This window comes from Maniola hyperantus, chromosome 22 (assembly GCF_902806685.2).
Source record: "Maniola hyperantus chromosome 22, iAphHyp1.2, whole genome shotgun sequence".
Classification (NCBI taxonomy): Eukaryota; Metazoa; Arthropoda; class Insecta; order Lepidoptera; family Nymphalidae; genus Maniola; species Maniola hyperantus.
This window is the reverse complement of record NC_048557.2, coordinates 62,953-207,131: the sequence shown is the minus strand read 5'-3', so window position 1 is coordinate 207,131 and position 144,179 is coordinate 62,953. Positions and strand designations below refer to the sequence as shown.

General features: G+C 41.8%; 9 protein-coding genes across 15 annotated transcripts; 2 read left to right on the top strand and 7 right to left on the bottom strand.

Moving 5' to 3' along the window:
- Positions 1–12,934: 12,934 nt before the first annotated feature.
- Positions 12,935–14,698, bottom strand: LOC117992768 (ommochrome-binding protein-like; the record flags this gene model as incomplete). Its single annotated transcript, XM_034980484.2, has 1 exon — positions 12,935–14,698. A coding segment is annotated over one exon (885 nt), but the record flags the coding sequence as incomplete, so codon positions are not given.
- An 18,279-nt stretch (positions 14,699–32,977) lies between these two features.
- Positions 32,978–66,876, bottom strand: pod1 (coronin pod1). 6 transcript variants are annotated; one of them, XM_034980482.2, is made up of 23 exons: positions 66,529–66,876; positions 65,681–66,073; positions 63,894–64,080; positions 62,965–63,168; positions 62,184–62,405; positions 61,859–61,986; positions 61,314–61,454; positions 53,791–54,330; positions 52,772–53,372; positions 52,452–52,574; positions 51,894–52,014; positions 50,557–50,655; positions 48,739–48,836; positions 48,257–48,370; positions 47,804–48,055; positions 47,169–47,428; positions 46,593–46,714; positions 45,176–45,314; positions 44,533–44,664; positions 41,564–41,638; positions 40,740–40,875; positions 40,165–40,280; positions 32,978–39,700 (listed from the first exon to the last, which is right to left on the bottom strand). In XM_034980482.2, exons 2-23 carry the CDS (start codon positions 65,987–65,989, stop codon positions 39,608–39,610), a joined length of 4,212 nt encoding a protein of 1,403 aa, XP_034836373.1. In that variant the 5' UTR covers positions 65,990–66,073; positions 66,529–66,876; the 3' UTR covers positions 32,978–39,607. The 6 variants fall into 6 exon arrangements, with proteins under 6 accessions (XP_034836373.1, XP_069362142.1, XP_069362143.1 ...); XM_069506041.1 differs by lacking the exons at positions 32,978–39,700; positions 40,165–40,280; positions 40,740–40,875; positions 41,564–41,638 and having other exon boundaries at positions 44,534–44,664; positions 44,868–45,314; XM_069506042.1 differs by lacking the exons at positions 32,978–39,700; positions 40,165–40,280; positions 40,740–40,875; positions 41,564–41,638; positions 66,529–66,876 and adding an exon at positions 66,359–66,394 and having other exon boundaries at positions 44,534–44,664; positions 44,868–45,314.
- A 1,315-nt stretch (positions 66,877–68,191) lies between these two features.
- On the bottom strand, positions 68,192–76,225 carry Rab30 (RAS oncogene family member Rab30). Of its 2 annotated transcripts, XR_011238023.1 has the most exons (5): positions 75,814–76,225; positions 74,815–74,998; positions 74,054–74,205; positions 72,783–73,853; positions 68,192–72,736 (listed from the first exon to the last, which is right to left on the bottom strand). XR_011238023.1 is itself a non-coding variant. In XM_034980634.2 (4 exons), the coding sequence occupies exons 1-4, from the start codon at positions 75,982–75,984 to the stop codon at positions 73,752–73,754; spliced, it is 609 nt and encodes a 202-aa protein (XP_034836525.1). In that variant the 5' UTR covers positions 75,985–76,225; the 3' UTR covers positions 68,192–73,751. The 2 variants fall into 2 exon arrangements, 1 of the variants encoding a protein (XP_034836525.1); XM_034980634.2 differs by having other exon boundaries at positions 68,192–73,853.
- Positions 76,226–84,085: 7,860 nt separating this feature from the next.
- On the top strand, positions 84,086–85,714 carry LOC117992913 (speckle-type POZ protein-like). Its single transcript, XM_034980633.2, has one exon. It carries the CDS (start codon positions 84,218–84,220, stop codon positions 85,238–85,240), a length of 1,023 nt encoding a protein of 340 aa, XP_034836524.1. The 5' UTR covers positions 84,086–84,217; the 3' UTR covers positions 85,241–85,714.
- On the bottom strand, positions 85,590–88,339 carry LOC117992915 (probable RNA-binding protein EIF1AD). The gene is made up of 2 exons (XM_034980635.2): positions 87,979–88,339; positions 85,590–87,672 (listed from the first exon to the last, which is right to left on the bottom strand). The coding sequence occupies exons 1-2, from the start codon at positions 88,099–88,101 to the stop codon at positions 87,349–87,351; spliced, it is 447 nt and encodes a 148-aa protein (XP_034836526.1). The 5' UTR covers positions 88,102–88,339; the 3' UTR covers positions 85,590–87,348.
- A 391-nt stretch (positions 88,340–88,730) lies between these two features.
- Positions 88,731–128,556, bottom strand: PolG1 (DNA polymerase gamma, catalytic subunit tam). Its single transcript, XM_069506070.1, has 18 exons — positions 128,193–128,556; positions 127,255–127,450; positions 126,714–126,868; positions 121,679–121,887; positions 116,547–116,695; positions 111,527–111,740; positions 110,646–111,178; positions 108,170–108,388; positions 107,637–107,742; positions 101,005–101,135; positions 99,911–100,083; positions 98,851–98,974; positions 97,591–97,771; positions 94,107–94,279; positions 90,999–92,982; positions 90,613–90,781; positions 89,199–89,315; positions 88,731–88,937 (listed from the first exon to the last, which is right to left on the bottom strand). The coding sequence occupies exons 1-18, from the start codon at positions 128,507–128,509 to the stop codon at positions 88,736–88,738; spliced, it is 5,352 nt and encodes a 1,783-aa protein (XP_069362171.1). The 5' UTR covers positions 128,510–128,556; the 3' UTR covers positions 88,731–88,735.
- A 788-nt stretch (positions 128,557–129,344) lies between these two features.
- AP-1mu (adaptor protein complex 1, mu subunit) lies at positions 129,345–131,066 on the bottom strand. The gene is made up of 2 exons (XM_034980630.2): positions 130,922–131,066; positions 129,345–130,767 (listed from the first exon to the last, which is right to left on the bottom strand). Exon 2 carries the CDS (start codon positions 130,757–130,759, stop codon positions 129,491–129,493), a length of 1,269 nt encoding a protein of 422 aa, XP_034836521.1. The 5' UTR covers positions 130,760–130,767; positions 130,922–131,066; the 3' UTR covers positions 129,345–129,490.
- Positions 131,067–131,409: 343 nt separating this feature from the next.
- On the top strand, positions 131,410–141,746 carry LOC117992912 (peptidyl-prolyl cis-trans isomerase D-like). The gene is given in 10 exon segments (XM_069506000.1): positions 131,410–131,697; positions 134,206–134,343; positions 134,449–134,555; positions 134,708–134,893; positions 135,209–135,325; positions 136,389–136,594; positions 136,785–136,998; positions 137,001–137,163; positions 139,736–139,839; positions 140,361–141,746. Coding segments are annotated over 10 exon segments (1,569 nt in total). The 5' UTR covers positions 131,410–131,624; the 3' UTR covers positions 140,622–141,746.
- On the bottom strand, positions 141,536–143,564 carry LOC138403879 (eukaryotic translation initiation factor 3 subunit A-like). Its single transcript, XM_069505998.1, has 2 exons — positions 143,023–143,564; positions 141,536–142,961 (listed from the first exon to the last, which is right to left on the bottom strand). The coding sequence occupies exons 1-2, from the start codon at positions 143,562–143,564 to the stop codon at positions 141,536–141,538; spliced, it is 1,968 nt and encodes a 655-aa protein (XP_069362099.1).
- Positions 143,565–144,179: the final 615 nt, after the last annotated feature.

Sequence of the window (144,179 nt, the reverse complement as noted above, 5' to 3'; positions counted from 1 at the left end):
CAGCCTATACATGTATAGCGGACCTACGTTCCACTCAGTCAGTATGCGCTGGCCCTTGATATTGTGCATCCGACATATACTCCTGTATAGTATCTGACGGTATGTTTGAGCGACAAAATTGCACATTCCGTCGATACACCCGGTCTAAAACCAAATTGTGCATCGTGAATTAGGATATATTCCTTGAGTTGTCGCTCTAACAAACCGTCAAAAACCTTCGCTGCAACCGTTGCCAATGAGATCGGTCGATAATTACTTTTATCTGTTATGTCACCCGTTTTGTTTTTAATTATCGGTACGACCACCGTTCTCATTAGCTCGGCAGGTAGATACATATAGTGAAAGAGCCAGAAGCCTCGGGAGATGCGGCCCAGCATGCACAAGGTGCTCCACAATGCAATACCGCGGCGTGTGGAAGTCTTTACAAGAGACCTATGTCCAGCTGTGACGTTTATTGGTAGATAATGTTTTTGTTTTGGTTTTTTAAAAAGAATATTAGCCAAGTTTATTTTGTTGACTAATATTCCCCTTTCCCCTCCAAGTAAGCGTAAAGCTTGTGGTAGGAGTAGGTACGACAATAATGCAACGGGAGGGGTTTGAACCGACGACTTTTCGGATTTCAGTCCGCTTCTTCAACCGTTGAGCTATCGAGGCTCTGTTAATGATGAAGATGATTTAAATGTATAGCCAATACTAATATTCTAAATGCGAAAGTGTGTTTGTTTGTTTATCCTTCCTTCCTTGACGCCCGACCTAAACAGTCAATTGACTTGATTTATGGCATAGAGACAAGTGAGAGGACGGAGAGTAACATAAGCTAATTTGTATCCCAAAAAATCAGATTTTTAAAATACGGCCAATGTCAGCCATCAGCAAATAGGCAATATTGAGGAATATATGGCCTGTAAATATGTCAACATGTACGAATTACCTTTAGCTTTAACGTAAATGTGTTCGCGTTACGAGTGTCATTCGCATATCGTTACCGGTAATCAAAGTTCGTGGAACGCGAACCCGATATTTATTATACAATAAATACCGTTTTCACTCCTACAATCTGGGAACGTTTTTTTTTTTATTCGATGAAAAGTTAGGCTTTGTCTAATATGTTACGTGGTAGTAATGATACGCAGTCTAAGATACCTGCTGCCGTGGTAGTAGAAAGCGCAGTAGTGTGTAGATTGGTAGCTGTCACGCACCTTTGAGAACATTATGGGAAAATTTCAGGCATGCAAGTTTCCTCACGATGTTTTCCTTCACCGTCATCAAGTGATATCTAATAACGAATACGAGGCCGATTCCATTAGGCTATTACCGCAAAACTAGTAGTTATATACAGAAATTGCAATTCATCGAGAACACAATTCATAAAATATCTAGGAATTACAGTTAATTGTAGGTACCTACTTTGTTATTACTCGTACTACCTAGGTACAGCTTTCTCTACAGATCTCTTCATTTAGGACTCAATTTGATATTTGATTACATAGAAAATCTCCGTGCATATGTATATTATTCTCTCCAGTTTTCATCACGCGTTGAGTGACTTTATATTATAGGCTGCATACATTAAGTGAACATAGCGCAAATAGCTTTTGACTCCGAAGCGAATGCAGCTCACTCGATTGCATATCATTCGCATATCGTTCCCACTAATCGAATGTCACGACAATCGATTCCAAATCAATTGTCACGATGATATTATAGGTATTTTATAATTTGAATTTTTTAACCTCTCTGTTATGTTTCACTAGTAGATAATTACCTGCAAAATCGTCCGCGTGGATAAAGCGTTTCTTAATCCCGCGGGAACTCTTTAGTTTTTCGGGATAAGATGTAGCCTATTTGTTAAGTCAACGCATAAGCTATCTCCAGTCCGTCAAATGTTGATCTGATGAACATTTGACGCCCGCCAGTGTACTCGTAGCTCGTACGTAAGCCTTGACGTTTTGTTACAAGTTTCATTACTCGTGAACTGTGGTACAGATCTTTTCTATACTTCTTTACGTGCTTGTTACTAGAATATTACAGAATATTACCTTTGACAGCTGGCACGCTGGCACGCTGGCACGCTGGGCCCGGATCTCAGTGCAATGTGCATCGCGGCACGTACTCGCCGGTACACTGCGAGGTGCAGAGGTTTGTAGAGTGTGCTGCTACACGACTTATAATGCGATACAGCACATCTCTACTTCCTAAATTTTAAAATTTCGCACGCTTTTCTGATCTAATTTTATCGCTTGTTTGTTTCGTTCTTCTTCACAAACCAGTCAAAGACTTTGGTCTTCAAGCACTGAGGAATTTTGGACAAGAAGACATCTCGAAGCTTCCAGAAAGAGTATACAATGGTACCTACCTAATTTGAATAAATGGCTTTGACTTTGACTTCAGCCATGCGGTAGGTAATCCCTTCAACTGGTAATCAAATGATCTTGATTTGAAACGGTCGCGGCAGTTTCTTGTAAGTTTCATGCATACCTACATTTTAATTTATTTTTTTGCACACTTTAAAACAGTTAACTGAGAATATTATGTAGAGTGCAATAACAAAAGAGTTAGTGTAAACTTGGCCGGCAAAGTACGGAACTGTTCCTGGCGCCGTGCGAGCTTATTATGCAAAATTAAGGCTTAAGGCAATATTAGCACGGGGAGGTCCGATCGTTTGAATTTATAGTTTCAATTTACCTGCCCAAGTTAGCGCAATAAACTTGCGCGACCAATTGCCGCTTTAATCCTAATAAGGGTATTGGCTGTTTTGTTTGTAAAGGGCCTAGGGTCCAGCGCAACTTACGTTACGGATGCTATTCAACTTTGACGGCCAAGTGCGAGTTAGACTCGCGCACCGAGCTTTCCGTATTACAGTCGTATTTTTGACATTTTGCACGATAAATCAAAAACTATAATTTACAAAATTAAATAAAAATCTGTTTTAGAATGTACAAGTAAAGCCCATGTATATGATGCCCCACTTGGTATAATTATTTAACTTTGAAAATTAAAAATACTAATATTTGTTATGTACGGACAGACGGTTTTATACTATGTAAAGAAGTATAGATTACGATTTCACATTGAGAAATATAATACGACATTAAAATGCAATACCGAAACAGCCCCGAAATTAGGAGTCCCTTATACTAAGAGTTAAATCGTATAACGCTGGCAAATCCCGCGCGCCAACAATGGCTGCAAATTACACGGGATTTGCACAAATCAAACCGGCTGTGCTACGCTCGTTTTAATGCTTTTAACTATCGATTGGCATCGTACAAAATTAATATATTAGATATACATACTTACTTCAAATTGCACTTATTGAAATTCCTTAGTGCCTGTGGCCCACAGATTACGGAACCAACCTTGTTTCGGTACAGTTCTTGCAATTCACGAAGGCGAGTGAACTTTACTTGTGGTTACGTCGTATACATGGACATTGCGTAAATGTCCGTGTATGTCAGACTAATCAGTCGCGAGGAAGCTCTCGCTAACGCACACATCTACTTCACCTTACTTGTACACAAGCATGAGCCTCCTTCGTGAAATGCAAAAACTATACTGTTCTGTATGTGACTGATGACATATGAATCCGAGACCACATTACATGGTCGCTAACTATGGGCCTCATAAGAAAGCTCAGAGTCACTCAGCGGGCGATGGAGAGAGCTATGTGCGGAGTTTCTCTACGTGATCAAATCAGAAATGAGAAAATCCGTAGGAGAACCAGAGTCATCATTTATATCTAAACTGGTTGCAATGCTAAAGTGGCAGTGGACAAGGCATATAATTCGAAAAACCAATAGATGTTGGGGTCCCAAGGTGCTGGAAAGGCGACCTCGCAGCGGAAAGCGCAGCGTTGGAAGATACCTACACACTTGAGCAGTGTATTTTTTTAATTTTGACCCAACATTATGTGTATACGCGGTCTGCCTCACATGAAAAAAAGAAGAGATCATTAATTTTAAAATCCTTTGAAATATATTTCACATAGAAAACCCCTCCATTCGACGTATCGAATAACGAATTTTACGTGTAATGAAGAATCCGTGCAAAATATAATATAAAAGGCGTGCCGCACCGCCATTTTGTTTTGCGGTTGTCATTTTCAAAACGTCATTAGCACGGGACCACACTCGCTTTACGACGCCACCTTGATTTATTTCTTCATACCCGACCCCATTATTGTGTGCCAGAAAATATAGACGGGATATAAATAAAATGTTGTATAGTACGCGACAGGTCGAGATGGCATTCGGGGAGGGAACGCCCCGCCTCATACCCTGATCGTCATCTCGACCTGTCGCGGACTATGGGTGAATAATATTTTTTTCTAATGCTTCATTGGTCTAGCCTATTCGTCTGAGGTTCATATCCTGGGTTCGATCCTGGACACGCCTCTAACTTCGGAGTGATATACGTTTTAAGCATCGATGGTTTTGAGCAATTGAATACCACTTGCTAAAACGGTGAAGGAAAACATCTCGAGGAAACCTTTGCATGCTATTGCTAGAGGAAACAGTGTGAATAAAATGAGTCAGAATGAATTTGTATGACAAATGGTAATTCGCTCCAAATCTGTGCACGTGGGAGCTACAATTTAGTCAAACGGTTGCAAAACAGTAGCCAGTCCTACTGGCCGTACAGTGTAGAGCAGAGACCTAGGCTAGATTACCTACCGTGACCTAGCAGTGCGAGCATTCAATTCACGGCTCTGCGGTTTGCTCATCTGGGACCTTTGTTGTAGGGTTATAGGGCACTTGATTATGCATTTATGTTTACTTCGTGGTGGTGCGGGTGCTATATAAAAGGAAAAGGGGACTAACTAACTGACTGACTATCAATGCAGAGCTCATACTACTGGACGGATCGGGCTGAAATTTGGCATGCAGATAGATATTATAAAGTAGACATCTGCTAAGAAAGAATTTTTGAAAATTCAACCTCTAAGAGGTTGAAATAGGGGTTTGAAACTTGTGTAGTCTACGCGGGTGAAGTCGCGAGCATAAGCTAATGCATGCATCTTTAGACGCACTCCATTTTGGTAGAGCAGGGCTCGTGCGACAAATAAAGGAAAAGCACATAAATCCAATCACCCCAGGTGAGGGGAGCTGCGACCTGCGACACGGGCCGATCACGGCCGAACTCGTCAATAATAGACGGAGGCTCCGAGCGACCATCAAACTCACTTTAGTCGTTCGGCGAACTACAGCGGTTGTATTGATGGCCTTTTGACTGCAGCTTTATTGCTCCGACTTCATTATTATCGCTTAGTACGACGACGGGTGACGACGTGCTTCAGACAAGCGACCGACCCGATACGATGTCGTGTCGCTTTATGCACATTTTTATCACAAACTAGATGATAGCCTATGTCCTTCCCCGGGATGCATGCTATATCTGTACCAAATTTTGTCAAAATCCGTTGAACGAATGAGCCGTGAAAGGTTAGCAGACAGACAGACATACACACTTTATAATACACATTCGCATTTATAATATTAGTTAGGATGAAGCCTTGTAACTAACTCATTTAAGCACTAATATTATTAATGCGGCGTGTGTCTGTCACCTTTTCATGGCTCACCCGTTTAATCGATTTTGAGGATAGCTTGCATCTTACTTTTTATCTGGAATTCTCATAATGAGAAGGGAAGAAACTTTTACACGCCACAGTCTTGCGGCGCCTGTATTCAGCGGCTCCTTGTAAATAGTTTGATATCGTCTGTTCAGCTAGTGGAGAGATCTTCCAACGCAGCGCTTTCCGGTTCGAGATCGTCCACCCCAACGTCTATCTGTTTTCCGAACTATGTGCCCTGCGCAATGCGCATTCCACTTCAGCTTCGCAGTCCGTTGAGCTATGTCGGTTACTCTAGTTCTCCTACGAATTTTCTCATTGTCAATTGTGATTTGATCAAGTAGAAAAACGTCAAGCATAGCTCTCTCCATCGCCCGCTGAGTGACTCTGAGCTTTCATATTATGAGGCTCATAGTTAGCAAGCATGTCGACTAAAAACTATTAGGAAATAACAAATGAGTTAAATCCCGTCGCCCGAGCGATCCATATCAAAGGAGCGGCTGCCGGCTGCCCTGTTAGGAGTATTCGGCATTCCTTGACTTCTCCAAACGTTCCTGCGACGCATTTTGTGCGGCGCCACACCGACACCGTGCTATACTAATTATTATTTTCATCAATAGAGGTGGCATGTTTAAGTACGGTTTTTTTTTTTTGTTTCCGTTATTCAAAAGGAACCCTTATAGGTAAGGAAGGAAAGGTAGGTAGGTAGGTCTTATAGCACAAGTAAAGGAAAAAATCCGAAAACCGTGAATTTGTGGTTACATCACAAAAATAAATTAAAATTTGTTCACAAATAAAGAATTACTATTTTCAATTTTCTAAGTAAGATAACTATACCAAGTGGGGTATCATATTATGAAATGCCATTGCCTGTACATTCTAAAACAGATTTTCATTTTATTTTTAAGCATAATAGTTTTTGTTTTATCGTGGAAAATGTTAAAAAAATACCGTTTTTTACCATGTATGGTCTATAGAGGGTACATGACCTGGCGTCCGCTTGGTTGCGCAAACAATTTGGTGGCGGCTGCTGGGATCATTCGCTGGTGGCGCAACCACTTATATGTATAGAGCTATTTGGCGTCTCACTCACTCGACTAAGAGCGGTTACGCGCTGCATACGATCCGAGTACGTGAAAATACGTTTTTTTTGTGTTTTGTATGGGAGCTTAATATGACATATGTCGTAGATAATCGCTGGTATTCTCACGGATGACGGATAGAACTCGGATGACGGAAGTGTAGTGCGTAATCGTCGTAACAGTTGCGCTACCAAAGACACCGTAGGTCATACGTATAGCAAAAGCAATGAATCTTCGATGTCCATTTTGAAACTGACTATCCTAGTGTGTTTGGTGTTTCTCGTTTGGTAGCTCAAGATACCACAGAAGCGCGATCGGTAGCACCACCATTATGTTGTTAGTGAGATATTGGTCTAAAAGTTGCTATATCGACGACAAAAATAAGACGTCTCCATAGGCGCCTCACTCTTGGATCCGCGTGGTATGAGCACAACCTTCTTTAGTAAAGAAGCATAAGTCTACTTCAGTAAAGAAGCCTACTTTAGTAAAGAAGCCTACTTTAGTAAAGAAGCCTACTTTAGTAAAGAAGCCTACTTTAGTAAAGAAGCATAAGTCTTCTTCAGTAAAGAAGCCTACTTTAGTAAAGAAGCCTACTTTAGTAAAGAAGCCTACTTTAGTAAAGAAGCCTACTTTAGTAAAGAAGCCTACTTTAGTAAAGAAGCATAAGTCTTCTTTAGTAAGAATGTATAGGGCATGGGGTATGGTATGGCGCAACTTTTTCATCACAAATGGGTTTAAGTATTACACCCTATCCGATTGCGGTCTTTGTTGTTTCATGTTACAACAAGTCGGGATAAATCTTTGAATCGGCTGTTTTTATAATATGCTATTTCAATGTCTATTTCCAATACGACACCTTACCAATCGAATTTTATAAAGGTCAAAGATCAAAGGTTACCTGCAAATGCCGTGCCGCCAAATTGTTTAACGTTACCAAAGTTCTTTTTTTTTTTAGAAGAGACTGGTGATCAGTAGTAAGCCAGTGATGAGTTGTTCATGATGATGTTGATAATGTCAGTCATATTTTAATTTTCATGATCTTAGAAACCAGTTAAAAGTTGCCAAAATCGACGAAAAAATAAGACGTCTCCATAGGTGACCGACTTCATGGATCCGCGTGGTATGAGGCAACTTTTTCGTCACAATTGGGTTGGTCCTGCAGCGCCGCGTGCCCGGCATGCGAGCGGCGGCATTGTGTACGACAATGTCACCTAACTAGGTATTGTGCCCTATCCGATCGCGGCCTTTGTTGTTTCACGGCACTAGTCGGAACTAGTCTTTGAATCGGCTGTTTTTGTAAAATGCTGTTTCCAATACGACAGCGTAAGTACTAACTGAGTTTTGTAAAGGTTATAGAGCAAAGGTTACCTCTAAATGCAGTGTCACCCGCCAAGTTATTTACGTAACACGAGTCTGCCAGTCAAAGCTTAAAAGCTAAAAAATATCGTAGCTCCATCGGTCTACGAGTCGTAGGCAGCATCGTAGACCGTAGCATTTGTAGCTTTGAGACTAATCTCTTCATAGGCCGCATGGAAAGATGGCTCTAGTTATTAGTCAGGTATGTAAATGTTTACTGGTATGGTAGGCCATAACCACACGAGTAGCCATAACTAACCATGGACTACAGAAACTAAAGGCCATAACGCAAAGTACTTGAGCATTGAGTGGGTAAGCAGTGCTTTTATGTTTTTATTATTTAACTAGCTGATGCCCGCGACTTCATCCGCGTAGATGTAGGTTTTTGAAAATCCCGTGGGAACTCTTTGATTTCCCGGGATAAAAAGTAGCCTATGTCACTCTGATGGTTTTTAAGTATACCCAGTCAAAAAATCACGACGATCCATTCCGACGTGATTGAAGGACAATCCAACAAACCAATAAACCAATAAACCAACAAACAAATACACTTTCGCATTTATAATATGGGTAGTGATGGAAAGAATAAGTTTCTGCGTAAAAAACTTTTTAAAACTATGATCTTGACCTAAATTGTTTTTAAGATTTTTAGAATTTCCCCCGCTCGTGTTTCTAGTAAGTATTTTATGAAACCTAAATATTATTATATAAAAGGAAAAGGTGATTGACTGACTGACAGACTGATCTATCAACGCACAGCTGAAACTACTGGACGGATTGGGCTGAAATTTGGCATGCCAATAGCTATTATTATTATACGTCGGCATCCGCTAAGAAAGGATTTTTGAGAATTCAACCCCTAAGGGAGTAAAATAGGGGGTTGAAACTTGAAACTTATGAAGTCGCGAGGATAAGCTAGTAAATAAATAAATAAAAATATTATTTATTAAATTAAACTTTTACAAGTATCTTTGAATCGTCAGCTGTATCTACCACTGGTGCGGAATGCCTTTCCTACCGAGAAGAACCAGCAAGAAACTCGGCGGTTGCTCTTTTCAAAGATTTGATATACAATATTATGGTCATGTATAAGAATGGTATTTGCAGTCCTGCGCGTTGCTGGAACGAGCTGCAGGCTCTAGATTAGATTTAGAACATGTTTCCTCTATTCTAATCTTTTCTATTCTGTAGGGTTTGATAACCTTATTTTCTGTAGTCTTCATTGAATGATAACAAAGTAAATAAGTGAGCATTTTGCAGCGGGAAATATAAAATGGCGGCAGGCGCCGTGAATAATTTATACGTAACAAACTTTTTTCTAAAAGCGAAGAGCGATGATTACTGAGAGTAAAAAACGACGATAGTCAGAGAGACCGCGGAAAAAATTGAAGAGGCTTTCAATAAATAAAAAGCGGCGTAGTGGGGAAAAGTTTGCACCGATTGATTAATCAATTGCGAACTCCCGAGTGGAAAAAACTACCTCGCGCCTCTTTTGGTCCACCACTTTTTGGTGGATAACCTAAAAATACTCACGGTACATTTTGAGAAATTTGCCGCGAATCGTACTTGTATCTAATTATAATAATAGCCCACGACTTCGTCCGTATTTTAAAAAACTAGCCTCATCTGGTGACAGAAGGGTTGGCTCATTTTTTGCGCAAGAATCAGCTTGGTTGTCCAGCGCTGAAATGCAGCCAGTATTCTTAGCAGCATCCACACGGGCATGATTTGTATAATAATTAGATAAGGCTAGCTTAAAGTTTTATTGCAATATTTTCATTTAAAAAAAACAGTGATTTTTCCAGTATAAAAAGAACCCATGTCACTTTCTTGGTGGTTAACTATTTCCAAAAAATCACGTCAATGCGCCCCGTCGCGTGCGTGTTTAAGGGACAAACTAACAAACAAATACATTTTCGCATTTAATATAATATTATTAGAACGGTTGAACTGGTTGAATATATGAGTTGAGTATCTGTTTGTCATTGTAATTTTAAGAGTTGCAGTGAGTTTTGATGGAGCGAGTCAAGGCAAAGTTGTATCTTGTATGCTAATTGAATTTTACATTTACAAAGATATTAAGAGTAGGTTATTTGATTATGGCTAAGTATTTTAAAGGCATTATTTATAACTTTAAGAATTAGACTAAAGTTACTAATATACTCACATATATATGGGTGTACTTACCAATAACATAGATGTACTTACCCATTTTAACAAGTAGCTCGTCAGTATTTTCCACCAGCTCCTGGACTATGTCGGGAACACCCTCGCTATTATTTTTCTCTTTTCCGGTTCATCTTGACTTAACGCGGAGTTGACGCGCAAATGTTTTGATCGGCTTCGGGGTCTTGTATGTTCTGTATCTTATTATATTACACATCTACGTTCGATTGCGGGATAAGTAGGTATTATTTAAAACAAGATGATGCCCGCGACTTTGTCCGCGTGGAAATAGGTTTTTAAGAATCTCGTGGGAACTCTTTGCTTCTCCGGGATAAAAAGTAGCCTGTCCTTTCCCGGGATACAAGCTATCTATGTACCGTAAAAATCAGTTAAGCGGATGAGTCGTGAAAAGCTACCAGACTGACAGATAGACTCACTTTCAGGTTTAGATCCCGGGCAAGCGCCTCAAACCTTTCGGAGTTAGATACCTACTTATGTGGATTTATGTAAATAAATAGCACTTGCTTTAACGGTGAAGCAAAACATCGTAGGGAAACCTGCATGCGCGAAAGTTCATCATGTTCTCAAAGGCGTTTGAAGTCTGCCAATCCGCACTTTCTCCAGCGTGGTGACCTATGACCTAAACCCTTTTCATTCTAAAAGGAGACTCATACCATGAATAGTGCCCGTTCTCAATAACAGCCCCAGTCGGTGAGTGACTGAGGATTTACTTTTATTTATTTTGATGTCATGCCGTGAACTTTGTAAACAATTTTTTGTTCTAACTGTGGTATGTAGACTGCGGAAGATGAAACATTTCTACTGTGCATGTGATAAGGTGCGGACTGCGGAAGATGAAACATTTCTACTGTGCATGTGATAAGGTGCGGACTGCGGAAGATGAAACATTTCTACTGTGCATGTGATAAGGTGCGGACTGCGGAAGATGAAACATTTCTACTGTGCATGTGATAAGGTGCGGACTGCGGAAGATGAAACATTTCTACTGTGCATGTGATAAGGTGCGGACTGCGGAAGATGAAACATTTCTACTGTGCATGTGATAAGGTGCGGACTGCGGAAGATGAAATATTTCTACTGAAAACATTGCACTTACCAACTTATAACATTAATTCATTGTAAAAAAATGTTTTAACAAAATAAAGAATTTGAATTTGCCGTTGCGAATTGTTACCAAGCCTTGTTTGTGTCTTTTGAACCCTTAGAAAATGTCACGCATCAGAGGTCAATGGAAATACGCTCTGAATTCAAAGCGTTTGAAACGTTAGGCTCTGAGCGTTTGACGAGTATTAGGTAAGTACTGGAAATCGAACCTCACTTGAGAGCCGTTTACAGTAAAATGTTTGACGTTGTAGCTGTACCCACTACCCCTACCCACTACCCCTACCCACTACCCACTACCCACTACCCACTACCCACTACCCAGTGACCACTTCGCTCGATGGCACTCGACCAAAAGGTATTTACTTTATACCTTTACTTTTTTGTTCACGCTTTGTTGTACGGTCCAATGAATAGGTATTACTTGTTTCAAGGGTTTGTACCTAAAAGAAGCCAACGGGGCCATATATGCCTCCGCTGGCTGTCCGTCTGTCTGTCAGCGGGCTGTATCTCGTGAACCGTAATAGGTAGAAAGTTGGAATGTTTACAGAATGTGCATTTCTTTTGCCGCTATAACAACAAATAATAAAAATTTAAAAATGGCTGCCATGAATGCCATGCCATGAAAATGAAAATTTAAAAAAAATCTTGTACGATAGTACGGAACTCTTCAAGTGTGAGTCCAACACGCACTTAACCGGTTTATCAAAGTGTATGTGGATGCTAGTGACTTCGTTCGTGTGGATTAAGGTTTTTCATATCCTGTAGGAACTCTTTAAATTTTGCGAGGAACAAGATATCCAGCATCGATCTTCAGAATGGAAGTTATCTTTAAACTTTTCTTCAAAATCGGTTAACCTGATGTACCTACCGTGAAAAAGTAATAGACAGACAGACAGACAGGCACATTTTTACATTAAATAATATGAATATGGACTATGGATATGCATTAGATAATGGTACCTAAACATGCTATGTCTGCCAATCTGTACCTGCTTGTTAAACGTGGTAGACTACGAGCAAACCTTCTCATACTGAGATTAGACCCGTGCTCTGTAGTAAGCCGGTTATGGACATGATGATGATGAAACATGCTAAGCGTAAAATGTTTGGCGTTTGTGTCTCTGTGGTCTTGAGTGTGCAATAAATTTTATAGGTAAGTAGTTTTCTTCTAAAATGGTTATAATTTTAATTAGCAAGCTTCATTATAAGATAGAAATAGAGTGATACATGGACGGCAACAACAAAGTAACGAACTAATTGTGAACAATTCAGAGTTAGACGTTACACGGCTTTGGGGAGTGTCAGGGACAAGGACGCGGAACACAACACTGCGACTTACGTGACGACACTAATTACTATCATCCCTGACAACATAACAACTCAATTACACTAACCAAGTGCGTGCCGCGTGCAGCGTGCCAGAACACGCATAATATAGGTAGGCTTCCGTGCTCAAGCTACGTGCTGAACACTTTGCGGGCGTTGCGTCCTTCATTCTATGTTCTTCTCTCTATGTGTATATCAGCTTAAAACAGCTACTGTTCACCATGGAGGAGACATAGTAAGTTAATAAATTAACACTGCATAACATGTGTACATTATATATAGGTTATAAATATAAATAAAATCTGAATCAAATGAAATTATTATATTTTTTCTTAAAATTAAATTACAAAAGGTTTTTAAGTAATCGCTATTGAAACACTGATAAGAACAGTTTCAGGTTAGCGTTTTTTGGTGTTATAAGCTCGTTTTTGCACGCGCGTTTACGCACGTCTTCTATCACACGGACGGAGAAAAACGCTAGTCTGTAACTGCCCTAAAATGGCGCAAATCATTTAACCTTCACTTATACTTTTCAATTTCACATCATTCGAAAATTGCATGTGAGTGAATATTAATATACTTTTATTGGAAACCACATAAATCAGTAGAGATATTTTCTTAAAAAATGTTTAGTTATAAAAAAAATTACAAAAAAAATAAAAACCGACTTCAATACACACACACAAACACTAAAAATTAAAAAAAAAATTAATTTATTACCGAATTTATTATGTAGCAAGTGCTAATATAGTTCCATGATAATACTTATTGGTGGACTTCATATTTTTATGAGACTCCACAATGGCACCTCACTATCTATCCTCGAAGATGTTCATCAGATCTTCACCAAATTTTAATGGGACTAACTTTGAAGTATACCCTTACAAACAAAAAAAGAATTTTCAAAATCGGTCCAGGCGTCTTTGAGTAATCGGTAACATACGAAAGAGTAATCGCGTCATCTTCGGAAAATCTTTCGGAAAAGGAGTTTAATTCGAGCCCACCGCGCTGTGCGAGCTCGCTACAACAAGAATCTCTACTTACAACAAAAGTTGTATTAAGTAGGTATTCCGTGCTTTAATTTCTGTCTACCGACTGGACCTAAGTTTAATTAAGTTGAATCAATGTTAACAATGAAAACAAAATTGGCGTCAAGTTACCGACAAACGGAACATTGCTACATTAATTAACAAACTTTCCATGTCGTCTCAGTTAGCCTGTACAAACTTTTGGCTGCAGTGAACAGAAAATTATTATCCTTGTCAAAACCTACCGCTCCAATAATTGAGGGTATATGAGCGATTCTTACAATCCTAGACTCCGCTAACTTAGGTTCGATTACGACTTGATAGATTCCGTCTATCCACCAGGCGTAGATCCCGTCGTGGTTATCCATCACTAAACCTCTAAAAAAAGCATTTTTAGACAACCACATCGTCTCGTCACCTCTCTTCGCAAACAGTCCATAGAAACTTAGAAAAACAATAACGTTGTACTTGTTTATAACGAACATTTTGACAGGCATGAAATCAAGTAGTATATCGAAAGTATCGCCTTTTTTCCTAATAATTTTGAACTCTCCGTATCTAACGAAATAAATATTGTCTCCCTTATAAAATAAGTTCATCACTGTGTCCCCTCTAGAACTGTACGGAGCAACTCTGTTCAGCTTCGTATCGAGAACGTACACCCCGTCACTGCCGCCCAGATAGACTAAACCGTTAACTTGATCGAGATCAAAGGTCCCGAAGTTCATGATCTGTTTACCTCCCGATATGACGCTGCTGTTACCTGGATCTTCCAAATTGATGAATCCAATTTTGTAGTACTCTTCATCTTCAATTCTAGGCTCGAAACTGTAGTATAGAACATTCGTAGCTCTCATTACACCCACTTTACTTATAACTACAGTGTCTCGGAACGGAGCGGAGATGTCGAACAGATATGAAACGTTGTAGCACTTCGCGTTTACTTTGATACATGTCGCGCAGATGTTTTCAAGTTCGTTGGATTTTACAAGCACAGAATTAAATTCTGTAGAATTGACAGAATTAATTCTGTAGAATTGACAGTATTCAATTCAGTAGAATTGTTCGAGTCAGGTTCGGTTGATCTCACAGATGCTATGTACATGAAGAGTATGGCGAGGAGCATCTTTGTACCTGGAGAAGAGAAAAAAAAATTGAAATTTCGAGCAGTTTTGCTTTCATATATTATATTAAGTATTTAGAAGTTAGCAAGTATATTTGACATCTGTTGGTATTTGTCCTATCTGTAAAACACACTTGTTAGGGCATTTTGAGAACAAAATTAGAACATAATAAGTATATATTGGATGTATCGATATTAGTCCCATGTTAAAGACACTGTTTACGACGTTTCGTGAACAAAAGATTTAAGTGGAGCCACCGATTATTTTGACGGTTCCACTTATTTAAGTGGAGCCACCGATTATCTTGACGGTTCCACTTATTTAGAAAACTATCCTTGGGTCTTCCTAATCCTGCTTAAGGAAATCTTTTGTTCAAAAACGTCGTATTTAGCACTTTTATTGCATCGAGCACAGATGAGACAATATAAAATAAAACATCACCTAATATTTTGAGTAAGTAGATGTAGTAAGAATAAGCGGTGTAAAATGTCTCGTTAAATTATAAAATGTTTTCAAGAGTTGCTCCGCTCGCGACGAGCAACGACCTCTGTGACCTGCGACCTGCGACCTGCGACCTGCGACCTGCGACCTGCGACCTGCGACCTGCGACCTGCGTGCCGCTCGGAATCTCGACAGCTTACAATACAACTTACATGCCAACTATATATTATAACTAGCTGGTACCCACGACTTCGTCCGCGTGGATTTGGGTTTTTAAAAGTCCCGTGGGAGCTCTTTGATTTTTCGAGATAAGAAGAAGCCTATGTCCTTCTCCGGGATGCAATCTATCACTGTTCCAAATTTCGATAAAATCGGTTGAACGGATTGCCCGTGAAAGGCTAGCAGACAGACAGACAGACAGACAAACACACATTCGCATTTATAATATTAGTATGGATATGGAAGTATGGATTAGGGTTACGTAGCAAACAAGACACCTTACATACATAGTTTTGCCATGTCCGTCTGTCTGTCCGTCGGTCCATGGCTTACCTCAAAAACTATTCCAATATCAGATTATAGGTAACCACATAACGGACAGTGGTACGGCAAAATAGTACAAGAACGCTTTAATTTGACATGGGTATGGGTACAGCTTAAGCGCCACTGGGTCCAGAAACGTTTCACGTAATTTTTTTTCTAGATATGTAACGTAGGTCCCATTAAGAAAGGGTTGTCAGATACCTATTCCAGCCGTGCGGTTCCGGGGTGGGTAGCTAGTCATTGGCCCAATATGGTAGGATTACCTTAACTGTACCTTCCTCACTGCTCACACATTCTATCTGGCCATCAGATTATAGGAAACCGCCTAACGGACGGTGGTGCGGCAGATTACAGTTGCTTTCAAAATCGGAATACAATTTTCCCACGAAGCTTTTAGTTCGCATGAAAATCGGGTTGCACAAGCTCCGACAATTTTCCGAGACATACCTTTTAAAATAGGCACGTGTGTGTAAAAAAATAAATGATTTTAGTAAGCTAAAACCCGAATCGAAGTCGAAATAAAAGATTGATAAACTTTTTCACACAACGAATGTGTAAACGGATTTAATTTCATTTTTATCATATTTTTTATATTAAAAGACTGTAAAAACTGTACACTGAAGATAAAAGGAAAAGCTGACCGGTTGACTGACGGTTGGTTGAATCTATCAACGCACAGCTCAAACCACTACGGGCCGAATTTATTAATAGGTAATTTTTGGTAGGGCAGTTTATATTTGTATAGGTTCTCGTTATTTTTTGCAGAGGAGTCCTAGCTATCTCGAACTGTCTAACAATAATTTAGTAAAGTCTTTAGGGACAGGTTTAAATTAAATTCTCAACTTAATTTGGATAAGTATGGTCTTATCTTGGATTTTACTCGAATACTTAGGCACTTCAAAACTAATGTCATTTTACCGCACAATGCTTTCCATTTCTGATAACCAAGTAGCTATTATTGTGTCCTTATCAAATTTTCAAATTAAGGAATACTTTAATTACACTGTTATTACCTATCTTATTTGTATCTAATTAAGTTTGTAAATTGTTTAAGTCTGTGAAACTTCTCAATCTAAACTTTAATACTTGAACGTAATGAAATCCTAATTAAAATCTAGAAGCGCGGTAACCTGACCTTTTCAAGTTAAAGTTTATTTATTTATAACACGGTTGTTTTAGAGCCATAGCTAAGTAAGTACTATCGACTTAGATTGTTTTGAAAAAATAGGCACTTTTTTTGATGAAGTAAATAAATAAGTGCGAGATTCCGTGCCATCGTACAAGATTATGTATGTACTTTTTAATTTTAATTTTTTCTAGTAATTGAATAAGTTTATTAAAATATCAAATAGAAATAAAGTTAACATTTTTGTTAGAGCTAGGTAAGTCTGAACTCAAAACTCTATTAGTTGTAGATCAACACAAACACAACCTTATCAAGACATGTTTTTATCAAATCTCACGTTAAAACTTCTGTGTGAACAGGGCCTTAGTTGTAGCGCATGTCATATTCACATATAGCAACCATATTACAGGTGATAGGATCGTGCTGGAACGACAAACTGCCTACATCGATACAATGCTTCTACGTTTGAGCTTCATGCATAGATACTATGTTCCTAGTTGAGAATCAGTACCCTTATTATAAATGCGAAAGTGTGTTTAATTGTTGGTTTGTCCTTCAATCACGTCGCAACGGAGCCAAGGATCAATGTGTTTTTTTGCATGGGTATAGTTTAAGACCTGAAGAGTGACAGGCTATTTTTTAGCCCGGTTCCCACGGGATTTTTAAAAACCTAAATCCACGCGTAAGAAGTTGCGGCCATCAGCAAGTCCATAATATTATTATAAAAATTATGGATTCTCAACTACAATATTTATAACACCATAATTTATAAGTAGGTATTCTATACTATATTATTAAGAAATATTGTAGTATAAAGAGGTAAATAAAGTTCGTAAGTTTGTTTGAAAATTCTTACACCAATATAAATAAGCTACAATATTCCTGAGTGACATAGGCTATATTTTTTTTAATTAGAGATCCCTATGAAAATTGTAATAAACTATCCGTGCGGAGCCGGGGCGGGTCGCTAGTATTTATAGGAACAGCATACACGCAGATCGGGTCGCGGGCATAAGCTAGTAATAAAATAAAGAGCTAGAACTATAGAAATACCAACCAGATTTACAGCACATTATCCGCACATTGCTCCGCCGCGTCGCAACAAACACAATCCGCCAACGAGCGTCGAGCGGTGGCACCACCACCACCACCACCACTGTGCCTGCGTGCCGCGCGAGTGCCACTCCACACTCTACTACCACTACACTAGCCCGTTGCTAATTCACTACTTACTACTGACTGACTGCGGGAACGAACACATCTGCGACTTGCCATGGATATCTCGATCGACATTGCGCTCTTTTTCTAACAAGTAGTAATTATTGAAAAAAAATTAAAAACGAACTAAAAGTTAAAAAATAAATAAAATTGAAAATGGCACCATATACTGCCTAGCCTATATTGAATTTTAAAAATAACTAGTATCATTCGAGATGATGTAAGGATTCTAGTCTAACGATGCCCAGACATCCAAATCTGTTCAGACATTTGGAGGTTATGGTGGAATTAGGAATCTCACATACATACCTACACCCTGGAAACATCATACTCCTTTTTGAGCAGTCATGTAAAAAGTGGCTAAGGGCGGTTACGTACTCATCCGATCCGAACCCGTGAAAATACATTTCGAAATAGTTTTAGAACTATTTGTATGGTAGGTAGCTTATGACGTAGATATTTTTTATATCCGTATTTTCACGGATTCGGATCGGATCAGTGAGTGATCGCACTAACTGTGGTTTTGAGCTATCGCCAAAAACAGGAATTTTCAAAACTGATGTTTCTAAAAAAGAATGCTACGTAGAAGGACCAAGTCTACGCTTGCAACGTCCTACTTAGCAAACTTTAGTAGGTATGTAGAAAAATAAGTTTTCCACTTTCCTAAATTCGCATAATTTTTCCAGGCTATGCCCGGGTAAGTTTAAAAACATACTGTCACACGACAAAAAGTTGTAAAACAAAAAGTCCTCCGTGGAAACAAACACTAAGCACAATTCCGTGCGAGTGACCATTAATAAAAACCCGCATTAAAATTACATAATACAATTGAGTGTTGGGTTGTGTTCACTCGCTAACCGACGCGACGGATCCTTGAAGATTCATCCGCCGTCAGAACCGGGATTAGATCAGGAACCGCTCAACTACGCGTAACCTAACCCACTCTGACGGTGGTAACTAGCGAGCCGCCCCGGGCTCGTTTGTTTACACACAAGTTACACACGGCTGACTCCACATCTTTGACCTGGAGACCACCGTTGTTACAACATTCGTCAACCCGGTCCCCTCTTCGATCAACCCCTAATATACACACATGATGCCAAAAATTAACAGAAAGAATCGTTATACAGCGGCGCCTCGTTCCACATTCCGTGTGAACTTTTGCAACATTAGAGGGTTGCACTCCAACCTAAACGCCGTTCATCATCACCTTGAAACGGCGAAGCCAGCTATACTATTCCTAACTGAAACTCAAATCTCACCCCCCGACGATACTTCGTATCTAAACTACCCCGGCTACAAACTGGAACATGTCTTCTCGCCACGCGCTGGCGTGTGTGTGTATATTAGAGGGGATATTTGCGGTCAACGCCTGTACACCCTAGAGGTTGGGGGCCTATCTCTACTTTGGTTGCGCGTGGACTTCGGGGGTCAAACCCGAGTCTATGCGTGCCTGTACAGATCCCATAGCGGAAACGCTGAGACGGACCGACTCTTCGACCACGTCCAAAGATCAGTGGACTATATACAGGAGCATATTCCTTCCGCCGAGGTGGTGATCCTAGGGGACTTCAATGCCCACCATGTGGAATGGCTAGGATCACGTACCACTGATCACGCCGGGAGGTGCGCCCATAATTTTGTCCTGGCATACGACTTCAACCAACTGGTTACGCTACCTACTAGGATCCCCGATATCGCTGATCATACCCCCTCTATTCTCGATCTTTTTCTCACCACTCACCCTACCGGCTACCAAGTTAGTGTCGATGCTCCGCTAGGGACGTCTGATCACTGCTTGGTACAGACCACCGTGCAACTTCCATCATCCGTTTGCACACGTGCTACCGGTAGCCGTAGAGTTTGGCATTACAAATCAGCTGACTGGGATGGTCTCCGCGAATTCTACGCCTCATATCCATGGGGGCAGCTTTGTTTTTCCGTAAATGACCCCAACATCTGTGCTGTGGCCGTTGCTGACGCTATACTCCAAGGTATGGATTGCTTCATCCCCAACTCTTTAATACCCACCGGTGAGCGAGCACAGAAATGGTTTAACGGGACCTGTAAGAGGGCTGCAAACCTTAAGCAATCCTCTTACCGATCCTGGTTATCAGCACAACGCAACAATGAACCAAATACCACCATCCTGAAAAAACAATTTAATGCTGCCTCTAGATCCTACAAAAATGCCATTGCCAGGGCAAAATTCAAGCATGTCGACAGAATTGGACAGAGACTAGTCGCAATGCCATCTGGTTCCCGCGCGTTCTGGTCGCTGGCAAAAGCCATTCAAGGCAACTCCTGTCGTTCCTCGTTTCCACCTTTGCGCAAACCGGATGATACACTGGCCCACACCGCCAAAGAGAAAGCCGAAATTCTAGGCACACTATTTGCTGCCAATTCAACGCTTGATGACGGGGGGAGAACACCGCCTACCATCCCGCGGTGTCAAAGCTCGCTGCGTGACATACGCTTTACCCAAACAGCTGTGCGTAAGGCACTCCTCTCTCTCGACGTCAATAAAGCGAGTGGGCCGGACGGTATTCCTGCGGTTGTGCTCAAAATATGTGCTCCTGAGCTGACACCCGTCCTGACTCGTCTGTTCCGTTTGTCTTACTCCTCCGGCACAGTTCCATCTTCGTGGAAGACTACCTTAGTTCACCCTATTCCGAAGAAAGGCAATCATTCGGACCCCTCAAATTATCGACCTATCGCGATTACCTCCCTCCTGTCCAAAGTCATGGAGCAAATCATAAACGCCCAGCTGCTGGGATATCTTGAGGAGCACCAGCTGATCAGTGATCGTCAATACGGTTTTCGCCACGGCCGATCAGCTGGTGATCTTCTTATTTATCTCACGCACCGCTGGGCGGAAGCCATTGACAGCAAGGGAGAGGCTCTGGCGGTCAGTCTTGATATTGCAAAAGCCTTTGATAGAGTTTGGCATGAGGCACTTCTATCGAAACTACCATCTTACGGACTACCAGTGAAGCTGTGTAATTGGGTCGCCAGTTTCCTTGACGGTCGCAGCATCAAGGTCGCTGTCGACGGTTTTTGCTCGGAACTCAAACCCATCAATGCTGGCGTCCCTCAGGGCTCGGTGCTATCGCCCACACTGTTCATCCTGCATATCAATGACATGTTGCATCACAACAACATCCATTGCTATGCGGATGACAGTACGGGTGATGCCCTGTACAAAGGACATACACAGCTTTCTCGCGCAGTGCTGGAGGAGTGTAGAGCCAAACTTGTGTCTGACATAGAAACCTGCCTAGGTAAAGTGTCAGAATGGGGCGCACAAAACCTAGTGCAATTTAACCCAAGTAAAACACAGGTTTGCGCGTTTTCCGCCAAGAAGTCCCCTTTTACACTGCCTCTTCTCTTTCAGAGCACTCCCCTCACACCTTCCAACAGCATTGGGATCCTTGGAGTCCACATTTCGAGCGAGGTTCAATTCCGCGATCATTTGGAAAGCAAGGCCAAATTAGCCTCCAAAAAGCTTGGGGTGCTCAACAGAGCAAAGCGGTACTTCGCGCCCGAGCATAGGCTCCTACTCTATAAGGCGCAAGTCCGCCCTCACATGGAGTACTGCTCCCACCTTTGGGCTGGAGCACCCCAGTACCAACTCCTTCCATTTGATCGGATCCAAAGGCGGGCTGTTCGACTTGTGGACGATCCCAAACTAACCGGCTCGTTGGAAAGCCTGGAGCACCGCAGAGACGTTAGCTCTCTATGCGTGTTCTATCGCCTGTATAATGGGGAGTGCTCTGAAGAGCTTTTTGACCTCATTCCACCCTCTTTTTTCTACAACCGCACCGCGCGCCACCGTAAGGAATTTCACCCTCACCATCTGGGTGTCTGGTGCACTTCGACCGTCCGCTGCGCCAGATCCTTCTTTCCACGCACGTGCAAACTGTGGAACCAACTCCCATCGGCGGTGTTCCCACTAGATTATAACATGGGGTTATTCAAGGGGCGGACCAACAAATTCCTAAAAGGCCGGCAACGCATCGGCGGCTCCTCTGGTGCTGCAAATGTTCATGGGCGGCGGTAATCACTTAACATCAGGTGACCCGCCTGCTCGCTTGCTCGCTATATCTATTAAAAAAAAAAAAAAAAAAAAAAAAAGTTAGCCCTAATGATCAAATCAGAAATGAGGAGATCCGTAGGAGAACTAGAGTAACCGACATTGCTCAACGCGTTGCGACTTGCGAAGCTGAAGTGGCAATGAGCAGGGCACATAGTTCGTAAAAACGATAGACGTTGGGGTCCCAAGGTGCTGGAATGGCGACCTCGCATCGGAAGACGCAACGTTGGAAGACCCCGTTAGGTGGACGGACGACATCAGACGAGTTGCAGGGAACCGCTGGATTCAGGCCTCCCACCTCCACCAGTACCTCCCACTAATAAGAACACAGCACTGCGCCAGGGAGGAGGCCAATCTTCGCCAATCCATCCAAAGGTTTGAATGTTGGCTTTATCTTTCATCGACGCGTCTTTCAGGATGCATAGGACAGGATGTTGTCATTGTTTTTCATCATTATGATTTTTTATTGAAAACTTGTTGAAGTTAGTCTTATCTAATTACTGTACAAATCATACAAATATAATATAATATAATATTACTAACTCCCAACTTCGTCCGCGTGGACTACACAAATTTCAAAATCCTATTAACACTCTCAGAGGTATGAATTTTCAAAAATCCTTTCTTAGCGGATGTCTACGTCATGCCATATTGCAGTCTGATCCGTCCAGTAGTTCGAACTATGTATTGCTAGATTAGTCAGCCTGTCAGGATTTATATTTGTATATACCTACTCATTCAGATTACTAACATAACAAACTTAATTAAGTATAACTGCCTACTCGTATCACGAATTCCCGTACTAATTGGCACGTAGACCACTTCCTACGCACTCCAATTTATTTTCGCCAAGCTAGAATGGATCTCAATGCTAATAAAACACTTCAAAGCTAATCGCTAGATTACCGCGTGACCTTGGCGAGGCGTAATTACCAGTGGCTCGCATCCCAAAGGAAATTAAATGCTTTAAACGAACCGACCACGCGAACTGATTAAATAAAGAGTTAGGTAGGTATGCACTTAGTTATATACCAACTCGGCTGTGCAGCGGCGTTCGGGAAGCTACGAGATGTGTTCTCGCCCACAATTTCTCAGTGTTTGAAGACCAAAGTCCTCGTGTCGTGTCGCCAGTGATGACATGGATCGGAGAATTGGTTGCTAATTACTTATAATGGGCTTCATAAGAAAGCTCAGAGTCACCCAATGGGCGATGGAGAGAGCTATGTGCGGAGTTTCTCTACTTGATCAAATCAGAAACGAGCAGATTCGTAGAGAACCAGAATAACCAACTAGCTCAGAGGCTTGCGAAGTTGAAGTGGCAACGGGCAGGGCACAAAGCTGGATAACCGAAACCAAAACCGAAACAAGATGGGGTTTCCAAGTGCTGGAATGGTGACCTTGTACCGGAAAGCGCAGCGTTGGAAGACTTTCACAGACAGAGGTGAGCAGAAGACATCAAGCAACTGTGGCGGCAGTGCAACACCGTAGCGTGTGGAAATCCCTACAAGAAATCCTTCTTTTTGGCTTTGCCGTAGTTGGGCAATAAATCACGTCGAAACTTTGCTCCTTTGCGGCGTGATTGAAGGACAAACCAACAAAAAAACACGCTTTCGCATTTTATAACATGGGTGGTGATGGCAACATGGGTTGGCGCGGTACCACGGAAGCAAATCATTTGCAGTAATCGCTGAACATGGCATTAGCATTAGGTCAGTAGTAATGGCTGTCCCACGCGCTATGAGTAGCTACACATCCTTGGGCGTCAGTAAATGTATGCCAAATGATGACATGACTCAGAATCACTCACGGTTGAGTCAAGCCGTGACACAGACTAGATAAGCAGATAGCCAATAACTTGTCCCTCACAAGTGATTTAAAAATCCCGTGGGAATTGTTTGATTTTCCGGGATAAAAAGTCTATATCACTAATTTCATGCAAAAAATCACGCCGATTAGTTATTTTGTTGCAGCGTGATTGAAGGATAAACCAACCAACAAATTTTCTCTTTATAAAATGGGTAGGTATAGTCCGTGACGGGTCGAGATAGCAATATGGGTATGAGGCAGGGGGCAGGGGGCGCCCCGCCTCGCCCGCACCGTGCTAGCACGATGGCTGTTCGAGTGTGCGGGGCGTTCCCTCCCCGATTGTCATCTCGACCTGTCGCGTACTATAGTCATTACTTCTACCCGTATTTTGATTGTCTTGCGAGGTGTGAAAAGTAGAGTATTCAACTCAGGGGTAATACTGTCTTCGTCTTGGGCGCCCTTAAACCAAGCGCTACATTTGGGGTCCTAGATGCAACACCCTCGCTACGCTCGGGAGTTAACTGCTCTAATATCCCTCGTTACGCCTGGGATTTATCCCAGCGCCTGTAACGTAAGACATTGCTTTACCCCTATGTTGAATAATCTACTTATTATTATAATGTACTAAAAAAGCATATTACACAATTGAAGATTATCTAAATGATAAAAGAGCGTGGATTTGACCTGCAGCTCGTTCCGGCAACGCACCAGACTGCAAATACTATTTTATACATGGCATAATCTTGTACCTATATCAAATATTTGAAAAGAGCAACCGCCGAGTTTCTTGCTGGTTCTTCTCGGTAGGAAAGTCATTCCGAACCAGTGGTAGATGCATCCGACTAATTCGTAAGTACTTGTAAAAGTTTATTCGAATAAAAAAGGTTTTTATTTTTTTTATTTTTTTAACTAATACTGTATAGGCTATATAGCTTTACCTACGAGTAGCTCTGCTTGACTGGACCATTTTATAAAATAGGTGCCATCAATCTCTTTGAAAACTTTTTTGGTATGATTCCGATCTTACGAGTATTTAAGATTGATGAGAATGGTGGTCTTTTAGGCCCGGACTCCACCTAAGCGGAGCGGAGACATGTGTACAGTCAACCAATCCGATTTGCTAAAGATGACGTGATCATTTTTTCACGTTATCTATTTTGAATTCAGATTCAAAATAGATAACGTGAAAAAATGATCACGTCGATCGATTAAACGCATCTCCTCTCCTCTCCGCTTTGGTGGAGACCGGGCCTTAAATAAAGAAGAGTTAGTTTATAGAATTTCATGAGTGAAATTCGACAACAGGAACGAAAGTATACCGTATAGAATATATTCAGCGTTTTGTAAAATGAGAAATACTTATAGCAGCACAATCAGCCCGCACTTAATGCTGGTGGCTGCAAATTGCCCTCATTCGTCTCCAGCGGATTGTGCGCGTTATTTCTTAAGCCTCTTACGAAATATGTAATGTACGTGAGGGCGGGGGACTGTAAAAACTGGTCAAGTGCGAGTTAGAACACGCACAAGTATACGGTTCCGTAGATATGCTACTTGATAAAAACTTTAGCAGGCATTGTTTCTTGAACTGTAGTTTTTTTTTCAAACCCCTTTTTTGTATGATTCTGTTGGTGGTTCAATAAGAAATAAAAACCGTTGACCCAAAACCAAACATTGAATTAAAAATTCAATTAAATTGTTTTTCAAGAGGGCTCCTCCCACACAAGAAAAAGGAGGCGAAAAAATGGTATTTTTTCTCATCCTAGCATGTGGGGTAGGTATCATTGTTTAAAACTCATTAAGTATAGTACCTATGTTTTTTTATCTTAAAAAAATAACAAATTGGGGGACCATCAAAGTTGTCACCTTTAGATAATATTTGTGACGGGGGCTATCTCAAAAACTAAACTAAGGAATATGAAATTTCGGTATACTTATCATGTACCTACCATGTATTGAAATAACAAGTACTGAAAACAACGATTTATAATTGTAACATAGTTTTTAAGCTGTGACGTGAACATTTATTGGGTTTTTCCTTCACGGTTCTTCGCGATGTTCTAGTGGTCTAAGATCCCACTATAGAACGACCTTCACCGAGCTGGTTAATAGATGAAACGTATTTTATATTCAATTTAATATGTCAATAAAAATATTGCATATGGATTGCCTAAAAAAATTCATTCCAGTATTTATGATTAATTAATAATTTTAAAAAAAATTTTTTAACCATCTCACCGCTTTGTTTAATTGACAAATTCCATACTAATCGAAAGTATGAAGTCCATAGAATATGCAAACGTTATTTTTTTCCCGGGTAGGCACTAGGCAAGTATAAACAGATAAATCGATACTAGTAGTAACTTGCACCGCGTTAATGAATAAAAGTTAAATGAAAATAAACATTATTTCATTACCCTAACGTTTGCATATTCTATGGGCTTTAAACGTTTGATTGGTATGGAATTTATGAAATGATTAAAAAAAAATTTTTTAATTATTAATTAATTATCCTGGACTGAAATTTTTTAGGCAACCCATGTGCAATATATTTATTGACATATTAAATTGAATATAAAATACGTTTCATCCATTAACCAGCTCGGTGAAGGTCGTTCTATAGCGGAATCCTATACTATAGCTCGGAAAAGAAATATTTCATACACCCAAAATAATATGATGTCCATAATTATGTACGAAACCCTAAAAGAACGAGGCCGGAGTCCTGACTAGAACGGCTTTAAAAATGGCTAGGTATGATAACAGATACAACGGACAAACGGACTAACTGGACGAAACTATAATATCTAAGGGTTCCTTGTTTTAACCATGGAACCCTAAAAATATTTATTGTACCAAAATGTGAGGCAGGTTTCATCCCGAACTTAATAGAATACTTTATGCCGTTTCTCCCTCCGCTCTGGCGTGATTTGTGAATTGTAATTTTTGAGATAAAAAAGCTTTTTCGTTATTTACTTTATTTAGAGCTGGATGTTCTTTTTGATGTGTTTTTAATTGAACTTTATCATCTTCTCAACTCATCGCTGACTCACTATTTAACAAGGGCCTCCTCTCAGAGCGAGGAGGGGTAAGGTCATAGTCCATCACGCTGGCCAAGTGCGGATTGGCAGACTTTACACATTTTTGAGTTTGAGAACATTATGGAGAACTCCCAGGCATGCATGTGTTCTCACGATGTTTTCCTTTACCGTTAAAGCATGTGATATTAAATTGCTTAAAAAGCACATAACGGTCCGCACGTTCATATCCAGGTTTAGAGGTCCAAAACCGCCCAAACATCATTAGATTTATAGGAAATTGTAAGGAAAAGGGGAGAGAAAGTTTAAAGGGATTTCAAAAGGCAGGTAGACGGTTATTTTTAAGAATTAGGCTACACGGGTTTTTACAAAGATAACATTCCCTATTCAGTGGGTTTTTAAAAACCTAATTCCACGTGAACGAAGTCGCCGGTAAAAGCTAGCCTTCTTAATCTAAATAATTATATAAAAGAAAAAGGTGACTGATTGACTGATCTATCAATGCACAGCGGGGGTTTGTGTTCAGTCCACGCGGACGAAGTCGCAGGCATAAGCTAGTTATCAAGACTCGACTCCACTCAATCTACTCTCGCTGACCCTTAGCCCTTTACGACGTCAAATTCACATAGCTTTAATTTCAGCAAGAAAACAGTAATATTCCGTCGCCCGAAATAAATTCCCGACATAACGTACCTAGCTACCTACCTGTCTAGTGCAACTTCAAACTTTGTTACATTTTCGTAAGCTCTTTGAAATTCCAACTTTAAAATTTTCCTTTTAGCCACCTCGCCGCCTTGTCCGCCGTTTTTTAAGTTATATTATGAACGCCATTTATTCTTATTATGCGGAATTCCGTTCTGAAGTTTCATTTAAAATTACTTGCATTACTTAGTGGAGTGCGACTTACGAAATATAAATTCAGAGAAGGTAGATAGGAGCAGCGAGGCCTGTCACCTGTGTGCCTGTAAGTCAACCTGAGCGCACTCTGACTTTACTCAGACTTGAGACAGAGTTACGAGATAGATTATCACTACCTACCCATATCACTATCCATGTTACAAATGCGAAAGTGTTTGTTTCTTGGTTTATTGGTTTGTCCTTCAATCACGTCGTAACGGAGCAGCGTATCGACGTGATTTGTTGCATGGGTATAGTTTAAGACCTAGAGAGTGACAGGGGCTACTTTTCATCCCGGAAAATCGAAGTTTCTACGGGATTTTTAAAAAGCTAAATCCGTGCTTACGAAGTCACAGGCATCAGCTAGTGTTTAGGTACATATTTTAAGTAAATCTGTCTCGTTTTAACCCTGAATTAAGTCTGAGCAAAGTCAAAGAGCGCTCTATAGATCTCGTTGTCTAAAGTCGTCGAATGAATATAAACAACGAAGTGATTCTATACCCTGAGGGTTTTTTTTCTCCCGAGATATGGAACCCAAAAAACCGGTAATCGCTAAACACAGAATAGCATATTGGTCGCAAATCTGTGAACATGAATGACTCAACAAGCAGCGCCGGTGGTCGCCGAGGTGGCCGCCGGCCGCCACTCAGCAGGCAGCCGCGCGTGCTTCCTGAGCTCATTACCCTGTGTGATCTGCTCATGCGGGCACGAGGCCGGCAAACATTGATGCTACGGCCCAAGTCCGCACGCAGTGTAAACGTGACTCTGCCCGGGTTACAGCATACAAAAAAAACCGGCCAAGTGCGAGTCAGGCTCGCGCAATGAGGGTTCCGTACTACAGTCGTATTTTTTCGACATTTTGCACGATAATAAAAAACTATGATGCATAAAAATAAATAAAAATCTGTTTTAGAATGTACAGGTGAAGACCTTTCATATGATACCCCACTTGATATATCGTCACTCACTTCGAAAGTTGAAAATACTAATTATTAGTTCACGCCCACAATATAATTTTTTTGTGTGATCTAACCCTAAACTCACGGTTTTCAGATTTTTTCCCAAATGTCAGCTATAAGACCCAAACCTTCCTGCCAAATTTCATGATTCTAGGTCAACGGGAAGTGCCCTGTAGGTTTCTTGACAGACAGACGGACAGACAGACAGACAGACAACAAAGTGATCCTATAAGGGTTCCGTTTTTCCTTTTGAGGTACGGAACCCTAAGAAGGAAAGGTGTGTGATTACGGCTGAAACAGACAGGTAATGGTAGCTAGCGAGTAAGGTCGTTTTCGTTTGGCGCTCTCCGTGAGTGGAAACCTAAAACAGACAAATGCAGCAGTACAGTGTAAATTTTCGGACTATAATACTTTGGACGTAGAGATGTTATGTGTATGGCACAACATGCCGTAGGTATTCAATATGCGCCGCCCGCCCTCTCACTACTAAAGTAGGAAACTCAGTAACACACACCACACCATAACCACCATAACACACACCGCCACACTTGTTTTCCAGAACACAATCAACGTACTTACGTTTCACTAGGAGATGTAGACTGTAGACTCCACAACTTAGTAAAATCTTTATTAGAATCCAGACAGAATCAACTCGGTATAACATGCGCACTTTGCTCGTAACATTGTGTTTATCTCACTTAATGGATCGGTAATTAGGGGAACGTTTCACTTTGATGACGTGTTTAGTACTTTATTAGAACAATGGGGCATGGGATTTTCGGAAACGTGAAGTTTTTATGAGCACATCGTGTTTTTAGGGTTCCGTACCTATAGAGGAAAAAAGGAACCCTTATAAGATCACTTTGTTGTCCATCAGTAATGAAAACCTAGGTATTCACTCTTAACTTGAAGGTACCCATATTAAAATTAGAGGAGAAAGCTGATGCTGGAAGGACGTTCCATATCTAAGCGGCAAACCGCTCTGATCGATCCCCTTGATGACAGAATCCGTCACCTGGCCATGAAATATATAATTATCATACTACTTCAAGCCGTGATGGCCCAGTGGTTGTTAGTCTCCTAGTCGGGAACTCGTGGGGTTCATTTCTGGACACGTACCTACTAACTTTTTAAAGTTATAAGCGATTAAGTACCACTTGCTTTAACAGTGAAGGAAAACATCGTTAGGGACTCTTCATGCCTGAGAGTTCTCCATAATGTTTTCCAACGTGTATGAAGCCTGCCAATCCACAGGCCAGACTACGGTAAAAAAGTGCAAGGGTAAACTCTCAGACCATATTTACAGTATGAGATGGGTCTCACTCTTAGAGAAGAGCCATGGTCTGTAGTGAGCCGACAATGGGTTGATCATGATGATGATGAATTTAGAGATGGTGCACGACAGAATTAGCCACAATACGTAGCTAGGTAGCTAGTTAGGTACATTAAGGTATGGAAACAAAAATCAAACACAGCAAAATTTAGCAAGAGTTTAATAAAAAAATGCAAAGTAATAAAATATCTCCAAATATTGAATCTTACCGCTAGGGATATATCTGTAGGTTCACATCCAAAATACTTAAACGCGCTCACACAGCGGCGAGGTTTTATACCAAGGAGAACATGGGTATATTACGTCACCAAAAAAATTGTCCCTCTCCTAATTCCTCCCTAAGCTACGCTCAATTCTACCAGATTGACAGGTGGAGGGTGGCGGAAGAGTTCTGGACGATAATGCGCATGATACTGTACTCGCCTACTTCGCTGGTAAGGCTTTATTAATGAACCAATAGCGCGGCCGTACAGACACTTCGATCTGTGATCAGTTTTGACGGAGGCACGCAGAGAAATCTGAATATCTGGCTTTAGGAGCGATCGTACGCGTCCAGAATCCTTGACAAATTGTGCCCGAAACGCACAAAATTTATACAATTCGTCGGAAATCTGTGCTCACAGTGTTTCCGGTAATAATACCTAATATTATCCAGAGATATATAACAATTTGGAAAAAAAGATGTCTTCACATTTCGCAATGTGGTAGACTCAATTTTGATTTTATAGTGACGTAATACACCCATGATCTTTGCTTTATTCGTACAGAAACATTTGCCGATAAAAATGTACTACAAAAAGTGAAGTGTGCCCGGCAAACAAGTCGAACACTTCAAGGGGGTTTAAGTTGGCGAATCTAGGGTCAACTATCTACCAATGGCGTGCACCCACGCCGGCTGATGGACCAATCGCGTGCACCCACCATTGGTCAGCCAATTTCGTCATTGTACAAGTTGTTTGCCGGAAACTATACCAAGGTTAAATACCCTTTTAACATTACGTCCCAAATCAGCAAAACATTTCATTTTGTAAAAAAATCGCGCCAAATTTTTCAAAAATTTTGGAAAGTATTATACGTATAGTATTGGCACCAAATTTCGAAATTGTAGCAATCACACTCGGGGCCATCATTACATTAAATAAACTTAGGTACGGTCTTACGATTAAACTTATAAAATTAGAACGGAGTGAGAATTCCAAAATAATTATTGTCATTTCACAACTTTGGTACGGGGGTGAAAGAGAGCGGTATGTTTCAACTTTGTGCTCAAATTACAATCATTTGGGTAGTTTCTTTGTTTTGTTTAGCTTATCCCTTAACCTTGACGGCCTAGTGGGTGAAATGTCGGGGGTTCGATCTCGGGCAAGCACTTCTTCTAACTTTCAGAGTTACGTGCGTTTTAAGCCATTAACTATCACGGTGAAGGAAACGTCGTCGTGAGGAAACCTGCATGCAAAGGTGTGTGAAGTCTGCCAACCCGCACTTGGCCAGTGCGGCGTATAGTCAAACCTTTTTCATTCCGACAGGAGGCCCGTGTTCAGTAGTGAGCCGGCGATGGGCTGATCATTATGATAATGTTGAATAGGTTCATTTAATTTGGTAATTACAAACTTTTTTGAGCTAATTCTTTTTTTTAATTCGTCATTTAAAGAAACTGCCCATGTTTTTTAGATATTATAACTGTTGTAAAATTGATTATTACAGATAAATAATAAAATACACTTTTTATAGTAATAATAATTTTAAAATTGAGCTTAGTTTGTGTTACTACGTTTTTATCTATTTCGTTTATAGTAGGTACCAAAGGTGCGTTACAATCTCAATTTAGCGACCATACAGTTGGGAAGTGAACATATCTGCGTGTTGGCACGATGGCGACTCGCAAGGCTAGTCACATGCAAGCAGGCTCGTTCCCGACTGTACATTCGCTACACTGAGTTTACAATGTATGTGATGGCAGCTTAGAGCCAGATGACGTTAAACAAAGTGCAAGTGGAAGAATTGAGAGAATCAAACATTAGCAACATTAAAGGTGGATTCATATTAAACCACGCATGGACTATCTGATAACTATAGACTTTACTTGACTTTAAAACGAGACAGAGTTACGTTGACATACAATACTATACATCATTTCAAGCTTATTTTGTACTTTTCTCAGACCGTAAGCACGATCTGGGAAAAGTACAAAATACGCTCTGTTGGAGTTAAAACAAGACAGGATAATGATTTTAGAGACCTAAATATGCCTTGTTTGAACTGTTTCTTAAATCAAAGTACGTCTATAGATCAGCCTAAGAGCATTACATTTATAACATTATAGACGTACGAACAAATTCATACTAAACACGGCCCGGTCTATGTGCGGCGTAAAATGAATCCAACTTTACCAAAATCTTGTCTAACTTTTCGATTTTAATTAACTATAAAGCCTTTAACTAAAAGAGTATGCATCTTCGCTACATTGTAAAGTGTAATAGAATAAAGTCGATAAATTTTAAAGAATATCTTGACTAGCGAATAAAATTACCATCTATACAATATGTTAAGTAATACGAAAGCGTATGTACGTCCACCCTCACATTGCCGACCCGGGGCCGGGGCCGGGGCCGGGGCCGGGGCCGGGGCCGGGGCCGGGGCCGGGGCCGGGGCCGGGGCCGGGGCCGGGGCCGGGGCTTCGGTGCAACCTTTTGGAAAACATGGCGTCGTAACGCGGAGTCTCACTTCAACTCGTCACTACAATTGGTATTAAAATGTCAATTTCATTGGAGCTGAATATCACGGTTTGACAAGTCCATCAGTTAGTAATAGGTTTACCAAAGCTTCAATATGGTGCTAATCACCTATGATTGGCTGACACATCTCTATTGGCTAAAATGCATAGTTGCAGCAAGAAACCATAAATCCTGCCAATAACAACAATTGCAATTATTGCAAAGTAATATTCAATACTTCCGTGTCAGCCTCCAGTTAAGCTGCATCCACACCTGCGCGTCATGAACGCGACGCGGGAGGCAGCGTCCGCGTCGTAGTCGGTTTCTCAAATCATGACATTCTCAATGCATACATTTTGAGAACGGACTTCGTCAACTGTTGTCAGAAGTACGGTTTACCGTTACACTAAAAACTAAATGACAGTTGACTCGTAGAGCAAAATGCACTATACAAGATACTGTCATTTCTATCACTAAATCTTTTGACAAGTTGTGATAAGACAAGACAAGACTAATGTACAAAAAGTTACACCAACAAAAGAACGCCCCATTGTGCATCGTAGGCCCTATTTATACAAAATTACTAACTTATCATATAAAGCGACGCGTTTTATAACTCGTAATATAAGAAAATTTCATATGTTACAATAATATAAGAAAAAATATTTAATCAGGACAAAAATTTGAGATTCGTTCTAGCACATTTTTTATTTTAGTCAAACATAATTATCTAGGTATGCTGCACACACACTATATATTGTGTTGTGACGCAACAGATAAGGCAATAGTTTGTGAACTCGGGGGACTAAACAAAATAACGTTAAAGTAAAACGCCTAAAGACGCTTGGTTTAAAGTTAAAAATTCAATATCACCATTTTATTTACGCAGGGTTTCCGCTCGGAGCGCTGGCTATGGATGTATGGGCAAACTTGAGTTTTAAAGCAACGCACTTAATGTCCATTTTACTTTATCGCTGAAATGTTTCGACACTCGAATTCTATCAACGTTGAGAGTCCTACATGTTATATGAAGACGGTGCGCTCCTGTTGGTCGCACGTTGCAACACAACTCAACACATCAGTGTGTCTGCACCTTTAGCCTCGACTGCGATGTATGCGTCGCGGACAATAGCCCCACGACTGCGCAGACCCTAAGTCAAGGGGGATCCACACTGCCAATTAATCCCGATAGGTGGCGCCTAAGCGAACCGGCCATAGAGGGAGAGGTAAACGCTATGATTAAATAAAAATATTGTCACGTAAACTTATAAAACCTCCTTAGTCTTAGTAAGAAACTATGAAGATGACAGCTTGCATTGACCGGACCTCTAGTGGCGCCCTCTGAGATCAGTTTTGCCTGTGGACCCCCATTTATATGGCATGTATAGTCCGGGACAGGTCGACATGGCGATCGGGGTATGAGACGGGAGGACGCCCCGCACACCCGCACGTCACCCGCGCTTGCCCGCACCGGGTTAGCCGTGCGGAAATGCGGGGGGTTCCCTCCCCGATCGCCATGTCGACCTGTCGCGTACTATGGATGATTCTAAGTGAGCTAGTAGTATGTTCACAAAAGACTACATCGATATAAATCTTTGGCGTGTTGAGCAAACCGGTGACGTATGGCATCTAGCACTAACCGGTGACGTATGGCATCTAGTACTTGCCGTACTAAACGCTTTCACTTATTACATTTATATTTTATATTTATATCAATTTTTACATGTACGGCGCCTCGAGCCAACCACAACTAAACCAAACTATAGTGCATCCCTTTCTCTCCACTACGTAAGAAAAGGACAGAGGATTTAGTCCAAGGCGATTATAATCTTTTGACGTTTAACTTGAGATGTTTAGAAGTTTACAATTAAATAAATGCCTTCTCTTAAATAATTGTATGTCGGCTGAACTCACGTGTTTGTCGGCATGTGCCCGAAAGGTTTCAAAACTGGGCCTTTCAATGGGCTCAAGACACTCAAATCGTTACCTTAAAATTAGGGTTACATCATCACCACTTGCCAGCAGGTCTCATTGCAGCCAAGCGCTAGTCTATCAATTTAAAAAAAAACCTATCAAGGAAAATAAGTAAAGTACAAGTTGCTTTAGTTATAGTTCGTCCGAGTCAGCACCACTGGTCATAGAACTAAACCGGTTACATTAAATATAATAATATGCTATATAATAATATGTCAATTCCCTAATACATAGGAGTGCCCCATACTTCCCTTATCTATATGCAATATGTATAACTATCAATAATAATTAATTAAATACAAAAGTACACGGAATATAAATAAATGCATGTACTATGGCAAACGTAGGAATGTTATTTATATTAATAGATTAGATTGGACTTTGGATATTGTAAAGGCATCAACACATTTGCAATACCTCATACTTCCCGGCCGGCCCGGTTGTAACAAATGTGTTACTCAGACGCAACGCGAGACTGCAGCGAACTGCGAACACTAGGACACCAGTGGCGGCGCAACCAATCGCGCTACCAACAAAATGTATACAGCTCTATGGAGGACACCACACCGACATACAGTGCGATTGTCGAATCGCAATAGAAATATCCTTAAGGATCGTGATCGTTACAGTTGATAAATTTGGTACCACGGACGATCGATAAATCGCAATTGGTCATTTCTAAAAATTCAAATGTCTCTTCACGTGCATTAAGGTTGAGACCTACAGGCTACAGAGCGCATATTGATTTTGCTCACACTTGAGACTCTATTAAAACGAGACAGCATTATATCACTGACATAATTCTGTCTCTTTTTAACTAAAACTTAAGTTTGAGCAAAATCAAAGGACATATTATTTGCTCTATGTGTTAACTGTCATTACAGTTCTGCACGCAATCAGTGTTAAAGTTGTACCACACTAACATTGAAAATCGCTGCAGTCACGCTTCGTGTCTGTCAACGCCTTTATCAACAAAATATCAACGTCCAAAACTCGCAATAAATATGAGCATTAACTAACACGAATGAGCGTAATGCTACTAGAGGTCACAGACAATGTTTGGTCGTTTCCGCTGAGATCACAGCATCGAGATCTGTCTCACACCAGCAGCCAGCCGCCTGCTGCAGTCAAGTCATTCATGACGAACTTTCCAGGCTGTGCTCCTTAAGCCCCATTACACACTTAAGCCCGGCAACACGATCGACGGCGACCGTTTAGGGCGATTGTCTAAACCCTGCATCAATCATTATTACAATCTCAATTGTTGTGATTGGCTATTGTTTTGCAACAATGCATTGTGTAGGCAATAGTCATTGAGCGTCAACCAATCAGAGGTGACTGCGATCGTGACATTGTAGCTGTCATTCTACCGCAATCGCGCAGCTGTATTTTATATGACAGTCGCTATTTGTATACGCACGAAGTTGCGGCGACTGCGTGCGTATACTCGCGGCGAGCAGGCGCCGGTCGCCGTCGACAGTTCCCGGGCGACTAGTCGAGCGAGCGTTTGAGTCTAGAAGCCTCATAGATGACGCTGTTCGTGTCCTTGCAAGGAAAATCTTACAATTTAAGTCAACGAACGTTGCGTAAGTAGGCCACTCGGAGTCAATGCCACGTCGTAGACGGGTCATTGACACGAGTTTTGCACGCCATACATTGCAATCACATTAATCAGTAGATAATGCAGCCTAGGGTAGAGCGCGCCCGCCTAGAGGGTTTTTTGTTGTTATGTTTGTAATTGTCAGGACATGGTTTGTATGAAAGTATCTTTTTGGAAAATCCACGGAAAAAGACAGTTCCCGCGAGACGCGGACGAAGTCGCGGGCAACAGCTAGTAATAGATATAGATAGATTGTAAGTAAATAATTTTTAAATACATAATGTATAGTAGAAAAAGTTGTATAAAATATTGGCATGTAATCCGGGACTAACATTAGACACATCGTAGCTACGGCTACCTATACTAGTGTAGGAGGGGCTATCCTGTACGGATATGGACTAAGGCGCCGGTAGAGATGTAATCCGGGACTAACATTAGACACATCGTAGCTACGGCTACCTATACTAGTGTAGGAGGGGCTATCCTGTACGGATATGGACTAAGGCGCCGGTAGAGATGTAATCCGGGACTAACATTAGACACATCGTAGCTACGGCTACCTATACTAGTGTAGGAGGGGCTATCCTGTACGGATATGGACTAAGGCGCCGGTAGAGATGTAATCCGGGACTAACATTAGACACATCGTAGCTACGGCTACCTATACTAGTGTAGGAGGGGCTATCCTGTACGGATATGGACTAAGGCGCCGGTAGAGATGTAATCCGGGACTAACATTAGACACATCGTAGCTACGGCTACCTATACTAGTGTAGGAGGGGCTATCCTGTACGGATATGGACTAAGGCGCCGGTAGAGATGTAATCCGGGACTAACATTAGACACATCGTAGCTACGGCTACCTATACTAGTGTAGGAGGGGCTATCCTGTACGGATATGGACTAAGGCGCCGGTAGAGATGTAATCCGGGACTAACATTAGACACATCGTAGCTACGGCTACCTATACTAGTGTAGGAGGGGCTATCCTGTACGGATATGGACTAAGGCGCCGGTAGAGATGTAATCCGGGACTAACATTAGACACATCGTAGCTACGGCTACCTATACTAGTGTAGGAGGGGCTATCCTGTACGGATATGGACTAAGGCGCCGGTAGAGATGTAATCCGGGACTAACATTAGACACATCGTAGCTACGGCTACCTATACTAGTGTAGGAGGGGCTATCCTGTACGGATATGGACTAAGGCGCCGGTAGAGATGTAATCCGGGACTAACATTAGACACATCGTAGCTACGGCTACCTATACTAGTGTAGGAGGGGCTATCCTGTACGGATATGGACTAAGGCGCCGGTAGAGATGTAATCCGGGACTAACATTAGACACATCGTAGCTACGGCTACCTATACTAGTGTAGGAGGGGCTATCCTGTACGGATATGGACTAAGGCGCCGGTAGAGATGTAATCCGGGACTAACATTAGACACATCGTAGCTACGGCTACCTATACTAGTGTAGGAGGGGCTATCCTGTACGGATATGGACTAAGGCGCCGGTAGAGATGTAATCCGGGACTAACATTAGACACATCGTAGCTACGGCTACCTATACTAGTGTAGGAGGGGCTATCCTGTACGGATATGGACTAAGGCGCCGGTAGAGATGTAATCCGGGACTAACATTAGACACATCGTAGCTACGGCTACCTATACTAGTGTAGGAGGGGCTATCCTGTACGGATATGGACTAAGGCGCCGGTAGAGATGTAATCCGGGACTAACATTAGACACATCGTAGCTACGGCTACCTATACTAGTGTAGGAGGGGCTATCCTGTACGGATATGGACTAAGGCGCCGGTAGAGATGTAATCCGGGACTAACATTAGACACATCGTAGCTACGGCTACCTATACTAGTGTAGGAGGGGCTATCCTGTACGGATATGGACTAAGGCGGCACCTATAACACATTTGCGACATATTTGCGTAGAAACATTACCATCTTTTTTGAAAAAGCCACAGTACAAAAGTCACCATGTATATTTTACACTGCAAAAGTCTCGGTGTATGATTGTACAATGCACAAGTCACTGTGTATAACTTTACACTGCACAAGTCACCGTGTATAACTGTACACTGCACAAGTCACCGTGTATAACTGTACAATGCACAAGTCACCGTGTATAACTGTACACTGCACAAGTCACCGTGTATAACTGTACAATGCACAAGTCACCGTGTATAACTGTACACTGCACAAGTCACCGTGTATAAGTGTACACTGCACAAGTCACCGTGTATAAGTGTACACTGCACAAGTCACCGTGTATAAGTGTACACTGCACAAGTCGGGTAAGAACATGTCATTTTCACGCAAGTACATCGCCATAAATAGTTACATGAATCGCACAGAGTTATTTATTATATTATTCCATACGTTTGTATGCCACATACAAAGATCATACACTACCTAAATATTGGTATACTGCGACCCCATTTATCAATCTCAAATAATTAATTAACGATAAATTTGACTTTTTTACAGTTTTTGCACGGAAAATCTGTCAAAATGTCAAATTTATTGGATTGAAAAATCGGCTCGTACTTAAATAATACATTATGACGTAAGTAAATACGTCAGTTACGCGAAAAAAGAATTGTATTATATAATACGATATTGTGACCAATTCTGATGTACACTAAACCTAAACTAGCAATGAGACTACTAAGGCTGCCTTTTCACGACGGCCGTTAGCGTAAGTCGCACTGCCGTTCCAATTAGGTGTAAAATAAATAAATAATAATAACTTGACCCCCTGACGTTATGTTGGCAGCATTGCCATTATAAAGTAAACAAAGCAATGGTGCCAACATGACGGCAGGGGACACGCTGTAGTGACGCGCAGTGCCGCGCTGTGCGGTATGCAGCATGCGGAATGGTAATGCGGTCCGGCCTTTAAACTATCATGTTTAGGTTCATTTTACTGTGACTTGATTTAGATATTCTGCAGCACTAGAGAAACTAGAAAGTTGAAGGTTTACGTACAACAGAACGAGCGCTATTAGAATACTAAATGCAATAGTTCCCGCGAAGGAGCTCGCCTCTGTCCCTGCGACAAGCACCTCACTGGTCCCACTCGGCGTCGTCGACGCCCTCCATGCTGTCTTGTTCCAGTTTGAGGTCCATCTTCACTTTCGCGCTCATGGATTTCATTATCTGTGACGAGAAATAAAAAATATTTAAAAAACCGGACACGTGCGAGTCGGACTCGCCCACGAAAGGTTCCGCACCACCGTACAAGACATAACACTTATATTATTTTTTATTTACATAGCCGCTATTTTGTTTTTTTACTATTTGTTGTTATAGCGGCGATAGAAATACGTCATACTCCATGCAACTTTCAACTCTTTATCTGTTAGAGTTCACGAGATACAGCCCGCTGACGGACAGTAAAGGCTTAGTAATAAGGTCCCGTTGGCACCCTTTAGGTACGGAACCCGTAATAGTCTAATGATTTTCACTTCGTTGTCTGTCTGTAAAGAGTGTGTAAACCATTTTTCTCAGAATGACCCTTTTTCTCCGGAATAATATGAAATACTCAAGTCTACAATAATTTAGAGCTAGGAAAAAGTTAATGCAATCAAAAGATACAGTGATGCAAGTGGAGGAGCACTCACACTGTCCTGCTTCTCCTTGGGGTCCAGCGGCGCGTGCGCCTTCATGAGGTCGGGCTTGAGCTTGTGTGTCGGCTTCTCTTTGGCGGCCGTCGCCGTCGCCGTCGCCGTCGCCGACACTGGAAACAGATCATTCATATGTCACTCACACAGGAGGTTACTCAACATAGGGACCATCATCATCATCATCAACCGGTACACGTCCACTACTACACGTAGCTCTCTTGTAGGGACTTCCACACGCCACGCTCTTGCGCCGCCGCCAACCAGCGGCTCCCGCAGACTCGTCTGATGTCGTCCGTCCACCTAGTGGGGGGTCTTCTAACACTGCGTCTTCTGGTGCGAGGTCGCCATTCCAGCACCTTGCCCATTGCCACTTCCGCTTCGCAACCCGCTGAGCTATGTCGGTTACTCTACTTCTCCTACGGATCTCCTCATTCCTGATCTCTCTCGCCCGCTGAGTGCCTCTGAGCTGACTGCTTATGAGGCCCGAGTTAGCGACCATGTCTCGGATCCACATGTCACCTCTGGCAAGGCGCTGTTCGCAGACTTCGGTTTACAGACATAGGGGCACATACACGCTTCCATGCCGGGCGGCTGTAAGCTGACGATCTTGGGCGCGACGGGTTTGTTCGCCAGCCACTCCCTCCCCGACTGCCACGGCTCCCACGTCACCAGCGTGGGCGGGAACAGGTCGTCTTGGAATAGCTCGCTCTGGAAACCAAAACATTGCTATTGTAACGTCATTGTCCTGTCAAATAACGAATACAGTCACCTATAAAAGCCCAAAAGCCTTAAAATATTAAAATGTGCTCATGAACAAATGATTACTCAATTTTCAAAGTTAGATAACTATACCGAGTGGGTATCATAACTATACCGAGTGGGTATCATAACTATACCGAGTGGGTATCATAACTATACCGAGTGGGTATCATAACTATACCGAGTGGGTATCATAACTATACCGAGTGGGTATCATAACTATACCGAGTGGGTATCATAACTATACCGAGTGGGTATCATAACTATACCGAGTGGGTATCATAACTATATCGAGTGGGTATCATAATATAAAAGGGCTTTACATGTACATTCATTTTAAAACAGGTTTTATTTATTTTTATGGATAATAGTTTTTGATTTCGCTTTGGCCGCGTACGAAATAAAATAAATAAATAAATCATTTTTTTATTTCAGGCAATGAAAATACAACCCATAACAATATACACACAATATGAAACAGATTAAATTAATATTAAAATTGAATAGAATAAAAACCAGTGTTTCGTTATCGTGCAAAATGTCGAAAAGATACGACTCTAATACGGAACCCTCCGTGCGCGAGGACGACTCACACTTGGCCAGGTTTTAAATGAATATTCTTTACTAAAGTATATACCTTTATCCTGGGCACGGTGAAGGACAGCGGCTCGATGGTCCCGTTGGTGAGCCGCAGCGCGCGCGCGAACTCCACCTGCACAAGTGGAATGTACAGAGAGGGAGATAGCGGATTTGTAGAGCATTGTCTCTGTCGTCGAGACGAGGTATGAGTGACAGAGACAACGCTCTACAAAGCCGAAATACCATTCTAAAGGCCGATGTACATTATTAAATAATTTTAAATACATATCAAAAATTGCGGACCGGCAATAATCAAACCCACGTCTCCTGGGGTCGCGCCCGACGCTCTGAGCACTAGCTACGGCACGCTTGCTGTCTGCGACGAAATTTGTGATATGTATGTTCACTCAGTACTGAAGCGATGTACATTATTTCCTGCCTCGTAAATGTATCTTGGGTTCTGGCGCTTGATATTCAGTTCCCTTCCGAGACTCAAACAACAATTAAACTAGCGGCACGCTATGATGGCCGGTTTGACGTTTGTCCGCTCATGAAGTTCCGTATTAATTGATAACGACTTTGAAGGAAATAATTGTATTACTTTATTGACGATAGTGATGTGCAGAGATTCATAAATTTTATCGAATGTAGTTTTAGGTTTAGGACTCAAAATTTATTTATTAAATTGATTTCTTAAATGTATACAAGTGTAGAAAAATCAGTTTGCACCATTTAAGGGGTGAATGTACTTGTGAATATGAACAATTTTCACTATGTGGACAAACCTCTGAAATCGCAAAAAAATATCAATAAATTTTTAAAAATGGAATCTAATACGATCGTCACATAGGATCGCTGGCTAGCACAACTACTACCTCCGGCAAACTCGCGTCAATGCTCAATGCAAAACAAAGCAGTTTCGAATTGACGTTGCTTCGAAAAGTATAAACTGTCAGTGCAATGCGATTGTGATATAGTTTTGACCTGGCTTTGGATTTCAAATATTGATACTGCATTACTGTTGACCCTTGCTCGTTAATTTGGACTCTGTTCAAGCCCTTTGTTGTGGATTTCGTCGATATGACCGAACGTACGCAGAGAACTGTTCTAAATAGTCAGACACGTGAGTTCCTAATACGCCTTCGTAACTATTTCGATCGTGAAGCTCAAAATGGAGGGCCAATTTTACCTATAACGTCAGTGGTTGAACGCGTAGCTGATGCGCTTAATATTGGACAACGAACTGTTAGACGGATAACTAAAAAAAAATATGGCGAGACTGGCACAGAAGAAAATAAACTTCACACACCAAAAAAGAGAAAACGAGCAAAACCAGTCGTAGGCATCGATAGCTTTGATGCCGATGCTATCCGAAGACATGTTTACGGCTACTATTTACAGAAGGAGTATCCAACAAGAAAAAAGTTGGTGCATTCACTGAAGGAAGCTGGATTATTCTTCGGTGGGGAAAGTTCTTTAACGAAGATTTTGAAGACCATTGGATTTCGATACAAAAAATGTAACAAACGCAAAATATTGATGGAAAGATTTGATATAGCGATGGCAAGGTATACTTTTTTACGGCAAGTGAAAGAAATCAAAAATTGGCAAAATGTTGTGTTCTTGGATGAAACATGGCTTAATGCTAACCATACTGTAGGCCGTTCTTGGAACGATGACACAGCAGCATCTACTTCCAAAGTTCCTGTAGGAAAAGGATCGCGACTTATAATTTGTCACGCCGGAACCATCAACGGGTTTGTCGAAGGTTCTCTCATGGCTTTTGCGTCAAAAACCACTGGAGACTATCATGAAGACATGAATGGAGAAAAGTTTACTGAATGGTTTACCTCAATGTTGTGTAGCCTCCCTGAACCATCTATTATAATTATGGACAACGCCCCATACCACTCGATGCAAATTGACAAGCCACCTGCCCAATCCCAAAAGAAAGCTGATATCGTCGCATGGCTTCGTAAAAATGGCGTAGATGCAAACATGAATATGTTAAAAGCGGAATTAGTACGTCTTTTAAAAGAAAACAAACCAACCAAGATCCGATACGTCATTGACGAAATAGCATTAGAACATGGGCACAGAGTTATACGGTTACCGCCTTACCATTGTGAGTATAATGCGATTGAGTTGGTGTGGGCTCAAATTAAGGGATATGCTGCAAGACACAATACAGAACCCCCATTTACCACAAAAAAAATGCTAAAATTATTAGAAGAAGCTTGTGAACATGTGACTAAAGGAGACTGGGAAAAGGTTGTGAATAGAACTGTTAAATTAATAAGGGAAGATTATGAAAGAGATGTGAAAATAGATAATATTATAGAAAACGAACATATAATTATTAATGTATGTGATGATAGCAGTGACGACAGTGAAAATAGTAGTATGGACGAATCTGATTAATTATGGCCTTTTGTGGCACCTTTTTCGGTATCTTTTGTATTCATATGTTTCTTGTGTGCATATAAAGTATGTATATTCATTTTCGTTCAAATATTCAGTTCGTTCAAATAAATTAAATAAACATATACATTTTTGTTTTATTAAACCTATTTAATCAGGTACAAAAACAAAACTTAATTGTTTTTTGTTCGAGAATAAATTGACATTCCACATCACTATTGTAATGTGTCAAACCGGCCATCATAGCGTGCCGCTAGTGTAGTTGTATTGAATAACACAATTACATGTTGCAATAGAATCTCTCGCTAGAGCTACGCGCCGTGCTCTGTGTGCCAACTGCCAACGCAACTTGAGAGGATATCTCAATTATTTGTTATACGTTCCGCAATTTGCGATTGCGCTGGAACCATGTCTCATTAACATCGAAATGACGTATTTTGACGTCAGCCGAAATAAAAATATACTATCAGCTGGAAACTTCAGTATAGCGCTGACGTCACTAAAATGGCGGTCACGCGCAATAGCATTTTGCGGGACTTATACTAAATATTTCATAAATGTCTGCTTTTGAGGGTTGCCTTACATTATACAGATTTGGGATGGTACCTTTTCGACAGCCAGCAGGTTCTTGGGCAGGAAGGCGATGCCCTGGTGCAGCGTGCTGCAGCGGTGGTGCGACAGCGCGCACAGGAACGGCGGCTCGCACGTCACCTCGTAGCAGTAGATCGTCGAGTCGCCCTGCACGCAAACATCGTCATCAAGAGCAGCTGCTGAGTTTCTTGACGCCTCTTCTCACCGAAATCACAAAGCAAAAGCTCACAAAGTTTGACATTTAATCGCGTTTTATTGTTTAAATCTCCGACTCGAGATAAAGGGCGCGCAAGCGAGAACTATGACCAAGAATTGATGAATAAAGACTAATAAAGAAGAAACAAACTCACCCGTCCAGTCAAGAACAGCGTGTTGGAGTCGTGGTCGATGTGTATGTGCAGGATCGCGGGAGACACGTCGAGGCCCACGGTGCACACGGGCGCGGACAGCTCGCTCGCCTTGTATAGGAGGATCTGCCGCTCCGATACTCTGCCAGAAACTCACCCGTCCAGTCAAGAACAGCGTGTTGGAGTCGTGGTCGATGTGTATGTGCAGGATCGCGGGAGACACGTCGAGGCCCACGGTGCACACGGGCGCGGACAGCTCGCTCGCCTTGTATAGGAGGATCTGCCGCTCCGATACTCTGCCAGAAACTCACCCGTCCAGTCAAGAACAGCGTGTTGGAGTCGTGGTCGATGTGTATGTGCAGGATCGCGGGAGACACGTCGAGGCCCACGGTGCACACGGGCGCGGACAGCTCGCTCGCCTTGTATAGGAGGATCTGCCGCTCCGATACTCTGCCAGATAAACATTACCTTACATTCAATAATATGCATAATGCAGGGTGAAACCAGAACACTAGCAAAAACTTAGCGTTATTGTTATACCAAAACACAATCCAATTTGCCTCATATTGTAGTTTTAGTGATTTAGTATTTTTCAAACCCGCAAAGTATTGCGTGCAACACTCGGGTCAATATGCCCCACCTACGATGCGGCGTTGACTCCGAGTGGCCTACTTACGCAACGTACGTTGACCTCTAGTGTCAGTCAGATGTTTTATTTGCAATATTTCGTAAATATTTACAAATATATAGGATTTTTTTATTTTTTTAGCGTTTTTTTTGTGGTATCATATCAGTGATCATCAGTGCTATCACTTGTGATCATTTTGCGTTCTGGTCACACCCTGTATAAGATGTTACGTAATGTCCGTAACATCCCGGCAAGCTGAGGTCAGTGAGACGTAAAGGGTGATTTGTGGTTACAGCAAAATACGTCACTAATATAATGTAATATCTGGTCGCCTCAATACATAATACATGCTCATAGGCTTGAAACCATACAGAGGCAGTTTCTTAAATACTTAGCTTTAAAGATTTTAAAAAAATTGAATAGTTATGAGGAAGCGTGTACTCGCTACGGTATCGACTCACTGGAACACAGAAGGGAACAATGTGATATGTAGCTACTGCAAGCTATTTGAACCGGCTCAATCGATTGTCCTAGCTTACTCTCAGCCTTTTCATTTAATGCTCAACCTTTAAAAACGCGTCACACGCGCCTCTAAATGTTCCCAAATCTAACTCAAATTATGCGCGAAATTCTATAATTCCACGCTTGGTACGTACTTATAACAATCAGTTCGCTGAGTTTGACTTATTTTACCTATCAAACAATACATTTAAAAAGGAATTAAGAAACTATCATCGTAAAAACACACACACACACACACACACACACACACACACACACACACACACACACACACACACACACACAAGCATACACACACTGTTGTAATTTAATTATTGTATATACCTACATTTATTCTAAATCTATTCTGTTAAAATAGTTTTAATTATAATTTTAAGTAATCTCTTTTGGCCTTCTGTTAGATTTAAATTTAAATAATAATTATGTATTTACGCTGTTGATTACTTTCTAATAAACAAAATAAAATAAAATAAAATATTGATTAAAATCCGTTGCGTAGTTTACATCTCAGCGTACAGAGGGAGGGCGTACAGAGGGAGGGAGTACACGGCCGCGGCGGGAAGCCACTTCGTACTCACTTGTCGAATCCAGTGACGACGAGATGCGTGTCGTGTAGCGCCCACACAACCCTCGCGCCGCGGCTCCCCACGGGGCCCGCGCCTTGCCGTATCGGTTCCGTGGACGCGCGCGGCTTGTATATCTGCAACAACACGGCATTGTCATCACAGCCTTCCTCAGCCAGACACTTCCTGCCAGCCTCTTGAATCCATGAAAAAGCTCTGTTCCAAGTGATAACCTAATGTGAATTATGAAGTATATCCTGGCTAAGGTTCCTCACCGAAGTCCGAAGCTATCGTTAAATGCCAGAGTCACTCAGCGGGCGATGGAGAGAGCTATGCTTGCAGTTTCTCTAAGTGGCAGTGTAGAATGTAGAGGCCACATAGTGTTGGGGTCCCAAGGTGCTAGAATGACGACCTCGCATCGGAAAGCATAACGTTGGAAGACACCTACTAGGTGGACCCCCTACAAGAGACCTAAGTCCGGCAGCCCGTGGACGTCCTTCCTAATAAGCGCCACCACACACACCCGGTCCCACTCAAGGACTTTCCGACTCCAGCGTGAACGTGTATGCCACCACCGCCAGTACCACTTACCCTAACAAATCCGTCTTTGCAAACGGTGGCCAAGTACTCGCCACAGGGCGACCAGTCCATGGCGAATATCTGGTCCGTGTGGCCGCTGAGCGTGATCTCCGCGACGGGCACGTGCTGGCGCAGGTCCCAGATCTTGACGCTGAGGTCGTGCGCGGCCGTGGTGAGCAGGTCGGCGGCCGTGGGGTGGAAGCGCACCATGTAGATCTTGTCGGGGTGCGCCGAGAACGTTCGCAAGGGCTCGTTGCTTGATTCTACGAGACCTGGACATTTTGATTGGTGTCAATACTTTCCAAGGGTTTTTGACTCTAACAATGTGAATTTTATTGTAAAGAAATATAATAATGATGCAGATAATGATCTAAAACGCCACCACGAGTTGCTGAAGGGGTCGAAGTTACAGCGGCGCGGCGCGGGGTGCGACAGCGAGTGAACTGACTACTTCTAGACCCCAGAGTCTATACCACCTCTACTTCCATCCAAATATGGTTGTGAGTGGGGGTAGAAGAGGGTGTGAGATAGGTTTTTTTTAAAAAAATAGCGAGCAAACGAGCAGGCGGGTCACCTGTAGTTAAGTGATCACCGCCGCCCATGATCAGGTGTAAGAGAAGTGAAATGATGGAATGTGGGTAACGTACCGCCCTCGGGTATGATCCACTCCCTCAAGAGGCCATCATCGCAGGCCACCACGAGGCGCTGGTCGCTGAAGGGGTCGAAGCTCCAGTCCTGCAGCGGCGCGGGGTGCAGCAGCGCGTGCGGGTGCAGCGCGGAGGGGTGCGGCGGCGGCGCTGCGGCGACGGACGTGCAGCCCAGCGGCAGTTCCACGACGCCGATGCGGCCGCCGCCGCCGCCGCCGCCGCCGATGGGAACGGCGCAGCGGGTTCCGTTAGCTGGGAAACGACAGACAATTGTTGTAATTTACTCAACTATACTCTATCCACGGAAACAAGTTAGTATTAAGTAATCTCATTCAATAGACAGAGACAAAAATCAATTCCAAATTCAATTCGAAAATGTCTTCAAAAATATTCGAATACATAGTTTTGTTTGTGATTGGTTGGTGCCTCAAAATGGTTAAGTGACTTGGGTACCATAGAAGCCGTTGCACTCTCCGGAGATCTGCCTGCTGATGTTCTTGATGTTCTCCACGTGGGTGGACTTGTGGCCCGGCGTGCCCTTCAAGTGCCGGAACTTCGACACCTTGCCTGCACACACACACAAACACACACAAAATAAATATTCTATTATTCGTTAGCTCTTAACCGCGACCTTACCACGCGTAAATGATGATGCAGAGTTAGGCACTGAACGACAAAGTGGACAAGGCGCATTTGTAGCTTTTGTTGTTCGAACATAGACCGAGTTTGTCTACTTGACTTGCAACAGGCTCATGATGACAGCTGCCGTGCTTGCGGCAGTGCGCCCGAGGGCCACTAGCGGAGACACAATAGAACTGAACACGCGTAGACCGTATTATATATAAATAAATAAATAAATAAAAAATGTTCAATTGAACTTTGACAACGACTTTTGAATCGTCAAGAAAAAGTTAGTGTAAATGCAAAATGCTTACCGAACACCGTGGAGGTCCTCTTAGTGGTGACATTGGGCACTGAGGATCTCTTCTCCTCTCGCTCGGGGCTCTTGCGGGACTTCAGCGAGTCTCTGCGTCTGGAACACGACACGATACTTCATACAGTCGGCCGCTGGAGTCGCCTATACAGAGATGGTATCGAACGGCAGAAAGGACAAGCGCCACTTTCAAAAAAAGTTGCTACAAAAAAATACAAATTTCGAGAAACATGCCTATTTAATTCTCGGTGTTTTGACAGTTCGTGCCTGAAAGGTGCCAACAGAACAGGACCCTATTACTAAGACTCCGCTGTCCGTCCGTCCGTCTGTCTGTCAGCGGGCTATATTTCGTGAACCGTAATAGGTAGAGTTGTAATTTTTACAGGATATGTACCTATTTTTATTGCCACTACAACAACAAATAGAATTAAAATATCAAAATGGCCGCCATGAACATTTCAAAAAATGAAGAATTGATATGTGGTAGAAACTAGATGGCGCTATTCAATCGATAACATTTCATGACGTAGTCCCGAACAAACGTACCGCCGACAATACTCGCACTAACGGAGTTATCTGTAATCTGGCCTATACAAAGAAGTTTCAAGATACAACCGTCGGCCCAGCTGGCGCTACCGATGGCGCACAACCAACCGCTCGGTGGGAGATCTCCCTTTGGTACGGTCGAGCCTGCACATCGTTCCCGTACAGATATTTCTTGTACCCTTTGTGTGCAATCCCGTCTCACACCTGACCGATTTTTCTTTTCCCAGACACGTGGGAGTCCCGAGATGGGGTTGTTTGCATCCCAAATATAGTATAAAGTAGGCTCTAAAAAGCATGTCGTATGTAGTTTTGAATATAGACCTGAGCCATCACTGACCTGAGCGGCGCGGGCGACGGCGGCGCCTCCGCCTCCGCGGCGACGCTGGCGGAGCGCGCCTCGTACGCGCGCCGACGGTCCGCGATGGACTGAATATAGACCTGAGCCATCACTGACCTGAGCGGCGCGGGCGACGGCGGCGCCTCCGCCTCCGCGGCGACGCTGGCGGAGCGCGCCTCGTACGCGCGCCGACGGTCCGCGATGGACTGAATATAGACCTGAGCCATCACTGACCTGAGCGGCGCGGGCGACGGCGGCGCCTCCGCCTCCGCGGCGACGCTGGCGGAGCGCGCCTCGTACGCGCGCCGACGGTCCGCGATGGACTGAATATAGACCTGAGCCATCACTGACCTGAGCGGCGCGGGCGACGGCGGCGCCTCCGCCTCCGCGGCGACGCTGGCGGAGCGCGCCTCGTACGCGCGCCGACGGTCCGCGATGGACTGAATATAGACCTGAGCCATCACTGACCTGAGCGGCGCGGGCGACGGCGGCGCCTCCGCCTCCGCGGCGACGCTGGCGGAGCGCGCCTCGTACGCGCGCCGACGGTCCGCGATGGACTGAATATAGACCTGAGCCATCACTGACCTGAGCGGCGCGGGCGACGGCGGCGCCTCCGCCTCCGCGGCGACGCTGGCGGAGCGCGCCTCGTACGCGCGCCGACGGTCCGCGATGGACTGAATATAGACCTGAGCCATCACTGACCTGAGCGGCGCGGGCGACGGCGGCGCCTCCGCCTCCGCGGCGACGCTGGCGGAGCGCGCCTCGTACGCGCGCCGACGGTCCGCGATGGACTGAATATAGACCTGAGCCATCACTGACCTGAGCGGCGCGGGCGACGGCGGCGCCTCCGCCTCCGCGGCGACGCTGGCGGAGCGCGCCTCGTACGCGCGCCGACGGTCCGCGATGGACTGAATATAGACCTGAGCCATCACTGACCTGAGCGGCGCGGGCGACGGCGGCGCCTCCGCCTCCGCGGCGACGCTGGCGGAGCGCGCCTCGTACGCGCGCCGACGGTCCGCGATGGACTGGTTGCCGCTAAAACATACAATCCGCGTAAATACGACGACCAAGCGGCGGTCGGGGGTGCGATCCCGGGCACCCACCCCCAACGTTAATTAATTAAATCTCACTTGCTTTAACGGTGAAGGAAAACATCGTGAGGCATACATGAGAGTTCTTCATGTTCTCAAAGGTGTGTGCAGTCTGCCAATCCACACATGGCCAGCGTGGCCGAGCCCTTCTCACTCCGAGAGGAGACCAGAGCTCTGCAGTGAGCCGGCGATGGGTAGATCATGATCATGACACTGTACTTCATAGTTTAAACTTTAAAGCCTCATCTTTAAAAAGTTAAAACTTTTGTCACTTACCTATATCTTGAAGATAGCCTACACTCTATCACTTACCTATATCTTGAAGATAGCCTACACTCTATCACTTACCTATATCTTGAAGATAGCCTACACTCTATCACTTACCTATATCTTGAAGATAGCCTACACTCTATCACTTACCTATATCTTGAAGATAGCCTACACTCTATCACTTACCTATATCTTGAAGATAGCCTACACTCTATCACTTACCTATATCTTGAAGATAGCCTACACTCTATCACTTACCTATATCTTGAAGATAGCCTACACTCTATCACTTACCTATATCTTGAAGATAGCCTACACTCTATCACTTACCTATATCTTGAAGATAGCCTACACTCTATCACTTACCTATATCTTGAAGATAGCCTACACTCTATCACTTACCTATATCTTGAAGATAGCCTACACTCTATCACTTACCTATATCTTGAAGATAGCCTACACTCTATCACTTACCTATATCTTGAAGATAGCCTACACTCTATCACTTACCTATATCTTGAAGATAGCCTACACTCTATCACTTACCTATATCTTGAAGATAGCCTACACTCTATCACTTACCTATATCTTGAAGATAGCCTACACTCTATCACTTACCTATATCTTGAAGATAGCCTACACTCTATCACTTACCTATATCTTGAAGATAGCCTACACTCTATCACTTACCTATATCTTGAAGATAGCCTACACTCTATCACTTACCTATATCTTGAAGATAGCCTACACTCTATCACTTACCTATATCTTGAAGATAGCCTACACTCTATCAGCGGAAACAAGGTAGTATAGCGCTTTCTGTTACGTAATCCCATACAAATAACAGAGGCAAAAATGTCAGTGGGCACTAACCATTTTGAGGCACCAACCAATCAAAACAAGGAGACTCACTCGGTAGCCTCGAACATCCTGCGCCGCTCGGCGGTGCCGGGCGTCTTGGGCCGGTAGCCCGAGTCGGAGGAGTTCACCTCCTCCTCCAGGCTTGTGTCCGACTTGCCGTTCGTGTACTCCTCTGTGAACACCATCTGTATTAGCTTTTATGTTTAATTTAAACTTTAATTTTCAAGAGTTCTGTATCCAGAGAAAAAAAGGAACCCTTCTAAGGGCTTCCGACACGGTCAAGCGGCTTGACGTCAAGCGCGTTGGTGTTTGCTTGAGTCAAGCATTTTGAGCGTTTACAACGTCTGCTTGATGCTCGAGTCAAGCATTTACGTGCATGACAATCATAGAATCTGGAAGGTAGCAATTTCTTCTATCACAAAGAAAGGGAAATACATCATAAACCTAGACTTAGACAAGTACCCTATAGAGTTTAATTCGCTTGATGGGCTTTGACATACAGACAGAGTGATCCTATAAAGGTATTTCTTTTCTGTAGAGATACGGAACCCCAAAAGCTGCAGTATCTAGCCGCAAATAGAAAGTAAAATCCAATATGTAGGAGCATACCTTTGTTGGGTGCCACGTCAACATCGCTGGTGGGAGTGAGCGACTTCTCCTTGTCGTCTTCTCTCGCGATGGGAGTCGACGTCACCGGCGTGAGGGGAGCAGGAGCCGACACCGGAGACAACCCTGTACGAGACATCATCATCAGCAACACCATCATTATCAACCGATAGACATCCACTGCTGGATATAGGTCTCTCGTCGCAACTTCCACACGCCACGGCCTTGCACCGCCGCCGCCATACAGCGGCTCCGCAGGCTCGTCTGTCCACCGACCCACGACCGTCCACGACACTGGCCTAGGCGTGGCTGTCTACTCTCACCTGAGTCCGACTTGGGAAGGCCGGGCACGGCGGGCACGGAGAACACTTTGTCGAAGGAGAACTCGTCGCTGCCGGCCGACGCTGAGAGCGGCTTGGGGCCCAGGCGTGGCTGTCTACTCTCACCTGAGTCCGACTTGGGAAGGCCGGGCACGGCGGGCACGGAGAACACTTTGTCGAAGGAGAACTCGTCGCTGCCGGCCGACGCTGAGAACGGCTTGGGGCCCAGGCGTGGCTGTCTACTCTCACCTGAGTCCGACTTGGGAAGGCCGGGCACGGCGGGCACGGAGAACACTTTGTCGAAGGAGAACTCGTCGCTGCCGGCCGACGCTGAGAACGGCTTGGGGCCCAGGCGTGGCTGTCTACTCTCACCTGAGTCCGACTTGGGAAGGCCGGGCACGGCGGGCACGGAGAACACTTTGTCGAAGGAGAACTCGTCGCTGCCGGCCGACGCTGAGAACGGCTTGGGGCCCAGGCGTGGCTGTCTACTCTCACCTGAGTCCGACTTGGGAAGGCCGGGCACGGCGGGCACGGAGAACACTTTGTCGAAGGAGAACTCGTCGCTGCCGGCCGACGCTGAGAACGGCTTGGGGCCCAGGCGTGGCTGTCAACAAAATACAACATTACCGTTCAAGTGCGAGTCGGACTTGCAAACGAAAGGATTCCGTACCATCGTACAAGATATATCATGTTTTAATATATTTTTTGTGATGTAACCACAAACTCACGCTTTTCGTATTTTCCTCTTTACTTGTGCTGTAATACTTTGCTGCCTGTCAAATGTCATGGTTCTAGGGCTACGGGAAGTACCCTATAGATTTTTAATCCCTTGACGGTTTTGACTAACAAAGTGATCATATCAAATCCTAAAAACAAGCAGTTGTACGTAAAATAACTAGGGACAGCGCGAAAGCTCGAATATACGTGCGACTGACCTACTTAGGTACGGGACCCAGAGAACAAAGGAGGGATATAGGAGGAGGAAGGGGGATACTCGTGTGTGTTATCTAACCGAACATTACCTTGTAACCGGAAATAGGTACAGCCGTGGTCCTGGGCTTGGGTTTGGGCGCCTCGGAGGGCTCGTCCGCAGAGCCCGCCTCCGAGATGGAGGAGCGCGGCAAGGGCTTGGGCACCTGCACCGCGCCACCGTTCATCAAACTGTTGCTCCTGGACAACGACTCCGACGAATCCGAACTTTCCCTTTTTTCCAGGAACTTTTCGGTTTTTTCGAAATTCTCTTTGGTCTTTTCGGAAACTTCAACGTCATCTTCAAGTTTCTTTTCAGAATCGTGTCCGTTGTCAATGATTGTCTTGTGGAACCCGTTCTCTTTACAATAATCTTTTGGCTCTGGTTTCTGTCTCTCCATTCCTTTTATTAAATCTTTGACGTTGACGAAGTCTATTCGGTCTTCGTCTTTCGGTTCTTGGGCTCCTGGTTTCTGAGCCGGTTTCGATGGTTCCTCGATCTGTTGGGTCACTATCGGTTTCGGTTCGGTTTTCTTCAGGGGTGGCATGGACAAAATCGCTTTGACTAATTCTTCGAGGTCGCCCCTGTGTACCTTCGACAATATATTAAGCTATTATAGCAAACTGATATCTGTCTTTCAATTAAAGCAAAAAAAATTGTAATAAGCAGTTTAAAAATAAATACAAACCAAATGGAAAAGCAACAAAAACCAAATTTACTCACCCTCTCTGTTATAAACCCAAACTCATACAAATCAAAACTAACTACACAAAAACTACGGACACACACAACACAAAAAAAATTAAATCCCGAAATATGTAACAAAATCACCGTTAATAGAAAGTAAAATTATAATACGTATATAACCAGTATTATTTCACCGAACCAATAAACACATGCCCTTCATTATTTATTTGTAATCAAAATCAAATAAAACGAATTCAAACAATATTATTTTTATTTACAAGCTACTTAGCGCCCAATCCAATCTCTGGTCGCCACTAAATTTTAGAGTATTCGCATCTTTTTCTTACTAGTGTAATAAGAAAAGGACATACATACTTTAATTTTAAACTGTCACACCTGGTGACTTCGAGGTGCCAGTCTCGAGCGACTGCTCTAGACTCTTGTAGTATTTCATTTAAAATTCTTTTCCGTCCTTTTTAAGCAATATTAAAAAGAAAAAGTTGCAAATACCTAAACATACTTTAAAGAAAAACATAAGAATTGATACCATTGTCAGAATAGATTTCCGTAACCTGACCTCAACTAGGTAAAAATCATCGCAAGCATACTATAGTGGAATCAATAATTCACTGAACTAAAATGACAGGTCCTAATGTCACTTTGTAAAATAATGTTGTCATATTTATTTTAATAGTATGCTCCGTTCGATTGTGATTCGATTGCGATGTTCCAGTTCGATTGTACTATGAAATATTAATTCTATAAAGATATTATATTTAAGTGTTAGTAGGTAATAATAATAATAACTATACATTGCAATATAAGTAGATTTAATGCAATTATGCAAAATATATAATAATAATAATAACTATACATTGCAATATAAGTAGATTTAATGCAATTATGCAAAATATATAATAATAATAATAACTATACATTGCAATATAAGTAGATTTAATGCAATTATGCAAAATATATTCAAATTAATGAACAACAAAGAGGCATGTATCCTTTCTTCTGACACACAGATTATTTGTTGTTATAGTAGCAATAGAAATACAAATTTTAGAAAAATTTCAACTCTGTACCTATTACGATTTACAAGATATAGCCCACTGACAGACAGACAGATGGAGTCTTAGTAATAGGGTCCCGTTGGCACCCTTCGAGTACAGAACCCTAAAGAAGTCAAATTCTCTCTTTCTCTTTTTTGTATGCACGCCAGCAATACGGACGTCAAATCATTGTGACGTCACATGTTACGGATACAGCTATCCTTACCTATCTATATAAAACCCAGGCATCGCCGGGGGAGCTAACATGTCGTCTAGCAGCCCAGCTACGTGTGGAAATATGCCATCTCATCACGTTCCGGCACATAGAGTCATCAAGGTCTGCAGCCACCTCTGTACGTGATCTCTGGTGCTAACCGACCACAGAACGGTAGAGGGGAAATCGATATAAAATCGATAGAGTTAGTTTTAAGGGAGCATTAATCTAGCATAAGTAGTATTTGTAATTTAGATAAGATATAGTTAAGTAAAGGCCTTCGTGTCCCAACGTCGACACGAATGTCCTAATTAAATCATTTTCGTAACCAAAAAGGACTTCTGCCTTCAACCCCCGCTCCAGGTAGCCGCCCTTACGTAACTGGCGCAGTCGGTAGGATAGTCCTGGATGTTCAAGGTCGTCGTGGTGCATCCCCTAAAAGTCAGGTCAACGCCGTCAAGTTCCTTGTCAGGACTACAGAACCTACGAGGAGCAGCTGTCATAGGAGCTGTCGCTGAAGACTTCGAGTCATACTGGAAATCGATGGATCGAAGTTCGCCAGTGACTTTGGTTTTGTAAGTACATGAAATCCTTTTTATTGGTTGTTATATTAACTTTTGCGCAGGGTACTATAATTTTATAACTAATACGATTTTTTTTTATTACGATTTTCACCCGCGTAGTAGATACATTCATTTTATTGAGTTTTGGTATTTTAATTATTTGATACCTTTAGGTAGGATGGTTTAGAATATATAAAAAATGACGGAACTTAGCCAAGTAGATTTGTTAGATAGAATAAATAAGTCACTTAAGTTTTTACCGAATTATGATGGAAATTCTTATACTTTAACGAGATTTATTAATTTAGCCGACCAATTAGTGCGCTCATTTTTAAATCCAGGTCAAGAGTATGAGCTTTCAAACCTTTCCTTGATTAGCGGAATTCTTAATAAAATTACCGGATCTGCAGCAAGAACTATATCAGCCTACGGAATTTCCGATGATTGGAATAAAATTAAAGATACATTAGTTAACAGTTTTTCCGATTACCGAGATGAAATAACCTTACTAACAGACTTATCATATTTAATTCAAGGTCCAGATACAGTACAAATATTTTACGAAAAAGTTCAAAATTTACTCTGCACACTTATTACGTATGTAGAGCTACACGAAACTGTCAAAACTACTGTCGAAGTAAAAATAACACTCTATCAAAAGTTAGCCCTTAAAACGTTCTTAAAAGGTTTAAGAGAACCTTTAGGGTCAAGAGTAAGGTGTATGAGACCCCCCACGCTGCAAACTGCTCTTGAATTTGCCAAAGAAGAATTAAATATAATACATCTACAGAACAGAACTAAATTTTTTCAAAATTATCATAAGCATACTCGTAGACCTTATTATTTTTATTCACAGCGAAATTATTATAGTGGTACGAATTTCCCTTCTAGATCACGAAAATACTCAATGTCCCAAAAACACATTCCTTCAGAACCTCAATACCCTTCAAGCACTTATATCCCATACCAACCTCACCCTGATTCAAAAATTTGCCCACAGGTGGACTTAAATCTACACAGTACACTGGAAACTCCGGAACGTAAAATTCCTGTGTATAATAATATATCGGACCAATATTATAATTCCCAACAATACGTGCCGACCCGGTGTGAAAATGAAATTGACACCGTTGCTGACGATAGGCAGAATTACGATTTCATAATATCACGTTTGCCCATAGAACAGTTAAATGCAGAGGAGACAATGAATTTAATTAACCTTTGTAAAGAATTTCCAGATGTATTTATTTCTAATATAGGTAATTTAACTGTCGATTTCCGACAACTTAATAAATTAGATAAAAAGAATCCGAGTGATTTTACCAACTTTCTGGATAAAATCGGGAGGTCTTTGTACTTTACGACTTTAGATATACAAAATTCATATACAATTTCCGAAGATCTTATGGACAGTGTCCTTCAAGGCCTACCAAATTGTACAACCCTTTTTGACAAAATTGTAATTTTTTCAACATCCTTACAGGAACACATACTCAATTTGCGAGATTCGTTCGAACGATTTAGAAACTTCAATTTAAAAATCCAGTTAGATAAATCTGAATTTTTCAAACGCGAAACGCCATTCTGTCACATGTATTCTCCAGATGGTATAAAACCAAACCCACATTATGTTTTACATATTTTAAATTACCCATTACCTAAAAATCGCCAGCAGATTAAGGAATTTTTAGGCATCCTTGGCTTTTACAGAAGATTCATACCCGACTTCGCAAGTGTGACCAAGCCTTTAACATCGTGCTTGAAGAAAGGAGCGAAATTAAATTTTGATTCAGAATTCGTCAATTGTTTCAGACAGTGTCAAATTCTTGTTAAAAATATGCCTATCCTAGCATATACAGATTTTGGAAAAGAATTAAATTTAACTACATACGCATCAGAAACCACTTTAAGTGCAACGCTTACGCAAGGCCCTCTTGGCGCCGATATGCCTATTGCCTACTCTTCCAGAACTTTGAATGATAGTGAAACTAAATATCCAACGAATAAAAAAGAACTTCTTGCAATAGTCTGGGCCACAAAATACTTTAGGCCGTATCTTTTTGGTAAAAAGTTTAATTTGATTTCTAATTTTCAAAATTTACCCAAGGTCAAAGAATTAGGTCCACGTATTACGCGATGGAATTTAAAGTTAAGTGAATACGATTATACAATTATTAATAAAAAGGCTTCAGAAACGAACGCGGATACCCCGTTAAATAAATCTAGGTCCGTTAATCATTTGGAAAAATCAAAATTACAGGCAAAGTCACAGGAAAAGCCGAGTTTAAGTCAAATTAACACTAAGCATACGAAGGTACAGAATCCTACTTCCAAAATTCCTAACCAAACCTCGAATTTCCAAAACCATACTATACATTTATATACACGAAGGAAAATTCGCGGTCCCTTTACAAAATCACGTTTTAAAAGACAGGTAATAAAGTAAATTAATTAGATAGGTATGTGCAATTCTTTCCAGACATTAAATTACAAAGATATAGAATTTGTCTTTTCACACGATCAAGTTTCAGCCAACCGATAGGACTACTATATTCCTATGTTTTACCAAGAACTATAACACTATATTATCTTTAAAATAATTAGTTTTTGCAATTAGATAATTATTTCAACACATATATACATTCTTTACTATAGACCTTTTACATTTTAGCATTTATTATTTCTTCTAAATTATAGCAAAACTAGGTGTACCTACCACTAATCGGAAAAAGTTAAGAAAGCTCTTACTTGTGTCACATTGTGACTATAGAATAATGAGCAAATTTAGCATAAAGTAGGTATACCTAATGCTCACTTCCTGTAAATTTTCGTGCCTTGAACCGAAAATATGCAAGAACCTACATCATTCCCAGATCAAAAGTAAGTAGAAATAGTTAGATCATTGATAACTCAAGGTACTTACCTACACCTTATTCAAAATTATGATATAATTTTAAAATAAAGTTCTTTCTAAAAGTAAGTAGGTATATAATAAGTCATAGTTACCTATCTAGTTATAACGAGTAGACATTTAGCTTATCATTTTACAGAATTCATGCAGTTGTAGTCCTTAGGTTTCTTTTTACATTACATTTAGTTCAGATTTTTTTATCAATTTAGCTTGAATTAATTAGTACATTCTGTCAATTATACTACTTTGCTTTTAATATACCTATCGTAGTAGTTATAGTCCCATATGCACATTTTTATCTCAACCAATTCTAAGGTTTTCATTTACATTGAGGCTGAATGCCCGAAGGTCAGTTCTTCAAAACTACGTGAGCAGAAAATATCACTCACTGAGGAACCAATTTATCCGGAGAACACATCAACTACTGTTACAGGAGATAGATGAAACGTGATAATCCACGCCTATCTCTCTGTCTAAGGAGGCTCAGAGAAAGCAGCTCAACCATTATCCATGAATTAAGAACTACTTCAATACTACCAGTATGCCGCAATATTCGGCTTCACTTTCAACGGTACGATTCGATCAGCCCATTACAGATGCTTCATCTTCACGAACGAAGTCCAGCAGCAGCCCTCCAGACTGAGGGTGGAAACCTCCGAGGACGTTCCGGCGACATTTCCGTTAAAATTACTACAATGGTCGCCGCACTGAGGGTGGAGGTGTTACGGATACAGCTATCCTTACCTATCTATATAAAACCCAGGCATCGCCGGGGGAGCTAACATGTCGTCTAGCAGCCCAGCTACGTGTGGAAATATGCCATCTCATCACGTTCCGGCACATAGAGTCATCAAGGTCTGCAGCCACCTCTGTACGTGATCTCTGGTGCTAACCGACCACAGAACGGTAGAGGGGAAATCGATATAAAATCGATAGAGTTAGTTTTAAGGGAGCATTAATCTAGCATAAGTAGTATTTGTAATTTAGATAAGATATAGTTAAGTAAAGGCCTTCGTGTCCCAACGTCGACACGAATGTCCTAATTAAATCATTTTCGTAACCAAAAAGGACTTCTGCCTTCAACCCCCGCTCCAGGTAGCCGCCCTTACGTAACTCACATGTCAATATTTCATAGAAACACGCATACTAAGTGTTCGTTGTTTCAAAAGTTGTGTGTGTTTAAAAAGAATCGTTGTCTATCTGTACAAACTGCAATGTTCGTTTTTTCTTGATTAATAAATTGTTTATTGTTTCTTCGCAAATGGGAAAAAAGTACTATACAAACCTCGGCCGAAATACCAATTATCGACATCGTTTAGTTTAAAAATCTTCGCGTCGGCAAATGCTTTATTTCCGGCCTGAACAGTATCGTACAAATTATCTCTCAGTACAATCCGACAAAAAGGAGATCATTACTAAGCATCTAAGCATACTAAGCATCATTGCTATCTATTTAAAATATTTTTATATCGATAATAATGAACACAATTGGGAAGTTTCAGTAAATAACAAAATATGTGTGTTTAATCGATGTAATAAGTGAGTGATGGATAATCGATTTTTTAATCACAACACTATTTTTTTTTTTCATTAGAAACTGTTAACACTGTAAACGTCAGTTTAGTTCACTGAATTTTTGATTCGACTTTAAATATATCAGCGACATTTGAAGGTCTATCTTCAAATAAAAATTATGATTTTCATACCTCTGTACCTCCTCTACCTACACCTGGGTTAAGAAACCTTTTTATATTTACTTACTTACAAGTAACTCCTGGCGGTAAGTGATGATGCAGCCTAAGACGGTAGCGCGCTAACTTGGAAGGGATGTGACAGTTTTTATTACACCCGTAACCCTTATCAGTTTCTACAAGGCATAGTACCGGATCGCTAAATCGCTTGGCGGCACAGCTTTTCCAGTAGGGTGGTAACTAGCTATGGCCGTAACCTTCCACCAGACCAGACCAGACAATTTAGAAACTATAAATTTCTAAATGGCCCCTGCCAGGAATCGAGCCCGAGACCTCCCATTCACAAGACCACAACACTGACCAGTGCCAGGGAGATCGTCAAAAATGTTTTGTTATACCAACTTACATCTGGGTTAAGAAACCTTAAGTGGATTGGATGGACAAGGCGCCTCACCTGAGTACAGTTGTTGGCGTTGGGATGCAGAGAGATGCTGGGCACGGGGTGGTCCTGGTGCTCGAGCCACATCGGCGCGCTGACGTAGGTGACGGCTCCACTGGTCTCCGGGTACAGGTCTGCGTGGTACTCGCGGTAACTCTGCAACAAGGTTTCCTTTGTACTCGTAATACTCAGAGTTATTTTCCTATTTAATGTGTTGGGTACAGGCATGCGTTTGCCTGCTCGCAAAGGAAGTCCTTAATAAAGCGAGCCTACGAGGCCGAGTGCAGCGAAGGGGTGAGCGGTGACCTCCATAGCGAAACAAAGGTTGAGTGAGTGAAGCTGAATGAAAGGACGACGAAACGAGTCTCTCTCTTACCTTCCTAAGCGCAACATGGGCATACCAGTGTAATAGATACCTTCCTGGGCACTTGGTACATGATGGGCACAACGGACGAGCCAGTGAGCTGCAACACGCGGTTCACTTTCTCCTCCATCACTCGCAACGCTCGCTTCGGCACTAAGCACGCACCCTTAGTTTGTTCGCCTGAAGCAATAGTTACCTTCCTGGGCACTTGGTACATGATGGGCACAACGGACGAGCCAGTGAGCTGCAACACGCGGTTCACTTCCCCCTCCATCACTCGCAACGCTCGCTTCGGCACTAAGCACGCACCCTTAGTTTGTTCACCTGAAACAATACCGTGACATTTTGAAACAAGGTAAAGGCAACTTCAACTTTTATAGCAACAAACTTGAACTCTCTACCTATTACAGTTCACGAGATACAGCCCGCTGACAGACAGACGGGCGGAAGAACAGCAAAGGCCCTTAACCCTAGGGTCCCTTACCCTAATATATTATGTACAGAACATGAACAAATGTTACCGGAATGCCGCAGCCCCTCAATGAGGTAGGGCTCGCGGTCACTCAGCTCCATGTAGAGGATGGTGGTGTCTCCCTTGCCGGCCAGGAACAGCATGTTGGTGTCGGCGTCGAACAGCGGCATGAGCACGCCGGTGGAGCAGTCCAGCTCCAGCGTCTTCTGCGTCTGCGACAGGTTGCGGATGTCGCGGATCATGATCTGTCGCAACCTCGCCGAGTCGAAACCTGGGAACCAATCAAAGGACCCATACACACTTTGCAACTTTTGGAAGCTTTTTATTTGAAAGCTATACATTTATAGTGTACGGGGGCGATGTGCAGGCTCGACCGTACCAAAGGGAGATCTCCCACCGTGCGGTTGGTTTGCTCGGTAGCGCCAGCTGGGCCGACGGTTTTGTCTTGAAACTTCTATATATAGTCCAGATTGCAGAAAACTCCGTTAGTGCGAGTACTGTCCGCGGTACATTTGTTCAGGACTACGTCATGAAATGTTATCGATTGAATAGCGCCATCTAGTTGCATCTGTGGCAACCGCCACAATAGTTTCAACGGTGTCCATTTTGATGACTTTCTTGAAACTAAATTTAGAGTATCTGCATCTTTTATAGGATGGATAATGAATTATAAATTAAAGACTAAAATTTTAGTGCTATTCTACAAAAAACATTATGCTCAAAGCTGGCACCTAACGAACGTCACGAGGTTTGACAGACTTAAAAGTTAAGTTTGTCTGTCCTTTTCTTATTATATCAGTAAGAAAAAGATGCACGCCACTTGTACTCACCAGTGGTAAGGATCCTGTCAGTGTCGCCGAGCCACACCAGGCGGCTGTCCTTGATGTTCTGGTGGCTGTTGGCCACGCCCAGCACTGGGCTGGCGGCCCGCGGGTCCACGATGCGCACTTTCTTGTCCTTGCACGAGGTGGCCACCAGCTTGCCGTCCTTCTTCCACGACGTGGACTGGATCACTTCTGTGTGATCCCTGTTTACTGTAACAACAATTATATTGTTTTACCCCAGAATAGAATAGAATATAAATATTTTTAATTGAATTAAATTTACTTTTAGTATAATTTTAAATTGATTAGAATTATAGTAGTAGTAGTAATAATTAGGATATTTAGTTGTTAATTTTTTGTAGAATTCTATTTAATTATAATAGTTTTTTGTAGTTGATAGTTAAAGTATTTAATAGTTTTAAGGTTGTTGGAAAACAAATACCAACAGGGCATTTCTATTAAAAAAAATCAATTTTACTTTTACAAGTACTTTGAATCCTCAAATGAATGTACCACTGGTTTGGTTGGAATGCCTTTCCTACCGAGAAGAATCCAAAGATTTGATACATTTACTATGCTGTTCCTAGATAGCTAACATTCAAGCTGATCCTACTAAACATAACTATCCATCGAAACAACGGGTATTTGAATTTTTTTGCAAACATAATTTAGTTTAAAGTGTAACAATATTATTGTCTTGATTGATTGGATCTGACTCATTGTATAAGCCCTAAGTTGCTAATGCGCGTGGCCGCCATTTTATTGACGTCAGCACTAGACTGAAGTTTCGAGCTGATGGTATATTTTTATGTCGGCTGACGTCAAAATGACGTCATTTCGATGTTAATGACACATGGTTCCAGCGCAATAACAATTTGCGAGACTTATTAGCTTGCGCTTGCTTTACCATTGTATGCTTGTGACAATATACTCACCAAAGGCCTCCTTCTGCTGCGTCAGATCCCACAGAGCCAGCTCGTGTCCCGACGCCACGTGTATCAGTCCATCTGCCACCGGGTGGAAGCCTACGTTCTCCACCCGGCGTTGCTTCTGTGACAGAGTGCACTCTGGAGTTGTCAGTGATTCCTTGAGACCTTCTGGTGGTATGTGCCACACTTTCACCTGGAAGAAGTTAGTTAATTTATAGACTACTTGGCTGCAATCAGACCAGCAGGTCAGACCTGCTGGCAAGTGACGGTGCAGCCTGGGACGGAGCGTGCTTTTCTAGAACATGCGTATTCACTCTTAACTTGGAAGTAATATAGAAATGTAGGTACAGAAATAATGCAATCCTTGCATCCCTCCAGTTGTTTCCTACAAGAGTTGCATGCCTGCCGTGCACCAAAGTGTACAAGATCATGTTTTGTGATTTGTATGTGGACACAAGATACTCACTATATTGTTATAGGATATCAGTTTAACAACCTTTTAACTAGGATGGGACTAGAAAACAAAAACCTAAATACCATTGATTGGAACTTGAAAACTGACAGACTTAAACACATTCTTTATTTAACCCCCTCAGGGGACTACTATTAACATTTCAAGTATCTAGCCCCATTAGTTTATGCTGTGCATCAATCAATTAGTCAGTCAGTCAGGACTAGTTTTCTACAATATGTATAGATCATAATTACTTGTCTCACAGAATGTTTAACTAATAACATTTCCGAGATACATCTTTCAGCAATAGAGAGGTGAAAATATTAGCTACGCTCCACTCCACATGTAGGCCGGCAAAAATGCGCTAATCCACTTGCTACCTCACATTCATATATATATAATGCTAATGGGAACACTTTATTAATTAATTTAAAATCTGAAATGTAACAAAAAGCTTAGTTTTTGAATTTCTCACAATGTTTTAGTTGGGTACATAATATATTGAACTTTATGAAGAGAACCTAATATGCAAAATCTCCTGTTTCTAGACCTGTCAGTTAGAGTTTTATGTTGATATGTCAGTGAGTCAGTTGTTCACTTATATAAAATATAGAATTCCATCTAGTCACAAGTTTTAAGTTACAGTCGGCAAGAAAAAATGTCAGTTTATATTACTCGCTAAAGTCAAAAAAACATGAGGTCAGGAGATAAGTACCATAAATTACAAAATCTTTATAATACATCATTTGCTTAGAGATAGAGCTTGATTGAGGCTGTAAAAAAATAAAATTATTGAAGGAAAGCCTCACGAACCATCTACCTACACTTCATATTGTTTTGTGACTCCACATTGGCACCTCATTGGCACCGACTCCAAAAAATATTACTATAGAACTACAATTACTCTTGTGTACATAATATATTGGTTAATAAATTAAATTATTTTTTACTTTTTAGTGTTTGTAGTTATTGAAGTCGTTTTTTTTTTTGAAATTTTTTTATATCACAATTTTTAGTGGCCCCATTTTACTAAAATATGATATGCCTGGTTAAAACCCTACTGTTTACAAAGCTATTACACTGATCGCGAGCATTTTACTCTTATCCGTTGAGGAGTTCCGTTCTCCATCTCAGAAGATGTTCATCAGATCTTTACCAAATTAAAATGGGACCACCTCTGAAGTATGTCCTACAAAACAAAAAAAGAATCATCAAAATCGGTTTATAATTGACGGAGTAATCGCGTAACAAACATACAAAAATAAAATAAGATTAAAAAAAAAACATACAGTTGAATTGATAACCTCGGTTAAAAAGTCGGTTAAAAATGAGTACTTACCAAAGAATCCTGAGATCCAGTCAAAAGCAACCCGTCATGAAATGGGGAAAATTCCATGTCTGTAATAGTGTCAGAGTGTGCGTGCAGCAAAGGCATAGTTTTGCTCTTCCTACCACAGTCGTCCAGCGGCAGAACGGCCATACTCGACCCCACATGCTCCCAGTTGAACGCCATGAAAGCGGCAGACGCGCAAATATTGTTCCCGTATGTCTGATATGAGCCTACGCACACATCCCTTATGCATGCTTCCGGCTTAGGCACAATGGGTGCAGCATTTTTATACTTAGAGGCTTTAAAACGCCAGGCCATCGTGGGCCAATTTATTAAAAAGTTATCAGTCTTTTTCAAAATGGAATGTAAACTGGCCTCAACGATCAACGAGAGGCAGTCGACCTGAAATAGATTTAATATTTTAAGTTTCAACACCATTAACATTTCATTTCAGGCGATGTAATTTATAGCTTTAGAAACTCTGGAAAGCGACGAATTTGTTATTATAAACGCACTTCTAGTTTAAAATAGAAAAGTATAACATTTCGTGAATAAATTACGGTCAAGTCAGCGAAGACAAAAATTATCAAGAGGAATATTATCGTAAGTTTTCTGTTATCATGTTTAGTTAAAGCTTACGTTATTGTTTCACTTATCACCACACATAACTGTTTAACGAATACCTACCTAACATAAAAGAGTTTATTGAAAATTCTAAACACTTTGTTTTGAATAACTTGACCGGAGCGCGGCCGGAAACACACGAAACTGTACAGAGTTCTATTTGTTTAACTAAACTTTTTAGTTAATTACGTAAGCACAATCGTTTATGATAAAATCTCACGTTTATCTCTTACCTTTACGAGATAAATCAATCAGAAATTCGATTTCCGCTAGACACTCCCCCTAAACGTCGGCCATTTCAATTCAAGCGACATTTTCGGATCGATAATAATGAGTCGATGACACCAAAACAAAGATAATTTTTTGTTGATTTTCTATGTTAAAAATTGAACAAAAAATATCATTAAAATAAATATATTACAACAAAAAGAAAATCCAGTCAATTCGCTTATAAATGCTTAGAAATCCACAACTTATTTAAAATTAAATTTTTCTCATTTGAATATATTTTTTACAGCTGGCAATAACCAATGTCAAAATCTATTCTAAAGATTCTATACTGTGGTCTATGTCTATACCAAAGAACTTGGATGTACCATGGATGTAGGTAGGTACCCTACATTCAATGTACTCTGTGGTAGGTACCTATACAAGACCTATACCTTTTATCTTTTATTTCTGGTCGGTGACCTATACTAGACTAATTTGGACACATTTTGGGCATGCTTCGCACATAATACATTTACTCCAAGGAGCTGTCAGCTGATGCTTCGCTATGGCATGCTTGCTTGACGGCTGTACTTAGATGAATGATTACGGCAACACGTTATGGTTACCTCTATATATACAATCTCTATGCGGCTGTACCTACTTGACGTAGCCTGGAAATGTTGCTCGACTAAAATTGCTTGGCGGAAGCGGGAGCCGGAAATAAATAATGTCAATTGATGTCAATTGTCATAGTCCATAGTCATTTCCAGGAGGTTGTGTTGTGGCTGCAGGGGTTCAATCCCGGACACGCTTCTCGAACTGCTGTGCGTTTTAAGCAATTAACAATTAAATATCACTTGCATTAATTCGTAATCTCAGGCGTGCCAGTTTCCTGACGATGTTTTCCTTCACCGTAAGGGTCGTGATTCGTGAATATGATCAATCTACATAATAATGTGAAAAAATCACATATATAAAAACATGAACACGATCGGAAGCGGCCATAGAGCAGAAACAAAGAGGAGATGTTGTATTAAGATTTCCCTATGAAATATCGAGTGACATTTTGCGGGGTGAGGGGTTGTGGAACGCCGCCCACTTCTCAATTTTCCATCTGCGGGTTAGTAGCAAAACTACTCGCTTAGCGACCTAACATCGATATATTGATGTCACTACATAGTTCAGCTATCTCACACTAGATGTCAATAATCTAGAACTATTTTAATAATTACGTATAAAATTACTTACAAATGAAATGTGATACCATTCATAGCATCAGAACGTCTGTCTGAATAACTTTGACACGATAAAACACAACACTTCATCCTTTTGTTCTCAAAAACGCGAAAACACACCGATAATACGAGTCTCAATATATGTGAACCTGACGAACGCAGACAGCATACTAACTAAGGCCCCGCCCACAGTGATGACGTCAGGACCTAGTTGAAAATCACAGTGCACAGTTGCTTAGGCCAACTCCTCTTTGTTTCTGCTCTATGGAAGCGGCTGTCATATAAAACGTACGTATTTACGCGTGTGTACTCATTTGATTCCTATTTTGACGTATGCGTGAAAGTATAAGTCCCGCAAATTGCTATTGCGCTGGAACCATGTCTCCACGTATGTCGCGGCGGTCAGCCTGTACTATTTAGTTATAAAGGATGTTCCAGTAAATAAAACATATCAGTATCGAAAGTGATCATTTTATTAATTGCGAGTATTACAACAATTTAGTTTCTTTGGTGATGTTTTTATTCTATGATCGATGACGCAAACAGATGAAGTAGTAATCATATCAGATCCAATGTTGAATTGTAACATTTTGATAACTTTATCATTAATTGGATTGGTACTCCTTATGAATCATATCTGTCGGGACTTTTTATTTAGTTTACTTATATAGTTTATTTATTAATCATTGCCTAGAGCATATGCCATACAGGGCCTTATTAAACACTAGCTGACCCGCCCCGGCTTCGCTCAGGTGGAGTATTTCGGACTGGGAGTGTCATCGTGAAACAGTTGCTTGATACCTAAAATATCAATTCACTATCAGAAATTCTAAAATCCCCACGATTTAGGACTTTAGTACTTTGCAGCATCAGGATTGAGGAGTTAGGATCCGAAGTTCAATGATGTAGCCTATGCTTGGTACCTAAATTAAATTTGCATCATCCGCAGTTACTGAACCATTATAGTTTAGGAGTGCTGTACCCTACATCATCAGGGTTGAGGAGTTGGGACTTGAAGTCTGAGAATAAGGTCGTTGCTTGGTACCTACAATATGAATTCACTATGAACAGTTCCTGAATCTTGATAACTCAGGCGGGCAGTAACCTTGCAGCATCAGGATTAAGGAGTTGAACCCAGAATTTTTTATGTGACCACCACGAAAACTTTTTTGTTGATTTAAAAAAAAATTGCAAATCAGTCCAGAAACCTCGAAAAAATCGATGTAGAAAAAAGAACCACCTCCTTTTTGACAGTCGATTAAAAACCGATGACCTTGAAATATTTACGGAACAATCTTTAAAATATCCCCTTTCTAACAAAAAAGAATGAATGAAATCGGACTACGCGTTAATGAATTACAACTCAGTATACATTTTAACTTTCATCCCCTCTCCTACGGGAACCATGCTGAATTTCGGGATAAAAAGTATCCTATATTCTTCCTTATAGTATTACCTCAAATCGTACCAAGTTTCATTGGAATCCATTCAGTAGTTTCAACGTGATGCGCGGCCGTGATACAGACAGACAGATAGACAGACAGACAAAAATGAAAAAAATAAATTTTGGGTTCAGTATCGATTATAGAGTGCCCTCGAAAAAAAAATTTCAAAATATCTTCAATGTACAGAATTTGACCTGTTACAGTTTTATTATAAGTATATAGATTGTCCAAGATATTTTAAGACAGTACATACGATTTCACTTTGAAATACATTTTATTTTTCGCTAAAACTCATGAAACGTATTTTTTGACGTCTAATTTGACAGATTCTATACAATTTAACTGTCAAAATTTCATAATTATATTAAACATATTATAAGTATTGATTAAAATCTTTAAATTCCTAAATTTAAAGATTTTAATGTCAAAAGTTAGACAGATATGATCCATACAATGATCAATCAGTATTTTCAGTAAAACACTACACTACCCGAATGGTAATAATAATATTAATTAAAGCAAATATTTAATTGGAAATATTTAAAACACTATACAACAGTTAATACATAACCATAAAAAATGTAAACAATCTAACACCAAAGTGCACAAAATATCATTGTGATATGCCACAGACACAAAATTCTTGTAAACAAAAACATCCCCCTGTATTTTGGAAGCTTTCAGTCTTTTCCATGCACAATCGTTATTGTCTGCTGCGAATTTGGCAAGACTGTCGGCCAGTAAGAAATAACAATTGTCATCCTAGTTAGTTTTCGATTCAGCCCTTTCCGGACAGGCAAACAATGGGACGATGCCTATGTCAAAAATAAATTATTTCTTAGTAATTATTATACAGTCTTCCAAAATTGATAAAATTTACATTCGCTGCTAGTTTTAATTTGCCTATTTTAAATTATCGATTCAAATAAAAAAGTACGTCAAATTACGTCAAAATTATAATATGACGTCACATCTTAGTATTTCATACAAGCTCCTAGTTGACTAGTAGGCATCATCCCTATTGTATAGCCGTTTCAGTCGGTAAGCTCTCGAAAAGAGATCGAATACAAAGTTTGTCACCCTGAAATAAAATTAATTTTCCTGGGAACAGCATGAACAGGGCCATCTATAAGGCTTTTAAGGAACTGACTCCGGAAGTTATTAACTGACAGAACTGAAAGTGTTACCATAGTTGGATAACATTTTTTTTGAAGTGTTACTTTTGGTTATGAAACTTACTTTACAACAGAATTGATGTGTCATCAACAGCAAGAATAATAAATTCCAAAAATAGACACCTACAAATAATTGCAATAAATATAATTTATAATATAAATAAATATAGTTCTTTCATTTCACGAGTGCGCCGTGGCTCATGCTTGTGTCGTATCGATATAAGTAAATGTGTGCGTTTGCGAGCGCTTGCTCGCTTCTGATTGGTCCGGCAGGCACGCACACTTACGCAATGTGCTTGTATACGACGTCACCACAAGCAAAGTTGACGCGTGCTCGTGAATAGCAAGACCTATATTCAATAACGTTAAAAATAAAACAATTCAATTTAGTTGTGTAAAAAAAATATGAAATATCTGTCAAAGATAAAATTAATTGCACCTAAATTATGTGATGTCTGTACATTAAAATTAAAGATGTATGTTATCAAGAAAATGGGGTCGATTCTCTTGTACACAATCTCTAAACTAAATAAACAGGTCTAAATCCAATGCTATCCTTTTCCGCAAGCAACATTATGAAAGGGATAGTAATAGATTTAGACGTGCCATTTTAGTTTAGTTTAGAGATTGTGTGAAACGTAATTAGCCACATTGATCTGTCATGGTAGTCAGACCTTATCGAGTAATAACAGAATATATCCAAAATATACAAAAATCTAGCATTGCATTTTTATTGCCTAGTTGCAAAAGCATCATTTTATTAGTTTTTATCTAAATACAACGGGTTGCGGTAAATACAGTAAAGTTCGGCGACGTCATACCTACAAATATCGTTAACATTAAAACTAATACAAAAATTGTATTGTACACTAAACTAAGTCAACAGACTTAAATTAGTTTTTCTTGTCTACATACAATATTGCTATTAATATTCAGAATATTCTCTAGATTTTTAACAATACCCACCATAATTTCGATATAATCACCAATTTCAGTAAATGTTAGTCTCGTCAAAACTTAACTTCGTTTAGTGTACAATAGAATCGTTACCAAAGTCTAGGTTACTTTTCGAAACACTAACAATCATACAACACAATTAATTTAAAAAATACAACAAAACTTGCAACAGTGATCTTGTCATGGTGAAATCTATAGAGCGCACTCTTTGCGTAGACTTAAGACTGAGTTAAAACGAGGCAGATGTATATCTCTTACATAAATCTGTCTCTTTTTAACTCAATCTTAAGTATCAGCAAAGTCAAAGTGACTTGAGACGCTCTATAGATTTCAGTCTAAGCACGCGCTTGAAAATTAAAAAAAAAAAGTTTAGGGTCGAAGCACACGGGATTCTTTTAGCATCGGCGAGTGGCGAGTTTAGTTGGTCGCTTCATTACTACCACTTTCATAAGTTACGTCAATGTACTGCTCAGAATTCTAGTCTACATAATCTCTAAACTAAAATGACAAGTCTAAATCTATTGCTATCCCTTTCTACAGGTATCATTGTGAAAAGGGATAGCATTGTGTAAGGGATAGCAATAGATTTAGACATATTTTAATGTAGATAACGGGTACATACCATGATTACTTTGACTTTTTTATTTATCGATATTTCAACCCAATTATACAACACACATATACCTATACCATACTATACCACAACACAATAAGCTTAAAATCACTAGATTTAGACCTATAGTTTTAGTTTAGTTGTTAGAGATCGTGTACAACAGGATTGGCCACATTGTGTGCTTTGGCCTTATGTACTGTATTGTTTCTTTTTCAAGCGCGTTTCATACAAGCATTTCTACAATATCGTGTGAATAATAATATCGATGTGCATTACTGTCCCATCCCCGGCCATAAATGAAAATAATAACAAGGATTTGCCCACATTCATTAATAACCTCCCTAAAACTGATAATACCAACTTAAATGAGTAACTACACACTTTTCGTGTAATAACTTCTTGGAAAATAGTAAAAATTCTTTTAACTTATGAAACACACAAAGTTAAAATTAATTATGTAATTATTTTAAACTTACATCTCTATCAGACGCACTCAGAGTCGCTAATCGTTACTTAAGATTGAGTTAAAACGAGACAGACGTATGTGAGAGATATAGCTCTGTCCCATTTTGACTAAACTTAAGTAACGATTAAGCGACTCTGAGTACGGCTGTAAAACATTTAAATCACAATAAATAAATGTCACACATGATATTGTCAAAGAACTAAAATATAAATTATAATACTTAAAAGCGATGGAATGATCGAGTCCGTACTGCACGGTAATTAATATTGTTGTAAATACTACAAGTAAGGATTACTTAGTCGGTACTAATTCTGTAGTACACAAAGCTAAACTAACAGGCCTTGGACGATCTAAATTAGTTTGGTTAGATCGTCCAAGTAACAGGCACACCAACTTAGTGCACGCACATTCATTTGATATGATTAACACATGAGCTACAACCATTTCCAATTCAAGTATTTGTAGGCGTGTCCATGTCAAAGAGAATAAGATCTCTTTGACATCGACACGCCTACATATTCAAATAAGGTTAATTTATAACTAATCCCATGCTAGTGTAAAATATTGACAAAACTTTTTTTTTTTCAAATAAAAATAGCTAGAAAACAGCCAGGTCACCTGATGCTAAGTGTAATCACTTATCTTATACAGGGTTACAGGAAAAGAGGACACGATTCCGTTAAGGGGTTATAGTACAGGACATTAGCTATCAAACGACCCCTAAAGTGCTTATGCAAAAGTGTATCGTTATCGAGTTATTCATTTTTTATTTTTTTCTTGGTAAAGGGGTGTTTGCCACTTTAACAATTAATAAAAAAAGGAACAATGTATTTCATTGTATAATGTGTATTTTTATTGCCGCTATAACAACACATACTAAAAATTACAAAATGGCCGCCATAAAAATTAAATAAAAAAAAAGTATTATTTCTTGTACGATGGTACGGAACCCTTCGTTTACGAGCCCGACTCGCACTTTCCTGTAACCCTGTATATACCGCCGCTCATGAACATTTGCAGCACCAGAGGAACCGCCAATGCGTTAGCGGCCTTTCAGTAATTTGTTGGTCCGCCCCTTGAATAACCCCATGTTGCGAACAACGCCGATGGGAGTAGATTCCACAGTTAGCATGCAAACTTACAGTTACTGTAGGTAAACTGTACAACAGAACTAGTACGACACGTTGTGATAGATCCGTAAGGTCTAGGAGCGGAGACAGCAGGAGCTGTCGCCCACTGCGGAGGACTTGCCGTTGATGGGGCCCAGGCTGCCGTCGTACTTGGGCAGCTCCTTGCATTTGTAGGTAAGCTGTACAACAGAACTAGTACGGCACGTTGCGATAGATCCGTAAGGTCTAGGAGCGGAGACAGCAGGAGCTGTCCCCCACTGCGGAGGACTTGCCGTTGATGGGGCCCAGGCTGCCGTCGTACTTGGGCAGCTCCTTGCATTTTGCTTGCTGAAAGTTGAAATGAAAACTTTTGATCTATGCCACTAACTACTATAGATGCAGGCATACAAATTTTCCCTTTTTCACTCCGGAAAATGGTGGAAAAGCAGGGTGTACGGAATAAACCAGGAATCTAGGAAAATTTTGGGTTTGGCATTTTTCTGAAAAATTTCAAGGTGAAAATTTGATGATCTTGAAAGTTTCCTTACCTCCATTAATTCTACAGCTATCTCCATAAACAGTCTCTCAACATTCTCTGCTTCTTTTGCGGAAGTCTCCAAGAAGTACATCCCGTGCCGTTGTGCAAAGTCCTCCCCGATGTGTCGAGGAATCTCCCTGTCTTCTCTATCCGTTTTGTTACCTGCAAATACAATGTATGCATCACTACCCATATAACAAATGCGAAAATATGTTTGTTGGTTGGTTTGTCCGTCAATCACGCGGCAACAGAGTGTAGGAGAGTGTAGGATCATTGCGATTTTTTGCATGGATATCAAATGACATAAAAATAAGTTTGGGGTACCTGGAAGAGACTGTAGTGAAAACTATAATTGAATATCTGCTACTGTCTATCTGACTCATTTTTGGACTGGACTTCTTAGTTTAATAATATATTATACTAGCTGATGCCCGTGACTTTGTTCGCATGGATTTTCATTTTTTCAAATTCCCGCGAGAACTCATTCATTTTTCGGGATAAAACGTAGCCTATGTGTTAATCCAGGGTATAATCTATCTCCATTCTAAATTTTATCCAAATCCCTTCAGCCGTTTTTGCGTGATTGAGCAACAAACATACAAGATGAAAATGTTACATTTGTACTTTGTTTTTATCTGTGACACCAACAACAAATAAATGCATTTTCTTTCTTTCAAACATCCACACTTTCACATTTATAATATTAGTAGGATAAATGCTAAATCTTTCATATAATAACATGTAAGTATACATAATATATGTTTTACTCACCAACTAATATTCTTAAGACCTTATTATTAGCATACTCCTCTATTTCCCGCAACCAATCAGGCAAGCAGTCGAAGGTGGGCTGGCAAGATATGTCGTACACCAGGATGAGAGCGTGCGCCGACCGGTAGTAGCTCTGAGTTATAGATCTGAACCTCTCCTGGCCCGCAGTGTCCCAGATTTGCAACTACAACATTTCAAATTGACTTTCTCATAATATAAGTAGAAGCACTATTATGTATTGATAAGTAGATGGAATGACACACTTCATCTAAACCTTCATGGTTTTTTTGCTGTGTCTAAAGTGGACTTGTTAAACATTTTTTATGTTGATAATAATGAAAAAAAGTGAAATACAATGGGACTTCACCCCACTGGTGGCTGTGCAGGGCTTCTCCAGACTCTGTACCACATCCTACATATAAATGTGAAAGTGTGTCTGTCTGCTAACTTTTCACAGCCCATCTGTTTAACAGTTTTTGATGTGTGGTTCAGGGATAGCTTGCATTTAGGGACAGACTAGGCTACTTTTTGTCTTGGAAAATCAAAGAGTTCCCACAGGATTCTTACAAAAATCTAACTTCAGGTGGATCAAATCACAGGCATCATCAGGCTTCTTAGTGAGGTCTCAAACCTGAAAAACATGTTGTTTAAGTAATAGTGATTCACAAGATTGAGAAATACGAGTTGAGATTTCCAGATAAATTCATAACATCGGCAATACTCGCAATTGGCAATAGGCCCTGACCAATGACTAGATAGGTACCTGTATCTGCTGTAGCAGTAGACTACCACTACTGGAAATTACATCAATTATTCAGCATTAGAGCCAATTACCAAAATGATGATCAATGCTACCAATCGCATTTATGCTGCGCAAAATACTTGCGAGAATTATTTCGCGAAACATTTTGGCCGAACACAATTCCAAAACAGGTTAACACGCCATATAAAGCAGTGGCTACTCCACATTAGGCGTGTAATGCGTAATATCCTGCTCACCTTCACTTTCTCTCCATCTACCTCGACTGTTTTGATCATGAAGTCGACGCCGATCGTGGCCCCCTGGCCGGGGGGGAACAGCCCTTGGGTGAACCTCCTCACGAGACACGTTTTCCCGACCCCCGCGTTACCGACCAACACAACTTTAAACAGAAACTTATAATCCTCCATTGTAAGCACCGAATTACATTTATAGCGGAAAAGAATTACAATAAATTATCTCCTCAGCCACTGTTACGCTTTAGTGAATTGACAGGCATTACACTACGATATGAGGGTGATATTCTGTCGACAACGATTTAATGAACGATCAAACGCACATTATTAAGAATGAGATCATAACATTTCAGTATTAATTTTTAATCCAAATTTCACTTGAGATTAATACCAGTATATATAATGTACTCTGTGATTAATACCCAAAACAATAGTCAAGTCAATAGAGAAAGTGGAGTCATAGAGTAGGATGTATTACTAGTGGAGTGGAAATTGGAATTTGGAATCATAGTCATTTTTGCAGACCAATGTCCTACGCTGTGGTTGACATCTATATGTATAGTCTATGGTTGACATGATTTCTTAAATGGATGCTTGGATGAAGAATGTACCTACCACCATGGTACCACCCATAGATTATCTACTATATACTAGAAATAGATGTGCGACTCTAGATTTCTTTTTCAAAGTTACGCGTGTACTCACATCAAGAGGGCACTAAAAGCGCGCTAGGCGTGCGAGAGCGCGAAAATTTAAATGCTATTTAAATGTACTTTACTAGAATATTTTATATTTTTGGAACACGTTTTAAATAAACATTAATAATTCCATTAACGTTTGTTTAAAACATGTTTAAAAATATATATTACAAGACTATGACTCTTTGAGCTACTTAATTATAACTATATTATAGAAAGAAAAAGGTTTTAAGGTTTTGTAAATATTTATTATCATAAATTCGTAACTAGGTAGATACATAAAATACAATAGAATAGAAAACAATACGAAGTGTATGTAAACACTATAAAATACATACCCAAATTCAAGACCCGCAAGATTGTGAAATAATTACTATTCAAATTTAACATTTTCGGTTATTTACTTTTAATAATTTTCAAATTATTACCACAATTGGTGTATTTGTGTAGTCAGAAAACAATAAAATAATTGTTATATGAGCCAAAGATAATTAACATAAAGCTAGCTTTAAGTTTTATTGTAATATTAAAAATAAAAAAAATTAACATAAATTATATTAAATAAAATTCCCTGTAAATAAACTGTAAAATAATAAACATAAATTATACTAAATCAAGTAATCAATAAAACCAATCTACTAGATTGATTTTATTGATGGGAATTTATGTTTACTAGCTTATGCCCGCGATTTCGTTCGCGTGGACTACACAAATTTTGAACCCCTGTTTCACACACTTAGAGTTGATCTTTAACAATGAGATTTTAACATATGAGCTTAATAAAATATGTCATACTGCAAATTGCAAAAATATTAACTACAAAACTTTATAGACACTTCAAAACTGACAGAGTTTCATACAAACTTCAAACCCCTATTTTATCCCTTCAGGGGTTGAATTTTGAAAAATCCTTTCTTAGCGGACGCCTACGTTATAATAGCTATCTGCATGCCGAATTTCAGCGTGATCCGTCCAGTAGTTTGAGCTGTGCGTTGATAGATCAGTCAGTCAGTCAGTCAGTCAGTCACCTTTTCCTTTTATATATAGATTATATTATATTTGACTAGTGCCACAAAGGCAGTAATATTAAAAACATAATTACACAAATTAATCACACAGGATTGGCAAGAGTCTGTGATCAATCTACAATTAACAATTTAATCCCCCATATTTGTTAAAAGGAATACAAAACAATTTACTAAAGAAAACAATTTAGTAAAGACTGCCAAACGGATATAGCTTCTGTTAGATATTGATGCAGAAGATGACTTACGAATGTGCAATAGTTGACAGAAGCTTGAATGATTCCCCTTATCTAAATATATAAAAGGAAAGGGTGACTGACTGACTGACTGACCTATCAACGCACAGCTCAAATTACTGGACGGATCGGGCTGAAATTTGGCATGCAGATAGCTATTTTGAAGTAGGCATCCGCTAAGAAAGGGTTTTTGAAAATTCAACCCCTAAGGGGGTGAAATAGGGGGTTGAAACTTGTGAAGTCCACGCGGACAAAGTCGCGAGCATAAGCTAGTTTTATCAAACGAAGTCTGTAATTCAACTACTGATTTCATTAGATTGCATAAAATAGATTATTTACCTTTATGTGTTTGATAATATCTCAACGCCTGAATTTTTATGCTATCATTTTCAGTATCTGAATTTTTACCTTTTAAAATTTTATTTACATTATTGCACCAGCTGTGAATAATCAATTTGATCACAAAATTTATTATATAATTTTTCAAATTGACTTTGTGTGTATCACATGTTAAAAAATCAAAACTTGTACTCTGATCAACTAATAATTTTATCATTTGACTTTTGCCACTTTTCCCAGGATCATTTTTTAACATGCTTTTTACTATTTTTATTATATTTCTCACACAATTTGAAAAGTTACGCGAGGGTCGGTAAAGAGATCTCCTTGTGATATCGATAGAATGTATGTATTCATCTGCTTGAGGTGGGGTGGTGTCACACAATTCATTATTGCATTTTATACAAGATTTACACACATTCCTTTTTAGCTTTTTTATGACAAACCCTGTCACATACTTTTTAGTTTCAGAGATTATTAATTTGTCTCCAATTTCTGAACTACTATCTGCCAAATTTTCTATACTTAGATCTGTATCCATTGGCTCATTGCTCATCGGGGGCTCTTTGATGTCATTTTCTATCAAAAGACAATCTAAATTTTGTAACATTTTGTTAGGATCTTCCTCACAGTTAGCCCCTAATGAGTGACTTGAATTTAAATTATTTACAAGTAATGTTTTGTAAATACTTTCAAACTGCTGGCAGGTAGGGTTTGTGTTTCTAGCCCCGTGGCTCCTCACAGAGGAGAAAAAGTTTTCCACAGGATCTTGGTTAAAACAGCGCGTTAACAAACTAGTTACATTATGTTTTTCATTTAGATATAGCCACAATTCTTTCATAACTTTAATATTGTGGATCCAATTTTTAATTGATGGAACCTGTTCATAACGAATACTTACTGTTCCATCTTTTTTTTTTGTTTCCATCTTAAATCGCATTGATTTTAATATTGGCACACTTTCATCCCATAATTTAAAATGGTCAGAGTTCATTTTCAAACAATTTTTATATATTTTATGGGTCTTTTTATAAGACCCTCCATTAAAGGAGTCAAAAAGACGATCAAATAATAGCAGCAAGTCGGCTGTGTCAGCACACTCTTGTGGTAGTAAATTATTTTCTGAAAAAGAAAAAAGATTAAAAATTAAATACTTAAATAAATACTTAAATATATTTTTTTATACATAAATGTCAGGCCACATTTACATGGATTTGTAGCTGATGCTCGCGACTTCACCCGCGTGGATTTAGGTTTCTTAAAATCTATGAACTCTATGATTTTCAGAGAAAAAAGTAGTGTCCTTCCCTAAGAAGTTATTTGTATACCAAACGTCAAAATTGGGTGGGCTGTGGGTCGATTTCATAAAACCGGCATCAATCATTATTACAATCTCAGTTGTTGTGATTGGCTGAATTTGTGCGATTCTTGTTGCAACAATGCATTGTAGCCAATAGTGAGCTGGCGTCAACCATTTATAATATTAGTATGGAGTTGTAGATGTTTTAAAGTTGCACTATCATCACATTACAGATGTAAAATAGCGCCATATATGTTGCTAATAAATAATTATTGAGAATAAGATTAGTCCTTGCTAGTCAAGTAGTACCAAAGTCTGATGAATTAATTCTAAAGTGAAGAAGGTCTTCAAATATCAGGTCTTTAAAAGTTTCAGAACATTAACAGTACTTACTTGCACAAAATCGTAGCGCTCCTGATACACGCTGACTAAAAACTTGTGCAGCATGTTTTACTTTCATCTTCGGAATTTTCTCTATGAGTACATGAGCTTCTGTTAACTTGTTGCACATTCGTAAGTCATCTTCTCCTGCATCAATATCTAACAGAAGCTTTAAATGTATCCATTTAGCAGTCTTTACTTCGTCCTCCTGTGTGAATCTTAATTCTTTTGTCAGTAAATTGTTTCGTATTCCTTTTAACAAATGTGGGGGATCAAATAAGGGGAATATATTATTATTTTCTACAGCAAAACTACTATCCCTAGGCTCGTTGCCTAATCTAAGACAATCTACTTTAGTCTCTTTTATCAGCTCATTTATAACTTTGTTGTTAATTGTAGATTGATCACAGACAGTTGAGACGACAGCCAATCCTGTTTGATTAATTTGTGTAATTATGTTTTTAATACACCTTTTTAATATTACTGCCTTTGTGGCACTTTTGCAAAACAAATAGCAAATTGGCTGTTTGAACTTAGCTTTTAGCCCCTTTATCATGAATACCAAAACATGGTCAGCAATATTCTCTGTAATTTCATTTCCCCCAAAATCTTCAAATCCGATTACTTGATCGAATGCTGTATTGAAATGTAGGGATGGAGACAAAGACATTTCATCAAAGATTAATACACATAATCGTTGCTCCATCCCCAATTTGTCTGCCGCATTTTTCAAAAGTTTAATTATCGCAGGGTTTAAGCCTGGTTTAATTGTTATTTGTTTAAGGACATCCAGTAATGTTCGTTTTGATGGCAAAGTTAACATTTTTCTCAAAAAGTTATAGCCTTTTGGACTTTTCTTATATATCGAGAGTGACATTAATTTTTCTGCATGATTAAATCTTCTTCCACGGCTTTTTTTGTTATGCTGTGTTAATTGCATTTTTACAAGTGTTTGAGCAGGCATAGGTAAGTATTTTAGAACCTTGTTAAATAATTTTGTTTTTGACATTTTTTTTGCTATCTTTACTTGGTTTCTTTGTTCGAATAATTTATTTTTCAAATTAACTATTTTCCTTAACAATTTCTGAACTTTGAGATTCACATGTCTTTGACCAGCTTTTCCTGAAAAAAAAAAGGTGTTTTTATTAAGTATACATTAACTATTAGACAATTTTCAATACTCTATTCTTGTTAAAATCTTGTTAAACAGTAAAGATTTTTTATCTCTTATTTAATTAAATTAAATTAAATTTATTGGATATTATTACATATTAAATTACATATAAGGAACACAAAAAATACTTATAATACAGATAAAAACAAGTAATAACAATTAAGTAGACCTAGGTCTAGTGGGGTGCCAGCCAGGTAACCTCCCAGTGTGTATGTGTGTATGTGTATTATTTGTTGTTTATGGCCACAACTTACTAGTAATTATTTTTTTCTGAATCTGAGTTTGAGAATATCCTGCTTGGATGTTGTGAACCACAGATGGGGTACTTTGAGCGACCGATTGATTATGTGTAGAACTTTCTGGTTGATTTATTGTATTAGCATCTAGACTTGAATCAATGGCACCTGAAATATGCAAAATAGAGTTTTAGAAGAAGTGTTTATGTTATAATTATTAGTTATACATAGTTAGTTTCTGTCTGCAACTTCATTAGGAGATTTCAGTTTTGAAGATTCCATAGAAACATTTGTACTTATTACATTTGATACCAAGTGGGGTATCCCGTAGCGCTGCCAAGTCGATTTTTTTGATATTAACAATAAACCTCTACAGTTTTGCGGCTTGTTAAGAAAAGTGATCTGTTTTACTCTTGTGTATTACAGAACCCTATGTGCTGTGTCCAACTCGCACTTGGCCAGTTATTTTCTACATAGCAGTTCTTGATTTATCGTGCAAAACGTCGAAAAATACGACTGAAGTATGGGACCCTCTGTGCACAAGTCTGACCCACACTTGGCCAGTGTTTTCAAGCTTCTACAATCTGTGCTTTGACCTATTATTGACATGTCAATCAATGTAATTTCTCAAAATCCTCTCTACTGTAATAACTAATAAATAAAACTCACCAAGGTTAAGAGAAGGAAATGCTGTCTTTGCTAGTCTTTTACTGTGATGGTATAAAAAACGATCTTCAAAGTGGTGATTGCAAATTCGATAATTCGTATATATTTCATCATCAGTCTTGCTTTCTAAATCTTGTCCTACTATCTCTTTCCATTGTTGAAATCGTTTCAAAGAGGAGTGGCCAGGTTTTGGAAAGTGATGCAAAACATCTGAAAAAGTAGTAACATAAAATATGCAATATATTATTGTATTATCTATACTTATTGTACTTATTTACTTAATCTCTATAATATATATATAAAAATGAATCACTGAATGTGTTGCTAAGCGCAAATTTCGAGAACAGCTGAACCGATTTCGCTAATTCTTTTTTTATAATATTCCTTGAAGTACGAGGATGGTTTTTATGGAATTGCCCGAAATCGACTAGGCGGTAAGACGTTCGCTGGGGCAGCTAGTAAAATATAAAAAAACCATAGTCATTAAAGTTCAAAATAATATCTAATGTTGTACCTACGTACCTACACTTAATTACAAAACAAAAAATGTACAGAATTAGTAGTCAATAATCCTTACCAATATTATAAATGCAAAAGTATGTCAGGCTGTCTGTCTGCTAGCTTTTCACAGTCAATTTGTGTAACCGTTTATGATAAAAGTTAGAAGGTACAGAGAAGCTTGCATCCAGGTAAGGACATAGGCTACTTTTGCCTCGGAAAATCAAACAGTTCCCATGGGATTCTTTAAAACGCTAAACCAACGTAGACAAAGTGGCGGGCATCATCTATTTGGTGAAGAGATAGCTTGCATCGGAGACGGTTGTAGGCTACTTTTATCACGGAAAATTGGACTTCTCACGGGATTTCTAAAATGGTTTTTTGGATGATATCCACGTGGACGAAATCGCAGGAATTATTTAGTATCATGATAAAATACCTAATGTACTAATGGAGCATAGAGTTTGACTCGTTTAAGAGATTTGTGTTAGATTACAAGTGAGCTGATTTTAAACTTACCGAATTGCTCACATCCGAACACACATCGAGATCTCCGTGGCATTTTCCCTGCACAAATCTATCGACAGAAAATCTTTTCACAAAGCAAAAACAAGTCCGTAATCCGTAGCCGTGGTCAATCGTTCAGGCATGAATCGAGTCCGTAAATCAATCCTTAGGTAGTTATCGAGGTGGTTAAAGGAAACACAGAGTCCAGTAAACAAAGCAGGGTCAGATAAATTTATCAGAAATAGAAATATTTAGAACCGCACAAACAACAATACACGAAAACATGAAAAGTTTTGAACTTCAACGGTGACCAGGGTTGCCAGATATTTACCAATTGAATTCGCCCGTTTTTTTTTTTTTTTAATAGATATAGCGAGCAAGCGAGCAGGCGGGTCACCTGATGTTAAGTGATTACCGCCGCCCATGAACATTTGCAGCACCAGAGGAGCCGCCGATGCGTTGCCGGCCTTTAGGAATTTGTTTTAGGATTTTGCCTGCTGAGTAGCCTAAAATCGCCCGTTTCTATCTTCCAGGGGCCCTACCGCGGTTGTTTGACAGCTACAATGTTACGATCACAATCATCTCTGATTGGTTAATGCTCGCTCACTATTGGCTACAATGCATTGTTGCAACAAGGATTGCACAAATTCAGCCAATCAGAACAATTGAGATTGTAATAATGATTGATACCGGTTTTAGACAATCGCCCTACTGGTAGCCTAAATGGTTACTGGTAGCCAATCGGGATTTTTGGGCGCCGATTGGCCCGCCGAGGTAGCCTAAATGGCGGTAATTCGCCTAATCTGGCACCACTGACGGTGACTGTGGCTGTCCAAATGTTTGTAATTTAAAATTACAACAATGTGCCCGCCATCTATTTACGTCTTTTATTAACTGTTATCTATTTGTTTAGCCGTACTCGCGCTTAGATGGCACCACAAGCGAATTTCAATTTGCGATTTTTTAATGTTCTGGAGTTGCACCCCTATGGTACCACCTATGTATATGTATGACGTATGTATGTATGTTTCTCAAAGAATTTGGAAGTTGATGGTTTCTATCCTATGCAGATCCTATGTTATTGGTCTGTGATGATTTCATTGTTTGTTTTTCTGCTTTTTTCCACAGAGTACAGACCCGCCTAGGGTAATAGTGTTCTGTGGTACAGTGCAGACCGTGATCTGTGGTACAGACCACAGATTATTAGAATCGTTTATTCAGTTTGTTGTCAAAAAAAAATTACTTATTAGGTAGGTAGGTACCTACTTAATAAATTAATAATTAATTAGAACGTGAAATCTTTACTCGATGAAACAATATTCTAATTACTAATATTTAAAAAAAACCATGTCTAACATGAACTACACGACCCGTACTGAAGGCCAAACGAAGATCAACACATTGATATGGACCGTGCCCAACTTCATCAATCTACTCGAAAACAAATCTACGAGGGAGTTTCGGACGGAAAAGCCTAAAGATGCTACCGCGGAGATGATCGACTCCAGGTTTCAGTTAAAGATGCAGTTCTTGGGCCGAGACAACGATATTATCGAGATGTATTACTTGTCGCCGAATCCCGTGTTCCTGAAATCAATACTCACAATATGTCTAAAACGTTTCGAAGAGCGGTCCATAGTCATAAAAGAGTATCACACAGTACAAGGAAACAAATGGCAGTACTTGGCTACGTTGTTTAAACGCGACATAGCCAGCTACGACGGGCGCGACACGTTCCTTCTGAGCGACGGCAGCTTGCGGCTCAAGTTTCAGTTTATGGTCACGAACGACATCAAAGTGGACCGCGCGAACATTCCCGAGGCCCAGCTGAGCCACGACTTCGAGAACCTACTCAGCAATGGGTTGTTTTCTGATGTGACTATGAAATCTGCGGAAGGAAACGAGTACAAAGTACACAAGGCTGTATTAGCTAGTCGTAGTGTCGTACTGAAAGCTCACTTCGAGCACAACACTATCGAATGCCAGACCAATGTAGTGGAATCCCCCCTCGAGGCTGATGTTCTCATCGAAGTATTGACTTTCATCTATAGTGACAAAGCTCCGAGAGTGGATGAGATTCCCGAGAGACTATTGGCTGCTGCGGATTACTACCAGTTGAGTAGACTGAAAAGTTTATGCGAGGAAGCCTTGCACAAAAGACTGACGGTGGAAAACGCCATAGAGACTCTGCAGCTAGCCGACTTACACTCGGCCAAGATTCTAAAACAATTGACTCTGGAATTCATCAAGGACGGCCAAGCCAAGCTGATAACCAAAACGGAGGGGTGGGCCAAAGTCAAGTCTGTGGAGCTCATCAAAACAATCTATGAATACATCATGACTGATGATATTGAAGCTGACATCAAATAGCATATCATTTACTCTCTCCAGCCGGAACTCACTGGCACATTGTTATGCAAAATATAGTATAGGAGGTCCAAGTGACTTTCCTGTGGACATGAAGTAATTTATGTGCTAAAATTGGTATCACAGGATTATCACAGGTTTACCACTAAACCATACTTTTGGTGTGACAGTAGACAGCAAAAAAATTATATGAGTCGAGTAAAGGCCTTTAATATGATTAAAGAATTATTTTATATTGTCATTCCACATTATTTTTAATTGACATACAGAACCCATCTTCATTGAAGTTATGAATATCTCTGACGAATTAGTATTATGTTTCTTAAAATTAGTAAGAAATGAAATAAATGTAAACATTTAAAATGTAATTTATTGAAAAAATTGTTTTATTTATTTAATTTTTAGTATGTTATTTTATGTAGAATTTGTTAATATTAGGTATGGATAAAATAAAGTAGAAGTTACATTGACAAATAATTTTTAAGGTAATTGTCATTGATATTTTTTATTCTGCTGTACGTAATTACAAATTTACAATTGGCATTAGACAAAATACTCTGTACTACATGTGTTCTTGTCTGATGTTAAACATTTTATTGATCTTCCACATTTGGCTAATTTATATAATTATTATGTATGGAAAACTTTTTACAACCACAAATACTAACAATAGGCAATTCGAATCAGTGGTAGATGCATTAATTGATGATTCAAAAGTACTTGTAAATTTAATTGAATAACAAATATTTTTGATTTGAATTAAGCTCAGTTCACACTATGGGATATAATATAATTTATATCCTGTAGTGTAAAATGAGCTTAAGCATGTTTTAAGTTATGTCAATTTAGATAAAATACAGCCCCAGGCACTAAACTTCTGCTTATTGCAATATAGGCAATCATTACTATTTGTTTCATTTGTGGTACTCTTACACCAGGCACTAAACTTCTGCTTATTGCAATATAGGCAATCATTACTATTTGTTTCATTTGTGGTACTCTTACACCAGGCACTAAACTTCTGCTTATTGCAATATAGGCAATCATTACTATTTGTTTCATTTGTGGTACTCTTACACCAGGCACTAAACTTCTGCTTATTGCAATATAGGCAATCATTACTATTTGTTTCATTTGTGGTACTCTTACACCAGGCACTAAACTTCTGCTTATTGCAATATAGGCAATCATTACTATTTGTTTCATTTGTGGTACTCTTACACCAGGCACTAAACTTCTGCTTATTGCAATATAGGCAATCATTACTATTTGTTTCATTTGTGGTACTCTTACACCAGGCACTAAACTTCTGCTTATTGCAATATAGGCAATCATTACTATTTGTTTCATTTGTGGTACTCTTACACCAGGCACTAAACTTCTGCTTATTGCAATATAGGCAATCATTACTATTTGTTTCATTTGTGGTACTCTTACACCAGGCACTAAACTTCTGCTTATTGCAATATAGGCAATCATTACTATTTGTTTCATTTGTGGTACTCTTACACCAGGCACTAAACTTCTGCTTATTGCAATATAGGCAATCATTACTATTTGTTTCATTTGTGGTACTCTTACACCAGGCACTAAACTTCTGCTTATTGCAATATAGGCAATCATTACTATTTGTTTTATTTGTTGTACTCTTACACCACAGTATTTTGGCCAGGAGTGAAGGAATGTAGTGTGATTATCATATAATGCCAATGTTTGGTGCTGAAGGCACAGAACTGTTCATACGCTGACACTTCAAAAAGTGTCTTTGGAAACTGAGCACTCATTCTCTTTCTCCTACTTTATTTTTTCAATCATATTTCAGACCTAGCTGACAACTGTAACCACATTTTGCACATGTAGAGTAAAACTAAGTCTTTCGATTTAAATAACATTGTTAAAGGTGCTGAATTGGCACCATTGGCCTGAGATTGCTTACTTGCCTTTCATCATCATCATCAACCGATAGACGTCCACGGCTGGACGTAGGTCTCTTGTAGGGACTTCCACGCGCCACGGTCTTGCGCTGCCTGAATGCAGCGGCTCCCTTGCCCTTCTTAAGTACAAAACATGGTCATTATCACAAACAGTAGAAATAGGATAAACATTATGTATTATTTATTATCATCACTGTCACTATCACTGGAGTCCGTGGCACTGTGGTATGTTGTCATATGAGCCCTGTTAGTGTTCACAAACAAATCATCATTATTTTCATCAATGTCTTTTTTGCTGTCATCAAACTCTTTAGGCCATATGTTATTCTCTTTATAGAACTTTATTGAGTCCTTATTCATTATTTTGACTATTTCTGCTTTAACCTTGTCACCCTCTTCAATTGGTTCCACTAAGATGTAGTCACCACGTTTCACCCATATGTTTTTGCGAAATTTTGTTGGCATTGATACTAGATATTCCTTTCCGCTTGGCGTTGTGATCTGTGACCAATTGTAAAATAACTTTAAGGTAGTTTAATAACAGCTATGATGGAAAATTGAAAATCTCTGAAAAGTAATATCACATAGCTCGATAGCATCGTTTTTTTCACATATCTCGATTATCGAATGCAAAAAACAGTTTACATATTAGCTACTCAGCTGCAAACAATTGCAAAAATACAGATGGAACCGCTAAAACATGGTAGGTTAATAGCGTTAACGCTACCTTATAAACATCTTTTTATAATGGTTTACGATAATGAAATGGTTGGATACGAGTGCTAAAATATAGTCAGCCATGTTTACCTCATGAAGATTATTCCCTCTACTCCTCAAGACTTTAACAATACTTTGATTTTCTTTCGGCATTTCGTAGTCGTCCCAATATGCTTCATTCATTACATGTTTTCTCTTTGTAACTTTTGACATTTTTGTTAAAATAATTCAAAACATAATATGCATAATCACAAGTACTAATATATCGTTGAATAATGTACCACAAACCAATATTTTTCAAGAAAATGTGATGAATGAGAATTCTCATAACATAACCTCAAACACAATTGCTGTCAAAATAAATGAAATGTCAATCGCAATTCGCAGATATAGTCTGGGCCAAAGAATTTCTAAGTACTACTTCGTGGTGTATTCCTATGTCGATGGTCTGGGCACAGATATGTCTGCATTGTCTGGGTCTGGGTAGAGCCATAGATAAAAGGTAAGTTTTCGGATTTTTTTGCTCTAGATTCTCATTTTGAACTGGCTTACTGGCAAAGTACCCCGGATACGAACCACTTTCCATGTTCCACACCCATTCGGGGTTTTTTTACAAGCTTATTTTAATAACAGATTTTTGTAGGTACCATAAATTATAACATAGACGAAAGATTTGTTGGTATGTTTAAAATCGACAAAATCTAAATCTGCAGAACCGATTTTAATAATTCTTTCACTATTAGAAAGCTACTTTATCCGAAGTAGTATAAGCTATAAGTTACATAATATTATACACCGCGAATGAAGTAACGGGCAATAGTTTTCATTAAAATGCCATCAGATAGTCTTAACATGATTTATTCGCAGCACATTTGTCCAGCACATCAAATATCGTCAAGGACTCCCCGCTGGGTATCCCGTAGCCCTTGTCCAGGCCGTGCGGGTTGGAGGGCGTGGCGCAGCTCAGCGCGGCCTCCTTGCGCAGCACCTGGTCCACCTCCACCGACGAGAAGAACGCCACCGACATCGGCAGATCGTGTATACCCACCCTACGATTCAAAATTAAATTCGGATCGGGGTTTTTTTTTTAATTGGCGTGTCGGCATTTTTATTATTTATTGAGTTGAAATTTTCACAGACTGTATTTCTATTGCCGCTTTAACAACAATTAGTAAAATATTCAAAATGGCCGTCACGTAAATTAGAAAAAAAGTATATTCTTATACGACGCGAAGGTACGGAACCCTTAGTGTACAAGTCCAACTCGCACTTGATCGATTTTACATTTTTACGTGATTTAAACATGGTACCTTTGTGAACAGAAAGCTCTCGTGAAGAGGTTGGTGAGCTGCAGGGCGAGCGCCGTGCGATAGCTGTGGCGCTCGGCCACCAAGTACCGCACTTCGTCGTGGAAGCTCAGGCAAAATCTGAAAAATAACAAATCATACAAAACGGGCTACATTTTTCGGCATCTGTACAAAATTCAAGGTAAATATTAACGAGTTCGATTCAAGCGCGTACTTTTGAAGAACACAATTTGTTGCGAAGAGGAAGGGAGTTCAATACATAATTGTAAAATATTTCAGCACTTAGTAATTAGTAAATGGTATAAGTACTTGGCAAGTTTTTAAATTAAAACCCTTTGGAAGTGTCTCTAGAAAGCTGAAAACGTTCGTTTGATTAAAACAATAACTATACTGCCACAAGTTATTCCATTAAAAATTGAATTTTAGTAGTTTGCGTTATGGAACAGATTTCAAAAGCCAATTAAAAACCGGTAGCTATTATTTTTTACTATCAAACGACCACTTGTGGCCGTCTAGACACTTCCTAATATGTTCGACGGCGGCATACCTCGCAGTCGGAGCGAGCTCGGCCATACTGACGAGCATGAGGTGCAGGAAGTCCGCGGCGGCGCTCTGCACGGCCCAGTTGAGTCTCGTGCCGCCCCAGCGCCCGCCCGCCCGCTCCAGCGCGCGCGACAACCGACCCGACAGATACTTCCTAATATGTTCGACGGCGGCATACCTCGCAGTCGGAGCGAGCTCGGCCATACTGACGAGCATGAGGTGCAGGAAGTCCGCGGCGGCGCTCTGCACGGCCCAGTTGAGTCTCGTGCCGCCCCAGCGCCCGCCCGCCCGCTCCAGCGCGCGCGACAACCGACCCGACAGATACTTCCTAATATGTTCGACGGCGGCATACCTCGCAGTCGGAGCGAGCTCGGCCATACTCACGAGCATGAGGTGCAGGAAGTCCACGGCGGCGCTCTGCACGGCCCAGTTGAGTCTCGTGCCGCCCCAGCGCCCGCCCGCCCGCTCCAGCGCGCGCGACAACCGACCCGACAGATACTTCCTAATATGTTCGACGGCGGCATACCTCGCAGTCGGAGCGAGCTCGGCCATACTGACGAGCATGAGGTGCAGGAAGTCCGCGGCGGCGCTCTGCACGGCCCAGTTGAGTCTCGTGCCGCCCCAGCGCCCGCCCGCCCGCTCCAGCGCGCGCGACAACCGACCCGACAGATACTTCCTAATATGTTCGACGGCGGCATACCTCGCAGTCGGAGCGAGCTCGGCCATACTGACGAGCATGAGGTGCAGGAAGTCGGCGGCGGCGCTCTGCACGGCCCAGTTGAGTCTCGTGCCGCCCCAGCGCCCGCCCGCCCGCTCCAGCGCGCGCGACAACCGACCCGACAGATACTTCCTAATATGTTCGACGGCGGCATACCTCGCAGTCGGAGCGAGCTCGGCCATACTGACGAGCATGAGGTGCAGGAAGTCGGCGGCGGCGCTCTGCACGGCCCAGTTGAGTCTCGTGCCGCCCCAGCGCCCGCCCGCCCGCTCCAGCGCGCGCGACAACCGACCCGACAGAAACGCCGTCGCGGGCAATTCCGAATCTTAAAGGACACAAAAATAAAGTTCAATTTTTATGAAATTTTTTTACAACTTCTTACCGGAACTTTCACTCTTTTTGATTTTGCTGCGATTAAATTTAAACTTTATTTCTCAGTAATTAAGAATATTATTCCATAGTCAAAAATTTGCATATCGCTGACGCAACATTTCAACACTGTGTATACCATTTCAAGAGTGCTGGAACATAACTCGACCTACCTGCGATCTCCTCCAGTTTGTTGAACATGTGCGACTCCGTCCCCCCGAGCCACGCGCCGCGCTCGAACATGTCCTCCAACCGCTTCCCGCTGAGCTTGGCGAGCCGCGTCGCTTGGTAGCCGGACATCGCCAGAGGCTGTATTGACCGACAAACATAACTCGACCTACCTGCGATCTCCTCCAGTTTGTTGAACATGTGCGACTCCGTCCCCCCGAGCCACGCGCCGCGCTCGAACATGTCCTCCAACCGCTTCCCGCTGAGCTTGGCGAGCCGCGTCGCTTGGTAGCCGGACATCGCCAGAGGCTGTATTGACCGACAAACATAACTCGACCTACCTGCGATCTCCTCCAGTTTGTTGAACATGTGCGACTCCGTCCCCCCGAGCCACGCGCCGCGCTCGAACATGTCCTCCAACCGCTTCCCGCTGAGCTTGGCGAGCCGCGTCGCTTGGTAGCCGGACATCGCCAGAGGCTGTATTGACCGACAAACATAACTCGACCTACCTGCGATCTCCTCCAGTTTGTTGAACATGTGCGACTCCGTCCCCCCGAGCCACGCGCCGCGCTCGAACATGTCCTCCAACCGCTTCCCGCTGAGCTTGGCGAGCCGCGTCGCTTGGTAGCCGGACATCGCCAGAGGCTGTATTGACCGACAAACATAACTCGACCTACCTGCGATCTCCTCCAGTTTGTTGAACATGTGCGACTCCGTCCCCCCGAGCCACGCGCCGCGCTCGAACATGTCCTCCAACCGCTTCCCGCTGAGCTTGGCGAGCCGCGTCGCTTGGTAGCCGGACATCTCCAGAGGCTGTATTGACCGACAAACATAACTCGACCTACCTGCGATCTCCTCCAGTTTGTTGAACATGTGCGACTCCGTCCCCCCGAGCCACGCGCCGCGCTCGAACATGTCCTCCAACCGCTTCCCGCTGAGCTTGGCGAGCCGCGTCGCTTGGTAGCCGGACATCTCCAGAGGCTGTATTGACCGACAAACATAACTCGACCTACCTGCGATCTCCTCCAGTTTGTTGAACATGTGCGACTCCGTCCCCCCGAGCCACGCGCCGCGCTCGAACATGTCCTCCAACCGCTTCCCGCTGAGCTTGGCGAGCCGCGTCGCTTGGTAGCCGGACATCGCCAGAGGCTGTATTGACCGACAAACATAACTCGACCTACCTGCGATCTCCTCCAGTTTGTTGAACATGTGCGACTCCGTCCCCCCGAGCCACGCGCCGCGCTCGAACATGTCCTCCAACCGCTTCCCGCTGAGCTTGGCGAGCCGCGTCGCTTGGTAGCCGGACATCTCCAGAGGCTGTATTGACCGACAAACATAACTCGACCTACCTGCGATCTCCTCCAGTTTGTTGAACATGTGCGACTCCGTCCCCCCGAGCCACGCGCCGCGCTCGAACATGTCCTCCAACCGCTTCCCGCTGAGCTTGGCGAGCCGCGTCGCTTGGTAGCCGGACATCGCCAGAGGCTGTATTGACCGACAAACATAACTCGACCTACCTGCGATCTCCTCCAGTTTGTTGAACATGTGCGACTCCGTCCCCCCGAGCCACGCGCCGCGCTCGAACATGTCCTCCAACCGCTTCCCGCTGAGCTTGGCGAGCCGCGTCGCTTGGTAGCCGGACATCGCCAGAGGCTGTATTGACCGACAAACATAACTCGACCTACCTGCGATCTCCTCCAGTTTGTTGAACATGTGCGACTCCGTCCCCCCGAGCCACGCGCCGCGCTCGAACATGTCCTCCAACCGCTTCCCGCTGAGCTTGGCGAGCCGCGTCGCTTGGTAGCCGGACATCGCCAGAGGCTGTATTGACCGACAAACATAACTCGACCTACCTGCGATCTCCTCCAGTTTGTTGAACATGTGCGACTCCGTCCCCCCGAGCCACGCGCCGCGCTCGAACATGTCCTCCAACCGCTTCCCGCTGAGCTTGGCGAGCCGCGTCGCTTGGTAGCCGGACATCTCCAGAGGCTGTATTGACCGACAATACATTATTGTCCAAATGTCCACGCTTCAAAGTTATTCTAAAAAAACGAAGCGCCAGCAGAGTGCTTTTTTATTGGAATGGGCTTGGGTGATTTTGAGGGGAGCGAGGAGAAAAACTTCCAAAGCTGAATGCGAGGGGCCATTTACCGCCCCGAGGCCGTGGCTCTCATTGCCCCTTACACCTCTGGGTACGATAGTAAAAAGGTGAAGGAGAAACCAGGTCAAAACTTCTTGAGCACTCTCTCCGAAATATATCAACTCAGGGCGACCTGGGTCGCACCGGACTATGAGACCTCGCAGATCCTGACAGGCCATGGATGCTTCAACAAGCGCCTGCATGACATGTGCCTCGTGGAGAGTGGTGCATGCTAGTGCGGACTGGCGGAGGAGGACCTCCACCACGTCTTGTGGGAGTGTGCGCTGTACGAGGACCTCCGGTGCGCCCTGCTGGACGGGATTGTTCGCGAGGACGAGGGTCCGGTTTATTACCAGGACCTCGTTGCTTCGGCGGAAAACTTCGGCAAGCTACGGGAGTTCGCACATCACTGGCATAAGAGGCGGAACAGCTCGGACCGTGATCGTGGACCAGTGGGTGCTTGAGGAAGGATCCGGACCGCGGGGATCTGCGTGTTGTGTACGTCTGCCCCAGAAAGGGGAGAAAGACCAATTAGGGACAAGGACAACCCACCACCTCCCATGGCCCCACCAACCTCGCGGTTATATGGGCCGAAACGCGGGAGGGCGCCCGTTCGGTACTTGCTCGGTGGCTCTTTCCCGGGGCGCCTTCTTGACTCCCTACAAATTCTTTCTTTCCTGTCCAGGACAAGGACAGGAAAGAAATTAGTAGGGAGTCAAGAAGGCGCCCCGGGAAAGAGCCACCGAGCAAGTACCGAACGGGCGCCCTCCGTTTCGGCCCACATAACCGCGAGGTTGGTGGGGCCATGGGAGGTGGGGGGTTCTCCGAAATATATCTTGTAGAATAAGAAGTTTGCGCCGATGTCCCAGACTTTGTAGCTTAGAATGGACCAGCGCTTCGTCACCAATGAGTCTTCTATTGTATGCTGATCATCAATTTCTAGTATCTGCAAAGAGAAACTACCGAAACTAACCTGCTCTCCCGACTCCTCATCCATGAACCCTTCCATGTACTTGGTCTTGAGGCGATAGACTCGCCGTCCCTTGGTCGTGCTGAACATCTTGGCGGCTTTGCTCTTGGCCTCGGATATGGTCATGGTGGGGTTGAACTGCTTCAGCAGACGCTCGGCAAAGTTCTGACCGGCACCTGTTGTTGGTTTTAGTGGATTTTGACAAAAAATGTCTACAATATAAGGTATTTTGGATTGGCTAAGATGTTTTGGTGTATTGGAAGTGCTAAGTAGCGTGGCACGCGTGCCACAATTAAGCGTAGTTACGCTTAACTGATCCCAGTCGCGTTCTAACATCGCGTGGAGTTGGTAGTCTCGCGACAAATTCATATTGCCCTAGCAATGCCGTACTGCCGTTTTGTAGTGTAAAAATGATAGTAGGAGATAAAATCTTAAAAATGGAGGTGTTTCGTATTATCGGTAAGTACGATTTTCATTGTTTTCTAATAAATCTTAATTTATTTCAATTTACTAATATTTAATAGAATGGTTAGTCAAAATCAACCTTAAACAATTAAGATAAAGTTTATTTTGGATTGATTCTATTCCCAAAGTACTTCGCTCCGTGTTCGCTACTCAAATAGTGATGTGGCCAAGTAGAATATTGAATTTATCGATTGATATCGATACAAGGATATAAATAAATAGTAACGCAATAATTATAATGTATTAATGAGTGAGACGTTGCATTGATCACTAAATAGACATCAGTAGTTCCTCTAACCTTCATTTAAAATATTTTTAGGTTCCCAAAGATGCAAGCATCAAAGAGAAATGGATAGATGCAACGGGTAGAGTTAATTGGATGCCAACCAAATCAAGCATGATATGCTCTGAACATTTTTTTAGAAGTCGATTTTATAATATCAAATAAAGGATATAGATATACGAAACCTACTGCGCTTCCATCAATGAAAATCGTTAAGTTTTTTAATCAAATAACCTTGTTTAATTTTATTACTTTCAGTAAGTATTGAAAATACTTGATACTATAATACAAAACAACACACCTCTTAGTTATATTTTTGTATGAAGATTGACTGACTAAATATCAAATTTAATTCATAAACACACTAATTAATTTTTCTCCTATTCATTTTTATATAGGTACTAGATGATGCCCGCGACTTCGTCCGCGTGGATTTAGGTTTTTAAAAATCCTGTGGGAACTTTTCAACTTTCCGGGATAAAAAGTAGCCTATGTCCTTTCCCGGGATGCAAGCTATCTCTGTACCAAATTTCATCAAAAATGGTTGAACGGTTGAGCCGTGAAAAGCTAGCAGACAGACAGACAGACGGACACACTTTCGCATTTATAATATTAGTACGGATTTATTCTCAAAATTTAATTTTGGTTTCAGCCTTGACAAAATGATAAATGTGGTCACTCCAGGTTCTGCAAAAAAGACAAGTGATTCGGAGATTCCTGCGTCTAATCACGTTACCGATTTGATGAAGGCAATAGTCGAAAAATATATACATAAATGTTCGCATACACCATTTATTAAAATTAAAAATAAGACTTTCGAAACGCCAGTTTCTTAACAAATATGTTTTATTTCAAGGGCAATAAATAAAATTTATCTATTTTCATACGTTGCAGTATTTATTGTGCATACTTGTAAAAGGCGTGCATACATACCAGCACTTTTATTCAATTTTATAATTACCTTTTTTAATTTTATTTTTGCGAATGAACAAAATAACGAGTATCTATCGATATCGATAGGTAATTCATTGAGCTACGTGGTGCGGCCTTAGCAGAGTAGGAAAAAAAATCGACCGATCACGCAAATGTCAACCATATGATTCAAGTAATTAAGTTTATAATTGCTACTACTTAGAATACCGCCATCTATGGTCAAGTAGCGGAATTAATTGGACAATTGAATCTAGTGTGACGTGAGTGTGACTATAGCTCGTAAATACGTTCTTCCGCTAAAGCAAAATAAATCTTATTTCTAGAACGTCAGGGTTTGTTTCCAAATCTGTGACGTAGGCTAGTTTTGACTAAACTTAAACGACAAATCAAATGATTTGTTTGTTTGTAGTGCAATATATGACTATCGGTATATTTGTATGAGTTTGGCGACAGCGGTTCCTATAGTCATTTTGGTGAATTGCACTTCCACTGTTCTTTCTGTTCCGTGGTCTTATCGCTAAATAGCGATCTCTTCCAGACAACCTTCACGCTAGGGAAAAAACGAACAAATGGACAATGGGAAGTGGTGTAAAATAAACCTAAATACCAATAGCTAAATAAACTAAACCATATAATAAGAATATAAAATACATATTGTTAATACACTAATACATACAAATAAAGTATAATAGACATACATAAGACTACATAGATATATATACACATATAGATTTAAATAATAAACTATGCCGTTACTGATGATAGCAAAGAGATAGGTAATGATCTTTGACGTCAATTTTAAATTAGTTAAGGGATTCAGCACGATGGATTTGCGAGGGAAGCTCGTTCCATAAACAGATAGCAGTGACCGTGAAGGAATTCTTAAAGTATTTTGTCCGATGTGTAGGTGGCGCTAGAATGAGTTTTCCCGCTGATCGTAAAACTCTATCTGGTCTGTCATGGCCTAGAAATTTGAAATTTTCTTTTAAATAACTTGGAGTCATTGGATTGAACAATACACAGTACAGAAGAGAAACAATGTGCAGATTCCGGCGAAAGCGAATGGGTAACCATTTGAGCTTTGAACGAAATTCGGAGACATGGTCATATTTGCGCAAGCCAAATATAAACCTAATAGCAAGGTTTTGAATTCGCTCAAGTTTATTAAGTTGGTCCTCGGTTAAATCAATGTAGCTTGCGTCTGCATAATCGAGAATAGAGAACAGTAAAGATTGAGCTAACATAATCTTAGTAGGAATGGGAAGCAAAGAACGTAGGCGCCTGAGAGAACCCATGGCAGCAAAGGTCTTTCTACTGAGTTCCTTTAATTGATGAGACCACGAGAGAGTAGTGTCCAAGTAGACATCGAGATTTTTCACAGTAGCACTATAAGGTATAACAACACCATTTAATGTAAGTATTGGTAGATTATCCCAATCAACCCTCGAAATCAAGCCAGCACCACCAATAATAATAGCCATTGTACATAATCCAAAATGAAGTCTGTCCTTACAGTCCCGCGAAGCCAGAAGCTGACGGAACCCCTGAATGCTGGTCCTGAGTCTGAACGGAGTGAAGGGGAACGAAGTTAGAGTAGATAAAGCTGAATGCAGGAACGACGGAGCGAGTTTTCTGGTGTAGCACATGAAAAATTGCCACCCTCGTAGGTATGTTACGATTTCAGGAACCGTCTCAGTTAAACTGGTGATTTAGCTAATAAATATTTTACTAAATTAATGAGGTAATCTTCATCTTTTTGGGGATTTTTTGACATGCGTGTATATATGGGCAGCACCTCACACTCACCGTATATCCTGGCGTAGTTGATGACCTTGGCGTGGTCGCGGTGGATGTCTGCGGCTCTGGCGGTGAGCGAGTGCAGGTCGGTGCCGCGCCGCTTGTCCCCGGCCAGCACTGCCCAGCCGAACGCGCTGCCCCCGCACAGCCCCACACCGCTGTCCCCCAACAGCGCCGCTATCCACAGCTCCTGAGGTTGCAGGATACGTTTTCGCTTGACAATTTCTAATTCGGAGCACGCTTGCCTATTCACTCTTGCCTGGAAGGTATTTAGGTTAGACGTGACAGGAAACCTGGAGGCCAGCAGGGCGTTCCAAGCCTTAGCGGTTCGAACCAGAAATGTTACGTGCGAGTAGATTGGATGTCGACCGTCAGGATGCCAACGCTCACGGTTTGCGCTGTGTTATGTTATGGACCATTTGCTATGCCTGCCTTGCCGATGTCCTTCACGTGCTTTTGAGCTTTTTAAAAATTCTGTGAAAACTTAGTTTTCGTAAAAAAAACCAGCAACAAACAAATCTCCGGACAATGACAGACAAACATACTTCCGCATTTGCAATATTAATGTGGATTTATATCCAACTTATTAAGCTAATATTTGGCTAGTTTTTCAAACGTGTGTAATGAACCGAGAACTTTGAAAGAACCTTATGAAAATTGACTGGTGATGTGTTCAACTGAGTAAGTATCATCTTATGAGTAAGTAGGTTGAGTAGTATCCTGAACTTTTCAAATGAATTGAGGATGGTTACCAAGGAAGTTTAAGTCGGTAGAAAACTTACAGAGAGAAAGTTTTTAGGACATGTGGTTTTCTCCGTAAACAATGGCAAACGATGATAAATAGATTACATTTTTCTGTCAAATAAATGTTTCGATAAAGCGCTATTGAATCTATGTAGTACTGATGCGGAGAATCCTGCCTTCCCTGCAGAAGGAACTCGTCACAAAGTACTATCGCACCGCAAGGCATCTAAAGGTTTGCACCCCTGCACCACCACTGCACTGCACTACTGCACTGTGCACTGTGGTATACAACCACACGGTTTGCACCCCTGCACCACCACTGCACTGCACTGCACTACTGCACTGTGCACTGTGGTATACAACCACACGGTTTGCGGGTTTTTTCCTTGTGTATCAAAACATTGCTACCAAATTTTGACTACTTTGACGGATCTTGACAGACACGACAGACAGGCCACGGAGTAATCTTATAAGGGTTCCTTTTTTCTCTGGTGATATGGAGCCCTATAAAGTGTAGGTAAATACCTGTGAGTCGACGTCGGCACCCACAAACTTGTACCCGGGCGGCGCCTGCACCATCGCGCGCAGCTCCGAGCCGACGCGCTCGGCGTGCGCGTTGCTCGCCGTCATCCACGTCGGCTCCGACGCTCTACGTCATAGGACGGATTCCCACATTTACGTTGGCTCAAGGATCTAGATAACAGAGGGCATGTCTAAATAGCCCCGGCAGTGTTCGACCGCTAGGCCACAGCACACTTGCTGCCAGTGCCCAAACTGTACATATGTAATATGTGTGGGCTCGCCGCCATTTAATTGTAAAGACTTTGCTCATTGAACATCGCGTCATCGTCCCCACCGTCATTGTGAGATTATAAAATGAGATGCGCAGTGTGTCACGGGACGTTATTCGTGTGGCTCTTGCCGAGGGCACTTCTCCGTAGACACTATGTGTGTCGTACTGTAGGTTATTATAATTGTTGTTGTGACCTAATGTGGTTTAAGACGTTGAGGTTATAGTACTAGGTTGTGAAAGGTGTTGTGAATGTGTTTGTGACTGTGTAGTGCGTGTTCACTAGCTGTGTATCGGTAAGTCCTTCTTGTATCGTTCCAATTTGTATTAGACAAACGTGATTGTTGTAGTTGATGTTAATTGAATTAGTTGTGGTGTGCTAGGTTAGCTGGTTGGTCTGGGACCGGTATGGGGACATGGTGGAGCCGGTCGCTAGGTAGGGTTAGGTTAGCTGGTTGGTCTGGGACCGGTATGGGGACATGGTGGAGCCGGTCGCTAGGTAGGGTTAGGTTTACCTACGTTACGTTACGCTAGTGGTTTTCACGTGTGATAAGTGAGTATTACAATTATTGTAATTGAAATTACTACCGTCTGATGTCGGCCATCCCCTTGTTCTCCGACATATTATGTATAAAATACACAGTAGTCTAACGCTTCTGATCCCGTGCTAAATGACGACCACAATGAGCGCTAACAACTATTAGACGGAAATGTGGCTACTCTGTGAACTGCTCTGTGGCTCGCTCTGCGTAGCGAGTCGCAAAACAAAGCATTAGTAATGGTCAAGACTGGTACCGCCTCGTGAGCGTCCCGCACACCACCACCTGCGGCACGATGGCGCCGTAGCGCCGCGCCGAGCGCCGCAGCCGCTCCGGCAGCAGCCGCTCCGGCAGCCACACCACCTGCTGCCCCGTGACGCGCTCGCGGTTGTTGCGCCAGTACGACATCATGCGCCCGAACGACAGCACCTGGCCCAAACTGCTTCATAAGCAACATTCAATACAAACACTAGCCAACCAACTCATCCCGTCCAAAGCTGACATCTATAGAACGTATACTTCGATCGAAACATCATTTATATCTCTACTATGAATGTACACTTATTATCAGCGACAGACACAGACAGACAGCGATTTATTCTATTTTATGTAACTGTAATGAATCCGTAATTAATTGGTGAACTTGGTGTTATTTGAACCCGATAGACTGGAGGAACACGGCGCTATCTATTGGTAAGATATTCTCTAGAAGAAATACCTATAGGCCAACAACGCATGACGGTAAACCCTGCGCCGAGAGCACGTTCTGGCTGAACATGTTGAGGAAGTCCTTCGCCAGCGGGTTGCCCACCTTGTACTTCGGCCCGTCCTTGTGCGGCAGCCGCAGCAAGTGACAACAACCTACGAACAGCTCGCAACACATACCTTCTCAGCGTCGTTGCCCTGCGCCGAGAGCACGTTCTGGCTGAACATGTTGAGGAAGTCCTTCGCCAGCGGGTTGCCCACCTTGTACTTCGGCCCGTCCTTGTGCGGCAGCCGCAGCAAGTGACAACAACCTACGAACAGCTCGCAACACATACCTTCTCAGCGTCGTTGCCCTGCGCCGAGAGCACGTTCTGGCTGAACATGTTGAGGAAGTCCTTCGCCAGCGGGTTGCCCACCTTGTACTTCGGCCCGTCCTTGTGCGGCAGCCGCAGCAAGTGACAACAACCTACGAACAGCTCGCAACACATACCTTCTCAGCGTCGTTGCCCTGCGCCGAGAGCACGTTCTGGCTGAACATGTTGAGGAAGTCCTTCGCCAGCGGGTTGCCCACCTTGTACTTCGGCCCGTCCTTGTGCGGCAGCCGCAGCAAGTGACAACAACCTACGAACAGCTCGCAACACATACCTTCTCAGCGTCGTTGCCCTGCGCCGAGAGCACGTTCTGGCTGAACATGTTGAGGAAGTCCTTCGCCAGCGGGTTGCCCACCTTGTACTTCGGCCCGTCCTTGTGCGGCAGCCGCAGGAAGTGACAACAACCTACACACAATGTTATTACAACGAACTGAAAGCAAATAACTGCTCAGCTCCAGGAGGTGTCCACATGGAACATTCAATATTTGTTTTATTTCTTTATGGCACACACATTTATATACAGCCTACAGGACAACAATACAAGATACAGCAGAAACTATACAAAGAGGTGCCAGGGCGGCTGGTTGCTACAGCGATCTGTTACAGGCAACCTTTGGTAAAAGGATTTAATTGACCACTAGCTTTTAGACACAAATTTCAAACCCCTATTTTACCTCCTTAAGAGTTGAATTTTCAAAAATCCTTCCTAAAAATCCTATTAGGACCTGGGCATCTGCTAAGAAAGGATTTTTGAAAATTCAACCCCTGTATTTAATGGTTGTTAGAGGTCAGTAAAATACAGGAACTGAACTTAAACACTTATTTAATTAATTAAAAACTGGAGACAATTCCGGGACACGTCACACCAAACCAACAATAATACGAAGAGAATGTCCTGTTATAAAGTAAATAGCCAATAAAGTTCTTGCGCTATTGCTCGCACAATTTTTGCAGGCGATTGTCTTGAACATGCCCCCGGGCGTTGAAGGCTGCACCTTCAACCACCTTGATTGACTTCACAAATTGGTAACGGGCAAATGCGGGAAAACGATCTTCTCACAGTTCCGCTTGCCTTTTTTACGTCAGCCACTCGTGCAACTTGATCGGGGCCAGGAAAAAGAGCCACAATTCTTCCCAGTTTCCACTTTAAGGGAGGTAGATTTTCCTCCTTTCGAAGGACCAACGAGTTGAGTTCCAATGTATGGTATGGTGTCTGCCATTTAGTACGTTTCTGGAGTTCAGAAACGTACTCCTTGCTCCATCGCGCCCAGAAATGCTGCCGGAGTTGCTCAACTCTTTTGTATCTGGTCACATGTGTGTCCGCTTTGCGTCCTTGGTAATCTTCAGTCGGAATAGCTGTGAGCGGACGCCCAATTAAAAAATGGCCAGGGGTCAGTGGGGTCAAGTCGTCTGGATGCGAAGATAAAGGAGTAAGTGGTCGCGAATTTAAAATTGCCTCAATTTGTGTTAAAGTCGTATACAATTCTTCGTAAGTTAAATGACTGTTGCCTAGCACTCGCAATAAATGAAATTTGGTGGATTTTACCCCCGCCTCCCAAACACCACCGAAATGAGGAGAATACGCCGGAATAAAGTGAAAATTAATTCCTTCATTTGAAAGCTCACTGGACAGTGAGTCAGAATTTTGTTGCAAAAACTTGGTTAGATCATTGTACGCTCCAACAAATGAAGTTCCGTTGTCAGAATATAGATGGCGTGGTTTTCCGCGACGAGCCACAAGTCTACGTAGAGCTAGAATGTAGCTATTACTTGTCAAGTCACCTACCAATTCCAAATGAATAGCCTTGGTAGTGAAACATATAAAAATGGCGATGTACACTTTCACAATACGACAACCACGTCCTTGACGACTTGCGGAAGATATAGGACCCGCATAGTCAACGCCAACGGTTTCAAAGGGGGAACCACCTGGAGTAAGTCGCCGCTGCGGCAAATCACCCATAATAGGAGCGACAACACTTCCTTTCATTCGTGTGCATCGAATGCAACGACGATAAGTAGCCTTTGCCAAATTACGGCCACCGATTGGCCAGTAAACTTCTCTGATCGAAGCCAACAATAATTGTGGCCCAGCGTGCATAAGTTTCGTATGTTCGTATTTAAATAATAGTTGAGTGAATCGATGAGTGGACTGTAAAATTAAAGGATGTTTTTTATCATACGAAAATTCTGAGTTGCTGATACGACCGCCAACCCGCATTAAATTATTCTCATCTAGAAACACGTTAAATTTTAATAAAGCACTCTTCGCAGGCAAGTTTTTCTTATGCAATAAAATATCATACTCGGCGAAGGATTCTTTCTGAGACGTGCGAATAATGACGTTTAATGAATTATTTAATTCAGTTTCAGTGAGAAAATTGGTTGTAGCACGTCGTCCTTTACATTCTTCAACAAAACGTAGCATATACGCAATTGCACGTCTAAGCCTGCTAAAATTTGAAAAACGGTCAAAATTAATAAACTCAGATGAATTTTCCGTTTTAACTAAACACGACAACTCAGTACGCGTTTCAGGTAGCGAATCGGAATGTACTGACGAAGAAGGCCAATTACTGTTAGGTTCCTTCAAAAAACTTGGCCCTGACCACCACATATCGAGAGACTGAATAGTGTCAACACTGACTCCACGTGACACATAATCCGCTGGGTTTTGCTTAGTAGGAACGTGTCGCCATGCGCAATCACCGGTCTTTTCTAAAATATCGCCGACGCGATTGCGAACAAATGTATGTAGCTTACTCGGCAACATCTTAAGCCAACCTAATACAATAGTGGAGTCGGTCCAAAAAACAGTACACGCTGCATTAACTCTAAGTGAGCTAGTAACTTTTTCATACAGCTTCGCTGCAACCTGAGCTCCACAAAGCTCAAGCCTAGGGATAGTTGTGGCTTTAATGGGTGCCACCCTACTCTTAGCAAGTAATAACCGCACTAAGATTCTGCCACTACTATCAATGCTACGGACGTAGAGACACGCCCCGTAAGCCCTTTCCGACGCATCGAAAAATGCATGAATCTCTACTCGCACGAACAAATCTATTAATACGCGACGTGGTACTTGTAGATTTGTCAAAACATGCAGATTTTTAATTACTTCCCACCAAGCTTCTTGAATCTCCGGCGTCAATGGGTCATCCCACGATAAGTTTTGTAACCATAAGCTTTGCAATATAATTTTTAATTTAATAACGACCGGAGAGACCAGACCTAATGGATCGAATATCTGTGAAATTACAGAAAGCACATCACGTTTTGAGCTTCCCTTTACTGTGATCGAAGTACCGATCGGAAAATGCAACTCATCAGATTCAGGGTGCCATCCTAAACCTAAAGTTTTGCTTGACTCGTTACCCCCTACATTTAAATCATGCGTGGACTCAGTGGACTCTGAAACTAACTGAGGCTCATTAGACTTCCACTTTCTCAGTGGCAAGCGAGCAGAGGCGAGGGTAGCCGTTACTTCACTACGAATGTTACGCACTACGTTTAAATCATCCCCGCCACTCAACAGATCGTCAACGTAAAAATCGTGAAGGATGATTTCAGCGATCTGATTGTCCTTACATTCAAGTCCTAGCTGCTTAAGGCATCTGGTAGCAAGGAAAGGTGCACTTGCTGTACCATACGTTACGGTATTTAATTCAAATGCCTTAAGTGGTTGATTAGGGTTGTCACGCCATATTATACGCTGTAAATACCTATCATCAGGATGCACAAGTATCTGACGATACATTTTCTCCACGTCGGCTAAAATAACGTACTTGTGTTGCCTAAACCTCAGAAGAATGGACAACAAATCGTCCTGCACTGTCGGACCTACCATCTGAATACTGTTTAGACTAATATTAGTGCTAGTGGTAGAGGAACTTGCATTGAACACGGCCCTTAATTTAATAGTCACACTGTTCTCACGCAACACGCCATGATGTGGGATAAAATGTGCATTACTATCCGAATTAAGTTCACATTCTGACATGTGACCTAAAGACTGATATTCGGACATAAACTCGCGGTACATTTCATAGAGTTTTGGTTGTTTAAGAAGCCTGCGTTCTAAAGACAAGAAACACTGCTTAGCTCGATGTAAAGAATCGCCTAAAACACTAGGATTTTCCTTTAATGGGATTCTTACGCAAAAACGACCGTCCTCTAAGCGAGTAGTATTTTCAATAAAATGCTCCTCACATAATTTCTGTTCCGGTGAATAACTAGATGAACTGGAAATATTTACTTCTTCTAAATTCCAAAACCGTGCGAGTTGACTTTGAATATCTTAATTTAGTATATCAGTGGTAGGGCTAGTGTTAACGTAATTACATTGTATATGGTTAGGCAGATGTGATGTGGAAAATCTGTCATTCATCGGGCCAGAAATTATCCACCCTAACCTAGTCTCGCAAAGGGTAGGCTTATTATTACCTACATTAATTCTTTGCGATCCTACAATGTCCCAAAAAATATCAGCACCTAATATTAAATCCACTGACGCCGGTGTGTGAAAATGAGGATCCGCTAAACAAACGTCAGTAGGTATATTGACGTTTGAAATGTCGAGTGATCGACATGGCACGTTGTCTGTTAACGACGGCAAAACAAAACAATTTAAACTAGTCATAAATGTATCATTTAATGACTTCAAACGCAACCGACACATTTTATCAATATGCGTAGACGCATTATTAATACCCAGTACAGATTGATCGATATGATTATAAGGCAGATTTAACTGACGAAACATTTTTTCTGACAGTAGGCTAGAAGTGCTACCAGAATCCAAAACAGCGCGTCCGATATGTTCGCGATTATTTGAATCATATAACTTAACTAGCGCAGTCGATAATATAACGTCCCCGCGGCGACTGTTTACTTCAAGACTCGCGGACGACACGCTCGCTGATAACGCTAAGTTATTTGGATTTGTGGTGGAGGGAGTCGCGCTGACACTTTCAGGGCTCTCGCCATGCACAACCGGCTTCTGCTTATCTGTAACATGGACTAAAACTGAGTGTTTTCTTTTGCAAATTTTACACCCATTTTTTTTACAATTATTTGAAAAATGGGATTTTGAAAAACAATTAAAACATACCTTAAAGGTAGGTAATAACTGCAGGCGCTCTTCATTACTCAACGCTAAAAATTGAGGGCAAGTACTTAATTTATGCACGGCGCTGCATTTGGGACAAAAGTCCTTTGAACTTAAATTATTATTAGTTTGTGTGGTCACCATAGCCTTTAGTTTTGACTGTTTATTATTTGAGTTGTTTTGGGGTGTCTGACGCGAAAATTCTATTGTATCAAGTATATTAGTACGCATCCTAACGAAATCGAGGAAGTCCTGTAGCTCTATGCGTTTTTTGCTGTCTAAGCGGCCTTTATATTCCTCCCATTCACGATAAGTTGTACTGTCCAACTTATGAGTGATAATGTAAATGAGAAGGGTGCTCCATTCCTTAATCGGTTCACCTAAGATCTCTAAAGCACGGAGATTTTTATTAAATTGGTCGAGAATGTGCTTTAAATTAGAAGCAGATTCCCGTGTGACCGGTTCGATATTAAATAAAGCAGCAACATGGTTTTGTATTAACAAACGTTTATTATCAAACCGATCACACATGAGTTTCCATGCTACATTATAGTTGCTAGACGAAAACTCGATGGATGATATTACCACAGCGGCAGACCCCTCCAATGATGTTCTTAAATAATGGAATTTATTGACGTCATCTATGTCGTCATTATTATGAATTAGACTGGTAAAAGTATCTCTAAACTCCAGCCAATTGTTATATGCACCACTAAACTTAGGAAGTTGGATGGTAGGCAACTTGACAGGGTTCAGTCTACTACAGCGTGAACCATCATCGCTAGGAAGTGGCACTTGTGACTTTTTATAATTTGCTAGCATCTCCTGTCCTTGGCTTAAGGCCTTGTAATATCTACATTCAAACTCTTCACGTTCTGCCAACTGCAGGTCAACGTTATCCGAGATACACTCTAACCGAGTTTGAGTTTCATCGTATTGAGAGTACAATAAGTCTAACTTGTTTATGCGTAATTCCAACTCACTGATATCCTTTGCAGATGGTGACACGGTGCTATTCTCCAATGACTTCAAATAACCAGAAAAAATTGTAATCCGACCTTTATAACTGCTCCGTTTTTTAGTTAACTCATTAATTTCGGCCATTCTTGGGAGACGGGTGCAAAACCTGGAATTTGATACAATAATAATGTAATAACTATATAAACAATTTATATTTTTACACAGTTAGATACCTAAAACAACAATTATTGATATAATAGTTTAATGTCAAAGTTTTTAAAAATCTCAAAGTTAGGTTTGTAAAATTAGACAATATTACAATGTGAAATCTATATCTATTTGATTATTAACATGCTACTAAATGTTAAATGTTAAATATATTTAATCTAGGCAGACATACTATCACAATTTAACAGTTTTTAAGATTAACTTTGACTAAAATTTACACATTGTCAAATCCATAACCTATGACCAATTGACCACACATGACCTGGAATTTCTGGTACAATCCGGTTCGAAGGACCAATGTATTTAATGGTTGTTAGAGGTCAGTAAAATACAGGAACTGAACTTAAACACTTATTTAATTAATTAAAAACTGGAGACAATTCCGGGACACGTCACACCAAACCAACAATAATACGAAGAGAATGTCCTGTTATAAAGTAAATAGCCAACAAAGTTCTTGCGCTATTGCTCGCACAATTTTTGCAGGCGATTGTCTTGAACAACCCCTAAGGGGGTGAAATAGGGGTTAGCAATTTGTGTAGTCTACGCGGACGAAGTTGCGAGTAAATAAGCTAGTTTAGTAGTATAAATGAACTTCAAAATCGACTTACCCTGTACCTGCACACCGCACCACACTCCGAGCCCGTGGTACTGGTTGGCCGCCGCTTGCTCGTCGCGCGTCTTCCGCGCATAGTAGGCTCTCCTTCCCAAGTCCTCCTGCAATGTTTCATCATCACCAACCCATCGCCGGCTCACTACTGAGTACGACTTGTCACACCTGTACGGGACCGATGTGCAGGCTCGACCGTACCGAAGAGATCTCCCACCGAGCGGTTGGTTGTGCTCGGTAGCGCCAGCTGGGCCGACGGTTGTATCTTGAAACTTCTATATATAGTCCAGATTGCCGAACACTCTGTTAGTGCGAGTACTGTCGGCGGTACATTTGTTCGGGACTACGTCATCGATTGAACAGCGCCATCTAGTTTGTACTGTGGCAACCGCCACACCACCACCACACGCCACCTTTGGGAACATTATGGAGAACTCTCAGGCATGCAGGTTTCCCCACGATGTTTTCCTTCACCGTTAAAGCGAGTGATATGAATGGGTAACGATCCTCAGCGATGAGGAATCGACGACCCACCTCCACAGTGTTGGGCAGCATGTGTATATCCGCCTCGAACTCGTTGTGCTTGCAGCTCAGCAGAGGGCAGGTCTGCAGCAGTTTGTGCAGAGGCACCGCAGGCTCGCCCTTAGGGTCGTCTTGCGTCCTGCTGTACGGCACCAGGAACCCCCACCCTTCCGTCTGCAGGTAGTGGAGGGGGTAGCCCTCCCAGGAGAGGCGCAGGAGTTTAGGAGTTATCTAGAAATATTACTGACGTTGGCGTCGATTCTTTCTTTAACTGTATCATCAAGTGAGACCATGGTCAAACTGTATACACTTTGAATCAGTTTTCCCTTTAACTACGATCTGCCACGTTGGGGGCGTGTCCGTCGGCGTGACGGACGCCACACGGTGAAGCGTAAACTGCTTCATGTAAATTACACCAAATTGTGCTAAGCGGGAGACTAATATTCCTTTTTAAAACAAAAAAGTATTGGTCATTAAAATCCTTTAGCCGTTTTGTCATTATTAAGAAAACCTTTCGGATAAATCTGTTGTAAGCAAATAAAAATACTGACCTGCATACTGGTAGTGACACTGTTGGCGCCGGGCGTCCACCCGGGCTGTGTGGTGGGCTTCGCGCACAGCTTCCTGTACCAGGCGGGGTAGCCCGCTAGCTGCGGCCTCTTCACCGGCAGCGCCGCGCCCAACACGTACAAATACTGACCTGCATACTGGTAGTGACACTGTTGGCGCCGGGCGTCCACCCGGGCTGTGTGGTGGGCTTCGCGCACAGCTTCCTGTACCAGGCGGGGTAGCCCGCTAGCTGCGGCCTCTTCACCGGCAGCGCCGCGCCCAACACGTACAAATACTGACCTGCATACTGGTAGTGACACTGTTGGCGCCGGGCGTCCACCCGGGCTGTGTGGTGGGCTTCGCGCACAGCTTCCTGTACCAGGCGGGGTAGCCCGCCAGCTGCGGCCTCTTCACCGGCAGCGCCGCGCCCAACACGTACAAATACTGACCTGCATACTGGTAGTGACACTGTTGGCGCCGGGCGTCCACCCGGGCTGTGTGGTGGGCTTCGCGCACAGCTTCCTGTACCAGGCGGGGTAGCCCGCCAGCTGCGGCCTCTTCACCGGCAGCGCCGCGCCCAACACGTACAAATACTGACCTGCATACTGGTAGTGACACTGTTGGCGCCGGGCGTCCACCCGGGCTGTGTGGTGGGCTTCGCGCACAGCTTCCTGTACCAGGCGGGGTAGCCCGCTAGCTGCGGCCTCTTCACCGGCAGCGCCGCGCCCAACACGTACAAATACTGACCTGCATACTGGTAGTGACACTGTTGGCGCCGGGCGTCCACCCGGGCTGTGTGGTGGGCTTCGCGCACAGCTTCCTGTACCAGGCGGGGTAGCCCGCCAGCTGCGGCCTCTTCACCGGCAGCGCCGCGCCCAACACGTACAAATACTGACCTGCATACTGGTAGTGACACTGTTGGCGCCGGGCGTCCACCCGGGCTGTGTGGTGGGCTTCGCGCACAGCTTCCTGTACCAGGCGGGGTAGCCCGCCAGCTGCGGCCTCTTCACCGGCAGCGCCGCGCCCAACACGTACAAATACTGACCTGCATACTGGTAGTGACACTGTTGGCGCCGGGCGTCCACCCGGGCTGTGTGGTGGGCTTCGCGCACAGCTTCCTGTACCAGGCGGGGTAGCCCGCTAGCTGCGGCCTCTTCACCGGCAGCGCCGCGCCCAACACGTACAAATACTGACCTGCATACTGGTAGTGACACTGTTGGCGCCGGGCGTCCACCCGGGCTGTGTGGTGGGCTTCGCGCACAGCTTCCTGTACCAGGCGGGGTAGCCCGCCAGCTGCGGCCTCTTCACCGGCAGCGCCGCGCCCAACACGTACAAATACTGACCTGCATACTGGTAGTGACACTGTTGGCGCCGGGCGTCCACCCGGGCTGTGTGGTGGGCTTCGCGCACAGCTTCCTGTACCAGGCGGGGTAGCCCGCTAGCTGCGGCCTCTTCACCGGCAGCGCCGCGCCCAACACGTACAAATACTGACCTGCATACTGGTAGTGACACTGTTGGCGCCGGGCGTCCACCCGGGCTGTGTGGTGGGCTTCGCGCACAGCTTCCTGTACCAGGCGGGGTAGCCCGCCAGCTGCGGCCTCTTCACCGGCAGCGCCGCGCCCAACACGTACAAATACTGACCTGCATACTGGTAGTGACACTGTTGGCGCCGGGCGTCCACCCGGGCTGTGTGGTGGGCTTCGCGCACAGCTTCCTGTACCAGGCGGGGTAGCCCGCTAGCTGCGGCCTCTTCACCGGCAGCGCCGCGCCCAACACGTACAAATACTGACCTGCATACTGGTAGTGACACTGTTGGCGCCGGGCGTCCACCCGGGCTGTGTGGTGGGCTTCGCGCACAGCTTCCTGTACCAGGCGGGGTAGCCCGCCAGCTGCGGCCTCTTCACCGGCAGCGCCGCGCCCAACACGTACAAATACTGACCTGCATACTGGTAGTGACACTGTTGGCGCCGGGCGTCCACCCGGGCTGTGTGGTGGGCTTCGCGCACAGCTTCCTGTACCAGGCGGGGTAGCCCGCCAGCTGCGGCCTCTTCACCGGCAGCGATTTACCCAACGCATACAAATACTCGAACTGTTCACCCAACTCCTCAACATCTTGAACTAAATCACCCCGTACTTTTAAACTTTCGATATATTCCTCGCTTAGAACATCGAATTTTCGACTAGTCTTTTCCGATTTCGCAACATAATTTTCACTAAAACCTTTATCAATATTACACTTTTCTTTTTTTTTACTCTTGGCAACACTTTTTTTCAATTTTAACGTTTGGGTCGACCAGTCCTGGTCCCACATCCAGAGGTCGTCCCTGTAAGCTCGGTTCTCCATGAGGCGGCAGGCTTCGTCGGCTTTGGCCGAGAGGATCTGCCGCGATTCTAGTTTCAAGTCTTCGAACACTGTCTCTGCGGAGTCGATGTACTGCTGCCAGTTGGAGTTCACCGGGAGGTAGGCTGATCCTACAAATCATGTTTTTTATTTTTATGATTCAAGGGGAGGAAGCGCCGGGATAACTAATTCTTATGAGCTTCCGAGACCGTCTTGACGTCAAGCACGTAGCAAGCATTCTGACCGTTTACAAAGTTTGCCTGATGCTTGAGATGTGCTTGACGCGTGATTGATGCGATTTTATATTTTTGCTTGACGCCGTTCGGGCAGTGTTCGATGTATGAGAAAAGTGTAGTTTGCTTGATCAAACAAAACAAATCTACGTGCTTGACGTCAAGCCGCTTGACCGTTATAAATAAACGTTTTTCTTTCTTTCTTTCTTTATAAAAGGTTAAACAGAGACGGATGGATCGACGCACCCAGCTCCAGCATGCCGGCCAGCGTGGCGGGGTGCGGGAACCGCTGCAGGAACAGCGGCAGCAGCTCCCTGAGCACGTTGTGCGTGGCGATGACGTCACCGGCGCAGTACTTCATGAGTCGCTGGAAGTTGTCGCGCACGTCCTCCAGCGCCCCCTGCACGAACATGTCGCGGGTTTGCTTGTCTATGGCCACGCCGCAGTACAGCTTGTGGACCTACGGGGAGTCATTGAGCTTTAACTTGATAGTTCCATGAACACTCAACAACCAAGCCATACTTTTTTTACCAAGATGTAGGGTTTGTAGAGTCAGGGTTTACAAGTAGAGTTATTTGTTATTTATTCAAATTCAAATTCAAATTCAAATTTCTTTTTTATTGTTATACATGTGATACAGTCAAGGTGTAGCATTGTGTTTACAAAATGTTAGATTACGATACCACTAGCGACATCTGTGCGTGACTGTTGGAGAACATATATTTCTTATTGACGTGATAGGCAACAGCGCCATCTGTTCTTGGATAGGAACATTACGTTATACCACAGACTTTATTTGACTCTGTGTTACAGATAAAAATTTTGGTGCTCATGCTAAGTAAGAGAAAATATTTTAATGGGAAATTACTTTATGAACATTTCATTCTATTTAAACAAACCTAATTTAAATACATAAATATTTTATCTTAGTCGAAACTTTTGGATCTTGTGTCTATTATTTATTCATTCGTTCTTGATAGTCGTTGATTATTATCGTAATCATTGATTTATTAATCTGTGCACATGCGGTGTCGCCTTGAAAGAAAGAAAAAAAAGTAAAGTCAATGTCATAACAAATTAGAATTCGCTTAGGAAAAATTTAAGATTTGCAAAAGGATTTATTTGTACCGCGAGGTTTAATTTTTCTCCTTGGTGTGACATTAAGGAAGCTTGTTTCCTTTATATGAGATGAGTGCAAGAATTTTCTGTCCTGGCATCACCAGCCAGACGCGTACCCATTCGTGAGCTTTTCCGGAAAAGTGAAAATCATTCAGAGACACGGGTGCTCGCCCCTTCCTTTTCGTTCGAGACCTTGCTTGTGAAAGGTTGTGTGTGGTAAAAATACCAGGAGTAATGGCCGCCAGACGCCAATTGTGAAAGTGCACACGTGATGTGGGAAGTGTGAAATGGTATGTATTCTCACACCTGCAGTAGGGCGTGTGGCGGTTGCCACAATATAAACTAGATGGCGCTGTTCAATCGATGACGTAGTCCCGAACAAATGTACCGCCGACAGTACACGCACTAACAGAGTGTTCGGCAATCTGGACTATATATAGAAGTTTCAAGATACAACCGTCGGCCCAGCTGGCGCTACCGAGCACAACCAAACCGCTCGGTGGGAGATCTCCCATGAGACATGATGTCGTGTGTCGGCACGTGGCTCCAATGAATCAAATCCATCGGAAGCTGAGCAATCCTTCGCTAGTTGCACGCGTGGCCATCGAGGACTGCAAGGAAAACGCTGGAACCTTTTCGACGCGTGCTTATTTCTTTTCCATCGAGCGTGGCGGGCACACCGGGAAATTAATTCAAAGTTAGGTTTTCTTTCATTACTACTTTATTAGGGATTTTTAATAATCTTTTAAATTCATAACAATTGATGGTTTTTTTTTTAAATGTAACTAAAGGTTTGTACGCACCTGAGCGGCGCGGCGCGTCGCGTCAGTCCGACTGCTGCCGCTCGACGGTACCTACCGCACTACAACTTCAGTACGCGGCAGCTCGCGTCACTTCTATACCCGTTCGCTTACGAGCAACAACGTCGCAAGATGAGTGACAGTGAAGAGGATTTGATTATTATTTCTTTGTTGTGCAGAGGAAGAACGAATTATGGAAGAGAAAAAACCGGCTAAGTGCGAGTCAGGCTCGCGCAATGAGGGTTTCGTACTACAGTCGTATTTTTTCGACATTTTGCACGATAATTCAAAAACTATGATGCATAAAAATAAATAAAAATCTGTTTTAGAATGTACAGGTGAAGACCTTTCATATGATACTTGGTATAGTCACTCACTTCGAAAGTTGAAAATACTAATTAATTCAAAATTCTTTGATCTTTTATCGTTTTGTATTTTATGTCTTTTTTCTTGTACCTTTATTTGTATTTAAATTTATTATTAATCATCTAGTTAGTGTAAGTGGCAGTGCCGTTCTAATTAGATATAAAATAAATAAATAAATAAATGACCACAATTTTTTTTTGTGTGATCTAACCCTAAATTCACGGTTTTCAGATTTTTCCCCAAATGTCAGCTATAAGATCTACCTACCTGCCAAATTCCATGATTCTAGGAAGTACCGTGTAGGTTTCTTGACAGACAGACAGACGGACAGACAGACAGACAGACAACAAAGTGATCCTATAAGGGTTCCGTTTTTCCTTTTGAGGTACGGAACCTTAAAAAAGAAGAAGAAATGAATTGCTGACATACCAAAGTCACGCTATCAAGAAGGCGAATATCACATTTTGTTTCCTCGCCTTCTTAATGACTCTGTACGATTTCACATTTACTTCAGAATGTCGAAGACAAAATTCTTTATGCTATTGCCTAATAGTTTTTGTGGAAATTACATTAGAAACAATAGGTATACCACACAGGTCGGTAATATAATCCTACAAGAGACCTATGTCCAGCTGTGGACATATCTATCGGTTGATGATGATGATGATGATGATGATGATGATGATAGTTTTTATGGAAATTATAAAAAAATATTTATGCATATCCATACTTATATTATCAACGCAAAAGTGTATTTGTCTGTCTATCTACTAGCTTTTCACGGCTCAACAGCTTAACCGAATTTGATGAAATTTGGTACAAAGTTGAATTACATCCCGGGGAAGGACAGGCTAATTTTTATCCTGGAAAATGAAAGAGTTTCCACAGGATTGTTAAAGGCCCATTTATATGAAGTTTGGACCAGAGGTAGCTTGCATTCCGAGAATTGACAGAGGTAGGCAACTTTTTGTCCCGGAAAATCAGAGTTCACACGGGATTAAAAATCTTAAAAAAAAATGCAACTAGATGATGCCTGCGACTTCGTCCGCGTGGATTTAGATTTTTCTATAGGTGAGCACATTTCCGGGAATTACCTACTCGTACCTATATACCTGAGATAGATTATACCCTGTAGGATAAAAGTAGCCTATGTGTACCTACACATAGGCTAGTTTTATCCCGAAAATCAAAAAGTTCCCACGGGATTTTTAAAAAACCTATATCTACGCGAACGAAGTTGCGGGCATCAGCTAGAGGCTTAGGTTTTGTGGAAATTACATTAGAAAAAGCATTTTCGCAAAATGTCTTTGTTTTATGTGCAATAGAATATATAAAATAGGCAGGTAAACACAGGTACATATTATATCTAAATACCTATATAAAAGAAAAAGGTGACTGACTGATCTATCAACGCACAGCTCAAACTACTGGACGGATCGGGCTGAAATTTGGCATGCTGGCTAGCTAACTAGCTAATATGACGTAGACATCCGCTAAAAAGGGATTTATGAAAATTCAACCCCTAAGGGGGTAAAATAGGGGTTCGAGATTTGTGTAGTCCACGCGGACGACGTCGCGGGCATAAGCTAGTATAATATAAACACAATTACAACAATAGGTAGGCATATTTCCGAAACTATTAATTCTACCTAGATGAAGTAGGTAGGTATAATATGTACATAATATATTATAGTTATTTAATCAGGATTATTTTTGCCATTGATGTTACCTCATAACGCTCGGAGAGACATTTATACATTTAGACACTGGGAAGGGGGGAAGCCGACATCCTAGGGGTTGGGACTTTTGAGGATATACTTCTAAGAGCATGAGGAACACGTCGTGTGCCAAAAATTAAACCTACGTTATTTATTTTGAGGTCTATCTTGCCGATTCTTGCCTGTACTTTAAATACCTAACAAGATGCGCGTGTATCTTATTCGAGCGACGTACGCATACTGAAGCGCCGCGCCGCGCCGCTGGGTATGTCGCACTAGCGTCACTGCACTGCGCGTCGCTTCGCTGCGCTTCAAAATATTCTCTCCAGCCGTGCCGCGCGGCAACGCGCGGTGAAGCGCTGTGCAGCGCCGCTCTAGTGCGATATGCGCCATACAAAATGATAGAAATGATATTTTGAAGCTCTGTGCCGCGACGTGCAGCTCGCTGAAGCGCCGCGCCGCGCCGCTTAGGTGCGTACAAACCTTTAGTGTAGGTATATTATACTTGCTTGCACATTTCATAAACTTTTACCAGTGGACCCTACACTAGGAGGTGACCTGTATCGTAGTTTACACAAGTATATTCTAGTATTAAATTAAGTTTAAATTAAATTTTGATATAACACGGGGTACCTTTACGATTACAGATACTAAGTGCGTTGCCTTTCCGAACGCACGCCTTGTGATAATATTGTGCCTAGAGTTAAGCCGAGTCTAGCGTTTAGTAATTTTGTCTGTACGTAGAATTATCCCCCATTGGGAAACTGAACATTGTACCTAATTAATGTAATTTGTATCCAATATTAGCCTTTTAAATTCACAGTAAATGATAAAGTGTTCTCATATCCCGCGGTTTTCATGAATAACTTAAGGAACTCCGCAAGCTGCACAGTTGTCACTCCTGGCTCCTGGCTCCTGGCTCCTGCGGCGCACAACTGATAACAACGCGGATAACAACACTAAGTACAAAGTGACAACGTTACAATTAAGGACACTTAAGAGCTATTGGACTAAAAGTTCTTTCGTTATTTTATAAATGCTGAAAGTTTGTATGCGTATTTTTCCACAACACAGGGAAGATCGATCAATGACAATGAAATTTGGATCATGGTAGGAGATAATAGGTAAAAAGATGTTACGTAAAATAAAGTATAATTTATAGTTTGACAGTAATTATTTACCGACATGTATGGAACCGAATGTGAATGTCCAGACGTTTGAAGCGAGGGGCAGATCAACTGAGTATCACATATGAGCACTCACGTCAGTCAGGCTGTTGAGCGAGCTGACCTCCATCCAGTCGCCGTCGGAGGGGTGCGGCTCCTTGCTCTTGGCTTTGAGCACGGTGCGCTGGTAGCTGGTGACGCCGCTCACGCACGTGTGCATGGACATCGTGTCCATGAAGCGCACTCCTGCACACCACAGTTGTAACTAGATGGCGCTATTCAAACGATAACATTTCATGACGTAGTCCCGAACAGTACTCGCACTAACGTAGTTTTCTGCAATCCAGACTATTAAGAAGAACAAGAGTCACTGTGAAATGCTCTTTAAACATGTCTGCTATAAGACTATGCTCATTAATACCATTCACGCTCACTGGTAGGCCCGCAGGCCTACCGTTTGATTTATTGGTGGATTTCCAAAAGTTACGAAAATCATTTTTCGCATGCTGTGTAGCCAAGATATCCATTTTTATTTGTTCACTGTGGTTCTGACACCACATTTAAGCGTGACTTAAATAGACTGCGACTTCGATGCATGTCGTCATAGACCTACCACTTTTTGGTTTACCCCACCAGACCCATATTAAAAACTTCGAGCTGGCCTCCCTGTGTGCATCGCGAACATACCTGTCCCACCCAGCCACAGTACGCTTCCCAACGCGCGATCTTACAGTGCTGGATTCAATGGCAGCCACAGACAGAACATTTACAATGTCGCTATACAATTTATCGATTAGTAATATTGTGTGGACACGGACAGAATAATATTTAAGGTATCTGTAAATAATATTTAAATGTGTATGTATTTTTTATATATTTTGGTTTATAATAATAGTTTAAATGAATGTATCATTGCATGCCGCAAGGTGTCATCGCAATAAATAGAATTGAATTGAATTGAATTGATCAATACGCCCGCAAACACAATCACTACACGAACGAAACTCTTCGGGAAAATCGATAGCTTTTAATTTTTCATGAAATAGTTTCGTATATATCACTATTACTTCCGGTTTTCTATCTCCCATAGACTCTCGCTCGCCACTTACATACACTCGTCAACTTCGGTTTTCTATCTCCCATAGACTCTCGCTCGCCACTTACATACACTCGTCAACTTCGGTTTTCTATCTCCCATAGACTCTCGCTCGCCACTTACATACACTCGTCAACTTCGGTTTTCTATCTCCCATAGACTCTCGCTCGCCACTTACATACACTCGTCAACTTCGGTTTTCTATCTCCCATAGACTCTCGCTCGCCACTTACATACACTCGTCAACTTCGGTTTTCTATCTCCCATAGACTCTCGCTCGCCACTTACATACACTCGTCAACTTCGGTTTTCTATCTCCCATAGACTCTCGCTCGCCACTTACATACATTCGTCAACTTCGGTTTTCTATCTCCCATAGACTCTCGCTCGCCACTTACATACACTCGTCAACTTCGGTTTTCTATCTCCCATAGACTCTCGCTCGCCACTTACATACACTCGTCAACTTCGGTTTTCTATCTCCCATAGACTCTCGCTCGCCACTTACATACACTCGTCAACTTCGGTTTTCTATCTCCCATAGACTCTCGCTCGCCACTTACATACATTCGTCAACTTCGGTTTTCTATCTCCCATAGACTCTCGCTCGCCACTTACATACACTCGTCAACTTCGGTTTTCTATCTCCCATAGACTCTCGCTCGCCACTTACATACATTCGTCAACTTCGGTTTTCTATCTCCCATAGACTCTCGCTCGCCACTTACATACACTCGTCAACTTCGGTTTTCTATCTCCCATAGACTCTCGCTCGCCACTTACATACACTCGTCAACTTCGGTTTTCTATCTCCCATAGACTCTCGCTCGCCACTTACATACACTCGTCAACTTCGGTTTTCTATCTCCCATAGACTCTCGCTCGCCACTTACATACATTCGTCAACTTCGGTTTTCTATCTCCCATAGACTCTCGCTCGCCACTTACATACACTCGTCAACTTCGGTTTTCTATCTCCCATAGACTCTCGCTCGCCACTTACATACACTCGTCAACTTCGGTTTTCTATCTCCCATAGACTCTCGCTCGCCACTTTCATACACTCGTCAACTTCGGTTTTCTATCTCCCATAGACTCTCGCTCGCCACTTACATACACTCGTCAACTTCGGTTTTCTATCTCCCATAGACTCTCGCTCGCCACTTACATACACTCGTCAACTTCGGTTTTCTATCTCCCATAGACTCTCGCTCGCCACTTACATACATTCGTCAACTTCGGTTTTCTATCTCCCATAGACTCTCGCTCGCCACTTACATACACTCGTCAACTTCGGTTTTCTATCTCCCATAGACTCTCGCTCGCCACTTACATACACTCGTCAACTTCGGTTTTCTATCTCCCATAGACTCTCGCTCGCCACTTACATACACTCGTCAACTTCGGTTTTCTATCTCCCATAGACTCTCGCTCGCCACTTACATACACTCGTCAACTTCGGTTTTCTATCTCCCATAGACTCTCGCTCGCCACTTACATACACTCGTCAACTTCGGTTTTCTATCTCCCATAGACTCTCGCTCGCCACTTACATACACTCGTCAACTTCGGTTTTCTATCTCCCATAGACTCTCGCTCGCCACTTACATACACTCGTCAACTTCGGTTTTCTATCTCCCATAGACTCTCGCTCGCCACTTACATACACTCGTCAACTTCGGTTTTCTATCTCCCATAGACTCTCGCTCGCCACTTACATACACTCGTCAACTTCGGTTTTCTATCTCCCATAGACTCTCGCTCGCCACTTACATACACTCGTCAACTTCGGTTTTCTATCTCCCATAGACTCTCGCTCGCCACTTACATACACTCGTCAACTTCGGTTTTCTATCTCCCATAGACTCTCGCTCGCCACTTACATACACTCGTCAACTTCGGTTTTCTATCTCCCATAGACTCTCGCTCGCCACTTACATACACTCGTCAACTTCGGTTTTCTATCTCCCATAGACTCTCGCTCGCCACTTACATACACTCGTCAACTTCGGTTTTCTATCTCCCATAGACTCTCGCTCGCCACTTACATACACTCGTCAACTTCGGTTTTCTATCTCCCATAGACTCTCGCTCGCCACTTACATACACTCGTCAACTTCGGTTTTCTATCTCCCATAGACTCTCGCTCGCCACTTACATACACTCGTCAACTTCGGTTTTCTATCTCCCATAGACTCTCGCTCGCCACTTACATACACTCGTCAACTTCGGTTTTCTATCTCCCATAGACTCTCGCTCGCCACTTACATACACTCGTCAACTTCGGTTTTCTATCTCCCATAGACTCTCGCTCGCCACTTACATACACTCGTCAACTTCGGTTTTCTATCTCCCATAGACTCTCGCTCGCCACTTACATACACTCGTCAACTTCGGTTTTCTATCTCCCATAGACTCTCGCTCGCCACTTACATACACTCGTCAACTTCGGTTTTCTATCTCCCATAGACTCTCGCTCGCCACTTACATACACTCGTCAACTTCGGTTTTCTATCTCCCATAGACTCTCGCTCGCCACTTACATACACTCGTCAACTTCGGTTTTCTATCTCCCATAGACTCTCGCTCGCCACTTACATACACTCGTCAACTTCGGTTTTCTATCTCCCATAGACTCTCGCTCGCCACTTACATACACTCGTCAACTTCGGTTTTCTATCTCCCATAGACTCTCGCTCGCCACTTACATACACTCGTCAACTTCGGTTTTCTATCTCCCATAGACTCTCGCTCGCCACTTACATACACTCGTCAACTTCGGTTTTCTATCTCCCATAGACTCTCGCTCGCCACTTACATACACTCGTCAACTTCGGTTTTCTATCTCCCATAGACTCTCGCTCGCCACTTACATACACTCGTCAACTTCGGTTTTCTATCTCCCATAGACTCTCGCTCGCCACTTACATACACTCGTCAACTTCGGTTTTCTATCTCCCATAGACTCTCGCTCGCCACTTACATACACTCGTCAACTTCGGTTTTCTATCTCCCATAGACTCTCGCTCGCCACTTACATACACTCGTCAACTTCGGTTTTCTATCTCCCATAGACTCTCGCTCGCCACTTACATACACTCGTCAACTTCGGTTTTCTATCTCCCATAGACTCTCGCTCGCCACTTACATACACTCGTCAACTTCGGTTTTCTATCTCCCATAGACTCTCGCTCGCCACTTACATACACTCGTCAACTTCGGTTTTCTATCTCCCATAGACTCTCGCTCGCCACTTACATACACTCGTCAACTTCGGTTTTCTATCTCCCATAGACTCTCGCTCGCCACTTACATACACTCGTCAACTTCGGTTTTCTATCTTCCATAGACTCTCGCTCGCCACTTACATACACTCGTCAACTTCGGTTTTCTATCTCCCATAGACTCTCGCTCGCCACTTACATACACTCGTCAACTTCGGTTTTCTATCTCCCATAGACTCTCGCTCGCCACTTACATACACTCGTCAACTTCGGTTTTCTATCTCCCATAGACTCTCGCTCGCCACTTACATACACTCGTCAACTTCGGTTTGACCATATCCAAGTCACATTCAATAATCAATGGATAATGGCCGGACCAATACACATCGTACTTTACATTGGAAATTGACGAATAAGCCGAGTCGGTCGTCACGCAGTGATCGAGTGGGCTTCACTCACAAACGTGTATGTGTCTGACCTTATGCCTAAAATCTGTTCATCCACACATGAGCACTCTTCTTCGTCACAGAAACACGTCAACTCGTTATAGAACCGCTCATTCGGATGGGCGTTAAAGTCGCCAAGGATGTAAACACATTCATACTATTATATAATATATGTTCTAAACAATTAACTTAATCTGATGGTGAAGGAAAACATCGCGAGAAAACCTGCATGCCTGAGAGTTCTCCATCATATCAAAGGTGTGTGAAGTCTGCCAATCCACACTTGACCTGTAATACACTATGGCCTAACCCTTCTCACTCTGACAGGAGACCCGTTCTCCGTAGTGAGCCGGCGACGGGTTGATCGTGATGATGTTGGCACGGTTAACCCTTTTCTTTCTACACATATGGGCAAGTGATTTGGCGTTTCGATCCTAAGGAGTCCATTCCACACATGTCTCACCTGTCTTGTTCAGCCAGTACTGCTCCCTTATCTTGGCCCTGTCGTACGCCACGTTGTGCCCCACCACCACCCGCGGCCGGCTCAGCCGAGGCTCCGGCTCGAACTGCTCCGAGCCGTCCGTCTCCAGAGGTATCAGGTCCTCGTACCTCACGCTGTCGTACTGCTGGTGTCCCTCCGAGCTGGCCAGGGGTTCACTGACCCAGCCGTACCTCGAAGGAAAAGGGAACACATGAGAATATCTCTTAGAGAATGTCATTTTTAACCAACCTTTTTGCATACAATTATTTTTTAGTTTTAGTATCTGTAATAGTTATGTAATATTGTTTGTGTGCAATAAAGTATTTGTATCTATTTCTATCTATCTATCTTTTTGGAAACCGGTCAAAAATAATTCTCGTTTCGACATAAAAGTTGGGCGAGCATAAACAGAGACTAGAAATGGACGCGCGACGCTGTACCTGTGCCTGTGCCTGTGAGAGTGACGCGCGTGTGCACAGGCACAGGCTACATAGGTACAGGCGCAGTGTTTATGCACCTTTGCGCCAAACGAACGACACGTACGAGCATGCTTCAAAACATGGCGCGCGTTACCAGTCTATACAAATAAAAAAAATATCCTCAACTTATAGGAACTGACTTTATTCCATTTAGACAATACTTAATAAACTTCAATCTTAGTTCTAAACTATTAACTTCTTCAAGACATAATTATAAATTCTAATTTTCCCTGCTTCAAATCAATAGCTCCCGCTCTTATTGCCGCCATTTTTACCTCTCCTCATAATTCTTTTTTTAAATTCAACTGTAGGCAAAGCAATGTCGCTAACAATCGGCCATTCTGACTTCATGTCTGTCCTCAGACATTCAGGCTCAATTGAAAGAGATTCTCATTCTATCAAACTCATAGTTTTATCTTGATTTCATGATCACTAACTTTTCATTAATCAAACCACTTCTTTGGTTGAATTCGAAAAATTTCATCTTTTCTTGTCAGGGTTTCTTATTTTATCAAACTTTATATTAATTTCATAATCACCTAAACATAATTACTTAAACCAAACTATTTCTTTGGTTGATTGTTGCATTCGAAGTATTTCATCTTTTCTTGACAAGGGTTCTCATTCCATCAAACTCATAGTTTTATCTTAATCTCATAATCATCACCTTTGCTTAAACTAAACCGCTTTTTTGGTTGATTGTTGCATTCGAAGAATTTCATCTTTTCTTGGCAGGGGTTCTCATTTCATCAAACTCATACTTATATCTTAATCTCATAATCACCATCTTTGTTTAACCAAACCACTTCTTTGGATGATTGTTACATTCGAACTTGTCAGGGGTTCTTATTTCATCAAACTCATAGTTTAATATTAATTTCATAATCACCATCTTTACTTCAACCAAACTATTTCTTTGGTTGATTGTTGCATTCGAAGAATTTCGTCTTTTCTTGACAAGGGTTCTCATTCCATCAAACTCATAGTTTTATCTTAATCTCATAATCATCACCTTTGCTTAAACTAAACCGCTTCTTTGGTTGATTGTTGCATTCGAAGAATTTCATCTTTTCTTGGCAGGGGTTCTCATTTGATCAAACTCATACTTATATCTTAATCTCATAATCACCATCTTTGTTTAAACCAAACCACTTCTTTGGATGATTGTTACATTCGAACAATTATTTCGTTTCGGCCATCCTTTTCTTAGAATGTCCTCATTCACACATCAGACAGACATAGACATCAGTTTAATATTCATGATCATTGTCAATGATGCCTAATGGCCGCAAACTAATAGTCTCAGTCTCTTATTATGATCGTCATCATATCCCCAACGTCATGACATCAGTAAAACATCCATGATCGTTCGTCAATAATGCTTATTATTACTTGTCACCTTAATTAACTATATCATTTACGCCATGACAGCCCGCTCACTAGCCTATGGTCATTCTCTTATCATCTTAATCATCATCTTAATTAATTATATCATTTACGCCATGGTGGCCCGCTCACCATCCTGATGGCCGCAAACTAATAGTCTCATTCTCTTATGGTGATCGTCATCATATCCACAACGTCATGACATCAGTAAAATATCCACGATCGTTACGTCAATGATGCTTATTATTAATTGTCATCTTTAACTAACTATATCATTTACGCCATGGCAGCCCGCTCACTAGCCTATGGTCGCAAACTTAATAGTCTCTTACTCTTATCATCTTAATCATCATTTTAATCATCATTTTAATCATCATCTTAATCATCATCTTAATTAATTATATCATTTACGCCATGGTGGCCCGCTCACCAACCTGATGGCCGCAAACTAATAGTCTCATTGTCTTATCGTGATCGTCATCATATTATCCACAACGTCCTGGCAATAACATGGCACATTTTGCTATAAGTAATATCTTCTGCATATTTCAATAGCTTATAAATTTTGTTTCTTGTATGACATCAATCTCTTTATCAAACTATGATCTTTAAATTGTACCGCATTTACATCTTGATCATCATTACAGATTCTTGCTGAAACAGAAATAAAAACAAAGCAGCAACAAAATCACCATTAAAAGGTGGTACATAATTTATTATTGTTAATTGTCGTGTTTTAAAAACGTTTAACTTTCAAGAGTAAAAGATTAATTTTTTTATTACGATTCCCGCGCATAATTTTTTGCGCAAATATATATTTTTTCAGATTTTTTTTAAATGTGCTGTTTAGTAATTTTTTTTTTAATTTTACAAAAAATTATATCACAATTAAAATATTTTAAGTCATCTAGGATTCACCAGGCTGCATGATCTACGACCTTTGCCTTTTCGAGGAACGAATCGAAATATGCATACTACACCTATACAGCTGCATTCCAATTTATGATTGATCCAAAAAGATAACAAATATGGCGATACTGATCACGTGACTTTATTTTGACTTGACCTCTAGTGATGCGCTATTGCTGAACTAACTATATTGGGAATGTGGACGTTTGAATGAATTAACTCTGATGTAAAGAATTATATTTTCATTTTATGTACTTGCAAAACTTATAAGTCCGTAAACATTAGTTATTTTATATTACGAGAACGCAATATAAAATAACTTTATATATCTATTGATGGTTCGTAAACAATGGGGCCGATTCTGTTGTACACAATGCTATATTAAAATAATTTGATTTAAATAACTCGATCAATTTCCGATTCTGAACGAATTATCGATGTGTACGGTCCCTAACATTCATACATTTTTCGTCTGTGGTTGCAATGTCTAAAGAAATTAAAGAATGCGAAACGTCAAACTAGCATTTTAGTTTACTCTGTGGATCTTAATTTTGTTTTCATTTCATTTTTATTAAAAATTTTGCTTAAATCATGGATAAAAAGAATGAATTTTACGTGTAGGTATATTTGATATGTTGTTCGTGGACCACAAGGCGTTAGTGAGTGTTTTAAACTGTTTTATCATCGGGAAAAGTGTTAACGACGTTTATGTCACGGTGCTTTTTACTTCGAACAAAACTATGGAAATATGAACTGATATAGGTAGTTTGTACATCAACAGCTAATAATATTTGTAGTAGCAATACCAAAGATTATTTTTAATGCCGGCATACTTTTTCTCTAGAATCGTTACACGTTTCGTTATACGCATATATATTTTTTTTTGTTAAAATAATCAAAATATACCTAGTGTATTATTTTAATAATTTCGACTGTAATATAAATTCTTATAAACATTTTATAAATCAATAAACTGATTGATTGCCTCCTAATGCCCTATTCATTTTAAAATTATTAAATTTCTACATTTTGATGAAATAATAAATCGACATTAATTAGTTTGACATCATACAACTTTTCTCACTTCCCGATTCTCCCGGGTTAGGTTATCCCATAGATTATCTACTAAGTATATTGTTATCCTATAAGTTATTGGTAGGCTCAAAAGAGCTAGAACCCAGAGCCGTAAAACCAGTAAAAAAAAGTTATCGATCTGTGGTCAATGAAGTGTAGTTAATAAATAAAGGCCTTAAAGGACTGTTATCCAGGGCCGTAAACTAAAAAAAGTAAATAAATAAACCTTTATTTTATGTTTCACCCAGTTTTTTTTTACCCTTTTTTTTTTGGTCGGTGTGTTTTACTACATTTTTCATTCGGATTCGTCCAGAATTTGGACAGTAAACACTAGACACGACGTTACTGGTTTTTTTTTAAATTTAAAATGCTATGTTATACTTTATTAAGTTTAATAAAACAAAGATATTGTGATGATATTACTTTTGTTTTAAATAGTTCACACTCAACTTAGACACAAGTTTTACCTCTTTCATTGTTACTATGTTAAATATTAAGCAACAACAATGAAAGAGATAAACTTGTATCAAAATAACCTCGAAAAATTATAACAACAATAGGTGTAGGATAAGGGCTATATATAGCAGAACAACAGAACCATAGTTATGGGTATATCTAAGAAAATTAGTTCGTACACCAACTACTAGGAGCGCTGATTTCCTTGATGGTTTCGTATAATATTTTCCGCGAGTGATAACTCTATACCCTAATATAATACTACTCTATTGTTTATGATTCCGGACTTTTCCTAAAGTCCATTTGAATATTTTAAAATATAAATTATTATAATATCTATGTTCTGCATTTTAGTCGAGACAAAATCAAAACTCAATTTAACACTCAAAGTACATAGGTACTTTAATAAACGAATAAAAATAGGTACTCACAAAATTGTGGGCGATGAGTAATCCCACTTCTGAACTAAAAAAAATATCCTCAACTTATAGGAATTGACTTTATTCCATTTAGACAATACTTAATAAACTTCAATCTTAGTTCTAAACTATTAACTTCTTCAAGACATAATTATAAATTCTAATTTTCCCTGCTTCAAATCAATAGCTCCCGCTCTTATTGCCGCCATTTTTTACCTCTCCTCATAATTCTTTTTTTAAATTCAACTGTAGGCAAAGCAATGTCGCTAACACAAATAAGTAAGGAAATATTACCACGCCTCTGGAGACACGGCACAGGCCAAGGTGGGTCTCTTGCCAGCCGTCATCAACACCTCCACGTCGAGGATCAGCGCGTCGTCGGGGGGATATGCCACGGCCTCGGCGCCGTCTGCCGTGTACCTGCTCCAGCCCTTGTGCTTCAACCATTCCTGTTGATACCATGACAACAATAAAGTCAACGTGCAACAGTTTTGGCAGAATCATGTTCAACGGGAAGTACCCCCTAGGTTCCTTAACAGAAATATAACAAAGTGATCCACACACACACATACGTGGTATATGCTGCCCTACACATATTGTGCCTATGCTCCTACTTAACCAATTCATTTCATTTCATTGACTAACTTGGGTATTTATCTAACTCATTAACTTTAGGTACAGTCTGTATGTTGTTATGTGTGTTAATGTTAATAAAATGTTAAGAATTTAAATTCAAGCATTATTGGTGGTAAGGGTTGGTGTACCACCTGTTTGATTTCCTCATTAAGTTTTTGTGGTAATATAATGTAATTTCATTGTAGTGTAGTTAGCTCACCTTTGGCAAAGCAGGCAGCATGCAGGTGGCCAGCCCCTTCAGAAGCTCCTTGTATGCAGCACTCTGCTTGCTGCCTATGTTGTAGAAATGCTCCTCAATGTCCCTCCCCTCCAGCTGCGGCAGCTTCAGCTGCACGTCTGCTGTGTGTGTGGTGCTTCTGAAGTCTATACCATGCCTTTGGAGCTCAGCTTGACAACTGAAAACATTATTGACATTACTAGTTGATGCATAAACAATTAAAGACTGTGTGTACCATTTTACTAATAAAACAGAAATATTATATCTCTTCCACATGTACATATTATTTGCTTTTATATCTTAGACAGTAAGATGTTACCATCAATGACATTAAAATCAAGCATTTACTTGTCATTGCATAAAATAAGACAAAAACACATGAGATAAATATAGCAACTTTTCAAGTTTGAAGGGAGCAGTTTTATCATGCAAAAATTCAATGATGTAAGTGCAACAATAAGCTTACTGAGCTATAATTCAATGATGTAAGTGCAACAATAAGCTTACTGAGCTATAATTCAATGATGTAAGTGCAACAATAAGCTTATTGAGCTATAATTCAATGATGTAAGTGCAACAATAAGCTTACTGAGCTATAATTCAATGATGTAAGTGCAACAATAAGCTTATTGAGCTATAATTCAATGATGTAAGTGCAACAATAAGCTTACTGAGCTATAATCTCCAATTTTGGATATTATAGCTGCTTTCAGTTTGTTTACTTTTGCTTTTGGAGTTTAGACTCTAAAGTAGAGATTCTCACCTTTTGTAGTCCTAAAAACAAAAGCAGAGCATATGAGTAAAGAACCAAGAGATAGAAGCCCCGTGAGCAGCTTCTGGTGTTGGCAACGATCTCTTTTAGGTCGTTAAGCCACTTAAGCCAGTAAACAAGTTCGTAAACAATGCACAAATTTCTTTACCTTTTAATTACATCAAGACTGACATTTGAAGCTGGACCTTTGAACAGTTGGTCATAAATGTTCTTCGATATCATTTGTATATTCACATCGTTAACTCGAAATTCTTTTGAATTTGCACATTCTTCCATTTTTACTTCTTGGAGGTTAGAGTTGCTGAGTGCCTGGTTTTTGTCATTTACATATTTTTCCTGCTTGATTACTTTTATTTCACTTGTGGGCAAGACATCACTGTAACATCTACGGCATAAAATGCACATTTTCTGAGCGGTTTTCAACATTTTGTTCATTTTCTCATCCGCATCATAAAAAAAAAACATACAACCAATACTCCCGCGCGCGTCAAAGATCAAGTTTTCTGTGAAGTTATTTTTGTCAAACTTGGACAGGTTCGCGACCATAGATTATCTACTATATTGTTCGCGACTTTAAACGTTGACAATTAGTTTCGATCGACATTTGACATTGACAACCAACAAGTGACATTGAAGTTTGTGTGAATGAAAATTCGTTATTTCATGAGTCATTGTAAGACATTCGTATCAGTAAAATCATCGGAAAAAACAGACAAATTTCGTGCAAATTAAGTAGGTACCTACCTACCTAGTGTGTGATTCAAACCCTGTGTCAAAATTGTCTATGGTCGTCAGTTTTGACAGATCCTCCCTCATCTATTTTACTTACTCTATAGAAATATTTTATACCATCACCAGCACCCATAGAGTAGGATGTATTGCCAGCACCGACCAGAAATAAAAGGGATCACCAGTCATTATTCTGAGCACCAACCTGAAATAAAAGATTCTGAGGCCATCATGGACGTGCCGACTACTACCATAACTTAATACCTGTACGCCGGTGTACCTTTTATGTGTACCTAAGCTACTCTTATTGCATTTCTTGGGCAAGGAACATATACTAACTACTACTCTCTAACGAGGCATCATGGGCTTCCATGGCATACATATCCCTAGTAATTAAGTACTTCCAATTTCAATGACAGCCTAAAATATTTTTCTAGTTTTCATATTGTAAGTACTAGGTATATTCTTAAGGGCTCCAAGTGCAGAACACAGAACACTATCACCTCCTAAACTTCTTTCCAAACTCTTGACTTACTATTTTACGATTGGAAGAACCTTAAAACGAAAAACAGTTGTGATTACATTTTTATTATAGGGTCAAATATTTTTCACAATAATACTTCCAAAATACAATTAAAATTGCAAATACATATTATAACTTAAATATTAAATTCTAGGTGCAACTTATAAATAAATAAAAAGGAATGTCATATTATTTCAGTTAGTTCTCAGTTGATAGTCACCGTTCTGAGTGATGTATCGAACCCACGGCAGAGCTTGGTAGCCGCTCTTCTCAATGATTTTGAGATATCTAACTTGGATTCCGGACGTAGTGAAGTATGGAATTTCAAATTTGACTTGGATAGGTGGCTTGCCATCCGTGTCCTCGCACTCCACCGACGGCAGCCCAAAGTGGGCTCGCATCAAGTACTCTTTGCCTCCTGGGAAAGATTTAATAGACCATGTGATAGCATTTTGTTCGGGAGTATACTTCACACTTCCAATAGTAGTCTTGAACTTTGGCGAATCAGCATCAGCCGGGACGGGAATTATTATCTCCACATTGTTGGCAGTGGAACGTCTCTTGAACTGGGATTTAGCTTTGATCATGTACTCCACTCGGGAGTGTGCGTGGCGCTCTATGACAGACTCTATCCATATCAGAGGTTTGACGTGGGTGTTCAATCTGTACGACATAAGTTCAAACTCTCCATCGGGCGGGATGAAAGAGATGGTTCTATCGTTCTCGAATCTCGACAATCTCACACACTGGTGGAACTTCACATCTTCTAGTTCCACTGACTTGGATTTGCCGCGACCCGTGCTTTCAAAGAGCACTTTATCATTCAATCCGAGCCGCAACTCGGGCATTCCAGATAAGTACACTCTCATTTTGATGGCACCCACTATTTCACTCCTTAGAACGTTTCCATTAGAGTTAGCCAATAAGTTAACAGATTCGATCACATCGAGGAATACTTCGTTTTTCCTGTATTTGATGCCTTCGGACCTCCACGACACGGCGTTGGTGACCGCCATCGGGATTCGAGGTTGCATTTCCAACTTGTGGCCTTCTTGTGTTATGTACTCTTGGAGGATCTTGCTGTCCGTAGTCTGCGGGTAGCCGAAGTCCAGCAGTTCGTCCAGCAACTCGTAGATCACAACGAAGTTGTCGCGAATACTTTCCTCCTCTAATTCCTTGAAGTACTCGGTCATCACTTCCACTATCTTGTAGAGGAACACGAACACAAGCGCAATGTTGGCGTTCTTCTTCGTAGTAGACACGATGTAGAGGTTGTTCGTCTTGATGTAGGCGAAAGTGCACTCGCCGGTCTGCAACAGCGGCGTCAACATGCCCTCTTCTTCCTTCTCCATCAGAAGCGGCATAAACTTATCTATGACGCCCATATCGACATCTCCTCGGTAATTTCTCGATATGAGAACCTTACCCTTCACATCCAATATATATATCGCCGACGAAGACATCTCGCTGCCTGGAATTAATACTTATCATTGAGCAAACAATTGGATTACGAGTGATTAAAGCTCCTCAACTTCAAACCTGTTTAAGTACTAGTTACAAACAAAAATAAAGGGACTGGAATATAGCTTATGTCTGTATAGACTAGTTTATATATGAAAATGTACCTTGATGTCCTGTACTTGCTTGAAAATCTTTTTTAATTAAAAATCATTGCTGTTTTGCAAAATTTATTCGTAAAAAGTACTCTGTAATGACCACCGACCAGAAATAAAAGGTGATGACGCAATTGACGTCAAATTGACATCACTGACATTTGTTAAAACCACAGACCACAAACAACTTTACTCTATGACTTTGACTTCGATGGTCAATTGGTACCCTATATTCAATGTACTCTGTGGTCACTACCAAAGAAGTTGGAACAAAGAGTATTATAATATACAGGAAGTTGGAAGTACTACTAGTCACTAGGTACCTACGTATTAAAGGCAAAGAGTAGGTACCTATATTATCCTTGGATGAATACGTTCTCCGCTTTATGGACCTTTTATGTCACAGAGTACTTTTTACATATGGTATGTGCTATGGACCAAAGACCGATGGATGCGGCGGGTCTGTGATTATCCTATATGTTATTGGTCTGTGGTGATTTTTCTGTATTTTGCGGTGTTTTTTGGTTTTTAGTGTTTGGGGTAGGTCGGCCATCAGAATTCTGTTTTTTACTTTGTTTTTGTTTAGTTAAATTAACGCAGTGGCTTTTGTCCATGGGAATATTGATGAAATGATCAATAATTATGTTGCTGTTTATATCTAGCTGTGTAATTAGTTTCTTCTAAATGGCACGTGTTCTGTGATACATCGTTAAGAATGATAACGGAGACTCAGCAAAAACAAAGAAACCCTATAGTATTCTTAGATATTTCAATCGATGGCGAGAAAGGTTAGTCAATTAGGTACCTATTTATCATAACAACGTCACTGTTAAATGCATGTATGATTGATTCATGCTCGCTGTGTTGTAACTTACTACAGGTAAGTATGTACATTTGAAGATTGTTCCTATTCCAGTGTTGAATATTGTTTAAAATTCAGTTCAGTGGGACGAGGTCGTGCTAGTATGTGTTTTCGATGCTTTGCTTTTGATACTAATATATAAGGTAATGTAATGATAGGTCAATTGATGTACATACAAGCACAGGTCAGCAACAATGTAATACAAATGGAAATAAATGTCAGTGGAAGAGTTAATAAAACTGATAAATGAAGGTTGAGCAACTGCAGTGTACCTACAGATTGTATTTGAATTGATAATTTTATATTGCATTTTAAAGTATTTAAAGTTTTCACTCTGCCATGCGATTGTGGATATTTTTTATATGCTATGCTATGCTTTTATGTTCATGAATGAAACTATTTATGTGAGGATCAAAATCTTTTATAATAAACTAGCTTATTCCCGCGACTTCGTCCGCGTGGACTATACAAAATTTCAAACCCCTCTTTCACCCCCTTATGAGTTGAATTTTCAAAAATCCTTTCTCAGCGGATGCCTACGTCATAATAGCTATCTGCATGCCAAATTTTAGTCGATCCGTCCAATAGTTTGAGCTGTGCGTTGATAGATCAGTCAGTCAGTCACCTTTTCCTTTTATATATTTAGATCAATTTCACATTTAGCAATCTGCTTTATGCCTTGAAATTAAGTGCTATTAAAGAATTGCTATAGCAATTACAGTACAATTTTGAATATGCCTGATATTTACTTAGGCAACTTACAAATTTTAATATCCTAATGCAATAAATAATATTTAATTTTAATTAACTTGTTTATTATTCAAATGCAAGCCGCATTCGAATAATAAACAAGTTCAAATGAAATGAAATAGTTTATTTGTATGAATATGGGAAGACAGCGTTTACAATAGACAGTTTAGCCAACATATCCAGTCAGGAAACCCTGATATACAATTTTTTTTAACAAAGTATGTTTGACAATATTTGATTACAAAATTGATGGTATTCAAATATTCCACAAATTTGTTTAACACCAAACCGGAACTCTGATATACATAAAGTACATGCCTTCAATAGACTCTGAGATCTGAGATCTATAGAGCATACTTTAACTTTACTGAGGCTTAGGTATCAATTAAAATTAGACAGATTTATGTCAGCGATGTAATGCTTTTAACTGTATGCAGTATGAGCAAAGTCAAAGTGTGCTCTATAGATCTCAGCTTAACATTGTTTAGGTCTCATTCCAAGGAAAACATCAAAGAACAAGCCAAGGTTAGCCTTCAAACATTTCATTTTATTTATGGTGTGTGTCACTTCCATGTGCTGATCTCATCATGATTCATTTGTTGTTGTTGTTATTCTTAAGATGACTCTTTTACATTTTATTGTACTTACTTACCACTTTTTTTTTTTTTTTTTATTCAGATACAAGTTAGCCCTTGACTGCAATCTCACCTGGTGGTAAGTGATGATGCAGTCTAAGATGATAGCGGGCTAACCTGGAAGGGGTATGGCAGTTTTTTTTTTATTAAACCCATACCCCTTTGGTTTCTACACGACATCGTACCGGAACGCTAAATCGCTTGGCGGCACGGCTTTGCCGGTAGGGTGGTAACCAGCCACGGCCGAAGCCTCCCACCAGACCAGACCAGAAATTAAGAAATTATAAAATTCCAAACCCCTGCCAGGAATCGAACCTAGGACCTCCCACTATTAAGACCACAGCGCTCACCACTGCGCCAGGGAGGTCGTCAAAACTTTCTAGTAAATAATGCATTGATTTATTACAGAGGTTAGGTATAAGCTGTGATAGCCTAGGGGTTAGGATGTCCACCTAATCGGAGGTTGGGGGTTGAATCCCGGGCACGCACCTTTAACTTTTCCGAGTTATGTGCGTTTTAAGTAATTAAATATCACTTGCTTTAATAGTGAAGGAAAATATCGTGAAAAAACCTGCATGCCTGAGAGTTCTCCATAATGTTCTCAAAGGTGTGTAAAGTCTACCAATCCACACTTGGCCAGCGTGGTAGACTATGGCCAAACCCTTCTCACTCTGAGAGGAGACCCATGCTCTGCAGTGAGCCGGCAATGGGTTGTTCATGATCATGATGATTACAGAGGTTCAAATATGTTTGTTTGATTTTAACATACTTACCAATTTTTTGAGGAATAAAGTCAATAAAGGAAATCATTTTTTGTTTGTTTTTTAGATTAGATTAGATTAATTTATTTTCACTTCCTTTGATAGGCACCTTCTAGGCAAGCACACTCCACTCCATCTTATGCTGTATCATGACTCGTCAGGTCTGATTGCAACCAAGCACTAGTTTATAAATTAAAAAAAATGTTCCAACACCTGGAAACTTCAACATCTATGAGCCCTTCCAGGTTCTGTACATAAACATTTTGCTTAAAAACATGTTTGTTTCAGCCGGTCGAATTGTTATAGAGCTGAGATCTGATGTGGCGCCCAGAACAGCGGAGAACTTCCGAGCCCTGTGCACCGGCGAGAAGGGGATCGGGGTGTTTGGCAAACCCTTGCATTTTAAGGGGTGTAGGTTTCATAAAGGTAACCCATTGAATTTTACTTTTTAGGGTTCCATACCTCAAAAAGAAAAAGAAACCCTTATACTGCTGCCAAACAAATGGACTGATTGCATTGTTTCTCTTGCAGCGATATCACAGTTCATGCTGCAAGGGGGCGACATCGTCAACAACGACGGCACGGGCGGCGAGAGTATCTACGGACCCACATTTGAAGATGAAAACTTTCAAATTATTGTAAGATTATGTTGGGTTTATTTAGCACTAGAAGTTAACGAGCTGTATAAAGTTTCCCGAGATCTTCGATCTTCTTTCCTAATACTTATCTTATTGTGCATATCATGGCTTGGTAATGTTCAAATGTTGCTGCCACGTATATTTACTTTTAGCACGACGCGGGCGTGGTCAGCATGGCCAACGCTGGCCGCAGGAACACCAACGGCTCCCAGTTCTGCGTGACCACCGTGCCGTGTCCGCAGCTGGACGGCACCAACGTCGCGTTCGGCCGCGTGCTGGCCGGCCTCGGCATAGTCTCCGAAATACAGCAACTCGCGGACGACGGACGACTCACAGTGGTCAGTATCACCACACGAGCACGTCAGTATCACCACACGAGTACGTCAATATCACCACACGAGCACGTCAGTATCACCACACGAGTACGTCAATATCACCACACGAGCACGTCAGTATCACCACACGAGTACGTCAATATCACCACACGAGCACGTCAGTATCACCACACGAGTACGTCAATATCACCACACGAGCACGTCAGTATCACCACACTAGCATAAAATATTTTGCATACAGTAGTTTTGGCATAAAATTTTTCCTACTTATTTATTTAAATGGAGCATGGGCATACTGGACAAAAGTATGTTTTGCAGGAGTGCCTCATAGAGGATTGCGGGGAGATCGCCGAGGAGGGCTGGGACGTGTGTTGTCGGGACGGCTCGGCCGACCGCCTGCCCGAGCACCCGGAGGACTTGCGCGTCAACCTCACGGTAACTATACTAATAACCCTACTTGAGGAGATGGGAGGGCTCACAGAATGATATTGGTATTTTCTGTGCTTTATGCAAGGCATTTGACTGTGTTGAGCATGAGACTCTTAGTTAAATTGAGCCACTATGGAATCAAAGACACTGTGTCTCATTGCGTCTTATCTTAGTGTTCATATTCAAACAGTGTGTGAACGACGATGTGAAGTCATCCGGATCAGCCGCACTAATGGGTGTTCCTCAAGGCTCTGTTGTAGGTCCCTTCATGTTCCTGGTATACATAAGACGATTTACCATATTTCATTCAAAATACTTACAACATTGTACTATTTGTTTACAATACATCTTTGATTTATAAAGTCGATAGAAATATAGACAATTTTAACAATGTAAGTAGTGCCTTATCTCGGGTAACTCACTGGTTTACTGTAAATAATTTATTTTTAAATGCAAAAAAAACTAAGTGTGTTGAATTCGCAGCCCAATACCAAGAACACAAGTAGGTACATGTTAAAGTTTAATTAAATTAAAAATATTTTGATTTTGAAATTAACTTTACTAATATATTCTTTATTTATATTTTGTACATGTGACTTTATATTTTATTTTACATTTATATATTTTTATACATGTAAGTATATTAATTAATAATACTAAGTATGTGGTTGACGTAGTATAGTGTAGTGGGTAGCACGTATATTATTACTATGTTATATTATTATTACTGTTTTTTATCCAAGCACTGCGTGCTACTGTTTGTTGATCCGAATAAATAGAAATTAATAAAAATACTTGAAGTTATATAAATTTCATTGAAAATGACTTAGATTTTTTTAAATTGCATGATAAGCTTGCGCTTGACAACAATCATGTTTAATGCAAAGCAATGATGAGGTTTCGGTTGGAGCGCGTTCGCCGACAGTCGACAGTCTAGACGATGCCTGTTCACTTCGAAGAGATGTGACAGGAAACAGACGCCAGAAGGGCATTCCGGTTCGTATCAGAAACGTTTCGTGCCAACACGATCACGGTGTCTCGCTGTTGTCGACCGGTTGTTTGTGTTCAGATAGAGGAGCTCATGCGAAGCATTCGCGACGTGAAGACGGTCGGCAACGCGCTGTTCGGCGCGGCGCAGTACCAGGCCGCGGCGCGCAAGTACCGCAAGTGTGCGCGCTTCCTGCGCCGCGCCGCCGACGTGCTGGCCGAGGGCAGCAAGGGCCCCGGGGACGACTGTGAGTACATCGCGTCCACTGCTACAGTTGTGTTCAGATAGAGGAGCTCATGCGAAGCATTCGCGACGTGAAGACGGTCGGCAACGCGCTGTTCGGCGCGGCGCAGTACCAGGCCGCGGCGCGCAAGTACCGCAAGTGTGCGCGCTTCCTGCGCCGCGCCGCCGACGTGCTGGCCGAGGGCAGCAAGGGCCCCGGGGACGACTGTGAGTACATCGCGTCCACTGCTACAGTTGTGTTCAGATAGAGGAGCTCATGCGAAGCATTCGCGACGTGAAGACGGTCGGCAACGCGCTGTTCGGCGCGGCGCAGTACCAGGCCGCGGCGCGCAAGTACCGCAAGTGTGCGCGCTTCCTGCGCCGCGCCGCCGACGTGCTGGCCGAGGGCAGCAAGGGCCCCGGGGACGACTGTGAGTACATCGCGTCCACTGCTACAGTTGTGTTCAGATAGAGGAGCTCATGCGAAGCATTCGCGACGTGAAGACGGTCGGCAACGCGCTGTTCGGCGCGGCGCAGTACCAGGCCGCGGCGCGCAAGTACCGCAAGTGTGCGCGCTTCCTGCGCCGCGCCGCCGACGTGCTGGCCGAGGGCAGCAAGGGCCCCGGGGACGACTGTGAGTACATCGCGTCCACTGCTGGACACGCTCTTGCGCCGCCGCCATCCAGCGGCTCCGACACGCACGCGTATAATACGCATGCAGGCACCGTAGCCGCCATGTTAATAGGGAACATGCGATATTTTAAATTCTGTTTTCATTTTGAAGAATTCCATGTAGAATAGACCACAAGTATATTAAAAAATTAAAACACGGCCATTTATTGCAAAAAAATACGATTTGAAACTAGCAGATTAAATTTGCGCGCCAAAACGGACCTACAGTTCTGATGACGTCACTCGCGTGTCCATTTTATTAATGGTTTTTTGACAGCTCACGCCCATGAAGTTTTGTATTGGTTAAGTTAAAATTTCATGCAAATAATATTGTACTTCATGGACGGGTACCGCCCCCCTAGTGATGTGCCACACATAACGATTGCTACGATTGTGCCACAGATTACAAATAATCGGTAGCAATAAATGCTAGTATGTAAATAAAGTGTAATATGTTATTTAATCAGGAAGAACACAAAATTTTAAGGTTGAAACTAATAAATTAAAATATTAGCATTATATAAAGTTTTACTTTCTTCTTTTTATAAGGCATACAAAATACAAATAAAACAACTAAAATAGTTTACGTTCACTCAGCGAACGTAAATGCGTGTGACTAGCCATAATACTAATCTATCACTCTTATTAATAAACATAGACTAGAGCGGTATTAACTTTATTCCAAGTTGTAAGTCTGCAGTAGCTACATTTCGTATTAATAAACATAGAGTAAGGAGGAAGTAAAATAATGCGACTCTACTCTCGGTGTAACTCCTCGGTGCCACATGGTTTAAAAACTGGCTAAGCATAATCTACGCACTAAGTATGCATATTTTGACCATCAGCCATAGCGTTTATGTTTGTTGTGTATGATAATAATCAATAAAATGATTTTTGATTAATGATATTTGTGTTTTCATATCATAAGTTTGTAACGCAAATTAGAAATGTACTTACCTACAAGATCAATTCAGATTATTTCATTGATAATATAAAGTGAAACTGAAGCGTTTTCTGAGTAATTAATTGCCATCAATACTTTCAAATTCCCAAACAAAAATGGCGGTGCAAGTTATCAGCTGTGAAGTCAATGTCAACAAAAAATACTGTCACAGTTATAGGTCCGCTGGTCTATATCGTCTGTCACTGTCACACACAGCATTCAGTTCGTTCGCTGACTCTCTCTTTTACTTTTTAATAAAGGGGCTGCCACACGTGCATGCTGTCATTCTGAAATAAGGCTGGCATTGTTAAATCGGGCTTGTTCCATGTTTATTATTAAAACGAAGCTAATACTACGTTGGTCCTGGAAGTAACTAGTCCAAGTGTAGCTTAGGATAATGCTTGAAGTAAGCATTTTTATTAATAAGGGTGTATGTGACTAGCACGGGCGTTTGTTGAGAGTGACAGACTGTCAAAATGGCGGCCGCACGGACGGTCGGTTGATGTTGCCAGTTGACGTATATATAAGTTTTTACGTTTACAATATTTATTTTCATATTAATAAATATGAAAATAAATCCATACTATAATATTATTAATATTATAAATGCGAAAGTGTGTCTGTCTGTCTGTCTGCTAGCTTTTCACGGCTCAACCGTTCAACCGATTTTGACGAAATTTGGTACAGAGGTAGCTTGCAACCCGGGGAAGGACATAGGCTACTTTTTATCCCGGAAAATTTAAGAGTTCCCACAGGATTTTTGAAAACATAAATCCACGCGTACGAAGTCGCGAGCATCAGCTAGTTTAATATATTTTTCAAAAAAACAAGCGATATCGATTATTACCTCCTTTAGGACATCACTATAAGTTGGCAGTCGTCGAGCTGTCAAAACACGTTCTCATAACAGTGATAACAGGAGCGTCACGCCTGTCACTTGACGCTGATTGGTGGATTAAGATACGTTTCGTTTTAAGTTACTTTTAATGCGTATTTATTGTTGAAAATCAATATTAACTAAAACAAAAGCGTTGCAAGGGCCTTTCTTTTATATTTTTTTAATATTTTAAGCACGAAATGTTCATAAATATCATGTTTGCATCTTTCCTATTCCAACTGTGACGTCACATGGATTGGAATTGTAATGTATTTCACTAAGAAAACACCGTTGCTTACCAATCCGTGTGACGTCATCACAGCTCCTGAACCTAAAAATATGTAGGTATATACCTAAATATTGTATATACCTACATTTATTCTAAATCTATTCTGTTAAAATAGTTTTAATTATAATTTTAAGTAATCTATTTTGGCCTTCTGTTATACCTAGATTTAAATTTAAATAATAATTATGTATTTACGCTGTTGATTACTTTCTAATAAACTAAATAAAATAAAATAAAATGGCGGGTAGCGTTTGCACGGTGACATTTGAAATGCAAAATTTATATGCACTTATCGATCGAATAAAATTTATGTAAATTTTTGGGTACTTTATTATCACTTTAGGGTTAAATTAAGACACTTTAAAAAAAGGGTAAAATACCGTATTATTGGGGCTAACTAATGTACCAATGTATGTTTGTATCAGATAATGAGGAGATACTGACGTACCGAGTGCAGTGCAGCCTCAACCTCGCCGCCTGCGCCGCCAGGGTGCGGGACCACCGCGCCTGCATCACGAGCTGCACCGAGGTATGTGGACTTCGGACTTAGGCTTGTGGCCGTCGCCACAGGTTGACGATACGAACCTAACATGGACACGTCACAACGATCTCACTAGGTGGCACTACAAATATCTTCAATCACTCACTATGAAGCCTAAATCACGCTAACGAAGTTTTAATCCCAGAAGACTTATTTGGATTTCATAGCTCAAATGGTTTTTTGTACCCCGACTATGGCGAGGCCAAAAATAACAGTTATGATTTTAGCCTGTACGTATGTAATTTGTGACAAAACCACAAATTCATGAGTTTTGGATATCTTCCTTTACTAATTGTGTTATACGATATTGTTACCTGCTCTACGTCGGGAAGTACCTTATAGGTTTAGATACCCCAGAATTTACAGATACGACAGACAAACAGACGAACAACCAAGAAAGTGATTTTATAAGGTTCCTTTTTTTCTATTAGAGATACAGAACCCTAAAAATCCTAAAACCGTGAATTTGTGGTTATATTACAAGAAAATATAAACAGTTGAAATGACAGGTGCTCCGCATAGACGCCAACAACGAGAAGGCGCTGTACCGGCGCGCCCAGGCCAGCTTCGCGCTGCAGGACTACGAGGCGGCGCTGGCGGACCTGCGGCGCGCAGACTGCGTGGCGCCGCGCAACGGCGCCGTGCGCAAGCTGCTGGAGGACGTGCGCCACGAGTACCGCAGCTACAACGAGCTGCAGAAGCAGCGCCTCGCCAAGTTTTTTCGTGAGCACAGCGAGTCGTGCGCCGCCGCCGTCGCCGGGCGTCACTGAGGTGCGCCTCGAGGTCATGATCTACCAAGTGTTCTGACGGGTCCATTCCTGTCGTGAGCACAGCGAGTCGTGCGCCGCCGCCGTCGCCGGGCGTCACTGAGGTGCGCCTCGAGGTCATGATCTACCAAGTGTTCTGACGGGTCCATTCCTGTCGTGAGCACAGCGAGTCGTGCGCCGCCGCCGTCGCCGGGCGTCACTGAGGTGCGCCTCGAGGTCATGATCTACCAAGTGTTCTGACGGGTCCATTCCTGTCGTGAGCACAGCGAGTCGTGCGCCGCCGCCGTCGCCGGGCGTCACTGAGGTGCGCCTCGAGGTCATGATCTACCAAGTGTTCTGACGGGTCCATTCCTGTCGTGAGCACAGCGAGTCGTGCGCCGCCGCCGTCGCCGGGCGTCACTGAGGTGCGCCTCGAGGTCATGATCTACCAAGTGTTCTGACGGGTCCATTCCTGTCGTGAGCACAGCGAGTCGTGCGCCGCCGCCGTCGCCGGGCGTCACTGAGGTGCGCCTCGAGGTCATGATCTACCAAGTGTTCTGACGGGTCCATTCCTGTCGTGAGCACAGCGAGTCGTGCGCCGCCGCCGTCGCCGGGCGTCACTGAGGTGCGCCTCGAGGTCATGATCTACCAAGTGTTCTGACGGGTCCATTCCTGTCGTGAGCACAGCGAGTCGTGCGCCGCCGCCGTCGCCGGGCGTCACTGAGGTGCGCCTCGAGGTCATGATCTACCAAGTGTTCTGACGGGTCCATTCCTGTCGTGAGCACAGCGAGTCGTGCGCCGCCGCCGTCGCCGGGCGTCACTGAGGTGCGCCTCGAGGTCATGATCTACCAAGTGTTCTGACGGGTCCATTCCTGTCGTGAGCACAGCGAGTCGTGCGCCGCCGCCGTCGCCGGGCGTCACTGAGGTGCGCCTCGAGGTCATGATCTACCAAGTGTTCTGACGGGTCCATTCCTGTCGTGAGCACAGCGAGTCGTGCGCCTATCCTTGTCTATCCCTGTGTATATAGGTTTGGCACTGGTCTGACGCGTCACGTTCCTCCTGTCTATCCCTGTGTTTATAGGTTTGGCACTGGTCTGACGCGTCACGTTCCTCCTGTCTATCCCTGTGTACATAGGTTTGGCACTGGTCTGACGCGTCACGTTCCTCCTGTCTATCCCTGTGTTATAGGTTTGGCACTGGTCTGACGCGTCACGTTCCTCCTGTCTATCCCTGTGTTTATAGGTTTGGCACTGGTCTGACGCGTCACGTTCCTCCTGTCTATCCCTGTGTACATAGGTTTGGCACTGGTCTGACGCGTCACGTTCCTCCTGTCTATCCCTGTGTTTATAGGTTTGGCACTGGTCTGACGCGTCACGTTCCTCCTGTCTATCCCTGTGTACATAGGTTTGGCACTGGTCTGACGCGTCACGTTCCTCCTGTCTATCCCTGTGTACATAGGTTTGGCACTGGTCTGACGCGTCACGTTCCTCCTGTCTATCCCTGTGTTTATAGGTTTGGCACTGGTCTGACGCGTCACGTTCCTCCTGTCTATCCCTGTGTTTATAGGTTTGGCACTGGTCTGACGCGTCACGTTCCTCCTGTCTATCCCTGTGTACATAGGTTTGGCACTGGTCTGACGCGTCACGTTCCTCCTGTCTATCCCTGTGTTTATAGGTTTGGCACTGGTCTGACGCGTCACGTTCCTCCTGTCTATCCCTGTGTTTATAGGTTTGGCACTGGTCTGACGCGTCACGTTCCTCCTGTCTATCCCTGTGTACATAGGTTTGGCACTGGTCTGACGCGTCACGTTCCTCCTGTCTATCCCTGTGTACATAGGTTTGGCACTGGTCTGACGCGTCACGTTCCTCCTGTCTATCCCTGTGTTTATAGGTTTGGCACTGGTCTGACGCGTCACGTTCCTCCTGTCTATCCCTGTGTTTATAGGTTTGGCACTGGTCTGACGCGTCACGTTCCTCCTGTCTATCCCTGTGTACATAGGTTTGGCACTGGTCTGACGCGTCACGTTCCTCCTGTCTATCCCTGTGTACATAGGTTTGGCACTGGTCTGACGCGTCACGTTCCTCCTGTCTATCCCTGTGTTTATAGGTTTGGCACTGGTCTGACGCGTCACGTTCCTCCTGTCTATCCCTGTGTTTATAGGTTTGGCACTGGTCTGACGCGTCACGTTCCTCCTGTCTATCCCTGTGTACATAGGTTTGGCACTGGTCTGACGCGTCACGTTCCTCCTGTCTATCCCTGTGTACATAGGTTTGGCACTGGTCTGACGCGTCACGTTCCTCCTGTCTATCCCTGTGTTTATAGGTTTGGCACTGGTCTGACGCGTCACGTTCCTCCTGTCTATTCCTGTGTTATAGGTTTGGCACTGGTCTGACGCGTCACGTTCCTCCTGTCTATCCCTGTGTACATAGGTTTGGCACTAGTCTGACGCGTCACGTTCCTCCTGTCTATCCCTGTGTACATAGGTTTGGCACTAGTCTGACGCGTCACGTTCCTCCTGTCTATCCCTGTGTACATAGGTTTGGCACTGGTCTGACGCGTCACGTTCCTCCTGTCTATCCCTGTGTACATAGGTTTGGCACTGGTCTGACGCGTCACGTTCCTCCTGTCTATCCCTGTGTACATAGGTTTGGCACTGGTCTGACGCGTCACGTTCCTCCTGTCTATCCCTGTGTACATAGGTTTGGCACTGGTCTGACGCGTCACGTTCCTCCTGTCTATCCCTGTGTACATAGGTTTGGCACTGGTCTGACGCGTCACGTTCCTCCTGTCTATCCCTGTGTACATAGGTTTGGCACTGGTCTGACGCGTCACGTTCCTCCTGTCTATCCCTGTGTACATAGGTTTGGCACTGGTCTGACGCGTCACGTTCCTCCTGTCTATCCCTGTGTACATAGGTTTGGCACTGGTCTGACGCGTCACGTTCCTCCTGTCTATCCCTGTGTACATAGGTTTGGCACTGGTCTATTTCACGAAACAAAACAAGCTGTTTGTGTAGTGACTCCCAGTTAGGTACCTAGACAAGTTTGAAGAAGTCGTAATTTATAGATTGGTTGCGACATGTGTTTTGGGGTCGTTGTAACATGTTGTAGGACGTAGGTGTATTATAGTGTTTACTTTGCAATATTGTTTTATCTTCGAGTAACGTATCATTTGTTGATCTCTGTTCTTAATTCGTATTACTTAACTTCATTATTGAAATAAATTAGTAATTTCTATTTTTATTGGCATGAACTACATATTATAACATTATTATTCTTATTTTTCTATACTTATTATGAAGTGGTCTCAGATTTTCGATTTAGCATCAATTTCAATTCGCAACCCCCTCCCCCCCAAGCCTATTTATGACTGCATGTTCAAAGTGACCTACTATTGATTTTGATTTCAACGTTAACTGACACAAACCAGATCACATAACATTTTGTATGTACTCAACTGAGTTAGTTAGTTAGTCAGGAAAACGCGGGTTCGATTCCTGCCGCTTCAGCAATTTTCGATATGTATTTTAAAAAAAATTTTGGAATTTCATTGAAGTGTAGGTGAAACCCTGGTGGGTGCCCA

Bases quoted from the DNA above. Each gene is read 5' to 3' on its own strand.
- pod1 (XM_034980482.2), bottom strand. From the start codon at position 65,989: ATGGCCTGGCGTTTTAAAGCCTCTAAGTATAAAAATGCTGCACCCATT. The intron at 50,656-51,893 runs GTGAGTCTCCTT...TGTATGTTTTAG, and splicing joins AGGATGTTCGAGGCTACCGA to CGGCAACCAGTCCATCGCGG. The intron at 47,429-47,803 runs GTACGTTACCCA...CAAAATGTCCAG, and splicing joins GTGGATCATACCCGAGGGCG to GTCTCGTAGAATCAAGCAAC.
- LOC117992915 (XM_034980635.2), bottom strand. From the start codon at position 88,101: ATGTCAAAAGTTACAAAGAGAAAACATGTAATGAATGAAGCATATTGG. The intron at 87,673-87,978 runs GTAAACATGGCT...AATTGGTCACAG, and splicing joins GAGGGAATAATCTTCATGAG to ATCACAACGCCAAGCGGAAA.
- Rab30 (XM_034980634.2), bottom strand. From the start codon at position 75,984: ATGGAGGATTATAAGTTTCTGTTTAAAGTTGTGTTGGTCGGTAACGCG. The intron at 74,206-74,814 runs GTGAGTAAAACA...TTGTATTTGCAG, and splicing joins GGTCTTAAGAATATTAGTTG to GTAACAAAACGGATAGAGAA. The intron at 73,854-74,053 runs GTAAGGAAACTT...TTCAACTTTCAG, and splicing joins TAGCTGTAGAATTAATGGAG to CAAGCAAAATGCAAGGAGCT.
- AP-1mu (XM_034980630.2), bottom strand. From the start codon at position 130,759: ATGTCTTCGTCGGCGATATATATATTGGATGTGAAGGGTAAGGTTCTC.
- PolG1 (XM_069506070.1), bottom strand. From the start codon at position 128,509: ATGTTTTTTTTTTATGATGCGGATGAGAAAATGAACAAAATGTTGAAA. The intron at 116,696-121,678 runs GTGAGACATGTG...TGTGGTGTGCAG, and splicing joins GTACTGGCTGAACAAGACAG to GAGTGCGCTTCATGGACACG. The intron at 107,743-108,169 runs GTGGGTCGTCGA...GAAACATTGCAG, and splicing joins TGCTGCCCAACACTGTGGAG to GAGGACTTGGGAAGGAGAGC.
- LOC117992913 (XM_034980633.2), top strand. From the start codon at position 84,218: ATGTCTAACATGAACTACACGACCCGTACTGAAGGCCAAACGAAGATC.
- LOC138403879 (XM_069505998.1), bottom strand. From the start codon at position 143,564: ATGTACACAGGGATAGACAGGAGGAACGTGACGCGTCAGACCAGTGCC. The intron at 142,962-143,022 runs GTACACAGGGAT...CCTATAACACAG, and splicing joins CAGACTAGTGCCAAACCTAT to GAATAGACAGGAGGAACGTG.